Below are 114,432 nucleotides of genomic sequence, written 5' to 3' on the forward strand. Positions count from 1 at the left end.
AGTGAGAAAGAAGTGGAAAGGGGCATAGTCGAACTTCCGGCTCCCCCTCCGGCGACAGCCTTTCCTGGTGGGAGTGGGTAGAAGGGGGCACAGAAGTAACATAAGACTCGCAGGCGGGGACTGGGTGGGTTCCCAAGTAACTGGCAGAGGGGGATCCTGGCTGAAGGTTGAGGTCCCAGCATCTTTTGCATCCGTGTAGAATTCAGTGGGTTGGTACCCCGGTTCTGAGCTTCCCCTTGCCTGCCCACCTTCATGCCCCCTAAAATCACTGTGCCCCAGTATTAGAAGTCGAGGCAGTCACTGTGGTTGCACACTAAACTGATTACTGAGGCGAGGCATCCCATGTAGGGAGAGATAACAGCTGACCGTGGTTTAAGGGGCGCGGGTTTGTCTCATTTCACGAGATTGATTATTCAGACAAAATCCTACTTCTGCCTTTAGATATCTAATTGTCTTTAGAACAACGCGAAGTATAAATAAATAAAATACCCTACTTTTTCTAAACTAGAATTTGGTACATTGACCACGCCCAACATTCTTGGCGGCTGCTCTCCCAATCAAAGCCAGATTGTTAATGGTCCCTTCAGAATTGTGCTTCTGGAGAAGATGCCTTAAAATTTTCATCATCCTGCTTAGGTCTTTCTAAAGCTTATTTCTGCGTAAGAGCTGTTTTAACTATCTGCTCCATTTTTATATTAGACTTTCTTTTTTTAACATCCTGGGTCAATTTTTGCTTAGCATTAAAAAAAATTTTAAGTGAAATATCCAAGAAGGAACCTCTCTGCAGTTTGGAATTTGCATTTAAATATATCTACATACACTGCCGGTGGGAGTGTAAATTAGGTTCAATCTTTTTGCAAAGCAATTTGGCAAGGAGGTTCAAGAGCCTTTAAAAATGTTTGCACCCTTTGACTTTATATTATTTCATATGTGGGAATGTAGCTCATAGAAATAGTCCAAAAGGAACAGTCCAAAATGCAGAGATTTTGATCCGTGTATCCATCTGATACATAAAAAAATGAGGGCTCAATAAACAAACAAATAAAACCTATACTTAAAGCACAGAAATGTCTGGTGAGATAGAAGTCTGCCAAATTAAATTTATTCTGATGAATTGATATTGTCCTGGGTCCCAGTCATGAGCATTCAAAAGAGCTTATAAATGGATGTTTCTGAGTTTGCACAGGTTGATCTGACGTTCAGGCACTATGTCACAGAGCCTCTTATTCTCAACTGAGTATTCCCGTAGGCAGACAGACATCACTTCCTTGAAGGAGAAATGCTGCATGTAATATCTTCAAAGGGATTGCTTTGTCCTGAATTTTGCTCTCGAAATTGCTGAAACCAAGACTTCCGCTATGTCTATTAAACAGATGGTAGGCACCCAAGTGATGAGTGTTTTCTGATGAGTACTGTGGAGTTGGCGCGAGGAAGAGAGCGCAATCTCACCGAGAGTCTCAGCAACGGATGTTCTCCATCCTGCCTTTATCTTATGGCAGGGACACGAGCTCGGCTATCACACGAGGCTGGACTCTGGCTTCTATACGGCAGTAGCTCTAGGACCTTTCATTTCTGTGTAGGTTGGTTTCTCACCTGTAAAACTGGGCCATAACTATGCTCCAAACTCTGTGGGGGCTCTTTGTTAACTCTTCTCTTTATGTCTAGCTTTGCCTATCTAAACTTATGGTGGGGCCTAATCCACTTCAGGCCTTCTACAGACTGACCTGTGGTGGCACAGTGTATAGCACATCAAACTGGGATGTTGAGGTCACTGGTTCAAAACCCTGGGCTTGCCTGGTCAAGGCACATACTAATGCTTCTTGCTCCCCCCCCCCCTTCCTCCCCTCTAAATCGATAAATAAAATCTGAAAAATTAAAATTAAAAAAAGCCTGACCTGTGGTGGCGCAGTGGATAAAGCATTGACCTGGAAATGCTGAGGTTGCCAGTTCGGAGCCTTGGGCTTGCCTGGTCAAGGCACATATGGGAGTTGACACTTCCTGCACCTCCCCGCTCTTCTCTCTCTCTCTCTCCCTCTCTCCTCTCTCTCTAAACATGAATAAATAAAGTATAAAAAAAAAAGTTTAAAGAAAAATAAAATTAAATTAAAAATGACCTACACATCAAGAAAGTGCCTTCTTGGTATGTGTGTGAATGCACTTTGCTATTTTTCGTAACATATTTATTGAGATATAATCCACGTGCTATATATTTCACAAATTTCAAGTGTATAATTTGATGGGTTTTGTTTTTTTAACTGTATTTTAAAAAATATTTTATTTGTTGATTTTAGAGAGAGGAGAAAGAGAGAGAGAAGGGGGTAGAGGAGTGGGAAGCATCAACTCATAGTCGTTGCTCCTGGTGCGTGCCTTGACCGGGCAAGCCCAGGGTTTTGAACCTGTGACCTCAGCGTTCCAGGTTGACGCTCTATACGCTGCACCACCACAGGTCAGGTTTGATGGTTTTTAGCATATGCACAATCAATCAATTTCAGAACACTTCATCACCCCAAAAAGAAACCCCATACCTATTAGCAGTCACTCCCCATTTCCTACCAACCATCAGCCCCAATCTATTTTTTTGCCTCTAGAGATCTGTCTAAAAATTTAGACATTTTATCTAAATAGAATCCTATGTGGTCCTTTGTGACTGGTTATAATGTGTACAACATACTGTTTTCACGAGTCATCCATGTTGTAGCATGTATCAGTCCTTCATTCCTTTTTATGGCTGAGTAATATTCCACTGTGTGCCTGGGTCATATTTTGTTAATCCACTCATCAGTTGGTGGGCATTTGGCTTGTTTCTACCTTTTCGCTATTATGAATCATGCTGTTATAAATGTTCATGTACACATTTTTGTTTGAATATCTGCTTTCAATTCTTTTAGGAGTAGAATGGGTGGTTCATATGATAATTTGATGTTTAACTTATGGAAGAGCCGCCAGACCATTCTATACAGTGAGCATCACTTGACCTTCCCAGCAGCAATGTACGAGGGTTCCAATTTCTTTTTTTTTTTTTTTCTGTATTTTTCTGAAGCTGGAAACGGGGAGAGACAGTCAGACAGACTCCCACATGTGTCCGACTGGGATCCACCCGGCACGCCCACCAGGGGGCGATGCTCTGCCCCCCCGGGGCGTCGCTCTGCCGCGACCAGAGCCACTCTAGGGCCTGGGACAGAGGCCAAGGAGCCATCCCCAGCGCCCGGGCCATCTTTGCTCCAATGGAGCCTCGGCTGCGGGAGCGGAAGAGAGAGACAGAGAGGAAGGAGGGGATGGGGGGTGGAGAAGCAAATGGGCGCCTCTCCTATGTGCCCTGGCCGGGAATCGAACCCGGGTCCCCCGCACGCCAGGCCGACGCTCTACCGCAGAGCCAACCGGCCAGGGCTGGGTTCCAATTTCTCTACATCCTTGACAACACTTGCTATTTTCAGAGTTACTGTTACTACTACAGCCATCTGACTGAGCATGCCAAGGTACTTCATTGTGGGGTTGATTGGCATTTTCCCCTGATAACTATGATATTGAGCATCTTTACATGTGCTTGTTCAGTGCTTGTTCATCCTCTGTATATATCTTCCTTGGAGAAATATTTATTTAAGTCCTTTTGCCCATTTTTTAATTGCCTGTTCTGTTTGTTGTTGTGTTGTAAGAGTTAACTATAGGTCTTTACAGATGCCTTTTATTAGACTGAGGAATTCCCCTTTCATTCCTAGTTTATTGAGGGTTTTTTTAAATTAATTGACTTTAGACAGAGAGAGGAAAGAGGGGAGGGAGGGAGGGAGGGAGGGAGAGAGAGAGAGGAGGCATTCATTTGTTATTCTACTTAGTTGTGTACACCTTCATTGGTCACTTTCAGTATGTGCTCTGACCAGGGATAGATCCTGCAACCTTGGTGTTCTGGGGAAGATGCTCTAACTGACTGAGCTAACTGGCCAGGGCTGTGTGGGTTATTTTTGCTTTGTTTATTTGTGTGTTTTTTTAAATCAAGAATGGATTTGGCCTGAACTGTGGGGGCACAGTGGATAGAGAATTGACCTGGAAGCCTGACCAGGTGGTGGCGCAGTGGATAGAGCGTCGGACTGGGATGCAGAAGGACCCAGGTTCGAGACCCCGAGGTCGCCAGCTTGAGCGCGGGCTCATCTAGTTTGAGCAAAAGCCCACCAGCTTGGACCCAATGTCGCTGGCTCCAGCAAGGGGTTGCTCGGTCTGCTGAAGGCCCATGGTCAAGGCACATATGAGAAATCAATCAATGAACAACTAAGGTGTCGCAACGCGCAATGAAAAACTAATGATTGATGCTTCTCATCTCTCTGTCCCTGTCTGTCCCTCTCTCTGACTCACTCTCTGTCTCTGAAACCCCGGGCTTGCACAGTCAAGGCACATAAGCAAAGCAACTACAAATTGATGCTGCTCTCCCCCCCCCCCCCCCCCGAAAAAAAATCAATAAATAAAATCTTAAAGAAAATGGGTTTGGATTTTGCCAATGCCTTTTGCATTGAATGGTCATAAGGCTTGTGTGTGTGTGTGTGTGTGTGTGTGTGTGTGTGTGCGTGTGTGTGCGTGTGTGTGTATTCTTCTGAAGTGAGAAGCAGGGAGGCAGACAGACTTCTGCATGCACCCAACTGGGATCCACCCAGCATGCCCACCAGGGGGCGATGCTCTGACCATCAGTGCTGTTGCTCCCCTGTGACTGAAGCCATCCTCACTGCCTGGGCCAACTTTGCTCCAATGAAGCCTTGGCTGCAGAAGAGGAAGAGAGAGACAGAGAGGAAGGAGAGGGGGAAGGGTGGAGAAGCAGATGGGTGCTTCTCCTATGTGCCCTGGCTGGGAATCGAACCCAGGACTTTCATACTCCTGGCCGATGCTCTTCTGCTGAGCCAACCAGCCAGGGCCTGGCTTCTCCTTCTTAGTTTGTTATTAGGATCAATAACACCGGTGGATTTTCAAATATTAAACCAATCTCAAATTCCTTGGATAAATCTGACTTGATCATGTTTGTCTTTTTTAATACACTATTGGATTCGATCTACTAAAATTTTGTCCAAAATGTCTGCATCTACTTTTTTTTTTTTTTCTTTTTTTTATTATTAATTTTGAGAGAGGAGAGGAGAGAGAGAGAGAGAGAGAGAGAAGGGGGAGGGAGGAGCAGGAAGCATCAACTCCCATATGTGCCTTGACCAGGCAAGCCCAGGGTTTTGAACCGGCGACCTCAGCGTTTCCAGGTCGACGCTTTATCCACTGTGCCACCACAGGTCAGGCTGCAGCTACTTTTATGAGGAATATTTGTTGATAGTTTTTTTCTTTAAAGTTCTTTCTTTAGTTTTGTTTCTTACATTTCAACTTTATGGAAGAGAAAAGGAACTCAAGTCAAGGATGTCTGACTGAGAAGCAGCCACGCCCCCAGGGCGGAGGTAGTACACTTCAGAAAGACCTCCCTTTAGGGTTAAGAGCCAGACCTCCTCAAAGATGACATGGCCCTGGTTTGGTGAACAGCAGATAGGTTACTGTACTGACACATCAGTGGACGGGCTGGAAATCCGTCCTGGAAGATGCTAGAAAGATGTCTGAGGAGGTATCTCCCCAGAGCCACCATGCTATAAACATGAGGGGAACACGTGGGGAAGCTGGGGCGTCCTAGGTGTTGTGGACCCTTCTGCCTTGCCTGAGCGGATCCGTGGAGAAGCTGCCGCTGCGGCAGGAGGCTGATGCTGGAGCAGCAATGTAGCCTGAAGCGGCTACACGAGAGAAGCTGTCTGTGCTGCAGGAAGCTAGGCGCTGGGCAGGCTGCACACACCCCAGGAGCCTGGCCCCGGAGAAGGTGCCCATGCTGTGGGAGCCCACTGAGCCAGCAAATGGGAATTCCTCCTGCAGTGTCTCTCCAGTGCCCTCTACTGTCAAAGCTAAACATTGTGCCAACTGGCACAGGCACATTTAAAGGGCACGTAGATCCATTTTCACAGAGCAGGCAAGAAGTCCTGGAGTGGGAAAACCGTCATTTTTCAGCTATAATATTTGCTGTAGACTGAATGTTTGTGCCCTCCCCCCCCCAATTCAATGTTGAAACCCTAATGTGAGAGTATCTGTGCTGTTTGAGGTAAGTAAGTCATGAGAGTGGAACACCCACGATGGGATTAGTGTCCTTATAAGAAGATAGAGCCCTGGACAGATAGCTCGGTGGTTAGAGCGTTGTCCCGAAGTGCAAAGGTTGCTGGTTTCGATCCCTGGGTCAGGGCACAGTCAGGAACAGATCGATGTTCTTGTCTCTTTCCCCGGTGTCTCCCTTCCTCTCTTTCTCTCTAAACTCAATACAATAAACGTTCAAACAAAAAGAAAAGAGAGACATTCCTTTCTCTCTCTCTCTCATGTGAGGATACAAAGAGACAAGGGCTCTCACCAGAACCTGATCATGCAGAGTAAGAGAAATAAATGTCTAAACCACCCAGTCCACAGTATTCTATTACAGCAGCCTGACCTGACTCATACAATAGTAAAGATTGATTCAGGCAAAAGTCACCAATGGATGCCAAATATATTAAGGAATTTTGATGAGGCACTAGATGGATATTTGCATTGTCTTAAAACATCACCCCCGGCCCTGGCCGGTTGGCTCAGCGGTAGAGTGTCGGCCTGGCGTGCAGGAGTCCCAGGTTCGATTCCCGGCCAGGGCACACAGGAGAAGCGCCCATCTGCTTCTCCACCCCTCCCCCTCTCCTTCCTCTCTGTTTCTCTCTTCCCCTCCCGCAGCCGCCAAGGCTCCATTGGAGCAAAGATGGCCCGGGCGCTGGGGATGGCTCTGTGGCCTCTGCCTCAGGCGCTAGAGTGGCTCTGGATGCAACAGAGCGACGCCCCAGAGGGGCAGAACATCGCCTCCTGGTGGGCATGCCGGGTAGATCCCAGTCGGGTGCATGCGGGAGTCTGTCTGACTGCCTCCCCATTTCCAGCTTCAGAAAAATGAAAAAAATAATAATAATAAATTAAAAAACAAAACAAAACACATCACCCCCCCTAAAAAAAAATCACCTCCCAGATTGCTTATTCATTGCAAGTAGAACACAGTAAGAACAGAAGAAAAAATGCACATACCTTGACCAAATGACCAAGTGGACATGTGTGACTCCACATGGGATTCCTTGAGAATGACTAGGTCACTCCTGTAGGACTCTGACTGGAGATGGCTAGATAGCCTGAATGGAACAAATGGGGAAACAGCAGTCAAATACAAACAGAGGACATTTGCTAATAAAAAGAGAGGAGAGGCGATATATTTTTTAAAATGTCAATGTCATTAAAGCCAAAGACTAGATGAGAAACTGTTCCAGATCACAAGGAGACCAAGGAGCCAGGATTCTATAAAGGACAATATTGGGTTAATCCATAAAATTGGAATATAGCCTGACCTGTGGTGGCGCAGTGGATAAAGCGTCGACCTGGAAATGCTGAGGTCGCCGGTTCAAAACCCTGGGTTTGCCTGGTCAAGGCACATATGGGAGTTGATGCTTCCAGCTCCTCCCCCCTGTCTCTCTCTCCTCTCTCTCTCTCTCTGTCTCTCTCCTCTCTAAAATGAATAAATAAAATAAAAAAATAAAAAATTGGAATATAAACGGTAGATAATGTGAAATTTCCTGCAGTTAATAATTAATTGCTCTGTGACTGTGAACAAGAACGTTTTTACTTTTAGGTAAAACACACTGATGAGAAAAAAAAAAAACACAAAACACTGATGGTTTAGGGGTAAAAAGGTATAATATACATAACTTACTCTCAAATGTTCCAGAAAAAATTACACAAGGGCAAACGATAAAAGGGGGCATCATGTTAACAACAGGTAAATCCAGACAAAGATGTTCTTTGAACTACTCTTGCAACTTTTCTACCGGATTGAAACCTATCTCCAAGTAAGTTGTGGTTCCCCACGCGCCTTCCGGTCAGCTGGGGCTAGCTAATCAGTGGGGGACAACTGGACTTCACTCCAGGCTGAGCATTGAGTCAAGGTTTATCTCAGATGTCTTTCATTCTCTTCTGAGCAATATGCTAAAACGGTATATTCTTCTCACTGCTAAGGCAGTATTGCAAGAAGACCCAGCCAACAGCACAAACACAGGCTGACCCCTCTGTTTGCATCACATCTGGCTACATCAGTGGTAGTCAACCTGGTCCCTACCGCCTACTAGTGGGTATTCCAGCTTTCATGGTGGGTGGTAGTGGAGCAACCAAAGTATAAATAAAAAGATAGATTTAACTATAGTAAGTTTTTTTTTTAATTTTTTTATTCATTTTAGAGAGAGAAAGGGAGAGAGAGAGACAGAGAGGGAGAGAGAGAGAGAGGAGAAAGAGACAGAGAGAGAAGGTGGGGAGGAGCTGGAAGCATCAACTCCCATATGTGCCTTGACCAGGCAAGCCCAGGGTTTCGAACTGGCGACCTCAGCATTTCCAGGTCAATGCTTTATCCATTGCGCCACCACAGGTGAGGCTATAGTAAGTTGTTTTATAAAGAGTTATTCTGCCAAACTTAGCAAAAATCCAACATAAAGTACTTAGTAAGTAATTTTTTTTTTTTTACAGAGACAGAGAGAGTCAGAGAGAGGGATAGACAGGGACAGACAGACAGGAGCGGAGAGATGAGAAGCATCAATCATTAGTTTTTCGTTGCGCATTGCGACACCTTAGTTGTTCATTGATTGCTTTCTCATATGTGCCTTGACCACGGGCCTTCAGCAGACCGAGTAACCCCTTGCCCAAGCCAGCGATCTTGGGTCCAAGCTGTTGAGCTTTTGCTCAAACCAGATGAGACCGCACTCCATCCTGGGTCCTCGGCATCGTAGTCTGACGCTCTATCCACTGTGCCACTCAGGCTGGTAAGTAATTATTATTATACGCTTTAACTTGCTATAACTCTGCTTTATAAATTTTATAAAGTAAAGTTACTTCCCTACTTTATAAATCACCATTACTGTGGAACTGGTGGGCGGCTGGAAAATTTTACTACTAACAGAGATACAAAAGTGGGTGGTAGGTATAAAAAGGTTGACTAACCCTGAGCTACATGATTCAATTCACCTGATTCTGATGGAGCCCACTTCATCCTCTACACAAGGGTGGTCCTGTCACCCAGACTTTAGCCAAGCAGTGTATCACAAACCCATGATGGGTTTAGGATGAACATATGACCCATTCTGGACCAGATTTGGGACTTTTTTTTTTTTAACAACTTTTTAGAGGAAGGAATATCTTTTTTTTTCTGAACCTGAATTTAGGGGAAAGTAAATTTGGAAGTTTTTACAGCCCTCCTAAGGGGAACAATTTACAACAGGAGAGAGCTTACCCAAGAGGGAAGTCAACACAGAGGAAAATGTAGTTGAGAAAGAGGGAAAAAAGAGCAAGCCCTGAATATCATCTGAGCTGGGTCCCACGATGCCTCAATCTGCTCCCTGGGAATTTTCAGTTCCATGAATCAATACATTTTAATTTTAATCCCTGTAAGCCTGTTTGAATTGGGTTTCTCTTGCTTGAGGGTAGAAAGCAGGTTTTCTTTTTTGTTTTTTAATTTATTTTTTTTAAGACAGCAAGAAAGGGAGAAAAACACAATCGCTGCTGCACTCATTGGTTGATTCCTCTACGCACCTCCACCAGGGATCCAACCCGCAACCTCCAGCCAACTGAACCACCTGGCCAGGACAGGTTTTTTTTTTGTTTTTTGTTTTTTTTTTTTCATTTTTCTGAAGCTGGAAACAGGGAGAGACAGTCAGACAGACTCCCGCATGCGCCCGACCGGGATCCACCCGGCACGCCCACCAGGGGCGACGCTCTGCCCACCAGGGGGCGATGCTCTGCCCATCCTGGGCGTCGCCATGCTGCGACCAGAGCCACTCTAGCGCCTGGGGCAGAGGCCAAGGAGCCATCCCCAGCGCCCGGGCCGTCTTTGCTCCAATGGAGCCTTGGCTGCGGGAGGGGAAGAGAGAGACAGAGAGGAAAGCGCGGCGGAGGGGTGGAGAAGCAAATGGGCGCTTCTCCTGTGTGCCCTGGCCGGGAATCGAACCCGGGTCCTCTGCACACTGACGCTCTACCGCTGAGCTAACCGGCCAGGGCCAGGACAGGTTTTATTTAATTTTGTCTCCCAAGCTCCTAGAGGACGATGCCTGGCACTGTGTACCAAATAGAATGGCTTCGACTTTACCCTGGGCAGGTGAAGAGTAACTGGAGGGCTTGAAGCAGCAAAGACACACGGAGCACTTGTGTATGAGCACCGTAGAATGGGTGGAACTTGGTGTTTTTCTGCGCCTAAAAGCAAGCAGAGGCGAACACCCTATCCTCACCCCATAGACCACCTAGCTGAAGTGACATACCTCCTGACGGCAGGAAGACGGAGCCGGAACTGAGTTATCCGCTTCCTCTACGGGTATGGGAGAGATAGGACTTCTCTTTGATTAGTTGTCCCAAATGCCTTCCGATCGATCACCTTCCAGTACCCACGAGGCGACCCTGCCTAATAGAATAGAGTTCCTCTTCTTCAAAATGCCCGGTAGAAAGTCCTAAGGTTGAGTCTCATTGGCTTGGCTTGGGCCATGTACCCATTATTGAGCCAATTGTAGCCAGGAGTCTGGGCTGTCCTGATTGGCCAGGTCTGGGTCATGTGCTTATGGTTGCCGCCAATGAGGGAAGCTCATCCTACCGCAAAGCGTGTGGGTTGAGAGAAAGGGAAAAGTGGTTTCCCAAAGGAAAGGGAAGCTGGTTATAATGCCCTCTATACACAAACGTGTGCTCACTCGTGCGTGTAATTATGTCAGTATCAACAATAATGATAGTTTTTACTGTCCGTTCGGTGTGTACTGTGCGCTTAGCGCTGTTCTCATGGCTTTACACCTATTAAGGCATTTAATTTTTACACCAACCCTGAAAGCCATGTGCTATTACTATCCTCACTTTATAGGCGAGAATTTAGTTCTGTCTAAACTCAAATTACCATACTACATTGTCTCACATTAAGAAAACGTCAGATGTACTGACTGGAGTATTTGTTTGATTTTTTTTTCATCTCCCGCGACCCACTAACACAGCTAACACTAAGCACTATAATGACCCGACACCCTCCCAGACTTGACCACCTCCTCAGGAGCCAGAAAAGTCACGGGAGATCCCCGCCCGCAGGGGTCCCAGCCTGGTGGGAAGACAGACACGTAAACACGGGATTACAGTACAATGTGGTAAGTGTTATAACAACTCTGTGTAAAGAATTCTCCTTTTGTTTCCTTCCACACAAAGGGTTTTAAAAATCTTATTACAATTCAGTAGTGTTATGAAAAGAGGCTCAAAGTATAGTAGGCAGTTAGGCATAAGCAGAGTAAGGAGGATTACCGAGGTACCAAATGTCACCAGGCAAAAAGCCCGGGGTTCCAAGGTACGGATAAAACCAGGCTGGGACCCTACCCCTAGGGTGACCTTCCCTCCCTTAGATTGAGGTTTAGACCCCCGGAAGTGGTTATGGGATTTGGGTCCACCCCTGACCCTTCCTCCCCTGTCCTGTGCCTAATCATGCAGGTTACAGCCCCTTCGAGGGAAAAGGGACAGAGCAGGTTGGAGAATAGCCCTAAAGCATTAAGCCCCCAGGACAATAAGGTTCTGCCCTGCTGGACATCAAACACATTTAGGCCTCAGTTGTGTTTCAGCTCCAGGCCCAGAAAAAGCAGCAAAATCAGAGAAGTGAAGCCATGGCTGACCTCAGGACCAGCTGCTTGGCTAATGACCCCCTGCCCTGGCGCCCACCAACGGGTAGAGACCACGCCCCTGAATGGACACACCTGGAAAGCTGATGAATATTCTGTTGGGATCCTCCCCTGAGACCTCCAGATAAATAGCCTCAAGGAGGAGGACCCAGTGCACACCTCTCCCTCTCTCTCCCCTCCCCCCTGCACTCCCCCCACCCCAGCCCACTCCAGGCCCCTTTCCCTGCATCTCTCTTTCTCCTGAGCTCCCAGAGCCCTTCTTCTTCCTCTGTAACTTGTTTCCTGAGCCCATTCCTGTTACAGCTCATTTCTCCTACCTCTGTGACTGTCTAAATAAACTTGCTCTTACAGTTTGAGTCTTGACTCTGAATTCTTTCTTAGCCAAAGCTCAAGTACCGAAGTTGCTGAACCGAGGCCCTGTCTGACTCCACCAGCCTAACGCCTGGTGCCATTATCCTCGCCAACGAAAGAACTTCAGTTAAAATCAAAACCATTTCTAGCATTATTAGAGCATTATTATCGAGCACTATTAGATCCAGAAAGGGTGATCCAATGCAGTGGTCCTGTTCAGATTCCGCTTTGCAGTGATGGACATGTGTCCACTTGCCAGCTTCCAGAGTGCTGTAATCACCCTTTCCCGTTTCTCCCACCACATTCGGTCTGTGTTTGCCTTAAATTGTCTCATGCCCCCTAGCCCTAACAAAAAAGCATTCAAATTAATCCAGTATTTTTTAAAGTGTGGAAAAGGCGATTTGGGTGGTATTTTCATGTGCATGAAATGACATCAAATTACAGTGCACAAGTTATCATTTTCTGTACTATAATTCTTTTGCTTTTAGAACTATCAAATCTTGGTTTGGTGGTAGCTTGTCTTTCACAACTCCCCAATACATGCTAATATTCTTTTTTTTTTTTTCTTTTTTGTATTTTTCTGAAGCTGGAAACGGGGAGAGACAGTCAGACAGACTCCTGCATGCGCCCGACTGGGATCCACCCGGCATGCCTACCAGGGGCGGGATGCTCTGCCCACCAGGGGGCGATGCTCTGCCCCTCTGGGGCGTCGCTCTGCCACTACCAGAGCCACTCTAGCGCCTGGGGCAGAGGCCAAGGAGCCATCCCCAGCGCCCGGGCCATCTCTGCTCCAAGGGAGCCTCGGCTGTGGGAGGAGAAGAGAGAGACAGAGAGGAAGGAGGGGGGGGGGGTGGAGAAGGAAATGGGTGCTTCTCCTATGTGCCCTGGCCGGGAATCGAACCCGGGTCCCCCACACGCCAGGCCGACGCTCTACCACTGAGCCAACCGGCCAGGGCCCACGCTAATATTCTTTTAACAGAGGGAAAGCAAGCAAGCCTGAAGGTCAGAACGTTTAGTCGGTGTAAAGCCAGTGACCAGGGCCACTACTACCATCAGAGCCGCCTGGCCCATGCAGGTTCGCATTGGATTCGGACAGTCGGTAAGGAAACAACGGAGCCAAGAACTGGTGGGCCATAGTCTTTAATCCTAGCTTGCACCCGGCGGGCAAGTAAAAACACACACTGGGCTCCAAAACCCACTCACGTTCAGTGCTCACAAAGCTACTGACTTATCCGGGTTTCCTAGAATCAAAGGTTTCTAGCTCACTAGACTTATTCACCTCTGTTCCCCATCTCCTTTCTTCTCCCTGCACAAACTCTGCACAAACTGGCTTCTCACTCAACACTCCGCCATCTTGGCTGCTTCCGCTGGCCTCCTCCACGTGGCCTCTTTCTGCTCTCTCTGCTCTCTAATGCTAATCTCAGGAACCAAGAGTGCAAGCTCCTGTTCTGCCCCCATTTTATAGTGTAGAAATCCAAACCTTTAATCCAATATACAAAAATAGGGAAGTCTCTATACAAAGTCACTTCTCTGAGGCATGATGGGATTGTACCACCCCACATTAAAAAGGGTGGAAAAGGCTTAATCCCAAAACCAAGCCCCAGGCTATAAGGATTCTGCCTGCCCACAGCCAGCCCCCAATACACATTAATATCACCTGGGCAACGGCCTCCACGTGGGCAGCGTCATCTTTAACAAAGTGAGCATAATACATTTTATTTATTTATTTATTTATTTTTAAATTTTATTTATTCATTCTTAGAGAGAAAGAGAGAGAGAGAGAGAGAGAGAGAAGGGGAGAGGAGCTGGAAGTATCAACTCCCATATGTGCCTTGACCAGGCAAGCCCAGGGTTTTGAATCGGCGACCTCAGCATTTCCAGGTCGACGCTTTATCCACTGCACCACCACAGGTCAGGCAACAAAGTGAGCATAATACATTTTATCTGCCCAATAGTCGGCAATTAACTGCACCTAGCTGGAACCCAACGACCATTTCACTTTCATTCATTACTTTTAGGGACACCTACTATTAATGGAAAACTAGACAGCATTTCAAGTTATTGTCATGATATAAGTCTTCCCTTCAAAGAAATAGATTTAACTTTTGAGTTCATCAGTTTAAAGTAAACTATGAAGTAGACGCTGGGACAGGCAGGATGTGGACATGGCAGCAGTTGTGAGGGGCTCCTCAAATAGCTCACGTTTGGGAATCACTGTCCTTACCTCCTGGGCCCCCTATTTTTGGCTTTTCAAGACCGTTCCCTAATCTTCAACCCCAGGCAAATTTCCCTTCCCACGGCGCGCCCCTCCAATATTTTGTGTAGATTTCCCCCGGTTATATGTCATTGTTTATAGGTCTTTCTGTCTCTTACTCATGTCTCTGTCCTCGGCTCCCAGCACCCAGCCTGGCCCAGGGCAGGCCCCGGGATCCGGTTGGTTGTTCCTGCGCTCTCATGCACGAAGATGGAGGTTTCGGGACGCCTGTTCAGGCTCCAGGTTCTGTCCTATCGTGCTGAGGCAGTTCTGTACCCCGGAAGTCCATCTGTCGTGGGTCTGCTGGGGCCACCACGGATGTCTGTGAAGGAGCCTCAGCGAGGGCACATAGGATTCATAACTGACGTGAGTGGCAAGTGTGTGTATTCGTGGTGGGTGTTACTGACCCACTCTTGGGGGTGAGAGGCAGTCCTTGACTCTGCGGGGCATGCACTGCCCCTGTAGGCAGAACGAGAGCAGTCTGCCAGGGGGTGCCAGCTCTCCTCCCTGCCATCAAAGCTACTTGCTAGCCCACCACGGGGCAGCTGTCTCTCAGCCCACACAGAAGGGACGTTTTGATTGTTGTTGGAACATCCAACTTTCGATGATGAGTGATATAAGCACAGAGGTGGGTGAGTGGGTAAGGACGGGCAGAGGATGGCAAGGTCGCACCTGGGTCTTACATGAATTCCAGGTTTATCTGTTTTGGGTTTTTTTTCTTTTTTGATTGATTCATTTTAGCGAGAGAAGAAGGAAGACAGAGAGAGAGAGAGAGAGAGAGAGAGAGAGAGAGAGGAACATTGATCTGCTCCTCTATGTGCCCTAACAGGGGATCGAACCGGCAACCTCTGGGCTTCAGGGTCTTGATTCTAAATATTTGAAGTGCATCTTTGGGAATTCAGGAATTCCCTTTCCACCCCATCCCACCCACAAACTGGTACCCCTTAGCTGAAAAACTACCAAGTGTGCTTTTTTAAAAGGTAATTAAAATATAAATAGAAGCAGAACTTAACATAGGCATCCCCATTATGGGATCGGAAGGGTGAAGAGTTTTGAAAAGCAAGCGGGAGCTTCTCCAAAGCATTTGCTTTTATAAACAAGCCCGCTCTGCCTATACACTTAGAGCACTAACGTGGAGTGTAGTATTTCTGAGAATCTCTGCAGCTCATCCCCCGTGGGGCATCTATCCGGGTTTGATGGAACAGAAGCCCAATGGGTAGAGCACACCTGAAAGAGAAGGTCCCCTCGTGGGCTTTGCCCTACTTGCCAGCGGCAGGAGTGATTAATCACTTTGTTTCTCAAACTTTACTTACCCGCGTCCCCTCAGGAGACCTGGGGCCCGGGGCTGCCCGAAGCAGCTCGCTGAAACCATTCCTTCCAAGTCTGCCGTTTTATCTTAAAAGTGCAGGCGAGTTTTGTATTCTACACTGCACAGCATATCCCTATTTGTTTCAATGCGAGTGTGTGTGAAATATATAGCTACCTGGTGAAATTGCTTAAATCTCTACTCCTAGCTTTTATCCCCCTCCCCCCCCCCCCATGTCCAACTTTGGGGTAAAAAACGAAGTTCCAGCAGCAGTTTTGGGTGTGGCTGAACACATAGTAGCTGTGTACTCCCGAGGGGCGGGGACAGAATGGAAAGCCCAGAAAATAAATCCACGTATAGATGTCAATTAATTTATGACAAAGGAGCCAAGAATATATAATGGGGAAAGCTTAGTATTTTCAAGCAATGGTGCTGGGAAAACTTGACAGCCACGGGCAAAAGAATGAGACTGGGTCACTATTTTACACTAGATACAAAAATTAATTCAAAATGGACTAAAGACTTGGACGTTAAGATCCGAAATCTTAAAACTCCTAGAAGAAAACATAGGCAGTCAACTCCATGACATTGGCCCTGACGATGATTCTTTTTTTTTTTTTGTAGTTGACCAAAAGCAAAGGTTAAAAAAAGCAAAAATAAACAAAGGGTACTATATCAAACTAAAAAAGCCTCTCCACAGGAGAAAAAGTCAATAAAATTAAAAGGCAATCTACCAAATGGGAGAAAGAAAATGTTTCCAAATCATCTATCTAATAAAGAGGTTAATAGCCAAAATATATGTACATAAAGAATTCATATACTTCAACAGTAAAAAGCAAAACAAACCCACAATCTGATTTAAAAATGAGCAGAAGATATGAATAGACATTTTCCCAAAGACATTCAGATGGCCAACATGGAAAGGTGCTCAACATCACTAATCATCAGAGAAATGCAAATCAGAACCACAATGAGGTCCCGCCTCACGCCTGTTAGAAGGGCTGTCATCGCCCTGGCCGGTTGGCTCAGCGGTAGAGCGTCGGCCTAGCGTGCGGAGGACCCGGGTTCGATTCCCGGCCAGGGCACACAGGAGAAGCGCCCATTTGCTTCTCCACCCCTCCGCCGCGCTTTCCTCTCTGTCTCTCTCTTCCCCTCCCGCAGCCAAGGCTCCATTGGAGCAAAGATGGCCCGGGTGCTGGGGATGGCTCTGTGGCCTCTGCCTCAGGCGCTAGAGTGGCTCTGGTCGCAACATGGCGACGCCCAGGATGGGCAGAGCATTGCCCCCTGGTGGGCAGAGCGTCGCCCCTGGTGGGTGTGCCGGGTGGATCCTGGTCGGGCGCATGCGGGAGTCTGTCTGACTGTCTCTCCCTGTTTCCAGCTTCAGAAAAATGAAAAGAAAAAAAAAAAAGAAGGGCTGTCATCAAAAAGACAAGAGAGCCTGACCAGGCGGTGGCACAGTAGATAGAGCGTTGGACTGGGGTGTGGAGGACCCAGGTTTGAGACCCCGAGATCGCCAGCTCGAGCGCGGGCTCATCTGGTTCGAGCAAAGCTCATCAGCTTGGACCCGAGGTCTCTGGCTCGAGCAAGGGATTACTCGGTCTGCTGAAGGCCCATGGTCAAGGCACATATGAGAAAGCAATCAATGAACAACTAAAATGTCACAACAAAAAACTGATAATTGATGCTTCTCATCTCTCTCCATTCCTGTCTGTCCCTATCTATCCCTCTCTCTGACTCACTCAGTCTCTGAAAAAAAAAAAAAAAAAAGAAAAGAGATAAGCATTGGTGAGGATAGAGAAAGGCAAAGCTTCGTGCCCCGTTGGTGGGAATGTGAATCGGTGCAGCCACTATGGTAAACAGTATGGAGTTTCCTCAAAAAAGTTAAACCTATCCAGCAATTCCACTTCTGGGGTTGATACCCAAAAGAATCGAAACCAGGGACTCCAATAGATATTTTGTACTCTTGTGTTCACGGTGGCATTGTTCACAATAGCAGAAAGATGAGAGCCACCCAAGTGTCCATCGACGACGGATGAGAAAACAAAACGTGGTATAAACATTCAATGGAGTATTTTTCAGCCTTAATACGGAAGGATTTTTTGACATGTTACAAAATGGATGAAACTTGAAGATGGTAAGTGAAATAAAAACCACAAAAGGACAAATCCTGTATAATGCCACTTAAATTAGGTACCTAGAGGGGATCAAATTCATAGAGACAGAAGGCAGAATTGTGTTTACCAGGGGTTGCGAGGAGAGGAGAATGAGGCGTTATTTAATGAGCACAGAATCTCAGCCGCGGAGAGATGAAAACGTCCCGGAGATGGTCGGTGGCGATGGTTGCATAACCATGCGAGTACACTTACTGCCACTAAGCCGGACACTTAACAAGGGCTGAAACGGTCAATTTTGGTTATGTGCATTTTACCACAATAAAGAATACAGTGAAGCCTGACCTGTGGTGGCGCAGTGGATAAAGCGTCGACCTGGAATGCTGAGGTCGCCGGTTCAAAACCCTGGGTTTACCTGGTCAAGGCACAAATGGGAGTTGATGGTTCCTGCTCCTCTCCTCTTCTCTCTTTCTCTCTTTCTTTCTCTCTCTCTCTCTCTCTCTCTCTCTCTCTCTCTCTCCCTCTCTGTCTCTCTTCTTTAAAGTGAATAAATTAAAAAAAAAAAAAAAAAAAGAATAGCCTGACCTGTGGTGGCGCAGTGGATAAGCGTCAACCTGGAAATGCTGAGGTTGCCAGTTCGAAACCCTGGGCTTGCCTGGTCAAGGCACATATGGGAGTTGATGCTTCCAGCTCCAACCCCCCTTCTCTCTCTCTGTCTCTCCTCTCTCTCTCTCTGTCTCTCCCTCTCCTCTCTAAAATGAATAAATAATAAAAAATAATAAAATTAAAAAAAAAAAAAAAGATAAAAAAAAAAGAATAGTGAAAATAGTTTAGCAAATCCATGTTCGCGGCAGCAAAGGCATGACCTGGTTCTCAGATCTCCTCCAAGGACACCCAGTAGCTGCTGCTACTTCCCAAGGTACACAAGTGCCCTATCAGGCTTCTTGATCCTTCCAAGAGGGATTTCCAGAGGGCCCGTCAAGTGAGCTTTCTTATGGTCCCAAGATAAACCCCAGGAGAAAAATCAGCCAATCCACAGTTTTTTTGAACCGAAGACCAAGTTGTCCTGGTTACTCTGCCGAAGATGCTAAGACACGCCATGCACGTCAGAGTCCTCAGATGTATGCACGGTGAGGCACAGACTCAATTTCAACGCTGTGATATTCTGAATAACAATTACATTTGAGGATCAACAATGGCATTTTCCAAACTATGTTCTGTGGGATGTTCATAAATGTCCCATGAAAAGAGAGAAAAAAAAAGAATTCTGTTGCCCAATACATTCTGGGAACACTGAATAAAGGCAGGGTAAACAGCTCTTTATTGCAGGATTCTCAGAGCCTTTAATGTGTGCTGTGTGACATGGGTCCCCAAGGAGGGAGGCTTGGATGATACTCATGCAGTGTTTGCCAAGTGGATCTGGCCACATAGTGCTTTGTCACGATCATGTGAGGGCCTGATGTTCCATAAACACACTTTGGAAAATCTTTGGTTTGGAGAAAAGTAATAAAATAGGAGGTGGATAGACACCAGGCCAAGGGGTTGGCAAACTATCGCCCCTGGGCCTAATCCATCCAGCTGCCTGTTTTTGTACAGAACTAAGAATGGTTTTTACATGCTCAATGGTTACATTTTAAGTAGTTATGTAAGTCCTTGCATAACATTCTGGGTTTGCCTCTTGGCTTCCCAAACCCCAAATATTTACTATCTGACTCTTTAAGAAGTTTGCCAACTCCTGTGCTAGGCAATGAAAATCCACTGGTCACAAAAATTAGGGGATATTTTCTAGCTTCACATTCATTTTGAAATATCCCCTAATTTCTGTGAGCAGTGTATTTGAAGAGTATTATTAATTCTATGTGTGAGGCAGACATAATTTCTCTTCACCTTCACAGCTCTGTCCGAAGGGGTTTCTTGTCTCCCATTTCACAGACGAGGATGCTAAGGATCACAGAGGTCAAGTGTTCATCAGAGCTGGAAACTCAAACCCAGCTCTATCTAACCCCCAAGTCCACAACTCCCTTGTCAGTGGTTTAGAGTGGGGTCCGTGCATCCTTGGGGGCGGATAAGACGACTACTGAAGTAGACTAAAAAATTAGATCTCCTAATGATAAATTTTTCAGCTTATCCTTTAGACACTTTCAAGTTTTATTTATTTTTAAATTGATTTTCAGAGAGAGAGAGGAAAGGGCCCGGGGATCAAACCCACTACCTCTGCATGTTGGGATGACGCTCTAACCACCTGAGCGACCGGGCCAGGGCTCACCATGACCCTTTAGAGGAGGGTGTTTGCAAGGGTGTGGATGAGAGCTGGCTGGTGTTCGGTGTGGCATTCCTGGTGCAGTGGGACGGGGATGGTGGGCACTGTCTCCAAGGGAGCCCTGCAGCACGGTGATGGGATGACTGCCCCCCGAGACTGGTCAGGCTTGGTTTCTGACCATGGTCCGGTTCCCATCCCAGGAGGCCCCCTGCCCCTGTACCGCTGCCAGGGGAAGACCAGGCCATTGCCACTTGTCGTCTTATGGCTAAACACTCTGGTTTGGAAGATTTGGGAGAAAATGCTCCCAAGGGGGGCCTGGCCCACAAAATAATTTCCCCTGCTCATGGGAACAGAGATAATCCAGTACATGAATGGCCATTCTCCCTGAGCAAGGTCTGCCAAAGGCCCTTGCTTTTACAGTGTCCTCTGACGGTGAATATTGTTTGTATGTCCCCCCCTTTGCAGTCTTTCTGTCCAGGGACTCCGCTGCTCCTGCCCTTCTCTCCCTAGGAAGGTGGGTGGTGTGGTGTGATTTGGTTTCAAGATTTACCTGGAACCAAGAAGGCTCCACATGGAGAGCCTGGCTCTGCCCTTGCGAAAGGAATAGAAGTTCAGGCAGTGCCCTCCACCTCCGGGGGGGGGGGGCAGGTGGCATGGTTGCCCTCCACCCTCAGCCACCCTCCCCGACACCCCTGGCCTGTCCACAGGCCACAGCAGTGAGAAGCAGCTCGAAGCGGTCTGGCCACGCAAGTCTTTCCAGCGTGGGCGGAGCTCAGGCATGTGGGCGGACACCCAGCTTCCCCTTGGGGTCCGAACACTGTAGCTAAAAGGATCAAGGTGCGCGAGGCCCCAGGGAGAGAGAGTCACTCCCGCTTTGGGGCGATGCCCAAACACAAAAGCCGACAGAGGTTTCCGTTCTCAGACCTCAAACTCCAGGCCCAGCTGCCAGGGTTCACGGCTCCGCTCCCTTCCTTCGGCCAAAGAAAACCCACAGACACCGCAGCTTCACAGCGAAGCTTGAAACCAGTCAAGCATTTTCTTTTTATTAAAAAAAAAAAAAAGAAAAAGTCTAATGGTAAGTACATAGTCTATACATGCTACAGCTAACTGTTCATCACCCTTCCCCCCTCACATTATACATCTCAGTATTCATGTGTGTGTTAAAAGGAAGCAAAAAACACCACCAGAATCTGTCCATTTGCCAAGAGGGTACAGAGCGCGAGCGTCCCGAGAGCTCCAGCCTCTTCCTGCGCACGCGCACAAGGTGGGGCGGGGGCGACAATCAGAACCCACTGTTCCTGGAGGGATGCGAGAAATGGCCCACTGACGAGGTGGCTCTCTGAAGCGGGACATGTGGGCCGAAGCTATGGCGACCAGTTTCTCACCAGCCCCGGAGGAGCGAAGGGGGCGCTATCAGCAATGGCACAGGCACAGAGGCAGAGACGGTGTACAAGGGGACAGAACCCGGACACCTTCGCGGTCTCAGAACTGCTTATTGCTGTAACAAGCCTGGCGGGCACCTCCTCGTGTGTCCGTAGCAGGCCTGATGGTGAAGGCTACAGGCTGAGGTACTGGGTGTGGCTTCTTGGAGGAAACAGAGCTTGAGCCCCTGTGTCTCACGCTAGAACTAGGAAGGCCTGCTCTGGAGTCAAAGATAGAAACGGGAAGGCAGATGGAATGTCGAAGCATGGGGAGGGGCCCAGGACCCATAGGGTAGCACCAGAAACGGACACGACCCCACGGAGCTGGACGGCCATGTCTGTGGGGAAGGGTCCTCAGCAGGTGGTCTGTGAGTGGGCCAAGAGCCTCCTGGTTTTAACTCTGCACAAAGTCAGAGCCGTAGCCAGGTCTGGACCAGTTCCCCCAGGCTAAGGGAGGGCGTCCTGCACCCTCGGGCCCCGGCATGAGCCAGTCCTCACTAATTCGAGCCACAGTGTGAGGCTAGGTGATCTTTGGTCTATGCCATGGGATGGCCGTTTGCAGAAAGATAGGCGTGGACAACCAAGGGGGGACGAGACTGCCATGCATGGCCAAGGCTGTTACGTGCCCACTGTCACAGTCCAAAGAGATGGGCAAGCCCTCCCAGGAGCAGGTGGACCCAACACTTAGTGACTCGGCACAATGAGAGGATGGGAGCCAGGGCATGGACGTTCTCGTTCTTGATGCCAAGCTGCCAGCTATCTGATGGCAGGACCCATTCCTTCTTCATCCCACTCAGTGTCGATACTTGGCACAGGCTGAACGAATGCTAGACTGTCCATTCCTAAGGTCCTCCCAAACCTTGGGGAGATTTAGCACCTGCTCTTTAATGTGGCAAATTCATTTTCCTCTGTTCCACGTGGTAATGAAATCCCCAGTGGGCCCGGAAATGTTCTAAGGCCTAGAACGTAGCCTGAGAAATTGGTTACATGGAGAGGCCAGCGGCGGAGGCTCACCAGGACGGCTGGAGCCCAGCTCATCCCAAGTCTCCTGGGACAAGGACATAACCCCAGCAAATGGCAAAGAAATTTTGAGCAAAAAATTTGAGCCAAGGTCTATTTTATCAAGGGGTGGTCCTGAAACTCAGATTTTCTAAAGTCTGGGTGGCAACACAAACTGTAGTTTTACTTTAAGATGTAAGATAAAATATAGGAAGGAAGCGGAGTTGAGGAGGGGAGAAAAACCACACCTCTGTCTACCTCTCAGACTGGCACTGACCTGTGACTCACTGACACGTGCAGTCGTGGATCACCTGCTTCCCTGGCAGCCCCAAGAAGTGCATTCACTGCTGATGGCGGAGGACGTCATGGGCATTGGGGAGAAAACACCCACGGACTTGAGTCTCAGCTTGGTCATTGTCACTATTTGAATGACGCTAGGGATGTGGCCTCACCCCCGAACCTCAATTTTCTCACTACAGATTGGGGCTGACCCCACGCGCCTCACAGAGTTATCATGAGGACCAGGTTAAAGGAGGGACAGTGTCTGACCCTGGTGACCTGCCAGAGCGTGGCGGGGGGTTATTCCTGCACCCAGGCCATCTTCTGTGGCTGTAACTCCAGGGCACTTTTGCACCCACTCCCATCAATCACTCAACAGAATAATGGCCGCCATTCTGGATGTTATAAACCTAAGTCCACAGGCAAGGACAGCTAGGGAGAGCCACTGCCATCAAGACACCCCCCCTACACACTTCCAGGTGCCTGGGGATGTACCCACTGTGGCAGAAGGGGCTGGAGAGAGGAGCCCTCAGCACACAAGTGAATAAAGTGAATCCTGAGGAAAGAACAGTGAACAGAGGGGAATGTGGTGTTAGTACCTTCAGTTCCCATAAGATTAATAATAACAACAACAACAACAATAAAAAGGCAGGGTCTTTCATTTGCGGGGAAACACTAAGCCCAGAGGAAGAAAGAACCAGTCCACTCCTGCCCAGCGGATCCCCGGGAGGCGGGAATGAGGTCAAGGACAAACCCCTTTGGTGGAACTGGCAAACAGAAACTAAAGCCCGCACAGCCCAGCAGGGAGCCACACGCAGCCTGGTCTACCCAGCGCCTAGCAAAGGGTAGGCGCTCGCGAAATACATGAAAAGGTCGACGAGAGCAGAAAGTGAATCAGGAGGAAAAAATGTAAGAGTTCTGTCTTTTGAAATGTAGTAAAATCCTGCCTCACAACTTCATAGAAGGGGTTTAAGTCAACATGGATCAAATGCTGAGGAAAACAGGGTATGGGGCCTCCTCCCAAGTGAGGGGGCCGTGAAGAGGTGGGTGGTCGCCTCCTTTCTTCCCTCGGGGTTCTGGGCATAGGGCCAAGGGACAAGCAGGTGCAGGGAGAGGAGCCTCAGGGCCCCGCCCTAAGGTTCTCGGGGGTGGGACTTACAGACTGACAGGAGTAAGATGCTACTGTAGGTCTGAGGAAACTCCTTCCAGCAGAAACATCCAGAGCCCACGTGCTGGAGGTGGAGGGGACCTTTGGCACTGCGGATGGACAGCAAGCTGGCTTTGTAGTTCCAAAAGCATTGCAGCCAATCAACACTCTGAACCGGAGACTTGGGGCAGGAGGACAGGAGGACAGGAGGACAGGAGCATTTCCTCTTCTCCTGTGGGGTCAGGTGGGGTGGGGACGGTCCACCAGGCAGGAGCTCTGGGCTGGGACCTGCAAACCTCGGGCCCTGGTTCTAGTTCTGTATGTGGCTGTGACTCTATGTGAGCCACACCATCAAAACGGGTGGGCGGGCTGCCCCGGGTTCCACCCGGTGAGAGGGAGAGTGCAGAGGGTAAGAAGAAACGAGGAAAGCCAGAGAGGAGTGGGAAGCAGCGGCGAGCGACAGGAGGCATCCACCTGGTCCTTGGGTCCCTGTCACCTGGCGGGCGGGGAGCGGGCTCTGCTGGTTACACCGAGCTCAATGGAGAGCCAGCTGCTGGTCCTTGAGCCGCCAGGGCCCCTCAGGGCTGGCATGTGAGACCACCTCAGCCCCTCTGCTCCACAAGCTCCAGCCCTCCTGAGACACCAGCACAGGCGCAAAGAACAGGGCTCCGGCACCCACGCCCCTTCCTCCCCCTGCCCTGTTGGCCTCTTCCAGGGCGTGAACGGCACAGGCTTGGGAGTCAGGTCGGCCTGGGTTCAAATCCTCTTTCCTCCTCTTCCTAGCCATTGTGCCACAGGCACACTGAGCCCAAGTTTCCTCATCTATGAAATGGGTCTAATGTGACAAGAGAGGGTCGTCGTGAGGGTTAAACGGGAATGTAAAGTGCCGGGTAGTTTGGCATGGACGAGCTGCTCAGCAAGGAGCATGGCTTGTGAGTGGTCCCCCTTTTCAAACCAACGCTGAGATGCTTGCTCAAGGCAGACAGACATGAAATGCCCCAGGGCAGGGCAGGGACTGTCCCTGAGCGTGGCAGTGAGGCTTGCTCCAGGCTGCACCAGCCCCTTTAGCACCCCAGTCAGGCTCCCAGGGCAGAAGACGGGAGGCGGGATAGCTGAGTGGCCTCTAGGCCCACTCATGGGGCAGCCGCTTCTGGTCAAACATGAGAGGAGGACCCTCCCTGGGACTGGCCACGGAGCCACTTCTACAGGGTAAAGTCTTTTCCGGTACCAGGCATTTTGGAAACGGGGTGAACAAAGTCACTGGGCTTTCAGAGACATACATGGAGGAGCTGGAGCAAGCTGTCACGGACCGGATGGGGTGCCGGGAGGCAGCCCCTTAGGACGCTGCGTCCGAGCAACGAGAAACCCTTTCTGCAGTTTCTCCAGACGTCGGATTCCGGTCCCGGAGGCCTTGGGAGAGTTCACGGTCCCACTGCTGGGTGGGCAGGGAGGTTGGGTGGCAATGCCATTGGCCTTAAGGCAGGGACACTGAGTGGAGGGAGAGCAAGCGTGTGGCCTCCAAGCCTCCAAGGATGGCTGGGGTGGGAGGGCCGACCCCACCCCACCCCACGGGAGGGAAGAAACCAGTTCTCCAGAGCCTCCCTTCCTTGGGAGCTGCGTGGAGAATGATAAATTAAGAGGCATATTAAATATGTGGGTAAGACCAGCAGGGACACGCGGGACCTCCAGACAGGGAAGGGGGGAGGCTAGGGCTTCTTTCGGAGATAGTTGGAGGGAATCCACCCCTCCCAGGAGGGCGCCCCGCTGAGGACCTGGCAGAACCACCAGCCGCTGCTGTTCTTCTCCCGGACCTCAAACACGGTCCCCTCCTGGAAGCTGCTGGTGTCTTCGTCTCCTTCAAAATTGGCCACGGCCACATATAAGTCCTTGGGGCCGTCAGCACCGGGGAAGGGAGCCGCAGCCACTTTCTCCCTGTTTTCTCCGATCTTGCCCACCATCCGTGGCCCCAGCCCGCCTCTGCCTCGCACGTCATCTTGGCCCCCCGAGGAGTTGGCGAGGAAAGGTTTGGCTTTTGGAGGGACCAGCAGGGCCCGGCCTGGGGCAGGAGGGGCCCGGCCTTCGTTGGCCTCCTGCTGTGGCCCTCTGGCCTCTGGGAGGGGCCTGGCTGAAGAGGTTTTCTTGGGAGGGGGTGGTCTACGGGGCGGGATCACGGGTCTCTGCTGGGGCGCCTCTTGGAGAGGCACGGGCACATTCCTAGGTACGGGATCCGTGGTCTTGGTCGGCCTCGGAGGGGCTCTGCAGGGTATCTCCTTTGGGCTCAGCCCCTCCTGTCTGCCCGTCCTGTCCTGGGCACGACCGGGCCCTTCCCCGGGGAGGAAGCTGCGGCTCAAGGCTGCGTCTTGGCCCCCAACAGCCTGGGGGCCGCTCTCTCCGTCCAGCAAGGGCTTCTCTTGGCACTTGGCAGGCCTGAGCTTGCTCCTGAGGTGGCAGATGTCCACCTGGTCTTCACCCTGCGGTGGCTCTGTCCTGGGGGAAGAAGCCGGTTTGGGCCTAACCTGAGGTTTGGACTTCAAGAAGGGATTCTGGGGCACGGCTTCCGGCTTCTCCTCGGGCGGGTCGGCCTTGGACTTGGAGATGGGCCGCAGGTTGGGCCTCTTGACTTCCTTGGCCAGTACCTTGTGGCCACACTCCAGCCCCATCTCGTTTCTGAGCTGGAACAACTTGCTCTTGTCAGGTTTGGGCTCCGGCCTCCTGCCGTCCCGGGCCGGGGGGCTGTGTTTGGCTGGAATCATTGGCAAGATCACGCCGGGAGGCTTGGGCGAGGAGCCCCGCAGCTGCTCCAGCCTCTGCCGCTCCCGCTCCTCCCCTTCCGACTTGATGATGGATTCTTTCCGGGGAGGGAGGCTGGGCTTCTCCAGGTCGGGGTCCGAGATCTCCTCGTAGCCCGCGCACGACGTGTCCGAAGACGCCTTTCTCGGGAGCTCCCTGCCGCCCTTCCAGTCTTTGGACCAGGGGATCCCGGAATCCGCCGCGCCGAGCGGAGCGTCGGGCAGGGGCCGAGAGGGGCCGCCGGCCTCGCTGCCCGTGTGGTTCTCCATGCCGGCTGCGTCCCCCAGCCGGAGATGGGTCACCTCGTTGGGCAAGGGAGCCAGGAAGTTGGGTCTCGAGGCATTGCTGGTCTTCTTATACTTGTCGATGAAGGTTGCTGGGGCCCATCCTTCCTTATCGTCAATCTGAATGTACCACCAGCCACTTAAGTTCTTCTCGATCACCTGGACGGGGGGACAGAGCAAAGCACTTAATAACAGGTACGGTTCCAGTGCTGACAGACCAGGACGGCGCAGCTCCGGAGCGGGGACTGGCACTCAGCAGGCTCCTGGACAAGAGCTGGGGTGGCCCATCTGTGGAGACCGCTGTGTATCAGAAACCTCGCACAAGGGAGCGGTTCTTGCCTAACTCCGGATTTCCCCAGAAGCAGTCCCCGACACATGGACTTGGGTACAGGGAGTTAATTTGAGAGGCGATTTCAGGGAGTAAGTAACAAATGGGGAGTGTGAGAGCCTAGTATGAGCAGGCCACTGGGGCTTCATCCGCCAGGGACCTTCCAGGGGACCATGTGGCATCAGACTGCCCCACTGGGGGTGGGGACATTCACCTACAGGCTCATACTTCTGCCCCCAAGGACATTAACTGCCCCCTTTCTGGGGGTGCCCTCAGGGCACGGAAGAGGTGGGAAGCTGGCAGCTGTGGGGGACCTATATGCAGCTGTAGGTCAACTCAGGTGAGTCAGGATGCAGGGCAGGGCCCCTGTAATGTCTGCTACAATTCTAAAGAATTTCAAGGTAAAACCCGATGAGGTGGTTCCGGTGTTTACAGGCCCGGCTGGATGACAAATGCAAATCCTTAAAGGAGGGAATCACACTCAGCCCATGTTTACTTACAGGGGAATGGATGGTGAAGGAGGAAAAACAAACTTTCATCTCCTCCCCTTCTCCCTCTGGGCTACACCCCCATTAAATGGAACGGTGGGCGGAATCCCCCGTGATATTTGAGAGCTCGTGTCACCTGTTGCCTTTTGTTCAGCACCGGCTACCTAAGTTCACACAGGTGAAAGGCAGGCAAGCTGCAGGCTATAAACTGAATTGTATCTGCCCAAGATTCGTAAGTTGAAGCCCTTACCCCCTTACCCCTAAGCACGTGGCTCTATTTGGAGATGGAGCCTTTTCAGAGGTAATTAAGTTAAATGGGGTCATTAAGGTGGGGCCTAATCCTGTACGACTGGTGCCCTTATAAGAAGAGATTAGGACACAAGAGAACATACAGAATGAGGGACACCCATGTGAGGATGCAGTGAGAAGACAGCCCCTGCAAGCTAAAGAGAGAAGCCGGGGGAGAAACCACCCCCACTGACACTCTGACCTTGGCCTTCCAGCTTCCAAAACTGAGAGAAAATAAACCCTGTTGTTTAAACCACCCAGTCCAAGGCATTGTGTGATGGCAGCCCGAGCTAATGAATGCCTGTGGTTCTCTGGCAGGCTCTGTGCATACAGGGTCTGATTGATGCTCACAAACGCCCCATGAGATTGGGATTGTGATCCCATTTTACAGATGCAGAACTGAGTCTCAGGAGAGCTGAGGATGCGCAGACTCACAGAGGGTCAAGCAAGTCAACGGGGGTGGGGGGAGTCCAAGGCAGGTTGGTGGGCTCCGGAGTCTGAGCCTTCCCCACTCTGACCCTGTTCCAAAAAGGGGACCAGCTTGGGGAGAAGCTGTGCCTGGTGATACAATTCCTGGGGCAAAGAGGGCTGCGGGCATAGATCTGCTGCTGCACCCTGTACCCAGCTCGGAGAGGAAGGGCAGCCACAGACCCGGCCCGGGAGGCAGAGGCTGAGCTCTAGGGCCTGCGGTCCTGGGTCCTACTTCTGGCTTACTGCCTGAATGGCTCTACACAAACCACAAAGAAGAGATAAAACAATGACACCCACTTGCAGGTGTTCATGACGGCCACATAAGCTAATGCATACACCGGCACTTGGCAGATGCTGAAAGGTAAATGTTACCTATTATTAAATCACAGCAAAGATTACCAAGAGAGCAGGATGCACGTGACAAGCATATACTTAAGTGCCACTGGACTCTCTCCAGGAAAGGGCACTGATAAATGTAAACCCCTCACTTGAGGGTACTAGCATCTTACCAACACTTAGTAGCTATGGTAACAATTCAAGGTGATTCTGGGCATACAAATTATTGTGGGCACATTCATGAGCTCAACAACTCTAATACTAAGTATGAACAATAATCAAAATGAAATATATCAATGAGGATTTGCTAAGCTCACACTCCATGCAAAGAATATGGCAGAAGCTCTCAACATGTGTTCTTAATCATGACTTTTGGGAGTTTTCATTTGCTAGAGACAAGCTAAGAGTTATTATGAATAAATAGAAGCAAATGCAAAATCAAAAGAGTGGTGAGGAAAGAAAAGAGCCTGGGCTTTAAAACCAAAGAGACCTGGTTCAAATCTCACCTCCACCACTTATTAGCCATGCAACCTCGAGAAATTTATCTAGCCTCCCTTTATCTCAGGTACATCTGTAAAATGGACTGAAGATATTGACCTTAGGGACTTCTGTGAAGATTAGTTAGCAACTAGGTAAGGCACCTGGCACAGAGAGGTGTCTACATCAGCATCATTAAACACGTTATGGAGATACACAGACTAGGCGAAGAACTAGGTGTGTCCGATAGCTCCGTGGCTAGAACACAGTGGGTCCATTAACATATTCTGAAGGCTAACATGATGTTGAGATGAACCAGGAGGCAAAACTGGAGAGAATACAGAATTGATCATGAGAAAATACTTAAAAACTTGATATAATGCTATTAACCAATGTTACAATAAATAAAAAAAAAAATCCCAGGCAGGCAAAGGGACACTGACCTCGACCTTCAGGCCGGCCTGGAAGCTGATGCCGTCAGGGATGGTGGTCTGGAACTCGGCTATGGTGTAATACTCCTCCTCCACTTGGGGCGGGATAGGGGGCTTGGGCAGGTTGAGACCTCGAGGCTGGTATGATTAAACAGAGTGCTAAGTTCAATGAGAGTCCACGACCGTGACGCTGAAGGAGGGGAGTGGGGGATGCTACGGGGCTGGGGGATGCACACAACCATCCTCAAGGGGGCGCTGGTGGGCCCAGGGGACAAAACAAAGAAGACTGCTCAGATCATTATCTCCTAGAGGGGTCACTGGCCCTTCAGCTTTAGCACGAAGAGAACATTTGCCAACAATCATGAAAACTTAAGGTAAGACAATGTTCTTTGAACTTCTAGAAAAAACAAACAGGTTTGTAAGTCAGACCCATCTGGGTTAGAAATACTGGTTAGGTGTGGCTGTGAACAAATCACGTCCCCTTTTGGAATGACAAAATGGCAGGATCGACCTGGTGGGGTCACCATAAGCACTCCATCAGTGAATGTCGTGTAGCACCCCGCACATGGCCTGGCACCCCACAGGTGCTCACTGAATGGCAGACATGAAAAAAACAGATGACCCATTTTTCAACGTATTGGTTAGAAAGGTCCCTAAGGAAACGATGTATGAGAGAAAAATATCAGAATGGTACCACAAGCAATATTGGTGCCTCATCCCAGTTTTGGCTTCAAGGAACCTTACTGGAGAAGGCTGATCTAAGACAAAGGGGAGTGGGCTCGGGATGCAGAGGGCACATCCTGAGGCCTAATGTCACAAAAGCCGTGGGCGACTTGTCTTTCCACCCGTTAATGGGACTAACACTCATCCGGCCTGCTTCACGAGGCCACTGTGTGGACAGGAAGAGCGCATCTTTGGAAAAGGTGAGACAAGGGTAAGGCGACAGTTCCAGGTCGGGGGCCGGCTCCCAGCAGCAAGGGTCCACTTACTATGGTCATGTCCCGGCGAGGAGGGGGTCTCTGCCTCATCTTGGGTGATCCTATAAAGAGATGAGATCTTATTTCACAGAATTCTACAGATAAAATTCCTGAGCTGGACACCAGGAAAGAGCTGTTCCATTCCTCCCTGTGCAAGATAAGGCAGAACACTCCGCACAGGCGTTAGTGAGCTGCTGTGACCCTTCCCACGAGGAGAGCTGGATTGGGAAGGGGCCGTGTGGGTCTGGCTCAGGACGGCTGGGAAGCTTCCCAGGAAGGGTGAAAGTGCAGGCTGCAGAATAATGCAGAGGAGGGCTGCAACAAGTTATCTGACTCTTTGAGCCACAAGGCCCTCATTGGCAGAAGTGGACTAATGCCTGCCTCCCCAGGGAAGTGGTGGAGATGAAAGTAAGCATACGTGGGAGGCTCCTGGCACATGGCAGACATACCATAAATGTTACCACCCTGGCTTTGTGCTGTGGAGCAGTGGTCCCCAACTTTTTTTGAGCCACGGACCCGTTTAATGTCAGAAAATATTTTCACAGACCAGCCTTTAGGGTGGGACGGATAAATGCACAAAATAAAATTATGCGACCGGACCCTGGCTGGTTGGCTCAGCGGTAGAGCGTCGGCCCGGTGTGCAGGAGTCCCGGGTTCAATTCCCGGCCAGGGCACACAGGAGAGGCACCCATTTGCTTCTCCACCCCCACCCCTCTCCTTCCTCTCTGTCTCTCTCTTCCCCTCCCACAGCCAAGGCTCCATTGGAGCAAAGATGGCCCGGGCGCTGGGGATGGCTCCTTGGCCTCTGCCCCAGGCGCTAGAGTGGCTCTGGTTGCAACAGAGCGACGCCCCGGAGGGGCAGAGCATCGCCCCCTGGTGGGCAGAGCGTCGCCCGGGTGGATCCCGGTTGGGTGTATGCGGGAGTCTGTCTGACTGTCTCTCCCCGTTTCCAGCTTCAGAAAAATACCAAAAAAAAAAAAAAAAAAAAAAGAGTGAGTCTTAGATGTAACGGAGGGAATCTGGTCATTTTTAAAAAATAAAACATTGTTCAGACTTAAATATAAAAAAACAGAAATAATGTAAGTTATTTATTTTCTCTGCGGACTGGTACCAAATGGCCCACAGACCGGTACCAGTCTGCGGCCCGGGGGTTGGGGACCACTGCCTTAGAGTAAACCCAAATTAAACAAATTAGACAAGGTTGGGAGGAAGATGACTTTAGTGGTTCAACGCTCTTGGCTAAAGGTAGAATATTGAGAAAGGCACCCCCAGTGTTGCCAGAGCCAGTTTCACATGGGTCTACATTGAGGAGTAGCTTGGCAGTTGAAATGTGGAGATGACTGCTCATCTCTTAACCACTTCTCCTGTCTTCTATTAGAATAAACAGCAACAGAGTTTTAGGCAGACTCTAAGCTGCCTATATAAAGACTACATTTCCCAGACTTCCTTGCAGCTAGGTATTGCCATGTGAGTAAGTTCTGGCCAATAGGATGTGAGAGAGTAGGAACAGTGTAGGTTCTCAGTGGAGCCTGCCACTTCTCTCTTCCTCCTCTTCATTGGCTGGACTAGTGGTGAGCCATCCTAGACTAGGTGGATGAGGACAACACATGATAGATGCAGCATAACAAGATTGATTGTGTGCAGTTGCCATAGCAGCCATGGACATATGTCTGAAGTTTTTTGTAAGAAAGAAATGAACATCTAAATTATTTGAGCCACTGTTACTGGGTGTATGTATGTGGTGGGGGTGGGGTGAGTATCTTTGAGCACCGGAATCTTTTTTTTTAAAGTGATTTTAGAGAGACAGAAAGGAGAGAGAGAGAGAAATACTAATTTATTGTTCCACCTATCCATGCACTCATTGGCTGTTTCTTGAATGTGCTTCAACCAGGGATCAAACTCACAACCTTGGCATGTCAGGACTATGCTCCAACCAACTGGGCTACCTGGCCAGGACTGAATCTATCTTAACATGGGGTTTCTGATTTTCATTTGCTCCCCTAGGAAAACGGGAATCCTCTTGTGCTCTTGGCTGGAACAGACTAGAATCCCAGACATAGGTGCTGGACGGAACCCCTGCCCTGGCTTGTCAGAGCTTTTGAAAAGTGGCTGAACAGAGACTGTGCAACTCACGAAGTTCCCAGACTAAAAGAGCCATTACAAACAGCTGGAGAAGTCCGGCCAGGGACAAGTGACTTTATCCCTATGGCTAACTGGATGTCCTTTCCCAACTGACCGATTCCTTCTGCTCTGAATAGCTAGGACAGGGCCACATGATTGGGGCTGGAGTCCTGGGAATGCAGTGGACAGACAGTAATGAACCCTACTCTCAGATGCGTTGGGGACATTAAATGGTAAAGTATATATGGGGAGGCTTTGAAAAGCAAGATGGGTAACGAACTGTTGGAGTACACCCAACTTAAAAGGGTCATCCTTGTTTTCCTCTGGCTCAGGAATGAGGTCATGCAGAGAAAGCACTCCCGCTGGAGTCAGATGGGCCTGGGTTCATGTTTGCCCACTATTTACTAGCTGGGTGGCCCTGGACAAACCACTTAACTTCTCTGTTTTCTAATGTGTAAAAACAAAAGTAGTCAGTCCCTCAGAGGCTGCTGTGTGGAGTCTATGAGACTGTAAGAGTCCTGGCACACAGTAGGGGCATGAGAAACAGCAGCTGTTGTGATCAGTGTGATGCTGTGTGGAACACGTGCTGGGCAGGACAGCATCTGCACCCACGTTCTGCAACCTGCTGGCTGAGTGATCTGGAACCAGTCACCCAGGGTTTCCGAGCCTCTGCTTTCTTAGCGACAGGAAGAGGGACAGTGTGTGAGGAGCACTGAGCACGGAGCCTCGTACACTGGTTCCCCAGCCTACCGGGCTTGCGGGGTGTCACTCACTCTGCTTGACGTCACCGTCGGGCACCGGGCGGCCTTCAAACCGGCCGTCCCTCTGGTTGCTGAGCGGCTCCTTCTCCCTGCCCACCGAGTTCTGCTGCCGGGAAACTCCATCCAGGTCAAGGACGCCCGCGTGGGCAGATGAGCTGGGGCCCAGCTTCGGGGGTAAGGGCTCCCCACTACTCTTCTTTAGGTATGAGGCTGGGGCCCAGCCCTCTTTGCCCTGGTACCTGGGGGGAGGAGAAGGAGGAGGAGGAGGAGGAGGAAGAGGAAGGACGCCGGTCAGGCTGTTCTGCCAGGCCCATGGGAAGAAGCCACACTCCTGCTGTGACTCACACTTTGGGGCCCAGATGGCAGGAACGACGGCTCACGGGCGCCCAGGGCCAGAGGCTGGCATAGGCTCACTGCCTCCCGATGATGCCCAAGCACTCAGGGCCTTCCCAGCCCAGCCTCTGCTTGCCTCCCGGCAACCTCATGTCCCAGCCACCCTCCTCGGCCCACGGCCTCCTGAACGCACTGCCATCTTTCCACCTCTGTGCCCATGCTCTTGGAGACAGTCGGCCAGCTAAGCCCCTACCCTTTCGGCTGCTTCTCCCCCAGCTCTGCTTAACACCACTTCTCCCTCAAACCTTTCCTGAGCCTCGCTGAGAACGAAGCCCTCCCTCCATGGCGTCCCGCCACCTGCATGGACCTCAGTCCCAATAACCTATCCCGCAACGACACTTGGCAGCGCGGACCTGTCTCCCCCAGTTAGAACGCAAGCACCGGGGCAGGGCCACGGTTGCTCCATCTGTGTGTGTCAAGGGTCTCAGTGCCAGTGAAGTGAGTAAATAAAAGGACAGGTGGGACCCACTGCAAATGGCCTTGGTGAGGGGGTGTAGCCCCGCTACAGATGCTGCCCCTTTAGGGCCATCGCTGCGACCGCAGCAATAACTGGTGCTTGGCAGGCACTTCCTGTTTGGTTCTATGCACTTTATAGCTGTTGATGGAGTCCATCCGTCCAGGCCTGGGGGGTGGCAGACAGGCACGCCGACCTAGGTGGCCGACACCTGTCCGCGATCCTGACTTCCCTGCTCTGCGGCCGTTCCCCAGCGGCTCCGTTTCTGGGCACAGGAAGGACGGGGCTCTCTGTTCACACTGGTTAAGTGTGCTTCCAGACGGCAAGTGGGGGCTGCTCCCAGGTCTCACCAGGGAGAGGGCTTTCCCCTCATAGAGCTGTTAAACATCTACCTGCGCTCCACTGGTCTGGCCCCCAAAATAGGAGCCCACATTCTGGGGGAGCTGAACACACTGAACTGACTGGCAACGACAGATGCTATAGGCCCATGTATCTTGTCAGGAATTACTTTAAGAAGAAAATAGCACTGGGTTTCAATGAAAAAAGGTCCTTTCTAACTGAAAGCAAATTTATAAGGAGAGAGAAATAGGCAGAGTTTGGTGTCTGTCAATCTTAAAATGCCCAGGAATACATCCTGCCTGAAGTGAAAAACGTCACGCTGCATACAACCCTCACCCTCAATATGAGACAGTGCATTTGGGGACACCACGCCACACGCAGAGGGGCAACCCAGGCAGCAGTGAGTGGGCTCGGGGGTGAGAGAGGTCCAGGTTCAAATCCTGACTGCCACTCTCTAGCTTCAGACATCACGCTGCGGTCTCAGGAGGGGGCCGGGGCCAATAAGCCATTCCCAAATACCAGAGCCACGAAGTTTTGGGATAAAAAAGATAGCAAGACAGCAAGACAGTGTTATGTATCACTGTCCTTAGTCCTTCAGACCTCAGTTCTGAGGTTCCCCTCCCTCAGGAAGCCTTCCTCACCCCCCGGCACGGAAGCCCCTGTTCTGTGCCCCCAACTGCCCTGCGCGTCTCTCTCCAACACATCGGGCACCACCCCGGCCGGTGACCGTGCACGGGTCTGTCCTCTGCGCCTGTGGGCGTGAATTACGGTGTCTTTCTCATGGCTGACCCCCCAACTCCCAGAACAGTGCTTGGCCCAGAAGGGATTCTTGGTGTCTGTTTGTCGAATGAATGACTAACGTGCCACACACACTCAGCCCCACGTGAGCAGCCCTAAGGTCCTATGTCATGGCACAGAGACTCCAGGACCCAGGGCCCCAGGGCTCATTACCAAACCTGGGAAAGTACCAGGCAGACCAGCACGAGCTGGCCGCTCGACCCGCCCATGGGGTTCTGATTTCATCACCCAGATGGAGGCACCGTGACCAAGTGTCTGCAATGCCTTCACTGCCGCACTCTGAGAGACCAGGGCAGGTGGTCAGCGCTGGGTTAAGGGTTATGCGTTGTCCTGGTCGCCAGGCAGGGCTGGCGTGGGAAAGCACACGCACGAGATGGGACAGCTCAGCCCCCCGTTACTCGTTAAGAGGAACATCTGGAGGTGGAGAGCAGTCTTGCTCAACAGGCTTGCTGCTATCTGTGGTTCGCTGTGTTTGGAGAAGGTTTTTGCTTATTATGGGTTTTTATAGAAGGATCTGAGTAGGGAGGGAAGCCAAACAGCACAGAGGAGAAGCATCCTTTTGTGGCTCAGGCTAAAACCTCACCCTGTCTGTAACGGCTTACAGACCTCTGTGCAGCTGGAGACAACGTGACCTGAAACCCACCCCCAGCTGCAGTGGGTACCTGATCTTCCACCAGCCTTCCAGGTTTTTCTGGATGACCTCCACCACGGCCCCTCTCTCCAGGTTCATTTCATCCTGGTCACGAGCCGTGTACGGGTAGATGACTGTGTACTTCTCCTCTGCGGGGACAAAGGGATGCCGGGGTAAGTTGAGGACACCGAGGGTCCCGAAACACTGATGGCCAAGCCTGTGGTCCGTGAGACGTCCCTGCCCATCAGAGGTTAAGATTTCCGTGCAGCCCCCAGGCCCTCCCTGAGCCCTGGATGACCCTGCGTAAGCAGCAACAGGGCACAGGACCAAGGGCAGGTCCAAATCCTTCGGGTCACACATTCCTCTCCCTTTCTTCAAATCTGCGCTTCAAGGTCACCTTCCAAGACCTCGCCCATGCAGTATTCGGACATCTGGCATCCTCACCCTGCTTACCCAGGTTCATTCCCTGCCCCCGCTCAGACCCGGAATAATTTCTCACACAGCATATAATTTACTGATTTCTTGCGTTTCGGTCTGTTTCCCCTGCTAGTATCTGAATGTCCTTGAAGGCAAGGATCTGTGCCCCGCCCCCCACAGCGGGGGGCCTGGGCTCTGCAGAAAGGGTTGCTTATTGTCACACTCAGGGAAGGCCCTCCAGAGAGCAAGGGACTAGCTCCCATCCCCGGGGAGCCTGGCCAGGCGAGGCTTTCCTGTTTGGGTTACATCCTGGCCCCCAGGGAGTGGAGGGGCCAGCTGAGGGCTGGCGTGGATGGTGACCACGTGGGGGCCGACTCTCCCTTCGGGAAAACACCACAGCCCGTCTGCAGCGGGCCCAGCTGGTGCAGAGGGAGGCAGCAAACACATATGGTGTTTATTTATTTATTGATCTAGCCCACTGACCTGCTCCATGGGGGCTGAGCTGACTCAGGTTGCATATATCCTGTGCACAGCACGGTCAGCTGTTCTCCTTGATCAGGAAGGCTCCGGGGTGGGGTGCAGGGGTAGTTCAACCCCGTCTGAACACAGCGGTTCTGTCTGGTCTGGCCCCAGACTACGTGCAGGCAGCACTACAGGCCTGGACTCCTGGGGCCAGCACCCTTTTGCTGAATCGCCCATGGGATTCTCTAGCACCCAGCGGCCTCTGTGGGCTCCGTGCAACACTCAGTGACCCCCTAGCAGAGCTTAAGGGAGAAGGCTTTCTAGACGGCACAGTGGGGGCCTGATGGTACTGATGCTTACCACCCACTGCCCTGTCTCTGACGGCACTACCAGCCCCTGTCCACATGGTTTGGGCGAGGTTGACTTCACTGCCTCTTGGAAGGAGAGGAGGGGGTGGGACCCTGCGCTGGCATCCCCCTGGCATCTATGATTGTTTCAGGGATGGCATGTGACCCATGTGGGTCAGTTACAACCCCTCCTGGCATCTGTGTTGAAGAACTTTATAGGTGGGCATCCCTGGAGGGCGCCTGGAACTACTCTCCTCACGAGAGAACGGCTCCAGCAAAGCAGAGCAGAGAGGCGGCAAGTGTCAGTCTCAGGTCCCCAGGATCATTTCAAGCCCCTGGATCCAGCCGTGCCTGAAGCTTGCCCTACCCTGGTTTTTTTTTTTTTTATTGATAGGAGTCAATATACTTCCCTCTGTGCTTAGGCCAGTTTGATGTGGGTTTCTTTTCCTTGCAACTCAATCAAAGGTGCCTGACGAAAGGAACAGGTCACTGGCTCAGCATTACAGAGGCCCCCAGACGTCCTTTTTTAACCTAAGAAACTTTAAGCCCCAGGCTCCCTCCTCCCGAACTGCCATGCCAACACACACACGCACATGCATGCACATGCACACACGCGCGTGCGCGCGCACACACGCACGCACACACACACACACACACACGCACGCACACACACACGCGCGCGCACACACACACACACACACACACACACACACACACACACACAGCACAGACAGGTTCGCTGTTTCTCACATGCAACCGCCACGGGCTGTCCCAGAGCAGGGAGACGCATGCAGATGCAGGGACCCGGCTCTAAACCCCAAACGGGGAAGAAAAGTCCACGGTAGACACCTTGCCGCCAGCGGACAGCATGCAAGTCCCCCAGGGTCCGGTGGCGGCCCGCGGGCCGGGGCAAAGACCAGTACCTCCATGAGACTGGACGGGCAGCATGTGGAAGCGAAGGACAGAAGGCAGAGGTGAGAAGAAAGCACTTCCAGGGTCTCCAGGCCAACGGGGCACCAATCACGTGTTCCCATTTAAAAGCCATTACTTCTGAATCAATGCCAAACCCGGGGGTCTCAGAAGGACCAAGTTCCTGAGTCTTAACTTTAACCTCGAGTGAAGAGGCCTCCAGTGGACAGAATTCTATCCCTGGCATGATTACAGAGAGGCACTGAGAAAAGCCCTCTGACAGGGGGAAGGGAAACGTACAAACCCTTGGGAACATGTGGTGTGTGTGTGTCTCTCTCTCATCTACTAGCTGTGTGACCCTGGGCCGGTATCTCTACCTTTCTGAGCCTGTTTTCTCATCTGTGAAATGAGAATAATCATCCCCCTACAGAGGCATGCCTGTGTGGTTGTCACTAACGGTCTAGGGGAGATAGTTTCCACGTGGTACACCACTGCCCCCTAACTGGCATTGGTTCTGTGGCATTCCTGCGTCAGCCCCGTCCCCAGGGCCCTCTGGGCCCTACAAACACAGAGCAAACCAACAGACATTGTACCCTGAGTGCTGCTGGCCATAATAAAACTAAATGCAAAGCCACATATAATTCTTTTTTTTTTTTAAACAGGGACAGAGAGAGAGTCAGGGACAGACAGTAACGGAGAGAGATGAGAAGCATCAATCATCAGTTTTTCATTGCGACACCTTAGTTGTTCATTGATTGCTTTCTCATATGTGCCTTGACCGCAGGCCTTCAGCAGACCAAGAAACCCCTTGCTCAAGCCAGTGACCTTGGGTCCAAGCTGGTGAGCTTTTGCTCAAACCAGATGAGCTTGTGCTCAAGCTGGCGACCTTGGGGTCTCGAACCTGGTTCCTCTGCATCCCAGTCCAACGCTCTATCCACTGCGCCACCTCCTGGTCAGGCTAAAATTCTTGCTGCTAACCTTTGAGCACAAAAATATCCCCCTTCTTCCTTCGCACCCTCTGTTCTGATACGTATAGATACTTAACCCTTTGAGTAGTAAGTTTTTTTCATTCTCGCTGACCCCCAAGAGTGAGGTTTTTTTCCCCAAAAAATGAAATGAGTTCCAGTTCCAGTTTTATTAACTTAAAATCATGTTTGTTTGATAATCAATTTATGAAAAGAAGAACATACATTTGCTTTTTTTTAATGTTGCCTTACACATTTTAAAAATAAATTGATCCGTACTCTGGACGGTCAGGAGACATGAGGACGTCCATGAACGTTCATACTACTCAAAGGGTAAGTGGCTTTGTGCTTTCTCAATAGCATCAACTCAAAGCCCCAAATGTTCGACTCTATGCAAAGCACAATGAACTGGTCCTCGTTATTTATTATTGTTTCAGGATCTCTGTCAAGTGCTTTGCACGTAGGATCTTGTTGAATTAAAAGAATAATTCTGGGGCCCTGGCCAGTTGGCTCAGTGGTAGAGCATCGGCCTGGCGTGCAGGAGTCCCGGGTTCGATTCTCGGCCAGGGCACACAGGAGAAGGGCCCATCTGCTTCTCCACCCCTCCCCCTCTCCTTCCTTTCTGTCTCTCTCTTCCCCTCCTGCAGCCAGGGCTCCATTGGAGCAGAGTTGGCCCAGGCACTGAGGATGGCTCTGTGGCCTCTGCCTCAGGCGCTACAATGGCTCTGGATGCAACAGAGCGACGCCCCAGAGGGGCAGAGCATCGCCCCCTAGTGGGCATGCCGGGTGGATCCCGGTTGGGCGCATGCGGGAGTCTGTCTGACTGCCTCCCCGTTTCCAACTTCAGAAAAATTAAAAAAATAATAAATAAAAAATTGTAAAATAAAAAATAAAAATAAAATAAAAGAAGAATTCCGTAAGGTAGACATCGTTTCCACCTTTAGAAGAGGGACCGAGCTGCAGAGAGGTTAAGTTGCTGGCCCCAGCTTGCTCAATCAGTAAGTGGTAAGTGACCTTCAGGGTCTGTCTGACTCTGAAACCCTTCTGTTTACTAGCTAAGGTGAACGTGTACTGTAGTTTCGGAAATGCTTCTGGAGGGAAGGGAGTCCGCTGGGCCTCAGCATTTCTGACACGGCAGGAAGCACCCCTCGGGCACCTGTGGGGAAAGTGCTCTGGGATACGGAAGTGTGGGTGGGGGCGGGGGCCAGCCCTAACCCTGATGCCCGGTAGGGACCGCTAAACCAACAGAGAAAGCAGAGATCTTTACAGATGGCTTCGGATGTCGTGCAAATGAGCTGGCAGCAGCCCCGCTATCTTGGCCACCAGACTAATTCAAGGGAGGAAGACTGATCTTGTTGACATTAACCAGGCTGGGGCGACCAGGGGTTCCATGGAAGTGTCAGGGGCCCAGCTCCCAAAGGTCCCTAAAGGCGGGCTTGCCCGTCAACCCCATGCCTGGCTTCATGTCCACAGGCTACTGGAGGCGGGCGGGAAGAGAGGGGACCGGGTGAGGAGCCCCATGGGGGTGACGGCCAGCAGAGGTCTCCCCGTGGGCCCGGGGCTCAAGCGCCCGCTTACCTTCCTCGGGCTGCAGGGAAAAGTCATCCTGCCCACCATCCTGCCCTTCAAGGCAGGTCGCGGGGACCCAGCCTTGCTCCTCGGCAGTGCTGACGAACCACCAACCTGGGAAACAAGAGTGCGGACCGCTGTTACCTGGGTCAGGCGGGAGGCCTGGGTGTCAGAGTATAACAACACAGTCAGGCACTGTCTGTGTGAACAGTCTGGGTAAGGCGACAAAGGCACTGTGGTATCGGTGGGACACCACTAGCCACGGCAGCGGACTGCTAGCTGCGAAGAGGACTCAGGAGAAGCCAGCTCCGGAGCCCAGGGCAGGGCGGGAAAGGTCCTGAACAGCGAGGGCAGAGCACAGCCGCCTTCATTAAGGTGTGCGAGCTACCAGTCCTTGCACTTGCATTGCAGGGTCTTATAGCATCGTCCCAGTACCACGCTCACGGCGCGGGAAGAGGAGACGGGGTCCTCAAGAGGCGAACGGCCTCATCCGAGCTCCCGCTGCTCAGGGCAGAGCTGCGATGCACACCGGGCGGTCTGACGTGGAAGCCAGTGCCCGGAACAACCCATCCGATCCCGCATCTGCTCACGTCAAGGTCAGGCTGGCTGCACGGTCTGACGCGGAAGCCAGTGCCGGAACGACCCATCCGATCCTGCATCTGCTCACGTCAAGGTCAGGCTGGCTGCACGGTCTGACGTGGAAGCCAGTGCCGGAACGACCCATCCGATCCTGCATCTGCTCACGTCAAGGTCAGGCTGGCTGCGCGGTCTGACATGGAAGCCAGTGCCCGAACCCATCCGATCCTGCATCTGCTCACGTCAAGGCAGGCTGGCTGCACGGTCTGACGTGGAAGCCAGTGCCCGAACAGCCCATCCGATCCTGCACCTGCTCACGTCAAGGTCAGGCTGGCTGCACGGTCTGACGTGGAAGCCAGTGCCCGAACCCATCCGATCCTGCATCTGCTCACGTCAAGGCCAGGCTGGCTGCAGATGTGACTGCTGGAGAGGGCCTCTCACCCAGACTCAGGCCCTCCCTCTCCAGAGAAAAGTCTGTGTGGTGTGTGGGGTAGGTGGAATAATGACCCACCAAAGAGATCCCTGTCATCCCTGGAACTATGAATATGTTCAATTCTGTGACAAAGACCAGTGGAAGCTATAGATGGAATTAAGGTTGCCAATCAGCTGACCTTCAACCAGGGAGCTAGCTCATTCTGGATTATCTGGGTGGGCCACTGTAATCACCAGGGTGCTTGACTGGGGAGGGGGGAAGGAGGCAGAGGGAGATGTGGCTAGGAGGAAAGGTTCAGAGGGATGACACTGCTGCTTCTGACGATGGAGGAAGGGGCTCTCTCTCTCCTTCTCCTTCCTTCCTTCCCTCCCTCCCTCCCTCCCTCCCTCCCTCCCTCCCTCCCTCCCTCCCTCCCTCCCTCCCTCTCTCACATATACACAGCCACACCTCGCAAAGAGTATGATTCACTGAAAGCTCAGATGATGGTTAACATTTTTTAGCAATAAATTATTTTAAAATTAAGGTATGGGCCCTGGCCGGTTGGCTCAGTGGTAGAGCGTCGGCCTGGCGTGCAGAGGTCCCAGGTTCGATTTCCGGCCAGGGCACACAGGAGAAGCGCCCATCTGCTTTTCCACCCTTCCCCCTCTCCTTCCTCTCTGTCTCTCTCTTCCCTTCCCGCAGCGAGGCTCCAGTGGAGCAAAGATGGCCCGGGCGCTGGGGATGGCTCCTTGGCCTTTGCCCCAGGCGCTGTAGTGGCTGGTCACGACAGAGCGACACCCCGGAGGGGCAGAGCATCGCCCCCTGGTGGGCGTGCTGGGTGGATCCCAGTCGGGCGCATGCGGGAGTCTGTCTGACTGTCTATCCCCGTTTCCAGTTTCAGAAAAATACAAAAAAAAAAAAAAAAATTAAATAAAATTAAGGTATGCACATTTTTGAAGCATCAATCATCAGTTTTTTGTTGTGGCACTTTAGTTGTTCATTGATTGCTTTCTCATATGTGCCTTGACCGTGGGGCTACAGCAGACCGAGTAACCCCTTGCTTGAGCCAGCAACCTTGGGTGAAAGCTGGTGAGCTTTGCTCAAACCAGATGAGCCCGCGCTCAAACTGGCGACCTCAGGGTCTTGAACCTGGGTCCTCTGCATCCCAGTCTGATGCTCTATCCACTATGCCACCACCTGGTCAGGCAAGGTATGCACATTTTTAAGACAATATTCTTGCACAGTTAATAGACTACAGTATAGTATAAGTAGAACTTTTTTTTAAAAAAAATAGATGTTTTATTTATTAATTAAAATATTTATTTGTTGACTTTAGCTAGAGAGGAAGGGGGAGAAATAGAGAGAGAGAGAGAGAGAGAGAGAGACAGGAGCATCAATCTGCGCCCTGACGGGGATCGAACCAGCAAACTCTGCGCTTCAACTGAGCTATCTGACTAGAGCAACATAACTTTTTTATACACCTTAGGAAACCAAAAAATTCGTGTGGTTCACATTATTGTGATATTTGAGGTATTTGCTTTAGTGTGGTACTGTAGAACCAGACCCACAGTATCTCCAGGGTATGACTGCATGCACACACACATCGATATGTGGGTTGTGTGTATACAATTATCAAGAAGAATTCCCACCAACCTGACAGAAGGGCTGTCTGGGGTTTGGAAAGGGGTCTAGGGTTGAAGCTAGTGGAAAATGTAACTTTTAACTTGATCACGAATGCTTTAAGAAAAATGTAAAGTAAAACATATATATAATTAAAAATAAATGTTGCTAGTTTGTTGGCCACTTGAAGATGTGACTATGTGCCTCCCCTCCAACCCCACTCCAGTGCCTTCTGGACATACTGGGCATGTCCCTGACACCCCATCCTGGCCCCGACTCTTCCCCTGGAATTCATTCTTCCTATCTTCACACAAGCAGGTGGCCCAGAGGAGTGGGTACCCCTTCCTTCAGTCTCCACAGAGCATCCCAGCCACACCCATAATCTGCACATGCGCATTACCAGGGATCACCAGAAAGCCACGTGACCATGGGGCCGGCTGGAACGGGTTTGGAATTCCAGCTCAGCATCCTGTCGGGAGATCTCGGGTGAGTGACCCAGTCACCTGGAGTCATGGCTCCCTCAGCTGTGAAGCAGGGATGACAATCGCTATAATAGTGAGTATTTAAGGACTTCTGGGACTAACCTTGATCCCATGACAAATGGGGATGTAACCCATGTGCTCCTGGAAATATCAGACCTATTTGTTGGACCTTAACGAGCCCTGGGTATCACAGAGCACTGGCCTGCTCGTGATATTATTAGCCAGTGTCACATTTTAGCCATAACAAAGCTGGTGGATTTGTGTCATTTCTTTCCCGGAGAGGATCTAGTCACCTCTTCCCGACTCTTTGCCTTCAACGGCACCAATGGCTGCTTTGTAGCTAAGGAAAGCGAAAGGGGGAAAACTCACATCTTGAGCACCTACTGCGTGCCCAGCACAAGTTCAGGCACTCCCACACATCATCTCATTTAATCCTTACAACAGCCCTTTGGAGCAGAAGTTCTATTTCAGACGAGACAACTGATGGTCAGAGCGAGGAAGCCCACTTGCCTTGCTGTGGAATGCAGAGTTCAGACGGAGACCCTGGCTGAGTGTCTCAACTGTACCCCATTCTGTCCCCGACCTGACCCCTGACCTGTGGTCCCTGCGACGGGCAGGTGAGCTGAGGACAGCAGTGTGTCCGGTCCACACCAGAGCCCACTGCGGATGGCGCCTTCCTGAAGACTCCCGTGGTAATCAAAGAAAACCAAAGAGCACATTTTCTGTGGAATGCCAGTCCCTGCGCCTCCACGTGCGTGGAAACCGGAAGGAATGCTCGTGAAACGTGAACCTCAAAACAAATCACTATCATCTGACCCAACAGGACGCTGGCGAGTTGTGACCAACTCGGGTTATTTGAGCACGGTGACCAAACAGGGGGCAGCTTTCTAGGAGGTCACCAGCTAGACAGACCCGTGGACACCGACCAGCCTGGGTCGGCTGTTGCACTGGCTGCGTTCCCAAGTGTCCCCTGCCCCAGGGGCCCAGGGAGAGTGTTGGCTGGGGAAGGAGGTGGACCAAGGGCCTACCTGACTCGTTCTTCTCGATGATGTCCACCACCTGCCCCACGCTGAGGCTGATCTCCGAGCTCTCCTGCTTCTGGTAGTCGGCCACCACCACGTACTGCTCCAGGACCATGGGGTCCACCGAGGTCGGGTCGCTCCCTGTGGTTACGAAACACCATCAGATGTCACACCTGGCCCCCGCCCATGCGCGAAGGAGCAGGAGCCGGGAGAGTGGGGCGGGGCGGGAGGACATCGTAAATAGAGAAAGTAGCTGTTGTAGGTTCCGTCTCAGCCGTTCATTCTCTCATTCAGTTGCTCACTCAACCCACCAGAACTTACTAAGGACCAGGCACTGTGCTAGGCACTGGAGGTTCGGGTTAAGATAGGGTACTTGCCCTGAAGAAGTGGACTGCTTAGTGGGAAAGTTCATTCATTCGTATCGATCTATCCACCATCCATAAAACCATCTATCCATCCACCATCCACCCAACTACATATCCATTCATCTACTCATACAGTCACCAACCATTGAACCACCCAGTGTCGTTCATCTGTTAATTCACGAAATCACCAACGATATTTCAGACCCTCTCTTAGGTGCCGCGGTGCTGAAGTGAATGGAACAGACAAGACCCCAGACTCATGGAACCTCATCTGGTTGGGGTGACAGACACATAGCCAAGTATATGTGATCAATAAGTGTGTGTGTGTGTGTGTGTGTGTGAGTGTGTGTGTGTATAAAAGTATTTGTTTTTGATAGATGCGCTTCTGAAAACAACCAGGATGCTGGACAAGGAATGAACAAGATGGGATGCTATGTTAAAGGGGTTGGTCAGCAAGGCCTCCCAAGGAGGTGACATAAAGCAGAGACCTGAGAGATAAGGAGTCCTGAGGACCGGGGGAAGGGCGCAGGCAGACACTGTGAGGTGGGAAAGGGCGTGGAGCCTCCCAGGACCTGGTGGGAAGCCAGCGTGGCTGCGGCCCAGAAGTGAGAGGGGTCCTGCGTGAGGTCACACAGGTGGGCGTGGGTCAGAGCAGGCGGGGCCTGCAGGGCAAGACAAGAAGTTGGCGGGGTTTTCGCTGGCATTTGTTTCTTCACCCCTGAAGTAGAATCGCGAGAGGGTGTGAAGAAGGGAATGGCACGTGAAGATTTGCATCTTTAAAAAGATCATGCTGGTGCCTGACCTGTGGTGGCACAGTGGATAAAAGCGTCAACCTGGAAATGCTGAGGTCGCCGGTTCGAAACCCTGGGCTTGCCTGGTCAAGGCACATATAGGAGTTGATGCTTCCAGCTCCTCCCCTCACTTCTCTCTCTCTGTCTCTCCTCTCTCTCTCTCCCTCTCTAAAATGAATAAATAAATAAAAAAGATCATGCTGGCTGCCACATGGAGATGGATTAGATAGAGGCTGGCAGGAAGGAGAGCTGGAGACCAGATGGAGGCCGTAGAGCTGTCAGGCCAGAGCTCTGGGTCAGGGCAGGGGCAGAGGGGGAGAGGCACCCCAGGAGAAGCCGCAGGACATGGAAGCTGTCCAGCCCCGGGGAAATATTACGACACATCTGATAAATAAATGAAAAGATGTCACAGAACACGAGGGATGCAGAAGGTTATACGTGTTCAGACACTCCAAAGAGAAGGGGACAGCGCCTTTTAGAGCAGCAGGCTAAATGTGCTGAGAGGGCAGTGTGACATCTGTGGCCACAGGACCCTGGCTTCCTGAAAGTCCCGCTTAAAAATATTCTCTCCTATTATTTCTTCAAACAACAGAAGCATCCAGGACACCCCACACTTGTGTCCCAAACACTCCCAGGGCCGGTGGGGTATGTGAGCGCTGGCTCACATGGAGCCAATTTTGTGTGCCTCTTCCCAGATCTCCTGGGTGGCATCCTGTTGGCTGCTTGAAATTGGCCACGGCGGGAGCATTTACACCATGGAAGTTGGCACATGCTACAAAGCAGGGCTGACCACCGGAGAGCTGGTTGTGAAGTGCTTCCCAGCACACCACGGCCCTCCAGCTCCTGCATCCAGGGGCAGCACAAGGGCCCTTTGTCCGAGCCAGGCGCCACGGACTCCTGATGTGGAAAACCAGAGCGGGGCGCGGCAGCCTGGCAGAGGGTCGCCGCTCTCTCTTCTACCGGATGGTGAGAAAGCTCCCATCTCTTGTTCACCTTTGCATTCCCAGGGGGCCTAGAGCCTTCCTGCCAGGCACACAGTAGGTGCTTAGCCAACGCCGAATGCAAAACCATTCTGTCTTTGTTTGCTCAGCACTCAGCACAGACACTTGGCGGACATTTCTGGAATGCATGAACAAAGGATGAACGGAAACTTCCGAAAACTCCCTGCGCCGACTCGCCTAACCAGGCTGCCGAGGGGATCTGGGATCACTACAAGCAGTGACAGAATCGGGGAGTCGTGGGGCTTGTGGAGAGTAAGACAGGATACCAGGAAACGAGGAGGGCACGGAGCAGGGCTCACTCTGGCTGGTGCGAGCCGATCTGGTACCAGCACATGGCTCAGTGACTGCCTCCAAACTCGGAGTCTTACATCATCTCCTTCCTCTTCTGTGACAGTCGCTTCCAGACTATTCCATGCCATCAAGTAGTTCAGAAGATAGTACACAGGGTTGCTTTTTCTGCACCAGTTCTCCCAGAGCAGGTGGCCTTCATTTCACCCACAGCATTCAACTCATCAAAACTAGGAATACCAGGGTTTGAAATACCAGATTTTCAAACTAGGCTTCCGGCTGTTTAGGTGCTAGGTGGGGGCACCTGCTGGTGGACTGTGATATTGCAGCCAAGCTCTATAATACACAGTAAGAGCAATACCTAGAAGTGGATGCCGGGTGCTAAATTCTAGGGGCTGCAAGTGTGAGAGCAAAGTATTCTTAGGTCAGGATTGCCGTTCCTGTGGCCCAGCAGGAAATAAGAGAAGGAAAAGGCCAGCCAAATGTTGAGATTCCACAGTGGAAGGGTGATTCGATCATCGAAGAAGTGCTCGCTGTGAAATGTTCTCAAGAGGCAAGTGCCTGATCTACCACAGAATTTTCTAGTTGGGCAAGCTTTGATTCAAGATGGCATGTCCTGAAATTTAAAAGAACTGTCACTGTATCCCTCGAAAAGCCATCTGCTGAAGCCCTAACCATCCTGTGATGCGATGAGGAGGTGGGGCCTCTAGGAGGGAATTAGGTAGATGAGGTCATGGGGACGAAACCTTCGCGCTGGGTTTGTGCCCCGGTGAGAAGAGACACCAGGGAGCTCGCTGTCCGTCTCTGCCAGGTGAACATACAGTGAGAAGGACACAGGAACAAGCCAAGAATAGGCTGTTCTCCAACCGTGCCGCCACAACTGTGAGAAAATAACCTCTGCTGTCCAAGCTTCTCCGTCTGTAGTATTTCGTTACGGCGACCTCCGCAGACCAATACAATGAGTTATAGTAAAGTAGGGTTTTCTTTCCAGAAATTCACTATCCTGCCAGTCTTGCTCAAAGAGTCAGTAAAGGAGAGAATGCTTCAGTATGGAAAGGGTAAAAAAAAAATCAGGAAGAAAGATGCTCCTTGAATAATCACGACCTGTTACATTTTGCTGGATTTTTTTTTTTTTTTTCCCTGCAGGATGAGCCGACTTTGAGACCACATTGGTCAAAGTCTGCCAGGAGCCAGCCAGCCAGTCATGACCGGAGATTCCGGAGATAGAGAAGCCTTCTCCAACTTGGAATTCTGGCACTGAGATCTCAGGGCTTGGCTGTCAACCTGAAATCCCTTTCAAATCCAATCAAGAAGGCTGGTTCTCACACAACGGAAGTGTTCAAAGGTCAGGTGAAAAATAAGGCTAATCCCAGCACGGGCTCTTCATCTGAATGAGGAGAGATGCTATTTTCCACCCAGCTGAGCTATGAATAAGTCCTTCTCCCATCATTGCAGGTGCATGATGTAACAGTGGTTGCCACAAATTAGAGCCTCTTCTCCCTTTTCCAGACCGATTGCCTCATCCAGCCTGTCTGACAGGACACTTTTGTTTGCACAAACCAGAGCTGTCTCCCTCCCCTGTCTCGCACCCATTCCCTCTGGGAATGACCCCGCACACTCATCAAAGCCGGAAACTCGGTGACCAGCCCAAGAGTGGCCCGCTCTGTTCTTTTCTAAGAAACGTATCATTATCCTCAGGGCTCAAGGACTATTTGCAGCTGGAGCAGGATGCCATGGCTCCGGCCAGTACCCATTAAACCACAAAGTGCTCGGGAGGGGGCCAGAGTTCACCCCAGAGCCACACCTCGAGGCCAAGAGAAGTGCTCCTCTCCATCCTTCATTGCAAGAATGGCACCGGGGGCCTGACCTGTGGTGGCGCAGTGGATAAAGCGACGACCTGGAAATGCTGAGGTCGCCGGTTCGAAACCCTGGGCTTGCCTGGTCAAGGCACATATGGGAGTTGATGCTTCCAGCTCCTCCCCCCTTCTCTCTCTCTCTCTCTCTCTCTGCTCTCTCTCCCTCTTGGTCTCTCTCTCTCCTCTCTAAAAATGAATTAAAAAAAAAGAAAAAAAAGAATGGCACCGGGACGGGAAGGAAGGCTGACCACTGGCCAGAGTTGCTGAGATTGCTACTGATGCGGCACCCGGACACCCGTGGGCTTCGCATTAACAGCAGCAGAATAAAGACAGTAACAAACATATCACTTACAACAGGCTGGGCACGGTTCTAAGTCCTTTATACCGACTATTATAAATTCTATAGGAATTCCCCCTTTTATATTGTAGATGAGGAAACAGGCCCATGAGAGGAGGCATCCATTTCTTTTTTTTAACTTCTGGGACCTCTGCTGGGCCCCCCCTTCTCCACCTGTATCAACCCCCTCAAACTTCTTGGAGTCCTGAATAAATACAACAACTCGGACTTCTGGAGGCTCTGAAGACCACACGGGCTGCAGCTGTGGCGCGTGCTAGGGGCTTTGAAGATGCGGGAACGACCTGGGTGGCAGGTGGGGGAAAAAATCAGTACTTACCAATCCTAGACCTGCGTGTACCCAAACCCCACCCACTCTTATTCCACTACTGCTCTTGCTAGAAGGGCCTGCTGCGTGGGGGAGGGGAGCGCTGACTCTGGGAGAGCGGAGAGGAGCACTGAGCGGCCTGAGAGAGCAGCGGTCACCGCCCCCGCCCCGCCCCGCCATGATCAGCCGTGGCTGGGGGACGCACAGAGGTGGGCCTGGGGCTGAGGGTGGCGGATGGATCTCGCCCAGACCTAGCGACACTTCCGCCTTCCGCCGGCACACTGTCCCCTCAGCCCCGAATGCCCCCTGCTGTGTGGAAAGGTCCACTCCTTCTTCATGACCCGGAGTCCCTCCTTTTTGACTCCTTCCAGACACCTGAGAAGAACGCGCTTAGCTCTGAGTGACCACGTCCCTCTGTCTGAGGCAGAAGAGAGGCACCTAACACCCTACAGCACGTCAGAGAGCTGTCGCCCTGCTCCTCCGGGCTGTGCTGCGGCAGACCCCAGGTCTCACCCACCTCGTAACTTTTTGGTATAAGATGAAACGATCTCCAATCATTGTTTTTGGGAAACAGGGTGGGATATCAAGCAATCCATCAAGCAATCAAGTATCCAAGTATCCATTCATCCATCCATCCATCCGTCAGTCCACCCATCCATCCCTTCCTCCCTCCATCCACCCACCCATCCACGTGGCTGCAATCCCACTACGGAGCCTGGGCCTGGTACACAAACCATAGGTGCTCAGCAGGGGGACGCTGAACACTGAATGCATAGGAGAAAAAGGAGAATATTCTCACCAGATTTCTTCTTCCCAACATGCTCCCTGTACAGGAGAGAATGGGGGTGAGAAAGAGTAATAAGCCAGAGCCTGTTGTGTGCTGATACCAGCCAGTCTATAAGGACGCTGACATTCTCCATCTCACAACATCTCTGGTCAACGAATAAAATTAAAGCCAAACCCTGGGGACCCAGTTTCCTTAAAAAAACAGATGAATAAATAAGTAAATAAATCCCTCTTAAGTTTCTCCCTTTCCCTGATAAGTGCTCTAGCGCCCTGGGGAGGAGCCCGTGGGGGAAGGGGCACCAGGTCTTAGTTCTGCCATTACAGCACCCCCATAACCGTAAAGGTGGGTGGGCAGGGGTCCTGCTCTCATTCCACAAACCAAGTGACTGAGGCAGAAACGGAGGGAGTGACCCATCTGTCTAGGTGTGAGGGGCAGGGGCACACTCAGCCGCCTCTGTCATCTGTAAAACTCCACGCTGTTACCCACCTACAGTGACAGCGAAGGCTACAGGAAGTGAGGCCCGGTGCGGGCTCCCTCCATGGAATCCAGTTTAATTTTTCCTTTGCTTTCCCTTCGGACTGGCTGGGCACGCGCGGGGGAAGTCCACAAACCAACTTACTCTTTGGGGGGATTCAGGTCCTCGGGTCTAGTCTCAAAGAACTGCAGCACCTCATCACACTGGGAGATGTAGGGGGGCAGCTGGATCAGGGCCTGGGAAAGAGACGTGAGTGAGTCCAAAAAGGAGGGGGAGGTCAGGAACGCCAGAAGCCAGGGGGCGGGGCTTGTTCAAACACAGACTGCTTGGGCCCCACCCCCTGATTTTCTCAGTCAAGCCTGGGGTGGTGGCCTGAGAAGGTGCATTTCCAGTGGTCCCTGGTGATGCTGCTACTGCTGCTGGTTTAGGGAGCACGCACACACACACAGTGGATGTACATATATGCACATATTTATTAAAGGCATATCTACACAAATAATACGCACATATTTAAACAAAACAATAAACCATGAACTTCACGCCTTGTCATTCTTCTACCACACCACCTAGACCGGATGCTGGTGTCTCCTGTTTGGATCAGCCATTTTCAACCTTTTTCATCTCATGGCACACATAAGCTAATCACTAACATTCTGCGGCACGCCAACGGATCGATTTTTTGCTCTTCTGACAAAACTGGTATACATTTGATTTATTCACACCGGACAGCTATTGTTGTGTTGGCTGTTGTCATTTTTTTTTTTTTATTTATTCATTTTAGACAGGAGAGGGAGAGACAAAGAGAGAGGAGAGACAGAGAGAGAGAAGAGGGGAGGAGCTGGAAGCATCAACTCCCATATGTGCCTTGACCAGGCAAGCCCAGGGTTTCGAACCGGCGACCTCAGCGTTTCCAGGTCAACGCTTTATCCACTGCGCCACCACAGGTCAGGCCAGCTGTTGTCATTTTAAAAAAATTTGACAGTCTCAGGGAAAAGAGGTCAGTGCCCCTGACTGAATAGTCAGGGATCGCATGTTGCGACAATTCCTGCAGCGCACCCGCTGAAAATCGCTGGTGCAGATGTATCACGCTTTGTTCAGTGCGCCGTCTGCTGGGGAACGTTGAGGTCGCCGGCGTCTCTGTCCTGACCCGTGGATCTGAAGTGCTCACGTGTTAGGGACTGTTTGATGAGGTAGGCAGAGGTTACAAGTTCCCAGGTGAATGAGGCCGGCACGTCCAGGACCGCCCCTGCCCAAGTCATGCCATTCGGCCACCTCGGCTCACCAGTGAAAGGAGCCTCCACCATCTCTGCCATACGAGGATCAGCAGGGGGTTGGGGAACACTAAGTGGGACCAGGCATTTGCTGTGTTGGCTTAGCCACCAACAGGCATCCACTCAGTGATCCAGTGGACATTTTTTTTTTTTTTTGTATTTTTCTGAAGCTGGAAACGGGGAGAAACAGTCAGACAGACTCCCGCATGCGCCCGACCGGGATCCACCCGGCTCGCCCACCAGGGGGCGATGCTCTGCCCCTCTGGGGGCGTCGCTCTGTCGCGACCAGAGCCACTCTAGCGCCTGGGGCAGAGGCCAAGGAGCCATCCCCAGCGGGAGGGGAAGAGAGAGACAGAGAGGAAGGAGAGGGGGAGGGGTGGAGAAGCAGATGGGCGCTTCTCCTGTGTGCCCTGGCCGGGAATCAAACCCGGGACTTCTGCACGCCAGGCCGACGCTCTACCACTGAGCCAACCGGCCAGGGCCAGTGGACATTTTCTATGTGCCCCGCACTGCACTGGTTTCTGTGCCAAACTGGAGAGAAGCACAGGGTGCACGCGATCGTGAAAGGGTACGAAATGAAGACAGGGCTCCATAAGGAAGACACAGCTCAGGTACTTAAGCCTCTCTGCATTGACCTGGAACGCTGAGGTCGCTGGTTCAAAACCCCGGGCTTGCCTGGCCAAGGAGCATATGAGAGTTGATGCTTCCTGCCCCCCACCTCTAAAATGAATAAATAAAATAAAATAAATGTTTAAAAGAGAAAAAAACGCCCCTCTGGCCCAGGTCCCGAGGACGCAGATCCGAGTGCCGCAGAGCTGGCTCACACACGCACACGTTACCGCAAACTTCTCTGCGGGGACAGTGCCTGTGCATGTGTGGGAATTTAAGTAGCCCAGGCAGGCAACCCTGCCGGCCGTGTCACCCACTGGCGGATGCCCGGGAGTGAGGCGGGACCCTGCTCTCTCCGCAGAAGGCCTCAGTTCCCTGGCGCCTCTCACGTGCCTTCCTGCCACGCTCAGTGTGAGCCTGGGCTGGAAAAGGCACGCCTGGCGTCTTCTACATAAATGAACCGATAAAAGCCCCCCTCCCCTCCTGCAAAGTGACGCGCCAACCCTGCCGCTGGGCCGTGGCGGACTAACGGCGAGATGGGTAAGGGTCTCCAGTCTGGCACCTTTGCCAGGGTTTCAGGGGCATTTTGGCCCTACATAATTTTTTTTTTCAGTTAAAAAAAAAAAAAGTTTAATGATGGTAAAATACACATAACCTAAAATTTCCCCGTCTTACCCACTAAGGGCACAGCTCAGTGGCATGAAGGACCGTCACACTGCTGCGCGGCTGCCGCCACCGTCATCCACAAGCCCCCTTTCATCTTCCCGAGCGGAGACTCTGCCCCTCGTGAAACAGCTCTCCACCCCCCTCCCCCTGCCCCTGGCACCCACCACCTGCTCTGTGTAAATCTGACAACTCTAGGACCGTCGGGTAAGTGGAATCGTCCAGTATTGGTCCTTTGGGGACCAACTTATTTCACTCAGTGTAATGTCCTCAAGGTTCATCCACGCTGTGTAGCATATACAATTCCCTCCCTTTTCCAGGCTAAGTCATATTCCATTGTATGAATTTTTGGGTTGCTGACCCCAGATGACCTTTGAGTCAGGCTCTTAATTTTTTTTTTTTTGTATTTTTCTGAAGCTGGAAACGAGGAGAGACAGTCAGACAGACTCCCGCATGCGCCCGACCGGGATCCACCCAGCACACCCACCAGGGGCGACGCTCTGCCCCTCCAGGGCGTCACGCCGCGGCGACCAGAGCCACTCCAGCGCCTGGGGCAGAGGCCAAGGAGCCATCCCCAGCGCCCGGGCCATCCTTGCTCCGATGGAGCCCCGGCTGTGGGAGGGGAAGAGAGAGACAGAGAGGAAGGAGGGGAGGGGGGTGGAGAAGCAAATGGGCGCTTCTCCTATGTGCCCTGGCTGGGAATCGAACCCGGGTCCCCTGCACGCCAGGCCGACGCTCTACTGCTGTACTGCTGAGCCAACCGGCCAGGGCCAAGTCAGGCTCTTAATTTAAGCCCCCTTCCACCCTCCCCCCCTCAACTGTGACCTGCCCCAGCCCTCCAGCAGGAAAACCTGTGAGGTGGGGGGACATGTGTAGTCCGGTGCCTCTCCTGGTCACTGTCCAAGCTAGCCTTCTGGGCTGAAGGATGCTGAACTGGTACGTCTGACTTGCTGACATTTTAATTAACCTTGGAGTAACTCCTGTTCCGTAACAAATCCCCAGGGACCAGGATTTTCCAGGCCAGAGCCCAAGAGGGAGAGAGCGGGCGCTTCCTGCCTCCCATTTCTGCCCCCCCCTTCCTGGTTCGGGGCGGCAAGTATTCCTTCTCCTGCCCAGCCCGGGCCCCCTGGGGGCGTCCTTTCTCTGAAATCCTGCAGCTCTTGCAGTCGGCACCACATAATGAAGTGGCTGATTGCACGCCGGACTGCGGTGCGTCCTGGCTGCTTCGTGTGCAGAAATCTCGCGGCCCCCCCCCCCCCCCTGGGGCGGCAGTAACAACATCCCTTCTGTCGGCTCAGCACTCGGTGGCCCCTGAAATGCGGTCGTCTGTGCTGCTTCTGTGCTCCTGGCACGGCTGGCCCATTTTAGAGACGGGGAGAGGGAGGCTCTGGGGAAGTATCCGGGACTTCTACCCCCAATCCACAGAGGGCAGGGGTATGGGACCGCTCCTCCAGCACCCTCCCTGCATGTCCAGACGGTGCTGGGGAGACCCTGGATACCGGGTCGAAAGAATTCACGGGATAAGTGGCATAAGGAAGAGGCCCAGACGTGGCCCATTGGGGGCGAGCTGGGTGGGCCCCGAGGTGGCCCTGGTCTCTGCCCAGAGGAGGCCTCCCAGGGTGCTCTTGCTGAAATGGGCAGAGGCCCTGAATGGACCATGGGACAATGAGGCCCACAGAAACCTCCCGACCGTGCCAAGCTCTCTCTTGGTTTTGAGCAATTCCTAGGAAGTGAAAGCCAAACCGAACCCCCACACCATAAAGCCAGGCCAAGTTACCAGCACAAGGCGGCACGGGATGCCTTGATGTTTGCCCTTTCGTTCAGGAAGCAGAGGCTACCCGCAGAAACGTGACCCGGGGCAGGGAAATAACCCGGCTTCTGAAATATTCCAGAGTAACCGTCTCGCGTTTGGGCCATCGTGTCGAACAATCGCAGATCTAGGGAAACTCGGCCCCGTCCTGGACGGAATCCTGGCCCCGCGGGCCGACGCGGCTGCTGGGCGCAGGGATAAGAGGAGGGCAGGTCCCACTTGCTGAGGGGAATCCTGAAAGGTCACACAGATCCAGTTCCTGATTCTGGGCCTGGCCATTCCGGTCACCTCTCTGACCCTCAGCCCGCCCCTCTGTAGAAGGGACATAGCCCACACCCAGCCCGGAGGGTTGTGCTGCAGAGTAAGCGAGGAAGTGGCTGCCCCGATTCCAGCGCTTGCTAGCCTGTTCCATACACAGCAAGTTAACCCTCTGGCTCCCTGTACGGTAAGCAAGTATAACAGTGTGGCGATTCCCAGAGTCAGCATGATGACCACCTGAAATAACAGGGCCCAGGCTACCGAGAGAGCGTGGCGGCTTCTCCGGGCTCTTCCCCTCTGGTTTAACTTCCAAAAGGATGCCCCAGCAACCTGACACTCCTCTCTCTGTGTATTTTAAAAACTGTATTCTATTGGGGTGAGAACACTTAATGTGAGATCGACCCTCTTAACAAACTTTCAGGCACACAGGACAGCGTTGGTGGCTGTTGGCCAGAGATCCCAGAGCTTCCTCCTCTTGCTCAGGGACTCCCCGTTGTCCCCTCCCCCGTGACCCCCGGCACCCACCTCTCCACTCTTTCCTTCTCTGACTCTGACTCTTTCAGATCCCTCACACGAGCGGAATCATACGGTGTCTGTTTTTCTGAGACTGGCTTACCTCGCTTAGCATAACATCCTCAAGGTCCCTCCCTGGTGTCACACACGGCAGAATTTCCTTCTTTGTGAAGGCTGAACGGTATTTGGGTGTGTGTCTGTACCACACTTAGGTCGTGTCCCCGTCTTTTAGTGAGCAGAGCTGCAGTGACCTTGGGTAGCGCACACGCCGAGGGTCAGGGGGGTCAAGCCGGGGCTCGATCTGCCTGACCTTTTCAACGCATAGCAAACACAGTTTCTCGTCCAGGTCCTGATTTCAATTCTTTTGAATAAATACCCAGAAGTGGGATTGCTGGGTTGTATGACAGTTCTATTTTGTAACAAGTGTCCCAATGCACATGGGGTCTCTTTCTGGCTTCTCCATTCTGTTCCATTGGTTTATTACCAATCCTTGTGCCAACACCATACTCCGTCAGTTACTATAACTTTATAATAGATCGGGTAGAGAAGAATTTCTTCCACTGTGCCGTACACCTGGTAGCTGGCTTTGGGGATATCTACAGCCCTCACCTCTTTATCTTTGAGAGACCACCAACTTTCTTTTTTTTTTTTTTTTTTTTTTTTTTTTAACAGGGACAGAGAGAGAGTCAGATAGAAGGATAGATAGGGACAGACAGACAGGAACGGAGAGAGATGAGAAGCATCAATCATCAGTTTCTCGTTGTGACACCTTAGTTGTTCATTGATTGCTTTCTCATATGTGCCATGACCGCGGGCCTTCAGCAGACTGAGTAACCCCCCGCTCGAGCCAGTGACCTTGGGTCCATGCTAGTGAGCTTTTTGCTCAAGCCAGATGAGCCCGCGCTCAAGCTGGCAACCCCGGAGTCTCGAACCTGGGTCCTTCCGCATCCCAGTCTGACGCTCCATCCACTGCGCCACCGCCTGGTCAGGCTAGAGAGACCACCAACTTTCTATGTACCTGTTTGCATTCCCACCAACAGTGTGTGGGGGTTCCAATTTCTCCAGAGCCTCACCAACAATTTTTTTTTTCCCTTTGTATTTTCTGAAGTTGGAAACCGGGAGGCAGTCAGACAGACTCCCGCATGCGCCTGACCGGGATCCACCCGGCATGCCCACCAGGGGCGACGCTCTGCCCATCTGGGGCGTCGCTCCGCCGCATCCAGAACCATTCTAGCACCTGAGGCAGAGGCCACAGAGCCATCCTCAGTGCCCAGGCCAGCTTTGCTCCAATGGAGCCTTGGCTGCAGGAGGGGAAGAGAGAGACAGAGAGGAAGGAGAGGGGGAGGGGTGGAGAAGCAGATGGGCGCTTCTCCTGTGTGCCCTGGCCGGGAATCGACCCAGGACTCCTGCACACCAGGCTGACGCTCTACCACTGAGCCAACCAGCCAGGGCCACCTTTTTTTTTTTTTTTTTTTTAATAGCCATCCTAACGGGTGTGGGGTTATATCTCGTGTTTCTGATTGACATTTTCCTGGTGATCACTCATGCTGAACACTTTCATGTTCTGGTATATGTACCTGTTGGCCGTATGTATATCTTATTAGGAAAAATGTCTATTCAGTCTTTAGCCCAGTTTTTCATGGAGTTATTAGTGATTTTGCTACTGAGATGCAGGAGGATCTCCTTACATATTTTAGAGATGAAGCCCTTCGCAGAGATGCGGCCTTGCAAAGAATCTCTCCCGGTCACCGGCCGCCTTCTCACCCTGCTGACTGCTTCCTTTGCTGTGCAGAGCTTTTCAGTTTGATGTAGACGCACTTGTTTAATTTTCGCTGTCTGTACTCTTGATATCACATCCACAAAATCACTGCCAAGAGCCCAGACATAAATCCATCCAGCGGATGGCCAATGGATCTGTAACAAAGGTGCCAAGAATACACAATGGGGAAAGGATAGGTCTCTTCCACAAAGGGTGCGGGGAAAACCGGACAGCCCCATGCAGAAGGACACAATCGGGCCCTTGTTTTACACTATGCGCAAAAATCAGCTGCAAATGGACGAGAGACTCCAACAGAAGACCTCACGCTGTCAAATTCCCAGAAGAAAACACTTCTCTAACTCGCTTCCCGAGAGCAGGGCCGAGTTCTGCAGACCCTCAGTAATAGCAGGTAAATAGATTTTAAAACATTTTTGGTGCTGTCGTTTCATTTTTATTTATCTTTACTTTTATGGTTCATGGTACCAGTTTTATCTTACGGGCCTAACGTAAAATTTCCTCTAAAATATCTACATTTTAAAAAGACATTAAGAAAGTGAGGGTATGTGAAGAACAATATTAACAATAATACGGACGGAAGTATATGGGAAGAATCTTGCCGGGAGGTCTCAAGTGTCTATAATATAAACACTGTCATACTGTCTATACTTGACTTTTAAAATAAGGTGGCACGGGCATACGCATTTACCAAAGCGTGTGTGTTAGAGTTAAGCCACACCCTAGTGCTGACGAGTTAATAGCTGAGGTCCCCTCACTGGGAATGGAGACTTTAGCAAGTAAAAGACTCTCATCACAAGCCCTCTCACTCAGAAAAGTCTCCGTCAGAGCCTCGGTTATCCTTACCTCTGACCACCACCACAGGCTTTATTCACCAACCTTTAGAAATGGCCGTCTTTACTGGCTAAACGAGTGGTGTTCTAGAAATAGTCTCAGACACTCCGGCCATTGCACGAACAGAACTTGGCGAGCCCGGCATTGCGTGTCCTTCGGAATGGCGCCTGGGTCTAGGACTCTGAAGCCTGTGTCCTGCCTTGTCGGGGGGTTTTTACTGTCAGACCACTCAGAGCAGCTGATCCTGCCGTGAGGATATTGTTGCATCTGTCCGGAGGCGGAGGGGCTTTCGTGCAAAGTGGTGTCAGATGGACAAACAGCTGGTATTTCGAGGAGCTTACCAAAAACCACTTGAGAGGCTGTTTAGGGAGCTGTTTGATAATAAAAGCTTGTAGGTGGGGCAGGGTTTGGCCGTCTTGTTTTCAGATAAACAGAAGTTCTCCAGCTTAATGAAGCCAAGTTAAGTGGTTGGGACTTTTTTTTTGTGTCTTTAGAAATCCCTCTACACCTAGACATTAAGAAGACATCTTCCTATTTTTATCTTTTAGAGCCTCTTATAGCATTGCCTCTTACATTTAGTCTTTAATTTCCTTGGAAATAATTACATGTGTGGAACAAGGGAGAGGTTGGTTCTTTTTTGTTTTTGTTTTTTCCCATGTGGATATCCGTTTGCTGAACCATCTGACCTTTCCCCAACGATGAGCAAGGCTGCCTCTGTCAGTACCCAAGTGTCCAAATACACACGGGATCACTTTCTGGGTTCTCCATTTCGTTCCATTGGGTTTATCACCTAGCCTTGTGCCAACACCATAGTCTATCAGTCACTGTAACTTAATAATAGATCTGGTAGAGCAAGAGAATTTCTTCCACTGTGCTGTACACCTGGTAGCTGGCTTTTGGGATATCTACAGCTCTCATCTCTCTTTATCTTGCAGAGACCACCAACTTCTATTGAAATAAAGGTATTAGGGAACAGATCTTACTGGCTTAAGTCAGCTTACAACAGTGACATGAACAGATACCAAATGCTATGACAGACTTCACGCACCTTGAGACAAAAGGGACAGTTTCATCTCCTTCCCGGAAGGCAGCCCCTTTGAAGTCAAGCCCAGGAAATGTGGCCAAAGCCAAAAATCCCAGAATATCCTCCCTGCCTCTTACACTGCCTCAGCAGCGGGGGGCGGTCACTCCCACGTGGCCCGCCGAACAGTGGTTCCTTCCCTGTGTTTACTGCAGGAGAATCCATCCTCTCCGGATGGTCCCAAGCCCCAGCCGCATGCACGCAGCTGCTGTTCTTCCTTCTCCCGCCAGGATATTAAGTCTCCTTTCCCAAATCTAGATGTCCAGGGCTCGTGACGCCCTGGGCGTGAGAAAACCGTGGTTCTGGAGAGGAGCTGGGTGGGCTGGGGGAGGAGGCGGGGGAAGGACCGCTGGGCTGAGAGACAGCCGTTTCTGGGCGAGGTGCCAGCTCGAACTTCCCAGCTGGGCAGGGTGAGCCCAAGGGTCCCAAGTCCTTGCCAACAGGGACTTGGACAAAGGAAATTCAGTTTTTTGACGTCTGGGAAGGGACCAGAGGAAGACGCCGGAACTTTCCTCTGGGAGCCGGGAGACAGGAGCGGTACCTTTGCTCCGGAATGACTGTCCCTGCCCCCTGCCCCACCTCCCCAATCTCTTTTTAAGGCTCTATCCCCCAAAGGGAGAAAAGTCTGAGTGTTCCTGCCTCTATGAAATATATGCTTAAATATTTCAGCCTCTTGAATTTTTACTTTTTTTTAAAAAATGTTTATTTTATTGATTTTTAGAGAGAGGAAGGCAGAGAGCAAGAAAGAGACGGGAACATCGATCTGTTTCTGCATGTGCCCTGACTGGGGATCGAACTAACAATCTCCGTGTTTCGGGACTATGCTCTTAGTCAACCGAGCTATCTAGCCAGGGCTTGGATTTTTACCTTCTTTAGAGAGGCCGTGAGTGGTCTGTGAGTGCCAAGGCCTGGGTTCAACTCTCCAACCAGTCAACACTGCTGTGGGTGAGTAGCTTGGCTGGGCCTGCATCTCCTCAGCTACGCAATGGAGCCATAAAACCTACTCGTCATGGTCACGGGAGAGAGGAAACGAGGTCCCGGCCGGCAAAGAGCAGACGAGCCATCAGGAGTGATCTTCTACCCCTTCCTGACGTCTCGTGCCCTGAGAAGGATCATCTCTCCCCTCACTGTCCGCCCCCCCTACATTTTTTAAAGATTTATTAAAGTATAATTTATGAACCATAAAAGTCACCCGTGATAAGTACACTCAATTCAGTGATAGTCGGTAAATTACAGAGTTGTGCAACCGCCACCACAGTCTTGTTTTAGAACTTTCCGTCACCTCAAACATCTCCCCCACCCTCATTTGCAATAGATCCAGACCCAGAAAACCACTGATCTGCTTTCTGTCTCTAGAAATCTGCCTTTTCTGCACATTTTATGTAAGTGAAATCATGCACAATGCGGTGTTTTTCAGCTGACTCTTCCCATGTAGCCTCCTGTTCCTGAGACGCATCTGTGTGGCAGTGTTGATTGGTTATCTCATGGCATTTTATTGTCAAATAGCATTCTATGGCGTGGCCATTCCACATTTTATCTGGTCCCTAAGGAGGGGCATCTGAATTGTCTCCAGTTGTGGCTATTATGAATTAATACTGCGATGAACCACTTGCATCCAAGTCTTTGTGTGAATGTAAGTTTTTAATTTTCTTGAGTATTAAATTTATCATCTGACCTAGGAGTGGTCAGGTGATAAATTTCACTTTTAAAACAAAATTTATTGATTGATTTTAGCAAGAAAGGAAAGGAGAGGCTGTGAGGGAGAAAGAGGGAGAGAGAGAGAGAGAGAGAGAGAGAGAGAGAGAGAAACATCGATCTGTTCCTGCATGTGCCCTGACCGGGGATCGAACCGGCAACCTCTATGCTTTGGGATGATGCTCTAACCAACTGAGCTCTCCATCCAGGGGCATAAATTTCACTTCTGAAGGAACTGCCAAGCTGTTTTCCAAGGCGGCTTCCCATCACATGTTTCCACCAGAAAGAGGGCGGCAGCTTGCCCCGCACTGTCAGTAAGCCTCGGCCTTGTCTGTCTTGCCGTTTATGGACATTCTGGTGACCGTGTTGGTATCTCATGGTTTTATTTTTGCACTGCTCTAATGATTAATGATGTTGAACCTTTTTTCCTGTGCACATTAACCATGGCATATCTTCCTTTCATTCAAATCTTTTACTGACTTTCATGCTGGGCTGTCTTTTTTTTTTTTTTACAGGGACAGAGAGAGAGTCAGAGAGAGGGATAGATAGGGACAGACAGACAGGAACGGAGAGAGATGAGAAGCATCAATCATCAGTTTTTCGTTGCGACACCTTAGTTGTTCATTGACTGCTCTCTCACATGTGCCTTGACCAGGGGGCTACAGCAGACTGAGTGACCCCTTGCTCGAGCCAAAGACCTCGGATCCATGCTGGTGAGCTTTGCTCAAACCAGCTGAGCCTGCGCTCAAGCTGGTGACCTCGGGGTCTCGAACTTGTGTCCTCGGCATCCCAGTCCAACGCTCTATCCACTGCGCCACCGCCTGCCTGGTCATGCTGGGCTGTCTTGATTACTGAGTTGCAAGGGTTCTTTATCTAGTGCTAATAACAAGTCCCTGATCATATATAGATGACTTACAAATATTTCCTCCTAATTTGTGGGACATTATTTCATTCTCTTCATTAAAGTACAGAAGTTTCTAAGTTTAATGGAGTCAAACTTGACAGTTTTTGTCTTTTGGTATTGTAGCTAAGAACTCTTTCCCTAAACTAAGGTCCCAAAGATTTTCTCATGGTTTCTTTTGAAGTTTTAGCTCTTATGTTTAGGTCAGTGATCCACTTTGAGTTGATGTTTTATGCAGGATGTCAGGTAAGGATCCAAGTTATTATTATTATTTTTTTGCACGTGGATGTTTTATGAACCCACACTGTCCGTTAAAAAGATTATTCTTGGCCCTGGCCGGTTGGCTCAGCGGTAGAGCATCGGCCTGGCGTGCAGGGGACCCGGGTTCGATTCCCGGCCAGGGCACATAGGAGAAGCTCCCATTTGCTTCTCCACCCCCCCTTCCTCTCTGTCTCTCTCTTCCCCTCCCACAGCCAAGGCTCCATTGGAGCAAAGATGGCCCGGGCGCTGGGGAAGGCTCCTTGGCTTCTGCCCCAGGCGCTAGAGTGGCTTTGGTCGTGGCAGAGCGATGCCCCGGAGGGGCAGAGCATCGCCCCCTGGTGGGCAGAGCGTTGCCCCTGGTGGGCGTGCCGGGTGGATCCCGGTCGGGCGCATGCAGGAGTCTGTCTGTCTCTCCCCGTTTCCAGCTTCAGAAAAAAAAAAAAAAAGAAAAAAAAAAAAAGATTATTCTTGCCTATTGAATTTCTGGGTCCCTTTGTTGAAAGTCACTTGCCTGGCCTGACCTGTGGTGGCACAGTGGATAAAGCATCGACCTGGAAATGCTGAGGTTGCTGGTTCGAAACCCTGGGCTTGCCAGGTCAAGGCACATATGGTAGTTGATGCTTCTAGCTCCTCCCCCTTCTTTCTCTCTATCTCTCTCTCTCTCTCCTCTCTAAAAAAAAAAAAAAAAAAAAAAAAAAGAAAGTCACTTGCCTATAAGTGTGTAAGAATTTCCTTCTAGACTCTCAGTTCTGTTCCAGTGACCTAGATGCCTATCCTTATGACAGTACTGCGCTGTCGTGATTACAGTAGCTTTGAAGGAGGGTTTGAAAATGGGTAGCACAAACCCTCCGATTTTGAGTTACTTCTTTTCCAAACTTGTTTCGGCTACTTTGGGTCCCCTGCATTTCCCTGTGTAATTCTTGAGGATCAACTTGTTATTTTCTACAAAAAAAGCCTGCCAGGATTTTGACAAGAGATTATATTGAGTGTAGATCAATTGGGAGACAACTGCCGTTTTTAAAACCACCAGATCTTCCATCCCATAAATACGGAATGTGCCTAACCAGGCGGTGGCGCAGTGGATAGAGCATCAGACTGGGATGCGGAAAGACCCAGGTTCGAGAGACCCCGAGGTTGCTAGCTTGAGCGCGGGCTCATCTGGTTTGAGCAAAAAGCTCACCAGCTTGGTTGGACCCAAGGTCACTGGCTCGAGCAAGGGGTTACTCGGTCTGCTGAAGGCCCACGGTCAAGGCACATATGAGAAAGCAATCAATGAACAACTAAGGTGTCGCAAGGAAAAACTGATGATTGATGTTTCTCATCTCTCTCCGTTCCTGTCTGTCTATCCCTCTCTCTGACTCTCTCTGTCCCTGTAAAAAAAAAAAAAAAAGGAATGTGCCTCCATTCATTCACTCAGAGCTTTTAAAATTTCTCTTGCAATGTTCCACAATGCCAGCGTACAAACTTTGTACTTCTTTCATTCATTCATTCTTGAGTATTTAATTATTTCTGATGCTCTTGTGAGCAGAATTATCTTCTTACTTTTATTTCTGGGTTGTCCATTACTAGCATATGTTTAAACATACCATTGATCTTTTTTTTTTTGCATCTGGATTTGAATCCTGCAATCTTGTTGAACCCGTTGATCAATTCTGATAGGTTTTTTGTGGGTCCCTTGCGGCTTTCTATAGTAGAATCACGCCATCCGTGAAATTGCGATGTTTTTACTTCTTGCTTTCCAGCCTGCACGCCTTTGCCTTCCGTGCCTTTTTTTCGTGCCTGCTTACCCTGGCTGGAACTTCAAAGTAGAACGGGAGTGATGAGAAAGAGCAAACGGACCCACTCTGTTCCTGATCTCGGGGAGAGAGCATTGCGACTCCATGTTTCAGGTATTTCATGCTCTTCCTCCCTCTTCCCATCCCAAAGGCTCATGATTTTTAAGTTAGAGAAATCAACACCAAAGCTGAGGGAAGCTAGGCGAACTCAAAGGTACGCTTCCTTCCCGACCATAGCCTCAATGCACACAAAATATAACCAAAAGGCAGGCTCCTTGCTCTTTAAGCCACTCGAGGCACTGGAAACCAGCAGCCTTGTGCAAGCAACAGAGCTTGGCTGAGGAACTTCTGGGTCCTTCATTCACACACAGCGGGATACTATGGTGCCAGCAACAGAAGGCTCAAGACGATTAGATTTTTTTTTTTTTTAACAGTATGGAAAATTCTTGCATTACAATATTAAAGAAAAGAGAAAGAGCAACAAACATAACATAGATGGATTGGTCTCAACACCATAAAGAAATGCACGCAGAAGCGAAAAAAAAGAAAAAGGAAAGACATAACAACCTTCGTAACTGTTTCCTCTGAGCTGAAAGATCACAGCTGATTGTTTTTTCTAATTTCTTTATATTTCTTTCAACTGTGCAGATGTTCACAATAAGCATCTTAGAACCAGAAAAGATAAAGAAAAAAATAAAAATAAAAAAAAAAAACCTCCCCACCCACAGGGCTGGCCCGAGACACAGGGAGGCTGGCCGCTCTCGGACTTACCTTACAGTACTCGTCGATCGGTATCAGGCGCTTGACGGCCACGTCCCGGATGTGGCTTCGTCGGAAGAGGATTTTGCCTGCACAGAACGAGAGCACACGCAGCACTGTCAGGGAGCAGTGACGAGCTCTCAGCCAACTGCTGGGGGCGGTGATGCGGCTGTCTCTGGTAGGCCTGACCGGTACCCAAATTCCTGGCTGTCATCAGTATCCCCTGTTGGACATCCACAGGGCCTGGCTGACCCCATGCGTGGTCTTCCAAAGCCCTGTTCACAACTCTCGTGCAAAGGCTGGAGGGAGAGGGACCTGGTAGATACGTGTCGATGAGTTAAGGAGGCCGGAACCGATCTGCGGAAGGAAGGCGCTCCTACCCGATGAAGAAGGAAGGGAGACATGATGATCGGAGGTCCTCGGTCCAGCTCTAGGGTTCTCAGGCTGCCGGGAGGTATGGCGAACCTCAGATACGCCCTCACCGAACAGTCCAGTCTCCCCCACCCCGTCCTCTTTCCTGGGCACCTTTCTGCTCTAGACGCGTGTTCCCCAGACCCCATGCTGCCTCCCAGCCTCGTCCACCAGCCCTGAGGGGCAAGTCGTGTCCACGTCACACGGGTTCAGAGTTCGTTTCTTTCTGACTGCAGGTATCACGTTCTCGACCTACTGGTCTTCATTCTTACCCGTTGTGGGGCTCTGCACACAGGGACCGACTGGGCCTTAGTCAATTTTGTGCCCTCACCATCTGATCAATGTGGGAAGGTGGCTTCCACATGCAAAGATGACAAATCCCTCCAGTTTCTTCCGTGATTGGTGTTTGCAACAGAAGGATTTCGAGCCTTCTTACCTCACTGAATACCAAGGGTCCATCCACTACCTGCCTGGTGACATCCTGAGCCCTGGAGTGAGGTACCAAAGCCTCCAATATGACATCCAGGCAGAGGATGTGCATCATAGGCAAAGACAAGTATGTAAGTGATGTCACCCAAGGTCCCTGGGAATAGCCAAGACGCTGAAACGTTATGGGTCAGGTCTGCTTACAGCACATCTGTGGGTTCCCAAGAGTCCCATCGGGAGATGGTAGCCAAGTGCCCGCACCCAGGATTAGCCAGCCTAGGCTCGAGGCTCTGCATGTGCCACACACAGGCAGGGGTGGGCAAAGTCAGCAAAAAGACATCGCAGGGGGCCAAAGAGGCAGGAGAGGGAGACAGGCCCCTCAGACACGCGTATGCAGAGCCCCCGGGAGGTGTCCAGGGGTCAGAGAGGAAAAGCACGGGGGGACCGCAGCTCGCCAGACAGCAGAGCACGAAGACACGCTACAGGTTCCGCCAATTCTGGTCTGAGGTCAAGGGGAGGAGTGTGGGTCACCTGGCTGGCAGGGCGGGGAGAGATGAAGCACCGTTCCAACACGGCTCCTGTGAGTCTGCGGTCTCCCCAGGCCAAGCCTGGGTGAGCAGGAACAGGATGGAAGGAAAGGTTCGCGTTTTCACGACAGCACAGAAGTCAAAGGGGTGTCGGACAAAAGCGGATCGACTTTGAAAGGTTTGCACTGCAGGCTGGCAGGGGACAGTTGTGCCCCAACGGACCATTTAGCTAATTCAACATTTAAAATAATCCACTTGCTCTTAGGTGAAAAAGCACTATTAGGAAATCAGGGCCTGACCAGGCGGTGGCACAATGGATAGAGCGTCAGCCTGGGATGCTGAGGATCCAGGTTCAAAACCTGAAGGTTGCTGACTTGATCGGGGGGCTCACCAGCTTGAGCACAGGGTTGTCGGCTTGAGCGAGGGATCATAGAAATGACACCATGGTCACTGGCTTGAGCCCAAAGGTCACTGGCTTGAAACTCAAGGTCACTGGCTTGAGCCCAAGGTCACTGGCTTGAGCAAGGGGTCACTGACTAGGCTGAAGACCCCTGGTCAAGGCGCAAATGAGAAACAATCAATGAATAACTAAGGTGCCACAACTATGAGTTGATGCTTCTCATCTCTCTCCCTTACGTCTGTCTGTCCCTGTCTCTAAGTAAAAAAAAAAAAAAAAAAAAAAGAAAAGAAAAGAAAAATGAAATTAGGTAGATATGATCAGCTTAATTGTCTTTTTTTTTTTTTTTTTGCTCAGTTCCAATCAAAATAACCCAGAGAGATAAATTACGTATTCCTATATGCCTTAATAAGTAAGAATCTTCTTTCTTTATGATGGTGATAGTTTTAATTCTGCTTAGGAGTCGGTCAAATTTCTGATACTCCATGCTTGTTAGGAAAGAAAAATCTAGAAGAAAATCTAGGGTTCAGCGTGTTGATCTCTGAGGGGTGGAAGAAAGAGACGTTTTGTTTTCTTCATACTTTTGCCAAAGTTCCTACCATAAACATTTAACAGCTTCCTGAATCAGAAAATGTTCATGTCATTTGGTTTAAAAAAAAAAAAAAAAAAAAAGCAAACAACGCCACAAAGCGGGAAGGGTTTGCAACCTGGCTGCCGGGAACTGACTGCGACCCCTCATCCACTTGGTGGGTGCAGTCTCTCCACGAACCCTCTGTGCGTCCACGCTGGGAGTCTGCCCTCCTGGCGCTGACCGCTGACCGTCACTGTCCACCAATGGGGGGAGAGACCCTGCTGACACTTTGGGTGGGCAGTCCTCCCCTGGGTGGGAGCACCTCCCCACCCCCACCCCCCACAGTGCAGGATGCCTGCGTCCCAAGCCCAAACCCAGTGGGCTGGCAGCCCCCTCCCCCACCTACAGTCACTGTGAGAACCCTTAGGCTTGTCCTGAGCCCCGAGGAAGGGACGGATGTCTGTGAAGAGAAATCTCGCCTAACAAATGCTCCCCGCCCTCTAATCCCCAGCTCAGAACAAGGGAGAGGCAACTCTACGGAAAACACTTGGTCCCCTGTGGCTGTAATTTCCCCCCTGCTGATAAGTCAGAGGAAGGGTCAGAGCCCTGAGCAGGCGGTGAGCCGGCTCAGAATACTGACAGCAGGCGTGGTGCTAGACCCCCCCACCCCCACCCTCGTCAGCAAGGCAGCCAGGGCCTCCCCCAACACCAGGAATTCGCTCAGGGCAGGCCTGCAGGGGCTGAGAGGTAAGGACAGAGAACTGGGCACCCTCAGTGTGACGAAGGCATCTCTCCCCTCCTTGTGCAGCCTCAGTGGGACAGGAAGCCTGTGCGAATCCCGGGCTGCCCTGCGCTGACTGCACCGCCTTGGGAAACGCGTGGACGTCCAGAGCCCAGGGCTCCCCATCTGTAACATGGGGGCGTAGCCCCCATCCCTTCATGGTCATCCCATTACGCGCCCAGCGCAGGGCTTACAGACCCACATGAAAGGGTAATCGCTTTCTGCTTTATTTTTCCAAACACTTTGGATGACCCTGCATTACACTCTGCTCGGAAGACCTCGGTTTCTTAAGACCCGTCTCCCGTCGGGCGAACTCGTCCTTCGGCGGCCACCGAGCCGGAGTCGCTGCTCGGTCCCCGGCCACAGGGCACAACTGTGAGGCCAGCGTGTCCAGGTCAAAGACCCGACGGGGCAACGGCCCCTTGTCTGCACCTGAGAGGCAACGTTTCGGTGTGAGTCACGCAGAGGAGGGCGAGCGAGCCCGCGCCCAGCCCTCGCCGCCACCAGCCTGCCTGGGGTGGAGAGGGTCCTCGGAGCGGAGAACAGCCTTTGGTGGGAATGGCCGCCTTTTGTTTTCCACCGTGGAGGAAGGCCAAACTGTAATTTTTAATTTTCAAGCTGCGTCCTCTGCCAAGTTGGCTCCCCTAGCTCTGGCTGGGGTGGAAAATTGCACAGGGCAGCTCTCCCCTCCCCCGGCCTTTGTGCGCGCATGAGACGCGCTTTTGTTCTGCCTGACGTGTGGCCGTTGGCCCTCGTGACAGAAAAGGGACCCCGAGGAGAGGGGACGTTCCTCCCACAGGTCCCTGACCTCGGCCTAGGCCTCAGGGAAAAGCTAAGGGGTGGCCGGAGAAGGGACACTCCAGGCGTCCGGGGCCCAGGGGGAGCTAGCTCTCCGAGCCACAGTGGGTGTCCTGGGCCGGGAAACTGGGCCGAGTCCCTGACAACAGCATTTTCATGAATCCGTGGGTGGAAAAGAATTACGTAACCACGAAAGCCTTCAGGGGCTTGGGAGAGGGTCGGCTCAAGTTCTTTCCTGTCCTGGGAAGTGTTTCCAGAGCTGGGTTTGCCTTTCGCCCAGTCAAGACTTTCCTTGCCTTCTTCCTTGGAGAAAAACCTACACATGGAGCCCAGGTCAATTTGAATACTCGCACTGACCGTGTGAGGTACGACCTCATGATCTAAAACACCAAGAAAATTCCCAGGGGATGTCACGGGACCCCGTTTCTGCCTCTCCTGAGAACCCACGATGTCTCCGGGAGAGGAGCTTGTGAAGGCGGATCCCGTCCCACTGCACAGATGTGGAAGCTGAGGCTCAGCAGGACGGGGGGTGCGGCTGGGGGGGGCAGGGTGGACGCCGTCCACTTGGGGTCACGGGGCTGGTCCGTTCGACTCCAGAGCACGTGCTCTGGAGCGCTGACATCTGGCGGCGGCTGCTGGCACTCCCGCTGTTCTCCAAGAGGGAAGAAAATTCCAGTGCGATTGCACACTTTCCCCACGGAAGAACTCAAAACATTAGCTCTTCTCGGGCGGATGATCCTCCGAGCAGATGGGGGCCTGGCAGACACCTCCAGCCTGCCTCTGCACCCGCCCAGCAATGACGGCATCTGGAAGAACCCACTCGGGTGCCAACGGCAGAACCCTGGAGAGGGTGTGAGGAGCAGCCTGAGCTCCCGTGGGACCCGGGGAGACCCTCCCCCCCCCCAACTACTGCTGGGTTTGCTCCTTCTTATGCAACGTGAAAAAGACCTGAAGGCCCTCCTGGCTCCCAGGACCTGTGGTTCGGGGTGATCGTCAGTTTGCCGATTATCTCAGTACACAGACGTCCCGGGTAGCGCTGGGCTGCCGCTAGTGCGGTGCCGGGCGCTCGCCTGACCCTCCTAGCGACCCTGTGACTCGGGCACCGTTATTAGCGCCAATTTGCAAAGAAGCGATGAAGCTCAGCGTGCTGAGGTAATTCACCCAAGGTGACAGAGTGGATGAGAAGCACTGGGAACTGAACTCAGGCCTCTAGACTGCAGGCCCAAGTTCTGGAGCCAGCTAGACCCGTGCCTGAATCCCAGCCCTGCCACTTGTACAAGCCATTCTCATTTTTCTGCGCTTCGGTGTCTGCAGCTGTTGAGACGGGCACAGCCGCCCCTACCTTGCAGGGCGGCTCTGGGGACTTAGTGGGGCAATGAATATAAAGCACTTAGCTCAGCCACTGGCACAGGGTCAGCTCCAACCAACGGGAGCTACTGAGACAATAGCACGGGTTTGGGCAGCCCAACTTCTGAGCTGAGGCCTGAAGCTATTCCTTTGGTAGGAAATTTTAGGGGGGAGAGGGGAGGAGGGAGGTATATGAATGCCCCGAAGAGCAGGGGCCATTACTACATGATCTCTTCCCCAGCGCTGGCATGGTGCCTGGCGCTCAGAAGGTCCGTGGTAGGCAACCAGGTGGAATTTGTAAACTGGCCTTCCAAAGACACCCTCCCCTTCCCACCCCCTGAGCCTGGGACTGTGATGGGATCTCTCTGCTGGAACCCTGTTACACGACACGCCTGGCTCACTTTGAGAGAGGGAATTATCCTGCACTCGCCGGTGGCGGTGCAGGGCAGCGTAATCACAAGAACCCTTCAAAGCAAACGGCTTTCTCCCGACGGGTCACAGAAGGGACAGTCAGAGACTTATAAAGCACGAGAAAGACTCAATGCCTCACCGCTGGCCTGAAGACGGAGGGGCTGTCGAGGAGGAAGGCAAGCCGCCCCCAGAAGCCGGGAGCCCGGCAGACGGTCAGCGAGGAAACAGGCATCTCGGTTCCAGAGGGGCAAGGAACTGAATTCTTCCTCAACTCTTACCTTCCAGGTAAGCTCAGAGCCCAGCCCAGCCCAGACCTTGTGAGACCTTAAACAGGAGTACCCAGCCAAGCCCACTGGAACTTCTGACCAAGAGAACTGTGAGGTAATAAATAGGTGATTTTTCAAGCCACTAAATTGGTGGCAATTCATTACACAGCAACAGGAAACGGGTATGGTCGCTATCCTAGCTGCCACTCAGTAGAAAAGTTTATGGGCTGAATTATGCCCATGTTAGAGGTAGGAGAAACTGAGGCTCCCAGAGGTGAAGTGTCTTGCCTTAGCTAATAAATGGTGCAGCATCTGCAACCCCAAGGCCTAGACTCTCCTTAGTCACTGATTTCCATAACTGACTGAGGCTCTGGTCACTGGGTCAGTGCACCAAACAGGACGAGCTCAGATCCCTAGCTGCACCGGCTCCCGCACAGGACCCGTCACAGAGCGCGTGTCCCCTACCTGGCAGGAAGGGAATGATCCGCTGTTTGGGGTCCTTCTGTCCTCCTTCCATGGGAAATTTGTCCAACATCTGCATCTGTAAGGGGGGAGAAGACCAAAAGTCATGATAAGTGGACCTCTGACATGTGAAGGAATTACCTGTAATATGTGACCTGATCCACAGAAGCTCACTTTGTTAAGCTTTTCAGAAACCCAACCTAATGGGGGAAGCCATGTCAACGGGACCTAGGATTTGGCCAGGACAGAAACAATTCTTTCTGTCCGTAGCTGCCAGACTCCTGAAGGCCCAGAGCTGGGAAGAGATCATTCTAGGTTTTTCCAGAGGCCTCCAGCCACAGGACCTGCAATGTGACAATGTCTCCGGGGCCACCAGGATTCCACAGAGGGCGGGTCATCCTGTTTCCTAAGAACTGCCAGGTGCTGCTGAGGAGCAAACCACTGAGATCCGATCATTACGCTCCCCCGCCCCACTAAGCATTCCCCAGGTTGGCTCAACAGACAGCTCCGCGCCTGGCTCGGTCCCGGCCCACAGCGTTTGGCGATGACAGACGCACAGGCTAAAGCAGGGATCCCCAAACTTTTTACACAGGGGGCCAGTTCACTGTCCCTCAGACCGTTGGAGGGCCAGACTATAAAAAAAAACTATGAACAAATCCCTATGCCCACTGCACATATCTTATTTTAAAGTAAAAAAACAAAATGAGAACAAATACAATATTTAAAATAAAGAACAAGTAAATTTAAATCAACAAACTGACCAGTATTTCAATGGGAACTACGGGCCTGCTTTTGGCTAATGAGATGGTCAATGTGCTCCTCTCACTGACCGCCAATGAAAGAGGTGCCCCTTCCGGAAGTGCGGTGGGGGCCGGATAAATGGCCTCAGGGGGCCGCATGTGGCCCGTGGGCCGTAGTTTGGGGACCCCTGGTCTAGAGAGTGGACCAGGAAACTGAAAAGGAAACTGACCATTGCAGGGTGGGGTGAGGGGCACCGTGAGAGGGAGGTAGAGGCTGCCATGAGAGGGAGGTAGAGGCTGCCATGAGAGGGAGGTAGAGGCTGCCATGGGGACAGAGGAGGCACGGACACGGAGTACCCCAAACGAAAACCTTTAATAGTGACGTGAGTGCCTCTCTGATCTTTCAAGGAATGAATGTGAAATATCTGATTTAATATACCAAATCACAAAAGATCTGCTACTTGCGGTCATGGGGAAGGGACATACCTCGAGCCTCATCTTTAAGTTAGTCATAACGACACCGACGGGCAGGGTTACTTTATAGATTAAAGCTGGGCTGCTGTGGAATCATGAATGCTGTCATTAGATTTCTGGTCCTTCCCTGGAGCACATGGTGGATTTGGACCTCTCTAATCCCTTGAAGTGGTCAATGAAATGTGGTCAATGAAATGTGAGCAGAAGAGACATGCGTCACTCGGCATGGAAGAGTTATGAGTGGTGCGTGACTCACCGCTCTCCACTTCCTTCTGCCATGGAGACAGGCCACACTCCCGAGAGTGGCTTCTTTGACAAGTGAGGGTCCTGGAGTGAGGGTCCCGGGTCCCTGACCTCTGATGGACATGCAGCCCGAGTGAGAAATAAACCCTTGTTGAACACTGAGGCTACCTGTCATAGCAGCACATCCTGACCCATCCTGACTGGCCCATGGGCCCAGGATTCAAGCAGAGGGACAGAAGCTTCGAACAGCCGGGGAGAAATAAGCACAGCTGCGGAGTGGGCGTGGGGGGCGGGGGGAGGAGAGGACCGGAAGCAGGGGAGAAGAGAAACGTGCACATGTGCCAAGCGTGGACCAGATTCTTTAGACACATCCTCTCACCCAAGCTTCCCCATACTCCTTCAGGGTGGACCTGACTATCTGGGAGGCGGAGACACGTTCGTTTGGTGAGCCTGTGGCCAGCAGGAGACGGGGCCAGAGTCCAAAGCTCATGCGCTCCTCCGCGGAGACGTCACCCACCTCTGAGATGCCACGGGGACAGTGCAACAGGACTGCTCCGCAGCACTCGGGAAACAGGGCCATTCACCCAGGCTGGAGCTGCCTGCCTCCCCAATACTGTGACGTGACACCCCCAGGTAGGGAGGGTCAGGCTCAGCTTGGCCAGCACCCCCACAGGTCAGCAAAATTCAGACTATCCAAGGCTGTGGATTTATTTGTGGTTTCCCACGGTCCCTACTCTGCACTGGGGGTGGGGGGGGGGATGAGGAAGTGCTTGGACCACGTCATTCAGCATCTGCTGAGGCCGCAGTGGCCTCGCTGGGACACGCTGGTTCCCTTTCGGAACCGGCACACGGTAGGCACGCAATAAAAACTGATCGAAGCAAAGAATACAACCGAGTGAAATTCGGGGGAGTGGGGGAGCAGCTTCAGGAGACGTTTGCCCAGTGCCCCTGATTTAATAAGCTTCATATTACTCATCTTAAATAAGAACGGGTAACGACTATGAACCTTTGTTTGGCAGTCGACAGTTCTCATACACGTGATTGTATCTGACCTTCACAATAGCCCTGTGAAACAGAGGCACGGACCCCATGTCACAGGTGAGGAAACGGGAGCAGAAAGAGACAGCGAACTGGCTCAGGTCACACTGCAAAGTGGTGGTCGAAGCAGTTCACACACCTCAATCTAAATGCCATTCTCCTTCCCTAGGGTCACTCTCTGCAGCAGTTTCGGAAGCGTCCCCTGCACAGGGAAATCAGCTCATCAGCCCGCAGTGAGGAAAGTTCCCTCCCCCCTCCACAGGCCGACAGCGCACTTCCTACTGAAAAGCAGAAATGGAATCCTACAGAGGAAGTGGAATCCTAGTCTTGGCTATCGAGTGTCTTAAGGACTCACAGGTTTTGTCTAAATCTTCTTTTCCCCTTCTCAACTTTATTCATGACAACGTTGGGACACCACAGAAGGAACTTCTTTTTTTTTTTTTTTTTGTATTTTTCTGAAGCTGGAAACGAGGAGAGACAGCCAGACAGACTCCCGCATGCGCCCGACCAGGATCCACCCGGCACGCCCACCAGGGGAGAAGCTCTGCCCACCAGGGGGCATCGCTCTGCCGGGACCAGAGCCATTCTAGCACCTGGGGCAGAGGCCAAGGAGCCATCCCCAGCGCCCGGGCCATCTTTGCTCCAATGGAGCCTTGGCTGCGGGAGGGGAAGAGAGAGACAGAGAGGAAGGGGGGGGGGGTGGAGAAGCAAATGGGCGCTTCTCCTGTGTGCCCTGGCCGGGAATCGAACCCGGGTCCCCCGCACGCCAGGCCAACGCTCTACTGCTGAGCCAACCGGCCAGGGCCACAGAAGGAACTTCTTAAAATGTCCATTCTGGTGGGTTCCTGTTGGGCCTCCTCGATGTACATGGTGGGGGCTGTCGTTCAGTCCTCTCTGTGGTCCTCACCGCGCTCCCTTAGGGAGTTACTCTTGTGCTTTGTCCTGACTTGCTTCTACCCAGAGAAGGGTGGCCCAAAATGCAGAAGTGTTACTTATTCATTTGAGGCGGCAGACCTGGGTTTAATGCTGCATAGTCTAACCACAGATCTTTGACCCGTGGGGGCTAGACAGCGGTGAGTTTGATCCCGACGCCTCCTTGTGCCAGCTGTGTGTCCTCAGCCAGACGCCTCGCCCCTCGAGTCTGACTTACCAGCTGCAGAATGAGGAGCACAGCCTGCCAGGCAGGGTGGTTGAGCAAATGAGTGCTGAGTGGGAACTCTTTGGGGACATCCTAGTGCTCTACACGAAATCCACCATCCTTGTACTCTGCCCATAACGAGTATCTTATTTGGAAAATTATTTGGGAATAATTTTTATTAGTTTGTGAGGGTGTGTGTGTGTGGTTTTTTAAATTGTGTTAACTATACATAATATAAAATTGATTATCTCAACCACTTTAAGTGAACACATAAGTGGCACTAAGTACATTCACCTTGTTGTGCAACCATCACCACCATCCATCTCCAGAACCTCTCTGTCACCCTAAACTGACACTCGACCTCCACGAAACACCAACGCCTCATTCCCTTTCTCAGCCCTGGGCAACCACCATCCTACTTCCTGACTCGACAAAACGCTGACTAGTCTAGGTATCGCAGGGAAGTGGAATCATACAATATTTGTTCTTGGTGGCTGGCTTATTTCACTTAGCAGGTCTACACGGTTCATTCCTGTTGTATCATGTGTTGGAATGTCCTTCCTTTTGAAGACTGACTACCGTTCCATCCTGAGGCCGTGTTTTAAGGTCAGCAAACCTCAGTCTATCCAAGTACCCTCAGTGGCCAGCACTGGGCTTTCCAATAGAACTTTCGGTCCTGACGGAAATGTTTTATATCTGTGCTGTCCCCGACGGGAGCCCCGTGACTTCTGTGACTGAGAAACTCAGCTTTTAATTTTATTTCATTTTAATTCATTTAAATCTACATCTAAACAGCCTCACGTGACTGGCGGGAAGCACCTGAACAGGACAGGGCTGGACTCTAAGACTTGGCCTCCTCTCTTGGCTGGACCGGGTTTTACGTCACTTTCTTTATCATCTGACCAATGGTACCCGCTATACTCAGGGGCAGGGGAGCTATTTTGCTGTTGGTTGTAATGTGTCCAGGTTCACCAGCCAACAGCTGCTTCTATCCAGGGAACTGTCACATGTGGCCACCACAGACTTTGAAACAGAAAGCATTCCGGACGGACCCTCCAAGGGGGACCCCGACCCAGGCTGTCTGCAGCAGCAGGACTGGAGGAATACCCCGCAAAGCCCAACCAGATTCATTACTCTTGGAAACCAGACAACCACGCCCCTGCCCCCAGAAATAAAAGGAGGTGGTGTTCAGGGTGGGGGAGGACCGGAACCGAGGAGGAAAGCGAGTCGTGCGGGGGTGGCAGGGCGGGGTTAGGAAGGGAGAGGGTGCCACGTCAAACGGCCGCATCACAAGCCTCCGCGGGAATGAGAGAACTCTCCATCAGCAGTTTTCAGGACCCCGGCTTGTGGCGGAGGGAAGGGAGACGCGCCGGCCAAGGAAAATACCGTGGAGGCTGGCGTGGAGGCTCACACGTGGTTCGTGTTAGCGGAGGCCTGGACTTGGACTCCCTCAGTCTCACCAGAGCCCCATGTCCCAGAATAGCCAGGGCAGGCTGTGAAGAAAGGCCGGGGTGACTGTCACATGCAGCTGCTGGCTGACGGGAAGCCACGTGGTCCTCAGAGCAGGACGTGGTGACGCACCTGGGCCTGTGCTACACACGTGGCGGGTTATCTTCGGCGATGCTGTCCCCCTGATGAGCTGATCTGCCTGAACGTCGGCGTGACCTGGGGTCCCGGTGGACATGCCCACGCCCCTCTGGTCTGCCCACTTCTCATCCTTACTGCCCCTCCCCAGCCCGGGGCAGCGTGTCCTCATCCTGACCGCCTCCACCACTCCTCGTTGGTATGTCATAGGCACGTGGCAGATATTTCTGCAAAGAATGAATGAATCAATGAATAAACAAATGAATGAAGAAAAAAATGGTTAACTGATTCAGCTAGCCATTGTTCAGGAGAGGAGAAATTACATTCCAGGTGGCAGCCAACAGGACCTGGGTTGGATTCAGACGAAACTGACCAACACAGTATTGCCTCTTCCTATTTTACAAATAAAGAATAGCCAACTGTGGGAAAAGGCCACTACCGTATTTCTTCAGCGACACATTGTTGCCACGGCAACAGTTTTTCCGATGGAAGGGAAAAAGCATTTCATGGAGTGTGTGCAACATGTGAGAAGCACAGCCCGATTTCATAAGCTCACATCTGGGGGAGACAAGTGTATCTGAGGTTTCGGCAAAGGCGGCGTTTGGATAAATACGGTTGCATTTGGATAAATACGGTTGGTGCAATCCTAGCAGGTGGTGGCTGAGGTCTCGCTGGAAACCGAGCGGGAGTAAGGACTCTTCAGTTCTGCCACCTCAACACCTGCACCCAGAAAAGAGGGGAGACCGCGTTCCCTTCCCTTTGGCTTCTGTGGTGGAACACGGGGGCTCCCGGACAGTCTCCAAAGCTCATAAGTGCACGTGGGCTGTCGACCTCTCTTCAGGGAGACAGGTTAGTCCTAGCTCCACCGAAACGGGAAACACAGGATGTCTGCGGTGTGACTTGGGCCAGCCTGTCCTGCCTCCAGATCTGAGTCCCCTTCCCCGGGGAGAGATGACGGCGCAGCTCCAGACGCGGCCTCTAGCGCGCTGTCAGGTCTGTGAGTTGACGCGTTCATGAAACAACTCCTCCCGCAAGAAGCAGCCCTCTCTGGGTCCACACAGCGTGCAGTCTTCCTGCTCATGGGACACGTGGGGCTGGTGCATCTCCCACGAGCTCCCTGCTGGGCAGAGTGGCCCAGCTACAAGTCCTGCTCCCTCACACACTGGCACCTTTGCGCACCTGGTGACCTCTACGCCAGTGGTCCCCAACCTTTTTTTGGGCCACGGACCGGTTTAATGTCAGAAAATATTTTCACGGACCGATCTTTAGAGTGGGACAGATAAATGTATCACGTGACCGAGACAAGCGTCAAGAGTGAGTCTTAGACAGATGTAACAGAGGGAATCTGGTCATTTTTTAAAAATAAAACATCGTTCAGACTTAAATATAAATAAAATGGAAATAATGTAAGTTATTTATTCTTTCTCTGTGGACCGGTACCGGTCCGCGGCCTGGGGGTTGGTTACCACTGCTGTATGCGGGATGTCCTCCCTCATCCTGTCCGTGGGTCAACGCTTTATTCATTGTTAAGACCCTGCTTAAATGTTACCTCCTTCAGGAAGCCAGCCCTGCCTGAGCTCCCTGGCTGGGACGGAAGTCCCTTTCTGAACACCACAGGTCCCTGAGGAGAGCGCTGGGTACAGTGGCAGCCAGAACCCTCTGCTGGTGGACACAGTGAACCAGGGGCAGAAAGGGAGGGGCAGAGAGGCTGGCCCAAGGCCACACAGCTGGTAAGAGAGACAGCTGGGACCTCAAACCAGGGCTTCTCATTCCAAGCCCACGGTCCTACTGCCTACACCTACACGTGGCCAGATGTCACCCAGAAGTGACGGGCCTATCAGGGTCCAGCTGTTCTAAGATAAGAGAATCGGGAAATCACATCAGGAGGTGAATGGTCATAAAGGGGACATTCTTGCTAGTGACTAAGTCCTTTTTCCCCGCCAAGGGGAGAAGTCACGTTCCTGTCTTACCCAAGGTGGCCTCTCTGCGGACTGCTCCCTCTGCCTGAATGTCCTGCCTCTACCAGAGGGGACATTTACTGTGTCCTGTCACCTACAGGCTACTTCCCCTTCTTTAAAGCAGTTCTCTGATATCTTCTGGGGAAGCTTCTGTGACTCAACACACAATGGCGTGATGCTCATTTCACTGCAGTCCTGGGTTGGCCCTGACTGGCTGGCCATCCACCCGAGATGAACCAATGTGACTTTTGCTTAAACGGATGGAGTGTTCTCTTCTCCTCGAAGTCACTGAGCGGACCTGCTGGATACAGTTTGAACCCGTGGCCGCCATGACACCAGAAAGTCAAGTATAGAAAAGCGGGTCCAATTGACACGGTGGTCCCTAGATCCAGCCACACCTGAAGCCAAGGACCCTTGGCCTTCTCAGTTCCATTTAGCTAATCAATGTTCTTTTTGAATAAGCCGTCTTGACTGGGTTTCTGTCCTCTGCAACCAAAACAGCTCTGACTAAAACAAGACCTCACACAGCCAGAAGCTGGCAGCATTTGGATCAGAGCCCAGGAGCTAACCCAGTCTATTAAACTGGCACCCTCTCCTGCTCCAAACTATGCCAATTCCTGATCATCCCAACAGCTGACATTTGCTCAGGGCGCGACAGCCCAGAAACTGCTCTCACTCACGTCATCACTTTAAAAAAAAAATTTCAGATATATTTCACATACCATAAAATTCACCCTTTTAAATTAGACACCGTCAGTGGTTGCTAGTTGATTCATAAGGTTGCACAACCATCCCCACTACCTAATTCTAGAACGTTTTCATCACCCTAAGGAGATACCAAGTATCCATTCGTCTCTTCCACTCCCCCCACCCCCCAGCTCTTGGCAACCACTCCTCTGCTTTCTGTCTCCATGGGTTTGCCTCTTCCCGACACACATCGTTGCTTTCAACTCCACAGGAACCTTGTGAAGTAGCCATTTAACAGAGAGGAGCCCTGGACAGCAAAGTGGCGAAGACTTGGGACTCGGGTGTCATCTGCCCTGCTTCAAATCCAAGTTCTGGTGCTTACTAGCTGTGTGACCTAGGGTGACCCACACAGCCTCTCTGGGCCCGGCACAATTTGATAAGCTTGATGGGAGGATTAAGTGAGTCACTCCATCTAGACTCTGAGCAGTCGGTCAGTGCTCCAGGATTGCCAGATGTTTCTATTGTCGTCATCCCCATCACTGATGAGGATAACCAGGCACAGAGGGGTTAAGGGGTGCGCCCAAGGCCACACAGCGCAGGTGGCTGGGCCCCAAGTCTCCTGACTTTTTTCCATTACACCACACGGGCCTTGCTGTTCCTCCACACAAAACCTCGGCCCTCCCAACACTCTCTGAGCCAAGTTACTTCTGAAAAAAAACCCCAAGGCTGCTCGCCAGACAGCCGGGAGGGGAGGGTGGAATCATGAAATCATCTAACTTCAGGGTGTTGCAGCCCCACACGGGCTGGCCTCCTTGCCTGGGAACAGCTGACTCTGGGTCCTGCCCTAACTTCTTCCAGCTTCCCCCTCCGAGCTGGGGGTGGGGGTGGAAGGCAGGCCACTTCCAGGAGAGCAGGACCCTCTGAATTCCATGACTTTCCCATCCCAGGAGCCCGCCTGGGACTCCTTAAAGGCGGCCGAAGTCCTGTGTTTAGACAACTTTGTTTCAGGGCAGTTCCGAGGTAGCTATTTATGTTACAGCAAACCTCCACTTATTACCAATTATGCTGAGCGGGGCAGAAAACCTCCCTGTTAAGTTCTGGTAGAAATAAGAAAGTTGAGTCAGAACAGGAGAGTGGAGAGAGCATAGGCTTTGGGCCAGGGAGCCCTGTGATCGTACCCTGGCCAGACATTCCCAAACAATGTCACCTCGGCCAAGTCCATTCTGAGCAGAGGGACAGCAGATAACAGCTAATCTCTGTCATACCAGATGCACAAGGACAGTCCTTTCATTCTAAACATGCAGATGGGGAAACTGAGGCTCAGAAGCATACAAGGCAACACCAAGCTGAAACCTGTAGAAGCAGAAAGCTGAGATTTGAACCCAGGTCTGTGTAACCCCAGAAGTCAAGGTGTGAGGCCCAGGATCACACACGCTGTCAGCTCGGGGCGGGACTCTGATGTGAGGTTCTCAAGGCCGGAGACCAGAATCGGCACCCAGAAACCACACTGAGTTGACAACAGGGAAGGACACTTCCACGTGGGGACCGAAGGTGCTGTTTGAGGGGGGATGTGGGCCGACAGGCAAGTGGCGGAAGGTGGTATAGAGAGGCTGCTGGGAAAAGGAACCGGGCTTGATGACAGAGCCTGTGGCCACCATGACCCCCGGCCAGGGAGCTGCCGGGCCTCCGCCGGGTTCTTCTGCTGCCAGTTCTGAGCTCCTGCGGGGCTGGCTCCGTTTCCTGTTCTGGGTTCCATGGGCACACCTGACTCTTCCCATCAGCGCACCCCCGCGCCTCTCTTCCTGCCTGAGCCAGCTGAGTGGGTATCTGCCCTGTGGAGGTCAGTAATCCCTAAGAGAGCAATCATGGTCCATGTTCTCTGCCCTGTGTCCTTTCTTGGACATGTCACACATGCAAAAGGCCTCTGAAAGCAAAATACGGGTAGCCATCTCTATGCAGACCCTCAGGGCATGAAGAGTCAGTCTAACAACTTGCAAACGGTTTACCCAACTTTCACTCTCTGAAGACCTGCTATATTGGATCTGCAAAAACACCCTCGGTCTGGGGAGGAGGGTGTGGATCTCGGCCGTCCCATACAGGACTGTGCCTCCCGCTCATGGCTGCAGGCATCACCACTATCCTCTGCCTTTCCGTTCCCGCAGGGCTCCCACCTTCCCTGCCCCGTGTCTGCTCCTGCCAAGTCCATTTGAGATGGTACCTGACCATCTTTAACATACAGGCTCCTTGTATATTTGTATTCAGTGCATGTGTGCTGCAGACCAGAAGAAACACATAATTTGTACATGATCCTGTTTGATGTTGTTACATAGTGACCACAAAACATCGCTACCTCCATTGCAATGTTAATACTTTCTTAACTGGTGCCTCAATTGCTTCACGTTACACAATGACTCTTGGCAGTTCTTAGGCTTTGGAGGTTGTTTTGGTGAAATCAGGACACTGGTTAGGAGCACATTCTTATCTCCCCTCCCCCTTGAAAATAATGGAACCCAGGCTCTGAAACATCTTCAGGAATAGATTAGGTCTGTACAACCAAGAATCCCTGTGGTTAGTATCACCCAACCTTCAGAGAGAACATGTGAGGCAAGGAGACGGGCTGGTGCTTGGATAAAGGCTGTCTTCTGACGGCCCAGCAGTGCCTACTTTACATATGATCCCAGCTGTTCTCTCCAGGTCTCAGTCCCCAGCCCCTGACTCCAGGGCAGAGCAGGGACTCGGGTAAGCTCATTGGTCATTTCATGCCTCAATCATCTTGACAGGCTTAGAGATGAGCCTATGAAACACAACCTCGTGTTTGCTGGAACTTCTGAGGAGTGACCTTTCAGTCTTTTCTGCTGACTGTGTGCCCAGAGTATTTTGCAACCATGTGGGAACTGAGGATAAAGCCAGCACTACTGGAAGTAGAAATGCAGAATGAGCAGAAGGAGCTGGGTGAAAAGACACGGTAGAAAACCCTGGATCAAGCCGTGCCTGAAGCCCACAAGGTTCCTTCTCCTCAGACATTTAAGCCCCATTTACTTAAGCCAGTCTGAGTGGGGGTTTCTGCCATCTGCAACTGAAGCATCCTAACTGGCACAATGAAGAAAGAAAGAAAGTCAGCCTGGGACAGGTCCCTCACTACATAGCCGGGAGGAACCATTGGTTCAGGAAGCCAGGCAGGTTCCCATCTCCTCCTGAGATGTCATTATGTCAGATTGAGCACTGTGACTTCTTATACAGACACACTTGCTTTGAGTTGCTAGCCTTTAGTGACATCAAGACAAAGCTACTTCTAGTTGTTTCATCCCTGGGAAGTGGGCTTATACTGAGCTGTCCACATTTTCTGGGTGCCCTACGAGACTGGTGGCACCCATGGTGGTTAGTTCATTCATTTTTAAAGTCATTCATTCATTCATTCATTCATTCACCACACACAACTGGACACATTTGTGTCCTTAAATAAAACACAGGTTCAAGGTCTGCACTCCAAAGCCACCCAGATGTCCACTCGGGAGCAGTCAACAGGTAGCCCTTCTTTCATTTGAAAAGTATTGACGATCAAAGAATAAAGCAATAAATAAAGCACATTACTTATGTCCCAAAAGTGATGGATATCTTTTTTTTTTTTTTTCATTTTTCTGAAGCTGGAAACAGGGAGAGACAGTCAGACAGACTCCTGCATGCGCCTGACCCGGATCCTACCCGGCACGCCCACCAGGGGCGACGCTCTGCCCACCAGGCGATGCACTGCCCATCCTGGGCGTCGCCATGTTGCGACCAGAGCCACTCTAGCGCCTGAGGCAGAGGCCACAGAGCCATCCCCAGCGCCCGGGCCATCTTTGCTCCAATGGAGCCTTGGCTGCGGGAGGGGAAGAGAGAGACAGAGAGGAAAGCGAGGTGGAGGGGTGGAGAAGCAAATGGGCGCTTCTCCTGTGTGCCCTGGCCGGGAATCGAACCCGGGTCCTCCGCAAGCTAGGTTTTTGTTTTTTTTTGAAACATGGAATGCTCCACAAATGAGCATGTCATCCTTGTGTGGGAGCCGTGCTCATCTTCCCTGTACTGTTCTCACGTCAGTACACGGGCTGCTCAATCGAGCACGCGACGTCATTTTTAGTTCCAGGAAATAAAAAAGAACGCTGCCTGTCCATTGTGGGTGAGGGTCTGAGCCAAAATGGAAAGTCAGTCCAATGAAAACTCCTTCCCTCCCCGCGCTCACAGGAGGCCACACGCCCTTACCTGGAGGTCAAAGAACTTGCTGTAGCGCCGGTAGATGGCCTCGGTGGAGCCGCTGGACCACGTGACCCGGATGATGTAGACCTGCGGAGAGGACAGAGGAGACGGGTGTGAGCACCGGCGGGGTCCTTTCCTTCTCCAGGACTCAGGGAGCAAGGCACAAGGTTCAGAGTCAGAAAGACCCGGGTTTGAATCTCAGCTCTGCAACTGGTCTCTACCGTGCAACCAAACAGCGCGGCGATTGGCCCATCATGAAAGCTGGAACGCCCACTAGTGGGCGGTAGGGACCAGGTTGACCAGCACTGCAAAAGTGGGCGGTTTTTATAAAAAGTTTGACGACCCCTGGAACCGTTCCTGTTTGCTCACTCGGACGCTCAGCTTCTTCCTCCATAAAATGGGTATAGTAACCTCCACCTCTACGAGCTGTGCAAAGGGCTGAATGAAATCAAGGATGGGAAAGCATGCGCACCCTGCTCCCCTCAGGGGGTGCTGTTATTTTCAGCAGTGTAAGGATTTCTCGTTCCCCACTCAATTTAGAGACCCACGGGCCCGGCTATCTCACCAGAGTCATTCTTGAAACGTGAGCTTCTGGCAGAAGTCCCAGGGACCTGTGGCTCTTAGCCTCCTTACGTCCTTCATAAGCTAAGCCATCACACTGTTTCCTCCAATTCATTAGGGTCTGGGTCAATCATTTTCTCCCTCTGGGTGTCAGTTTCTCCATCTGCGAATCCTTCCACCAGCATCTGCTTAGTGTGATATAGCGTGCGGATCTGATCAGACCGAGAAGGGCACGATCCAACCTTTCTCGCTCGTCAGGGCACACACAGAAAATAACGCAGTGCTGGTGACTTCGGGCAAACTGGGACAGCAGCAGGAGGAGGTCAGAGGCACCTAGCTGGGGACGCCGGTGGCCCCGGGCGCCACCTGGACACTCAACGGCTACGAGCAGCACACCCATAACCCATTCCCGGCTTTCCATAAATTATTTGTCGCCACAGGGCAGTTAGGACAATGACAAAATACAGGTGAGGCAAAAGTAGGCTTACAGTTGTGAGTGCGTGAAACAGAGTTGACGTTTTGCATCATTATTTATTAATTGTAGTATTATTTTCCATACAAACTTTTGTCTCACCCCATATATACGTAAAAGCTCTTTGGAAACAGAGAAATGCTGTTTAAACATGAGGGGCTCTGTGTTGTTAGAGGCCATGGGGGTTCACAGGCAGGGCCCCTGCCTTCCCGGAGCTGAGGGTTAGTGGGAGAGGCAGCACAAACATGAATGAAGATAAATAACATGTGGGCCGTGGACCTCTGTTATCTTTTGCCCAGTATGAATTAAGCCTTCTTCCCACTGGAGCACATTGATGTTCTTCTGGGAACCTCCCTCCCTACACAAACACAGTTCCTTAGATACAGAGGTGGGTACTATTCATTATCCATGGTAGATAGTTGAAGAGTGAGCACATGACCTGCATTGAGCCAATCAGAGCCAGCCCTGGGGCTTTTGTTTACAAACTCTAAAGAGGCCCAGAAAATAACATCAAAGGTCCCCGTGACTTGGGGGGATATTTCGGCTAAGTTTCGATGACTATCTGTCAAGAACAATGCCAGTGTGCCTGACCTGTGGTGGCGCAGTGGGATAAAGCATCAACCTGGAACACTGAGGTTGCTGGTTCGAAACCTTGGAAACCTTGGGCTTGCCTGGTCAAGGCACATATGGAAGTTGATGCTTCCTGCTCCTCCCCCTTCTCTCTCTCTCTTTCTCTCTCTCTCCCCCTCTCTAAAAATCAATAAATAAAATATTAAAAAAAAAAGAACAATGCCAGTGTGAATTAAAACACAAGAAAAAAAGAAAAATCATCACAGATTCATTTTTCTTTCTTTCTTTCTTTCTTTCTTTCTTTCTTTCTTTCTTTCTTTCTTTCTTTCTTTCTTTCTTTATGTGTATTTTATAGATTTTTAGAGAAAGAGGAAGGGAGAGAGAGGGGAGGGGGGGGACAGGAACATCAATCTGTTCCTGTCTGTGCCCTGACCGGGGATCAAGCCCACTGCCTCTGTGCTTCGGGACAATGCTCTAACCAAAGGAGCTATCCTGCCAGGACTGATTTTTTCTTAAAACCAACAAAAAGCATACATCCATAAGTGGAAAAAAAAATTCTTACACAATTCACTCTCGTTCTCTTGTTTACACTTTTTAAAAGTCCTGCATATATAGGACAAGGGCTCTGCAGCAGGCCTAACTGGTTCATTGGAATCGACCTCTGAACACAAGCCGATGTCCGCATTTTGAGGCACAGGACCTAATTTTTTAATGAGAACTGTCCCGGCACAGGGCTCTGGCTCTGCCCAGTGTTTGGGGGCTGGTGAAGGAGCCGCCTGCTGGGCTCCAATGCCAGCTCCGCTTCTGGGCAAGACTCACAAGGTACAGGCCTCTCTGGACGCAGTGTCCCTCTCTCTACACCGGGGACAGTGTTCTCCCCCGAGGACGCCCTGCAGTGACTAATGGACCCGGGGCCCTGGCCCAGTGCCTGCCGCCCTTGTGGGGCGCCGCGGCGTGCGTCATCCTGAGAGCAGCCATCTGAGGTTCCCGCTTATCCGGTGACCCCCGTTCTCCTTCTCATGGCAATAGCACCCCATTTCTGTGAAGGGTCACCCCTCTCCCTCCTTTTATCCTTGTGAGAGGGGGTGGGCACGTGTCCCAGGGCTGGCCAGCGGGAGCACTGCCGGCCCCTGGCCACCCCATGGCTCAGGGATGGGCCGATGAGACTCAGTTCTGGAACTCTGGATGGTGTGATCCAGAAAGAGACCCTCTTCCCACCTCCGCGGCTGCTGGGAGAGGGCCACGCTAGCAGTTCCTACGTGGGAAGCATCTGCACACAGCAGCAAGCAGAGCAAAGAGGGACAGAGCAGCTGAGTCCTGTGACATCAGCTGGACCCCGAACCCAGCATCCCGGACACGTCACGACACAAGCCAAAACCTTCCCTTTCTTGTTTAAGCCAGTCTGAGTTCATTATTGTTACCCGTAACCAGAGCAACCCTATCGCATCCATTCCTGGCTGTCAGGTAATAATATCTCAAACCAAGTCCATGCTCGGTGGCCTGGTGTCGAGGAATTCAACGCTGACTTCTTCACGGCAGCCTTGTGCGCACGGCCAAGTGGCGGAAACAGCCCAAGTGTCCACGGATGGATGAGTGAATAAGCAGGATGGGGTCTATCCATACAATGGAACATTACTCAGCCTTCTAAAGCAAGGGCACTGTGACACGTGCTAAGCCACCACCGAGCCTCGAGGACATTATGCTGAGTGAGTAAACCAGTCACAAAACGACAGATACTACCCGATTCCGTTTATACGAGATTGATACCCTGAGCAGTCAGATTCACAGAGACGGGAGGTAGAGCGGCAGCAGGTGCCAGGGGCTGGGGAGTTGTTTTTTTCACAGCTACGGAGTGTCAGTTTGGGAAGATGAGGCAGGTCTGAGGTCTGTGGGAATGGAGCCAGGCAGTGTCTCTCAGGTTGTCCCACCCTCTTGCCTGTCCCCTCTGGCCACTGTCCTGTTTCATCACAACCCCCATCTCCGGCCAGAGCCGTGAGTCTCGGGGACCTGCTGGGGACCGCCTCCCCCTGGGAACGAGGAAGAGCGGAGGCCACACTGGTGTCTGAGGGCCACCCCAGGAGGCTCTGAACAGGAATCAGCCACCACGGAAACCACTTCTTACACAACCTCAGCGGCAGGGCCCGTGTGACTTACAGAGTCCAGAATTCCCAGGTCTGGGGTTCCCACTAGGGCTGTGTCACCAGGGCCAGACGTCCTGGTTTTCTTCACTTCCTCCAAGCCCTCGAGGGGATGACCTGGCGGCAAGCGGTGGGTTTTGGGGTGGGGTGGAGCCACACCAGGGTGCCCGGAGTAGAGGTGGGCAGGTGGCTGGGCCTTGGTTTCTTCCGAATCCCAAGCCTGCGTGCCAGGCTAACACGTCTCACGTTTCCTTAGTTTCCTTAGTGACGGACAGAGACTTATCAGTGCAGTGACTTGCCTAGGGTCACAAGCCACGAGGAAGTGAAGAGGCCACCTCGACCCTTGCCTGCCTCGCTGGACCAGGGCATCAGGCCCCTGTCCCAGAAGCTGGGGGTTAAGATGGCCTGGGTTCTACTTCCATCTCAGCTAGCTGCCTGGGCTTGGGAATAAGGCTGAAATTAACCTCTTTGTAACACAGCTCCCTCCTCCGTGGAAAACGGGGAACGGAGCAGTATTAGCCTCAGAGTTGGGGTGACGATTAAATGGGAACATGCATGGAGAGGGCTCAGCACGGTGTCTGGCACAGGATACCGTATTCCCCCGTGTATACGACACACCCTTTTCCAAAGAATTTGGGGTCTAAAAACTGGGTGCGTCTTATATAGCGGTTATAATTTTTTTACTTGCATTTCTTGCTTTTTTGCGCTTGTTTTTGCACTCACTGCTGTAGATATTTTTTACTTGCATCTCCCGCTTTTTTGCGCTTGTTGTCTTTATTTCAAATTTCGGGCCCCCAAATTAAGATGTGTCTTATACATGAGAGCATCTTAAACAGGGGGAAATACGGTAAATGTTTTTTGTTTTTTGTTTTTTCCTGAAGCTGGAAACGGGGAGAGACAGTCAGACAGACTCCCGCATGCTCCTGATCGGGATCCACCTGGCACGCCCACCAGGGGGCGATGCTCTGCCCCTCCGGGGCATCGCTCTGTTGCGACCAGAGCCACTCTAGCGCCTGGGGCAGAGGCCAAGGAGCCATCCCCAGTACCTGGGCCATCTTTGCTTCAATGGAGCCTTGGCTGCGGGAGGGGAAGAGAGAGACAGAGAGGAAGGGGGGGGGGTGGAGAAGCAAATGGGCGCCTCTCCTATGTGCCCTGGCCAGGAATCGAACCCGGGTCCCCCGCACGCCAGGCCGACGCTCTACCGCTGAGCCAACCGGCCAGGGCCATGGTAAATGTTCTATAGAGACACTATCATTACATCATCACTGTGAGCTAAACAGCGGGACAGAAAGCTGAGGGGACCTTCTCTGTTCATGGCCTCTGCAGATGAGCCTCCCATTTCCCCACCACCTCCATCTCCCCAGGGCGCTGCCTCTTCCATTGTCCTCTCTGGTCCCGTGGTGGGTGCAGAGGGACTGCCCTCCACAGCGCTAGGTATGCAGGCTCAGTTCCTCTGAACCTGGGGCACAGTTCTCTAGCTGCCGGATAAGTCAGGGCCCTGCCCCCTACCATGAATATTTATGGAGAGGCCCGCTCACCTCCCAGCCCCAGGGCTGCTCCATGTCTGGTCCAAATGCCAGGTCACCACAACCCTGAGCCTGCTTGGTGTCAAGACATCACCCGCCCTGCTCTTTCTGCCTAGGGTTGAGGCCTGTCCCCAGGAGTGACAGGTCGGTCCAACCTGGCCGGGAGCTGCCACAGAGGACAGAGAACCGCATTTGCTCACGGACGGTGTTAGGTGTCCTGTGGCCTGGGCCAGTGACCCCTGTCCCCAGTCCTCCAAAAGCAACTTTCTTCAACTTACACTGCTTTCAGAAGACAGAAAAGAAAAAAAAAAAAAAAGGCCTCCAGAAGATGCTGAGAGTCCGTTGGTGGGCCCCTCACCCTGCCTGGTCCACGGCCACAGCGGACAGGCTGGGGGCGGCTGCCTGACCCCCGCCAGGCCAATCAGGTTCTGGCTCAGGAATCTGGAATCAGACCCGAGCATGCTGGCTCCATCCAGGCGGATGGCTGCAGCTGGAGCCACCTGCACACTGTCACAGACGCGTGGTCTGTGGAGAGGAAGGGAGAGGCCTGCCCGGCTCCTGGGAACCCCTTCCAGTTCCGGCTTCCAAGGCCCGCCCGCCGACCCACCCACCCACCCACCCACCCACCCACGGCCTCTATGACACCCAACAGGGGCTCGGGCCCTCCTTCCCGGTAATTCCCCTTTCGGCGTGAAGAGGGTTTCTGTGTAACTACCAGAATTTTCTGACATATAGGGGAAAGTACAAGCACTAGGGCAGGTAAAAAGGACAGGCTGATACAATGTAATCTCAATCTCAAAAAAAAAAAAAAAAAGACACACATTGTATGTAAGTGTAAGTGTGTGTATAGTTATGTTCTATACAGTCACAGAGAACACTGGCTTAGCGAATGAATACTGGACCACTGCTCCTGCGAGCTTCTGGTCACATTACTGTCAACCGATTAATACAGTCTTGTGTGTTCCTGTCTCAAGACACCTTACTTAATGTTTGTTAATTCATTAACGTTACAAGCCTGGCCAGCGGCGCTCTAACTCACGCCTGAATGGAGCTCGTCTAACTAACACATGGGTGTCCTCCGCGAGGCACAGCCCAGCCCTTCTGAGCTTCTGGACGGACAGCCCTTCAGTGCTACGTCTGGGGGCAATTTTAAACAGTGACACGACCAACAAAAAGCGCAAAAATGGAAAGGAAAATGAGGCACTAAAGAGAGCATGAAAAGACACTTGTTCAGAGCATAAGAGCTATAACAGGAAGGTAAAGTGTCACCTTGCTCGGTCTCAGCTTGGGCACACCTGCACATTGAATGACACACCCGTTTTGCTTTTAGGCATATGCCACGTCTGCGAGTGACTTCTCAAAGAGCTATGAGTAGGGATATTGGATTAAAAATAGATTTTAGCAAACAGGCCAGTTCCCAAATACAGAATGTGTATGTAATACAGACTGACCAGACTGTATACTGTATATATAAACCACTGAAATATTTAAAAAATTTTGTTCTTGAGGCTTTCTGGTATTTTCCAGATTTTCTACAATGTATTTTCTCTTTTCTTTTTTTTTAAAAAAATGTTCATTTTGCCTGACCAGGCGGTGGCGCAGTGGATAGAGCATTGGACTGGGATGCAGAGGACCCAGGTTCGAGACCCCGAGGTCGCCAGCTTGAGCGCGGGCTCATCTGGTTTGAGCAAAAAGCCCACCAGCTTGAACCCAAGGTTACTGGCTCGAGCAAGGGGTTACTCAGTCTGCTGAAGGCCCGCGGTCAAGGCACATATGAGAAAGCAATCAATGAACAACTAAGGTGTTGCAACGCGCAATGAAAAACTAATGATTGATGCTTCTGATCTCTCTCCGTTCCTGTCTGTCTGTCCCTGTCTATCCCTCTCTCTCTGAAAAAAATAAATTAATTTAAAAAAATGTTCATTTTATCGATTTTAGAGAGAGGAAAGAGAGAGGGGGACAGGAACATTGATCTGTTCCTGTACGTGCCCTGACTGGGGATCGAACCGGCAACCTCTGCGCTTCAGGATGATGCAACTGAGCTATCTTGGTAGGGCTGTATGTTCTTTTATAATCAGGGAAAAAAAAAGATGCCACTTTCCTAGGAGGGCAGGGAGAAATATGCCTGTGGCCTTGAACCCTAGGCCATCTTCTTTCCCTACGCCGCTCATTTGTGGGGTCATCCCTCTGTAATGTCCTTCCAGGTCATGGACCACCTACTAGGTGTCGTTACAGCCGATGGCGTGGGTGGGAGTGTGGGGCTGGGAGGAAGGGGCCCTGACCTCGTTCTCAGTTCGGGTAAATCTTCTGTCTCTTTGAAGCTTCTGGGTTTTCCGGAAAACGGGGATTCTCGTCCTTTCTACCTCACGCGTGGCTGGAAAGACTGCATGAGATTTATTTTGAAAGCTCTAGAGACGGAATCTATCTTGGTCAGACTCTCTGCACATGGCCAGACTGCAGGAGAATGTTCAATGAACGCGTCCTAACCCCTTCATTCTCAGCTCCCTTGGCAAAACCAACTGAGCCCAGTGGTGTGGGGGCTACCGGTGCCCAGAGGGCCCCCTTTAAGCACAAGAATTGAGGTCCCATTCCCAAGTGGCAACAGCCAAGGGGTCAGTTCATCCATGAATAGAGATTTAAACTAGAACAAAGCTTAGAGGCCCTTGAAAAACACCAGGAGTCAGGCCTGGGCAAAAGCTACATGGCGGGCCAGAAACGGGCCAGGGGCTCAGGCACCCCCAACAGCCCCGATTAAGGGGTATGTCCTGTGCTGGAGGCCCACTGGCCCAGACCTCTGCCCATGGCCGCGGCTCCGGGCTGGGCCCCAGAACTCCATGGATACACCGTCCCCAGGGCAGGGGTATAGGACACAGTGGCTGCCCCGCCCCTGAAGCGCTGTGATCTCAGATGCCTTCATTGTATGAACTTGAAAACATGAGAAGGTGTTTTGGCCTGTGAATAAAATCTCGGAGGCTCAGGGGAATCCTCTCCAACGTGACTTCGCTTTGCAAATCTATTTGGTGGGGTTTCCAGGGTGGGCGGAGGAGCTGCTGAAACTCCCGGGGGGTGGTGATTCGCAGGGCTGGGCTGCTGCGTTGGTCACACAACAACGTGATGCCATTTTGGTCTGAGTTGCAGGGGCCAGAGGTTTGATTTTGGGGGGAGGGATGGGAACTGGGAATGTGGAAGGGTCTGGTCCCAGGGCTTCTCAAGATGATGGTCTCCCTTTAATCACCGTGTCTCCAAGAATGCAGAAGCTGAGGAGACGGGAGCTGGTTTCAGGTGACACAGGGAGTCAGCACTAAAATGCAGGGAGTCCCACCGTGAGACTACCTTCTGCCATTCCCTTCACATCCTCAGAAAGGTGGCAAGCACGGCCTCTCAACACTCTCTCTGCCACTTGCTGGTCTCTTTTCTTAACCCTTTGAGTAGTGAGTACTTTTCATGCTTGCTGACCTCCGGGAGTGAGTCTTTTTTTTCCCCCAAAATAAAATTAGTTTCAGTTCTAGTTTTATTAACTTAAAATCATGTTTGTTTGATCATCAATTTATAGAAACAAGAAGAACATACATTTGCCTTTTTTGTATTTTTCTGAGGTTGGAAACGGGGAGACAGTCAGACAGACTCCCGCATGCGCCCGACCGGGATCCACCCAGCACGCCCACCAGGGGGCGACGCTCTGCCCATCTGGGGCGTCGCTCTGCCGCAATCAGAGCCATTCTAGCGCCTGAGGAAGAGGCCACAGAGCCATCCTCAGCGCCCGGGCCAACTTTGCTCCAATGGAGCCTTGGCTGTGGGAGGGGAAGAGAGAGACAGAGAGGAAGGAGGGGGTGGGGGGTGGAGAAGCAGATGGGCGCTTCTCCTGTGTGCCCTGGCCGGGAATCGAACCCGGGACTTCCTCATGCCAGGCCGACGCTCTACCACTGAGCCAACCAGCCAGGGCTACATTTGCCTTTTTTAAATGTTGCCTTACACATTTTTAAAACAAATCGATCGTACTCTGGATGGTCAGGAGGCATTAGCTGGGAAGAGCTTTAACACATTTTCTTTCTCCTTTGTATTTAGTTCCCTTCTGTCTCTGGCAAGTGCTATTGCTGGTAGACAGCTAACATTTCCCTTGAAAAATAACTTAAGTAAAGAGAGTGAATCCATTTGAAGAAAAGTCCTGAATTGAGATTACACAGTACAGGAGGTTTGCAGATAGGTCGCACATCGTAAAGGCGCTGAGAGCAGGCTCGGGAATGAGGACAGCACTGCTTTAGCGGGATTCCCTGCTGTTCGCGCTCCAGCTGGAGTTCTGCTGTTTACAGGCTAATGAGACCACAGCATGTCCCAAGTGGTAAGCCCGCTCCTGGCTCTACAGTGCTGGGGGTGGGGTGGTGGCCTGGAATGACCTGGGAGAGAGAAGAAAACATCTAGAGAGGATACCAGTGTGGCAGACGGGGCTGGAGCCGTGAGAAAGAGAGTGCATCAGTCAGACGAGCTCTGTGATCCATTAGCAATGTCTGCCACGGGCACCAGAATGGCAGGGTGTATGCTGAACACCTGGCATCCCGGACCTAGATCAACCCCTCCGTTTTACAAGCAGGGAAACAGAGGGGTCGAGAGGTGCAGTGACTTGCTCAGAGCTGCACTCTCTGCTGTGGACTCTTTCCACTTCCACAACAGTGTCCAAATTTCCTGGCAAGATCCTCCTGCCCCTCTGGGCCTACTGAACAATGACCTGCCCAGATGACTTTAAATGTGGAGAGTTCCTAGGAGCGATGAGGCCGGCAGTCAAACTGGCCTGCAAGAGCCCCAGGACCCTGGTGAGGAGGGAGGGTGCCTAGGCTCTCGTCCCTGGTGTCCCCTGTGCAGCAACGCTTTCAGCTCTTCTGTATGCGGAAAAGGATGTCACCCAGCAGCCACAGGTCCCGTCACCAGGCCTCGTGGGTCCCTACTGCCATAGGCAGCCATCAGCGGAGTCTTTGGACAGGGCCTGGGTTCCTCCGCTGCCCACAGTCCTCCTTGGCTGGCACAAGCCAACAGCAGGAGGTCCTTTAAAATATGTGAGAACCCTGTTCTACACCATTGCTTATTTTACAGTGGGAATTAGGAGGTCAGGGAGGCTGCGCAGCAAGCAGGGAGGAGGGCTGGAACCAGACCTGAGAAACAGCGGAGCCCTTTCGAGGTGGAGGGAGGAAAACTGTCGGGCAGCAGCTTCCGCTCAGGGGCCACACGGTCCCTGCAGCCAGGCCTGCGCCCAGGACAACGAGAGCTGTCTCACTCCGCAGCCAAAGCGACGTGTAAATACCGAAGCACACGCAGCCCTGAAGTCAGCAGCCGCGTTAGCTCCAAGATCCAGATGCACCCACTTCCTGCAGAGAAGGCTCCCAGGAATATGTCCGAGGGTGCCCAGGAGTCTAGAGACCTCAGTTTAAAAATAGGGATGTGAAAAGATGGGTGCGATCCTGTCTGGGCCCGACAGGGTTCCTACGGCGGTTGGGTTTCCGGGCCGCTGGATTCTGGGAGCAGCCTGGGAAAGGCTGGCTGGGCTCCAGGGCACCTCTCTGGCGATATGCTGCTCCCCACTGGAGGCGGAGGGGGAGGCGGGGAGCCCGACTGAGGGGGCGGGAGCCCGACTGAGGGGGCGGGAGGCGGGGAGGAAGAGAAGAGCAGGGAGGTGGGAGGGGAGAGCAGTGAAGGAAGGAGGGAGGGAGGGAGGATGGGAGGGACGGAGCTGAGAGCGCTGGTGGTTGGACCGCTCCGCAGACTTCACTGATGGGGAACATGGTTCTGCGGCTCCCCGTGGAGCCCACGAGCTCCCTCTGGTTCCGATTGCCCCAGCTGTTGGCCCAACATCTGGCCTATGTAGGTCAGCCCTCCCAACCTCCTTTTGGAATCACAACACCCTGCTTCGTTTGAGTCCCCAACACCACAGAGTGGCACCGCCGCGGGGAGTGCCGAATGGAGAGCATGTGGTTATCTCTCGGTTATTCCCGGAGAGATGCTGCCAAGTAGCCCTCGGTGCCTCCGAGACCCAGGAGGGGATCGCTGGATGTCAGAGTGGGGCTGCCCCGAGCTGACTGAGGGCCCAAGACAGAACCGGCACCCACGCTGGGGGGCGTGCCGCGACGCCGGCCCTGGGCAGGGTGCTTTAGGAAGACAGTGGGCAATCCTCAGGAAAGGCCTGCCAGCAGGGTGGGGACCCCTCCGGGTAGGGAGGAGGAACCCCAAGCACAGGGGTGACGCCAGGCCTGACGTCGTGGTGTGGCTGGGAAGTGGGCGACACCAGATTCCATCCCAACTCCTTCTCCTCTGGGCGCCTTGGGTCCACGCCAGAGCTTTCCTGTCCCCGCGTCCGCCTCCGGAGTTGCCAAGTTCAGGCGCCACAGCAAGTGACACACTGGCGCGGTGGCCAGCTGCCCGTTTTTCTTTTTCTTTTCTTTCAATCTTTTCAATTAAGTGAATGCCTGGAATGGGGCCCAAACACAAGTGGTTGTGGTGTGAGCAGCGGATGAGATGCTCCGGCTTAGGGCGAGGTTCCCTCGGGTCCTCGTCCCTGGGGCACGCGGTGACTGTGCAGGGGGTGGCGGAGCTGAGGGTCTCAGACAGACCTGCGTGCAGGAAGGGTGCCAGGCTGGGAGGTGCGGGGGGGGGGGAGCTCTCTCTAAGGTGAAAATCTGTGTCTCAGTGCTCCCCTGAAACATTCCAGTTCATTCATTCATTCAGCAAATACAGACCGAGTGTGTACAATGAGCCAGGTTCCCTTCTGAGGGCTGAGGATATGGCTGTGAAGGAGGAAGACAGAAGCCCTCCCCCCGCCGCCGCCCCCCCCACCTGGAGCTTGCAGCCTCGTCAGGAAGACACAAAGGCACGTTCTGGGGTTCAGGGGGCCTCTTCCTCCTCCAGCCTGGCCAGGCTCTCCCCTGTCACCCAGGCCAGGTACGGACCACTGCCTCGGGCGGGCACGCCTCTCCCTTCTCCAGCTCACTGATTCCTCATTTCTCAGAGGTCAGTGTCTGTTCCTTCCCACACGTTCCTCCCAGCACGTATTCTTCTGCTGTGCTCTTCTCCTTGGGTGACTGCCACGCCCACTCCGCGGGGAGCCTTCAAGGGGCAGGAACGAGGTCTGTCCAGATTGCCACTGTCCTCCCAGTGCCCGGTGACACTGGGCTCTCAGGAAATGTCTGGTGAAAACCAAACAGGCAGATGGGCACAAAGCCAAGACGGGGCCACACAGTCAGAAGTCAAGGTGACCTCACTCAAGTCTCCCTCCGTGTCAGGAGAGGAACAAATGCTCTTGACATGGCTGAATGAACCGCTCAGAGGCCAAGGGTACCAGAGACAGAACCTGCTTTGTGACCGAGGAGAATGCGGGCAGGGGGCCCAACCCTGGAAGCGTTCAAGTCCGCGGTGCATCCCAGGGTTTCTCGGAACAGGCGGAGAAAGAACAGCACGGGAGCGACTCCAGCTGCCAGTGGAGGCCCCAGCCCAGCCCGAGGGAACCCTTTGGGGGTGATGCACTTGTTCTGCACCCCATCTGCACAGGTGGTTACAAGAGCCTATCCATGGAAAACAACTCACAGCACGCTAAACCAAAGGAGGCAATTTTCCTGCATGCATGGACATTAAAAATAAAAAAATAAAAAAACACAAAAAAATTACTCACTCTTTAATGTCATTTGGGAAAAAAAAAAAAAAAAAAAGACAGGCAATGCGCTCGAGTAGCTGGGCGTCTGGGCTCCACAGCTTGAAGCTGCTGTGTGACCCTGCAGGTCACTTCACGGCCCCGAGCCTCCGTCTTCTCATCTGTACAATGGGGCGAACGACAGTACCTACTCTCTAGCGTTGGTCAAGGATTCAGCGAGCCAGTGCACAACAGGTGACTGGCATACTGTCTCACTGCAGGCAGCTGGCAGTGCCACCCCTGGGAGCCCCGTCACAGAGGAGAGTCACAGAGTCTGTCTCCCCTGGGCCCACTCCAATCTTTCGAGGTAAGCTGTGTTAACAGGCAAAGTCAGGGAATGTCACGCTGTGAAACCCCATCAACTGCCCCCTGCCTGTGTGCCCACACGTACGGGGCTGCCCACCCTGGGAGCCTGTCTTCCCGTTGCTGCTACAGTCTGATCCAGAGGGAAGGGGGCAGGAGCCACTTCCAGGGCGGGCTGGCCGAGCACCCCCCGTTCTTCCAGACGCGGAACCGGTGGAAAACACGCGCCGGTCTGGATGTGTAGCTCCAGCTGGGACCTCTGCCTGCCAACTCACGTCCTCACACACATCTGGCCCAAAGCAGCACAGGGAACTTTCCAATGGCAAGCAGAGGTGCTGGCAGCTGGAGCCGGGGCTCGGTGGACACCAACCTGCAGGCTGGCTTTCTAGGAAAGCCTCCAGGACAGGCACTTAGGACTTGTGGAGATCCCCAAGGCTGCCAGGCCTCGGAGGAGCCCGGGGCAATGCAGGAAGCAGAGCAGAGAGCTTTCCGGACGTGCTAACAGGGCTGCCTACAGAGAGCTGGGCAGCCAGCAAGAGCGCCCACTGGGTGCAAGGCGCACAGGCGGGAAGGCTAAAGCTGCCCAAGTAGTAAGAAAGAATCCACAGGGGCCATATCGATGGAGCTGCTCCGGAACTATGCTAAGGATTTCACTTACGTTATATCACAGGATCTGGAGACTCAGAGAGAGTAGCTGGCTCACCTAAGGCCACACAGCCAGCACATAACAGCCAAAATCTAACCGAGGCTGTGACACAGTGGGAAAAGCCCAGGACATGTGGTCATGTGGGTCTCGGTTTTCACCTACAGGGCCCAGCACAGTGCCTGGTGCATAGTAGGTACCGAAGAGAGAAGACATTAGAATTCTCTCACAGGCCACAGGCCCCCCCCTCCCCCCAAGGAGCATGTCATAGCTGCTGCGGGAGCACAGAAGAGATGAGGCCTCGTTCTGCGGGCGGAGCCGGGAGAGGCTTCCCAGGAAAGCAAGGCTGCTCCGGAGCTCAAGGGGCGAGCAGGATTCTCCAGCTGAGGGCCAGCCCTGCACGAGCACCGACACTCGCTAAATCCCGGCGCTCTGCTCGCCGGGAACCCTGTGCAGTGCACCTTCTCATCCACCCCTCTGCGCTGCGGAGAAGGCTGATGTTCAGAGGGGTCAAGCCACTGACCCCAAGCCACACAGCTAGGTAAGGAAGATGCCAGAATTTGAACCCAGGTTTGTTTGACTCCAGAATGCCCATTCCTAACTAAGAAAACAAACAAGTTGTGTGGACCACAAGTAGTTGTGTTCACTGCCCCTGGATCACGAGCACGGCAGAGCTGAGTTCAAATCCTGCCTCCACCAGGTACCTGGCCAGGTGACTTTGGACAATCACACTGTGTTTTGAAAAGTAAACGAGGCCACACATGTGAAGGCGAGCACAGCACTGGCGAGTGGTAGGTGCTTTGTAACGGGCAGGTTTAAAGGAGCTTAGAAGCTAGTGTGTGGTCCCAACCACACTCCCTGTCCCCGCACAGTGGCTCTCAGACCTGGCTGTTCAATATCCTGGGATATACTGGCGGTGCTTGTTATAAACTCCAGGGTTTGACCCCAGCCACCCCTCACACTGCTTGGATTCAAACCTTGGCCCTGCAATTTCCTAGCTGCACAGGTCTGGGCAAGTCCTACCTCAGCCTGTTTCCTCATCATGAAAGGGGGGTGACAGCGGTGCCTACCTCATGGGGTGATGGTAGGATTAGGTGGCTTAATGCACGCAAAGCCCTAAAAGCACAGCACCCGACACACAGCAGGTGGCACTCAGGGAAGGGTGGCTGTCACAGCTCCCCGCACCTGGACTCGAGGGAGACACAGACAATAAAGTGAGGCCTCCCGGCAAGAAGTCAGAAGACCCCAAAAGCCTGGCACCGTTTAAGACAGGGAGGTCCGATGGGCTTGGGTGGGACCTCCAAGTTGGAAGGGGGCTGTGGAGAGGAGGTTTGGGCCAGGGTGGCCGGGTGGGGGGAGGGGAGAGGACAGAGCAAGCCGTCCCAGCAGCTGGCTCTCATCCGGGGGCCTCCGAACCCTCCTGCTCCCTCCTCCCCAGCCCTCCTCCGGCCACATGCCTCTGCGCAGGCCCAGGCCACCGCATTTTAAATGCTGGAGGCCCCTCCCGCTCCTCTGCTCAGACCCACAGGGATATTCCGAAAACACGACCCGGAGCTGATTCCCCCACTCCTTACAGTCTCCTAGTGGCTCCCTTTTAACAAAGTGAAGAACAGCAAAACCACATGGACGCACATTAAATGAGGACTTCCCCAGGACCTGGCCAGGCCCATTCCACTGATCCGTACACCCTCATGGAACAGGTACTATCGTCACCCCCATGTTACAGATGGGGAAGCTGAGTCGGAGAAGCCCGTGGCCTGGTTTAGTTCAGGCTGATGCAGCAGCTCCCTGCCTGGCCTCCTGCCTCTAGAGGTCATTCTGGTTCTGCCTCGGTGGGGCTGTGGGCTCGGGCTGGACTGGGGGGCTCTGTGCCTGGATCCAGGGCTTGGATGCTTAGACCTGGATTCAACAAGTCAACAGGACGGCTTGAGAAGAATACCCCCCAAATTTGGAAGGAGAATTGACACAAGTCCTTTCTGCCACTTTCCAGTCCCCCAACCAAAGCCACAGACACTGCAGCGGCTGAGACTGTCTAAACCAGGCCCAGAAATGTGGGTCCCACAGACAGTGTCTCTGGGAACCTCAGTCCACAGTCTCCAGGCCCAAGGGGCCCAAGGCAATGCTGGGAGCTCTCTCTGACACAAGGCGTGGCCACGCCCCGTGGAACAGGCAGTCCACTTTCAAGAGAGCAACAAGGCAAACAACACAGACTCTGAGTTGGAGAGCTGAGTTCTAATCCTGGCTACTTTGCTTCCTCGAGCAAGGTACTTAGGAGCCTCGGTTTCCCAGCTGTAAAATGGGGATGCTAATAATAGTATTACCTGTCCTCAGGGTTGTTGTAAAGTATAAATGGAATAATATCCATAAGATGCCTAGTATAGTGGTGGCCCTTCACCCCCTTCCATGAAGCAGAGTGGTTCCTTAGACCCAAATCAAACCCAGATCATCAGGAAGAACCAAGTGAAACTGCCATTTGAGTAAGTAAAAAATCGATGATTTCCTATGGTTCAACCTAATAGTGCCACCCCAGGGGCTTAGAGGATTCCATCTGTGTCCATTGGCCTGGACTAAGAATTAGTTACTTTTCTCTTGAGTGTTTACTATGTTTCATATACTGGGATATTCCTCCATTCTTAGATGAAAAAGATACCGAGGTTCTGAGTGGTTAGGTAACCCACCCCAAATTGCAACACTAGGAAGTGACAAAGCCAGGATTTGCACTCAGGTCCAGCTGCCTTCAAAGCCTGTCTTAACCACTATGACACAGTGCTCAGTCTGGGGCCAGCAGGAGGTCATTGTGAGGAATCTGATTCTGTCTCAGCAAAAGGATGTCAGTAGTGATCACCCCAGAATCAGGACCTCGGGGCCAGCAGGAGGTCATCGTGAGGAATCTGATTCTGTCTCAGCAAAAGGATGTCAGTAGTGATCACCCCAGAATCACAGGACCTCGGGACCAGAAGGGTCCAGGCAGTCATGGCTTCATACCAGGAACACACTTGGCACCTGTTCTGGGTCGAGCCCTGGGCAGTGAGGGCCGCAGGGCCTGGCGGGAGAGAAGGAGACAAGTCCAGGGACAATTAGAACCAATGTATAGGTGCCGCAATGGGGTTGGTCCCCTGCACGCCTCAGCATCCAAGATGGTGTCCTAGTTGGGTGACAGACAGAAAGAGGCCAACTAAAATAGTCTTGGATACTCCCTAAACAACTGCCCCCGCCCCCTAAGTCCAGCCTTGCCTTCCTGTCCCTTTGGGCTTGGGGACACGAAGAAAGAGAAAAGAACTAGATGAGAATACAGAGGGACAGCTACCTCTTAGGGGTGTCCTTAGGGGAGTAAGGAAGTCCTGCACCAGACGAAGTAGGGAGGCTGCATAGGTGGGTCCCAAACCCCCTACAACCACAGAGCGCCCTTTCCCGCATGAAGTCGTATGTGGTTCCTGAGAAGCAGGTGGTGTGGGTGCCCGGCCACCCGTGCCTGCACCCATAACCTGGCAGGGGCGGTTCCTCCCAGCCTCAATTTGAGCCCCTCGTGTGGACGTTTCTGTTGCCTTCTCGTGCTCCACACACAAACCCTTGAGATAGAAGAAAAGGGAGCAAGGGAAGCAGAGGCCCTCCCCTCTCCTCCCTCCCTCCCTCCCGGAAGCTTTCCTGACTCCATCCACCATCCTACACTGTCCCTCCCCTCAAAAACCCCAGGATAATACACAATACAATATAATTTAAAACAGCGTAATTGTTCCCAGCTGACTGCCCTGTTTCCATCCTACTGTGGAGGAAAGCAACGTCCGCGGAGGTCACACCGGGAGTTAAATCCGGCTGGTAATAAGCAGTCCAAGGTCTTAACAACTATCCACGTTGCCACTGCCCGAGAAGACGCTTGGGGCGTGGCTCTTCCCAGACCCCTTTCCTACACGGCATTCAACTATTTCTCGAGATTAAGATCACATTGTATATACGATTTGTCTTTTTCCACTTGTAGACTAGGGTGAGGCTGTCCGCGTTTCATTAAAAATCGTTTGAACAAACCATTTTTAAAGGTTCTTTAAGAGTCCACCGGAAGGCTAGATATCATTTATTTAGTCAGGCCTCCCTCCAATGAGAAACCCTGAGGCTGTTTTCGACATTGTTTTAATGACCACACTGCCAAATATATACATCTTCAGGGAAAACCACTTTAAATCTAAGGGGTGCCCCCCGGGCCAGTCCGTGGAGAGTACGTTCCTCAACGTGTGGTCATTCCGGACTCCCCGTGTCACACCACCCAGGGCTGCCTATTAAAAACGGACTTCACTCATCAGATAATGGTGAGGATAACGGCAGTGAAGGTGACACTGCCAGGTGACTACCCACTCAGCACTTTCATGCGCCAGACGCCCAGACGCGCTCTAAGCCGTTTCCATGGAATAACCCACAATGGGCACTATTCTTACCCTCCTGTTACAGATGAAGAAACTGAGGCACAGAGACGTTAAGTCACTTATTCAAGGTCACACACTCAGCTGGTGACTGGCAGAGCCAGGTCGAACCCATCTGCCACCTGGCCTCCAAGCCCAAATTCTGGAAACTTCTACTTTGAAGTCTCCTCTTTTTCGCTCCACCACAGACCCTCTGGGCAAGCTGATGAACCCGTGGACACTCCCCTGGAATGATTCAAAAAGGAATAAAATAAAAGCCCACAGGATTCTAAATGAAACGAGTTATACAAACTTATAATGAAAATGTTTCAAGGAATAAAATGACAAATATAGGTGCCCCTTTGTTATACTGCAATAAATAACAAAGTCTCTCAGCGCGTCAAGGAACACTGCAATTCGGAAATAGTGACGAACATAAATGACGGGAATATCGGTGATTTTCTGCTGGTGACAACGTCACAGGATCACTAATATCATGGAAGGTTGCTGCCTTCATTTATAATGAGGGCAATGCTAAGCGACTGCTGAGAGGTTAGAATCGAGATACACTCGCCCCCCTTCCTGGTTCAAGGACCCTCTTAAATTCTACCCGTATTCGGAAGACCTTTGCTAATCAGCTTTCCCTGTCCCAGAATACCCACTCCCTTCTGACCCCAGGTCAAGACACACCTCTCTGTCCCAACAGGGAATGGACCTCAGACCCCTGCCTTGTCCCCACAGCCCCATGCTAAGCCCTGTCACGGCTCTTAGGCTGTGGTGACATGTTCCAGATGGTGACCTCTACGAGGACAAAGGCTTCCTGGTCATCCCAGCCTCCCTCCGGCTCGGGGCCAGGCCTGGCCAAGCGCAGACAAAAAAAAACCCCACAGCTGTGAGATTGACTGGCAGCCAGAAGTGGCCCGAAGCCACAAGCTGCTGATTCACACCTTGGCTGGGGAGGAGGAAACGGTGACGCCTCCGCGTGGGTTTCGAGCTTTGTTTGCCAGAGCAGTAAGCAGGGGGTCCCTGCAATTCTGCTTAATTAAGCAGAATAAAAAATGTGATCCCTACGTGCTTTAAGGCAACGTTTCCCTTCTGGCCTTGGAGTGAGCGGACTACACCCTATTTCTAGTCAATGACGGGCAGCAGAGCCGACTGCGACCCTGGGCCAATCACTTCGCCTTTCTAAGCCTCGGCCTCCACCCCTGAGAGACAGGCTAGGAGCAGGGGGCCCAGGTAGCAGACATCTATTGCTTTCGCCCGCCCAGGCTAAGTCCCTCTGCCTCCAGCAACAGCGCCCTGAATCTCCTGCAAGGACTGCCCTTCTCTCCTTGGACTGTCCATCACAATATCCTGCCTTTGCTGACTCGGGAATGGCCAGTTGATCTGGCTGGGCCATGCAAGATTCACTCTTCCTCGAACTGGACTCTTCTGTGAGTGGCCACGAGGACCGAGGATTGGGGCAGCCGCCTGCCTCTGGTGATGTCCCGATGTTCCTGGCACTTCCTACTTCCTACACGGCGCCAGCTGCTCAGGCCCTCTCTGTGACTGAGGGCTGAGTTTCCCCTGGATTCCGTCGCGGCCGTCTTTCCAATACATTCCCTACTATGGCTTGAGTTAGCCAGGTCCGTTTCTGTCACTTGCAACTCAAGAATCCTGACTCAAATTCCTTATCTCACAGCTGCTAAGTGGATTCAGTGACATATGCACTGAAAGGCCTTGAGCACATAATAACACTTAGATAAAGAATAGCTACTCAGGCCTGACCAGGCGGTGGCGCAGTGGATAGAGCGTCAGACTGGGATGCGGAGGACCCAGGTTCCAGACCCCGAGGTCGCCAGCTAGAGCGCAGGCTCATCTGGTTTGAGCAAAAAGCTCACCAGCTTGGACCCAAGGTCGCTGGTTTGAGGAAGGGGTTACTCGGTCTGCTGAAGGCCCACGGTCAAGGCACATATGAGAAAGCAATCAATGTACAACTAAGGTGTTACAACGAAAAACTGATGATTGATGCTTCTCATCTCTCTCCGTTCCTGACTGTCTGTCCCTATCTATCCCTCTCTGACTCTCTGTCTCTGTAAAAAAAAAAAAAAGAATAGCCCCTGGCTGGTTGGCTCAGTGGTAGAGCGTCAGCCCAGTGTGTGGAAGTCCCAGGTTTGATTCCCAGCCAGGGCACACAGGAGAAGTGCCCATCTGCTTCTCCACCCTTCCCCCCCTCCTTTCTGTCTATCTCTCTCTTCTCCTCCCACAGCCAAGGCTCCATTGGAGCAAAGTTGGCCTGGGTGCTGAGGATGGCTCCATGGCCTCCGCCTCAGGCACTAGAATGGCTCTGGGCAATGCCCCAGATGGGCAGAGCATCACCCCCTGGTGGGCTTGCCTGGTGGATCCCGGTCGGGTGTATGCGGGAGTTTGTCTGGCCTCTCCCTGCTTCTCACTTCGGAAAAATACAAAAACAAAACAAAGGTGGTTGTTTTTTTGAAACTGGTGGTTCTGGCAGTATAGGATGCCCAGTAAAGATCTGAATTTCAGATAAACAATAAATAATATATATTTTTTTAGTATTAAGTATGTCCCTAATATTGCATGTTTATCTGAAATTCAAATTTAACCGGGCTTCCAGCATTTTCATTTGGTAAATCTGGCACCCCCGCTGACGGGCTGCCGAAGCAGGTGGGAGAGCTCTGGCCACACGCACAGGAGGGCACATCAGTCCCTTCTCCCTGCACTGGGTCGAGAAGGCCCTGGGCCTGGGCTCCCTGCCCGCAGGCTTGCATCTGGGCCAGCAAGTGTGGGGAGAGAACCCCGTGCAGTTCGGGCAACAGGGTGGAGGGCCGAGGGCTTGTGGCAAAGCTTGGGCCCGTGGGCTCCTGGCAGAGGCGGGGTCCCGGAGGAGTGAGCCACACCAGCCCCCGCCCACTGGCCCGCTGCGGGAAACACTGCGCCTCCTGATCTATCACTCCAGCCAGCTCCCATGTCACGACGGGGGCGCGGGGATGCCAGCTTCACCCAGGGTCTGGCTGACCCCGCCACAGGGCCCCTGCCTCTGAGCATCACCCCAGGCCAGGAAGCTCCAACAACCCTCCCAGCAGCACCGTGCCTCAGGCACTCTGCACAAAAGCTCATTTAATGTCCCCACAAAAGCCACCCACTTCCCAGAGAAGGCTCCGTGCCAGCATGAGCGGATGATGAAATCAGGCCAGAGCCCGGCCTCCGAGTACAGAGGTCAGGCTTGCCACCCCGTGGCCTCACGGCCTCCTCAATCAGCTTCGGCCAAGGTGGGCGCTCACGACTCACCGCTGCCCCCCCCCCCCCAGAAAGACAGGATGCTCAGCGGGCAGCTCCCTTTCCTGCAGCTGCAGTGGCCGCAGCTGGCCCTCAACTCCAAGGGGAAGGAGAAAACTGAGTCATGCAAAGCGACGCTGATCCCCCGACCACAGCTTCTTCTCCGAGGGTGAAAGCGTGCACCGCCTGCAGCCAGGATATGAGTGTCCAGGACAAGTCCAGTGACCGGTGCGGTCACCCCGGTCCTTCCTGGCAGGGTGATGACTGTGCTGATGGCTCACTCCCCAGACGGGCGACCAGCGGATATACGAAATGCCCAGGGAAGCAGGGTGTGGGGCACAGCTCTCCCCTGGACGACCTTGCTGGTGCCCCTGTCACCTCGGCGTGCACGGCACTGAACTCAGGCCTACAATTCCTTCCAACCCTCCCGCGCTGCAGACTCTGGGACGCAGGCCGGGGCCCGCTGAGCGAGGCGCATTTTAACTAGAAAAGCAGCTGCTCTGGCCGTCCCTCGTGGTATTTTAAACTCATCTCTTCCCACTTCTTGGGCTCTCAGTCTGGAAAGCCGTACCCAGAGACCTCCCTCTGCGGCCGGGGTGTGGGCGGTGCCCACCTCGGAGGACAGGCTCGGGGGAGCCGGCCGCGCCAGCTGTGCCAGGGCAGGCCGGGCGGCAGGATGTGGGACCGGGCCGGAGCCGCCACAGCCTGGCGAGGCTTCTTGTTTCAAACGAGCACTTGCTGGGGTTTTTATTTTTACTAAAACCAGGAATATGTGTTCACTGCGGAACGTTCCGAAAACAAGAGAAACGCACAGACAAGCAAAAATAAATAACAAATAAAACCAAGTGGCATATATATATATATTATATATATTATATATATATATATATATAATATATATAATATATATAATATATATAAATTTTTTTTTTTTTTTTTGTATTTTTCTGAAGCTGGAAACGGGGAGAGACAGACTCCCGCATGCGCCCGACCGGGATCCACCTGGCACGCCCACCAGGGGGCGATGCTCTGCCCCTCTGGGGCGTCACTCTGCCGAGATCAGAGCTACTCTAGCGCCTGGGGCAGAGGCCAAGGAGCCATCCCCAGCGCCCAGGCCATCTTTGCTCCAATGGAGCCTTGGCTGAGGGAGGGGAAGAGAGAGACAGAGAGGAAAGAGGGGGGGGGGAGTGGAGAAGCAAATGGGCGCTTCTCCGATGTGCCCTGACTGGGAATCGAACCCGGGTCCCCCGCACTCCAGGCCGACGCTCTACCGCTGAGCCAACCGGCCAGGGCTCAAGTGGCATATATATTGCATCAACTCTATTTCTGCACTCACAGATACAGATCTTTTCATCCGTAGTTTGTAATCAGGTGGGATTGAGCCCAAGCCTGCTGTTTTGCAACCAGCTCTTACTGTTTACTATCCCCAGGACAGAAGACGGAATACATTTTTACCATCGCACGGCATTCTAGCGTGTGGATCTAGTTACTATTTAGTACATTTATCTTGTTCTCTACTGATGGGCGTTGAAGTGGTTACCAACTGCTTGCCGTCATAATTATACCATGTTTGTACACATTAGTGTGCAACATACACTATATGTGGATACTACGTTAGAATAGCTCAGTTATCGAGCCCTTACTGTATGGCCAGGGTCATTTAATCCTCGCATCAGCCCTGTGAAATTGGGACTGTTATGATTCCCATTTTACAGACGAGGGAACTGAGGCACAGAGAGGTGAATGGTTTGTCTGAGGGCGCTGTGTGGGTGGGCAGCAAAGCGGGGATCTGAACGCAGGCTGTCGGGCGCACTTTCCCTGCTCACCAGAAGCACGGGGTGGCACAGATTCAAGTTTGAACCAAAGTGACATTGAAGTAATCTGATGACATGGCAGGAAAGGCCTGCCCTGAGGACGAGCTGTCAGGTGAGGTACGACCCGGCTCCTTGCACCCACGGGACAGGGGATCAGGATCGGGGGTGGGGGGTGGGGGCCACACGGCTGATGAGGCCCACTGCTTTTCAACCACAAAAAAGCAATAGAACCGTGTGTTTTTTTTAACAAAAACCCTACCCTCAGGGCTTCCTGCCTCCTAAGGGCACCATCTCTGTGACACAGAGCGCAGAACAAGAACATATACCTGGAGAACAGGTAGACGGGCTCGCCTGGCTCCCGAGCCTGTCTGCAGCAGCAGGTGTCCAGCTTGGGGCAGGCACTCCTTAATGCCACCTGAATGAAGGACCATGGGAAACCGGTAGCATGCCCCCAGGGCGGCTGGCAGGGAAGGGGCAGAGATTTGGATCGTGGCTGTTGTTATCATTAATACTACTTTTCATGAGTACGGCCGCTGAGGGCCGTTTACACAGGAGGCGCCACGTTCAGGATTGTGTGACATGAGCTAATCCTCCCAAGTGCCCTCGGCCTGTGGGTCAGCACTAGGACTACTTCCACTTCCCAGACCCTCAGGGAGCACGGTCACTCCGCTCGGGAGTGCCTGACCAGGACTCAAAGCCAAGTCTTTCCATCCTGAACGTCACGGTTGGTCCTAAGAACTGTGCTAGTAGCTAGCACCCGTCCCCCCACCGGAGGGATGGAGCACAGACTGAGGGCAGCTATCAGCAAAGCAGCAGGCCGTTGTCTTAGAAGGACAACCGGACTCACGTTACAGATGCGGAAACTCAGCCTGAGGGTTGAGTGCCCAAGACATGTTTGCCTCTAACGCCCAAGTTATTTCCACTGAAGTCTGCTGCCCTGCCCTGCATGTTTCTGCAAAAGGTGCCAGGGATGGCCGGGGACAGGCAGCTGGTGGTTGGCAACAGAATGCAGCTAATGTGGGCAGCGGATTCACAGTCTGTTCCAGACCACTGAGCTCGCCAGCCAGAGGCCTCCCCGTAGACAAGTAAGGAATACCAGTAATGCCTAACAACGTGTGAGCTACCCTGCAAATCTCAATTGCTCTGAATAGTGACCCTCAGGCTCTCAGAGCAAGGTGGCCATACAGGGTCTGCAGACTCATCACTCTAGGGGCAAAATCAACTCAGAGCTCCCCTGGAGCGAGAGTGACTGAGGGATGGCTTGCGTTTCACCCAACCAGGAACAGGGAACAGGGGGATGAAGGGAGGGCCAGGAGGGAGAAACTAGAGCCCAGAAACTTAGTGACCCACTGAAGGTCCCTTGGCTCAGGGGTAGGATCCCAAGGCTGCCTCTCCCAGACACAAAGGCATCTAGCTCAAGTCCCACACTGCCATTTCTTACCTTGTGACCTCAGGCAGTGCCCCCACCTCTCTGAGCCTCCCATCACAAGGGGAAAAGGGAATGCTAATGGAACAACCTGAAAGATCAGAGTCCTGATTGTATAAATACACTGTATCAATTAATAGAAGGCAAATAACCCAATATCCTCAAAAGGGGGCAAACAATACAACAGGCAACTCACAGAAGAGGAAACTCCGATGGCCCAGAAAGGTGTAAAATATAAACACCGCCATGGGATGCTATTCTCACCCCCTAGACTGGCAGAAACTAAGAAGTCCGACAGTTCGGAGTGTTAGCAAGAACGCAGAGCAAGGGACCCACAGACACGGTTCCTGGGGATGGAAAAGGTAAAAATGCAAATGCCAGGACCGGCAATCCCATTCTGGGCAAATGTGCCCGGAAGCAGCTCCACGCAAGTGAACCACGGAAAACACCCAAAGAGAAGCTCAAACAAACAGCAGTATGCTCATAAGTGGAATAGTAAACAGCTGTTAAAAGGAACAACATAGATCTCACAGCAGCAACATAGATCTGCAAAGTGTAATGCTTTCGTGTAGCTTTAAAACAGTCACTGCAAGATTTTGGGGAGTGTTAAAAAGGTAAAAACATTCAACGGTGCACAGGGCAAGGGTGGGGAGGGGACTGATCACAAACAGGCACAAGGGATCTTTTTTTTTTTTTTTTTGAGGGGGTGACAGAAATGTTATAAAACTTAACTGCGGTGACAACTGCACAGCTCTACAAAGTTACTAAAAAAGTCAACAAGCTACACACTCACCATGGATGAATTTTACAGTATGGAAGTTATATCTTAATAAAGCTGTTAACGAAAAGGATCCTATGTAACAGTCTATTTTTAAAAAGTGCATGGGAATGATAAACAGTAAAGGCAGGACATTGCTTATTTTGGGGGGGGGGATTCTGGAGGAGGGTACACAGGAGGCTTTGCATCTGCAATACTTTATTTCTTTTTTTTATTTAAAAAAAATTTTTAAATTCATTTTAGAGAGTGAGAGAGAGAGAGAGAAAGGGGGGAGGAGCAGGAAGCATCAACTCCCATATGTGCCTTGACCAGACAAGTGCATGGTTTTGAACCGGCGACCTCAGCGTTCCAGGTCGACGCTTTATTCACTGCGCCACCACAGGTCAGACTGCAATACTTTATTTCTTAAAAAGTAGAAAGAAACTGAAACAAATAAGGCAAAATGTAAAAGACTGGACAGCAGAATGATGGATAGGTCCTTATTTTATTCTATGTATCAGATATTTAAAATAATGTATCAATATAATTTTAAAAAGAACTTATTTTAAAAGGCTGTTGTTATGACTAAATAGCAGAGAGCTTACTCCAGTGCCTGGCCCGCAACAGCTGCTGCTCTCACTATTACTACCATCTTGCTCTTCTTAACAACTACCGAGCTCACAACAGAGCAAGCCAGCACCTCCTGGCCCTGCTGATGAAGACTCTTCTACACCCGAGGCTTCTGTATATCCCACTCCAGCGCAGGAAGTGCGGTAATCCAAACATAACCCGCACAGCTCCCCGGGAACACCTGGCCTGCTTTCCTAAAGCCAGAGGATTATCCAGTTGGGGAGGGTCTTCTCAGAGTGCCCCACTTGAAAGCCCCCTCGCCATTCATTCAGAAAGCCCTGCCTCTGGGGCAGGAAAGGTGCTAGCCGAGAAAGGCAGCAGTCCTCAAAGTTCACGTCCCTGCCTCCAACAGAGGGCGGCGGCTCCGGCTCCTCCAGGGACCCCTCTCCAAATCCCATTGATATTATCAGCAACAGTAATCGCTACTGGACCACTGGGATCGCAGAGGCCCTACCTAGGAGCTTCTGCCCCTGACTTCTTCAGACCTGGTCTGTGGGCTCTGCCCACGAGTGAATGAGGCTGGGGCCGGGCACAGAGCGGATGCCACCTGGATCCTGAGAAAGATGCCATTTCAGGAGGAACAGGTAGCTCAGCCCTGATGGGCAGCCCCGAGTTCCAGGTACAGCTCTCCTGTGATGATCTCCAGCACTTGTGACCAGTTCCCACCAAGGCAACCGAGTGAGAAGCAGCCGGGGGCTGGACTGGCTTCCAGCGGGGAGAAGGCTGGAGGGGACTAAGGGTCTTGGTGACCGGAACTCTCCCTAACTGATGGATACATGCTAATTCAGCGGCAGAGGTAGGGATGTGTGTGATTTTGACTCCCTGGGGACCATGTCTAGACACAGTTTTGGATGTCACAGTTGGGGCAGGGAAATGCTCTTGGCATCAAGTGGATGAGAACCAGAGATGCTGCTGAGCGCCCTGCAATGCACAGCACGGCCGCCGCAACAAAGAGGGATCCGGCCCCAAACGTTGGCAGTGCTGAGGCTGGGAAATGCCCCAGAGGCCATGTTCACAATTTGCAGACTATCAAAGATGGAGCTGAGAGATAACTCCACCAGCCCAAGGCCACACCGCAGGAAGCAGCACAGCCTAGGACTGTCTGACTCCCCCGCTCACACTCTCTTCGCCAGGTGGCTGGGCCAGGTTTAGAAAGGAGGATACCAAAACGGGATGAAAGTCCAGACCCACGCCCATGGCTGCCTCCACACCCACTCCTTCCAGAGTGGTGGGGTGGGTACGGCTTAAGGACAAGAATGGGGGCTGCTGGCACTTTCTAGTGGGTCCATATCCCCTGCCCATCACGGCATTAAATTTGCTCCGTTCCTGGGGGTGACTCAAGTTTCCATTCAACCCGTCGCCCCCATTTCACCTCACAAACCCAGAAGGCTGGAAAGAAGAGAGAGGGGCCACCTTGAATCACAAGAGTGATGAAACCCACAAGCAGAAAAACAAGTTCTTGGTGAAACCCCTCCTCATGTGACTTCAGCATGTTCCCAATCAGAGTAACACGGACACCACGGGGCAGGGAGGCAGAGGTTTAACAGTTCTGGAAAGCCAACCCTGCGAGTCACAGGGTTCCCCCCCCCAACGAGTGGGAACCCTCACCCCAGCTTGCAGATGAGGCAGCTGAGGCTCTGAGAGGCCACCCAGCCAGCAAGTTGGGAGGCCAAGATTTGAACCCAAATCCATATATGAACTTTTAGAGACTTATCTTAAGAGGCTCCTAAAAAGTGGTGGAAAGCCTAGAAAGATGCCTCTCAAAGCTGCAGAACCGTCAAAAAAAACTGGCAGAAAGGGATCTGACTCAGCAGAGAATGGAAGCCACAGGGTGGTCACCCATGATGGCAGACTTCCCGGATTTTTAGTGGCCGTTGCTTAAGGAAACTGTGAGGCTCCGGGATCTGGGAAGTGGTGTGGTCTGGTGGCACACCCCTTCTGGGGTTCAACGGACTTGAATTTATACCTCTTCTCTGCCCCTGGCCGTGACCTCAGGCCTAGGACCTCACCTTTCTGAGCCTCAGTTTCCTCATCTGTCAAGTGGGCTCTAGAACCTCTGCCTGAAATGTGAGTGACGGGAGAGGACAGGAGAGAGCGAGCGGACGATGGTGCCAGTTCTTGGTGGCTGTCTCTATGCTGGTTTTGCCAGCTCACAGATCTGGTGGGTGGGAGGCAGCATGGAGCATTTCAGACTTTGTCCTGTTGCCATGTTGGTGAAACTGTCTCATACCAAAGAGGCAATTCAGTTACATACTCAACAGGCTCAAACAAGAAACCAAGAGTTGGCAGTATTTGAAACAGTTCACCCAAAAAAAAAAAAAAAAAAAAAAAAAGAAGAAGAAGGAAAAAAAAAAAGACAATTTAGCTCAGTTCTGGAGTTAAGGAAAACTTCACTCTATTTAAAGATGCCACAGGTTCAGGAAATAGCTTCCCACCGCCTGGCTACGGGCAGAATAACTAGCTGCCCAGCCAATAACAATACAGACTCACACAGCACAGCCTTTCTCGTAGAGTGCGGAGTGAATTCCAGCTATCTCCTCTCAGAATTTTATAGGCAGACTCATGTCGATCTGCTTTGTAAGAATGAGTCTCTTCAAAAAAACAGATCCCAAGACAGACTTGCAGGGAGGCCAAGGAGCTGAATTTAGCCAGCCAACGCCCTTTGCTATTCATTGTTCTACTCTTCTTTGTTAGGATTTTTTCCCTCCCTCTTGCTCTTTTTTCCTTCCTGGTGAACTTCTCTGCAGCTAGGTGCTGCCACTGCCCACTTCTCGACACCAGAGACACCACGGTCCCCTTTCCTCCAGGAGGGAGGCCGACCCAAGGCTTCACCTGGACCCACCGCCCCACAGACCCATGAACTCCCTACCCTGTCCCTCTGAGGTGGTCCCAGGGCCCCTTGAACCCCCCGGATTCAGCGCCTGGGCGGCTGTGAAAGCCATTTCCCACCTGTGGGTCACTGTGGGCCTCAGGCACACCTTCCAGAGGCAGGCGAACCCCATGAATCCAGCTCCAGCTCCTAGAACCTGCAAGTCTCTTTGAACCTCAGCCTTCCCATCCGCAAAATCAAGCTCCTGGCCCATTTTCTCAAGTCCTCACCAGCTCTAAACAAGAGTCCCATTTTCCAGACGGCGATGCCAGGAGAAAACTTTGGTACATTTTTAAAACTGAAGTTATTGGAGAGAGGGGGCAGGGGCTTTTTCTTTTTAAAACCGTTTTGAAGGTGCAGGCACTCAAAGGACTCATTCTCAGAGATCGCCTCCACTGCTCAGGATGGCCGGCTCCTCTAGAAGCACGGAGCCAAAGTTGGCTGCCCCCCCCCCCTCCCCGGGGAGGCTGGCTACCTGTGGCTGGTCACTGCGGGTCTGAGTGCCCGGGGACAAGGAGAGGCCGGGAGGGCGACCTGAGAACAGGCGCTCCTCTCTCTTTCTGTCGCTCTGTCTTCCCCACACTGGCTCCAGCCAGACTTTTCCACGGATGGGCAGGACCGAGTGGGGGGGGGGGGGACGACGACAAGGGGGAGACGGAAAGGGTAAGAGCACCCGCACAGCAGCGCGTGGGGGGCGAAGAGGGAGGATGAGAAAGAGGACGAGAACCCGGCTAAAGAGAGGAGGGGGAGGGGAGGGGCCGGGAGAGACCCAGGCGGCGCAGCGGCGGGGCGGAGGGGGCGGCGGGGGAGGTCGGGGGGAAGAGCAGCAGGCAGAAGTTTTCAGAGCCGGGGGGCTCCAAGCCGCCCCCGGCGGGCACGGGCTCGAGGGGGCGTGGGGCCGCGCGGCACTCACATAATGCTTGTTGGGCACCCGCCGCTTCTGCACGTCCAGCACCTTCACCTCCACGATGCTGCGCCGCGGCGACATGGCCGCTCCTCCACGGGGCCGAGCGCGGGTGCGGGCGACGCGGGGTGCCGGGGCCGCGGGGGACGCGCCGCCGCGGGTCAGGAGCCGGGGGCCGACGCGATCTGGAGCCCCAGCCGAGCACGAGAAGGCACCGCCGCCGCCGCCGCCCTTCGCTCCGCGCGCCCTCGGCCCGGCCTGGCCCGCCGCGCCTCCCGCCCCCCGGCCCGCCCCCCGGCCCGCCCCCCGCGCTGCCGGCCTGTCCCACTTAAAGGGGCCCGGCCCCCACCCCGCCGCCGCCGCCGCGGGTCCGGCTGGCCCGCGTCCGGCCTCTGCCGGGCCTTTGTCCCTGCGCCTAGCCACCGCCACGGGGGAGGGGATGGGCGCGCAACCGCCGCCTGTTCGCCCGTTGACTCCTCGATTCATTCCGACACTCGACTCGCTCCAGCGCCGGATCTGAGCGCCGATTCTCCGATTCAAATTCCAGCTCTGTGACCTTGGAC

General features: G+C 52.3%; 1 protein-coding gene and 1 non-coding gene across 3 annotated transcripts; both read right to left on the reverse strand.

Annotated features, from left to right (window-relative positions):
* Window positions 1–21,027: 21,027 nt before the first annotated feature.
* SH3PXD2B (SH3 and PX domains 2B) lies at window positions 21,028–114,110 on the reverse strand. 2 transcript variants are annotated; one of them, XM_066388457.1, is made up of 13 exons: window positions 113,879–114,110; window positions 83,924–84,004; window positions 71,829–71,904; window positions 65,441–65,517; window positions 51,369–51,460; window positions 50,762–50,787; window positions 45,006–45,140; window positions 40,897–41,001; window positions 36,250–36,367; window positions 33,616–33,842; window positions 30,734–30,783; window positions 29,757–29,882; window positions 21,028–27,084 (listed from the first exon to the last, which is right to left on the reverse strand). In XM_066388457.1, the coding sequence occupies exons 1-13, from the start codon at window positions 113,951–113,953 to the stop codon at window positions 25,558–25,560; spliced, it is 2,715 nt and encodes a 904-aa protein (XP_066244554.1). In that variant the 5' UTR covers window positions 113,954–114,110; the 3' UTR covers window positions 21,028–25,557. The 2 variants fall into 2 exon arrangements, with proteins under 2 accessions (XP_066244554.1, XP_066244555.1); XM_066388458.1 differs by lacking the exons at window positions 65,441–65,517; window positions 71,829–71,904; window positions 83,924–84,004; window positions 113,879–114,110 and adding an exon at window positions 56,452–56,566.
* On the reverse strand, window positions 83,679–83,785 carry LOC136377852 (U6 spliceosomal RNA). The gene has a single exon (XR_010746472.1). It is a non-coding gene; the product is annotated as a U6 spliceosomal RNA (small nuclear RNA).
* Window positions 114,111–114,432: the final 322 nt, after the last annotated feature.

This window comes from Saccopteryx leptura, chromosome 6 (genome assembly GCF_036850995.1).
Source record: "Saccopteryx leptura isolate mSacLep1 chromosome 6, mSacLep1_pri_phased_curated, whole genome shotgun sequence".
Classification (NCBI taxonomy): Eukaryota; Metazoa; Chordata; class Mammalia; order Chiroptera; family Emballonuridae; genus Saccopteryx; species Saccopteryx leptura.

Excerpts from the sequence above, each read along its gene's own strand:
- SH3PXD2B (XM_066388457.1), bottom strand. The coding sequence starts at position 113,953 with ATGTCGCCGCGGCGCAGCATCGTGGAGGTGAAGGTGCTGGACGTGCAG. Across the intron at positions 71,905-83,923 it reads GCAAGTTCTTTGACCTCCAG|ATGCAGATGTTGGACAAATT; the intron begins GTAAGGGCGTGT and ends CCCCCCTTACAG. Across the intron at positions 36,368-40,896 it reads TTCCCTGCAGCCCGAGGAAG|AGGAGAAGTACACAGTCATC; the intron begins GTAAGCGGGCGC and ends TTGTCCCCGCAG.